Source organism: Nelumbo nucifera, chromosome 1 (genome assembly GCF_055504915.1).
Source record: "Nelumbo nucifera cultivar China Antique chromosome 1, China Antique-T2T, whole genome shotgun sequence".
Lineage (NCBI taxonomy): Eukaryota > Viridiplantae > Streptophyta > Magnoliopsida > Proteales > Nelumbonaceae > Nelumbo > Nelumbo nucifera.
In genome coordinates this window covers 114193671-114337849 of record NC_142649.1, presented here as the reverse complement: position 1 = coordinate 114337849, position 144179 = coordinate 114193671, and the positions used below count along the sequence as shown (strand labels likewise).

Sequence of the window (144179 nt, the reverse complement as noted above, 5' to 3'; positions counted from 1 at the left end):
GTTCAGTTTATGGTTCAAGATTGATCCTTGAAAATATGATTTTCTAAATGGGGAATACGATTCCCAGTTGAAGGGAGAGATAAAATTTTTGAAATTCGCCCCTTATTCCGCAATCTTTGGGCGTCCATAGGATGGATCTCTCATCCCTTCACGAGCATCCAAGTTCGCTATTTCTATACAGGAAAAACCTTTTTGCTTCCAATCAAGTTAGGTAGGCCTGTCAAAAATCACATTTAGCTATCTAGGAATCAAATCATTTGAACAGACAGGGTTGGCAAAATTTTTCACATTCCCCATAAGGACCTTTCTGATTTTATTGCAATTTGCAATACGAAATTAGTCCACTCGAAGTTACAGTCGAATGCCATAAGGGTCAGTTTGGTTTGCAGTCGGAATCAAAATTAGAATCCATTGGAATCAAAATCAGAATGGTCAATTCCCAGTTTGTTTGATTCAAACAGGAATCAGAAACATATCCTATTCTTGTAGGTTTTCATTCGTGGGGAGATGTCCCTAGCGGTGGTAATTGGGCAGGTTCGGTTGGGCTCGGTTTGGGTTGAGCTTCAACCCAACCCATTTAACCTGCCAATCCACCCAAACCCATAAATGTTATATTTATGTACTTAAAATAAAAAACTAATTCCTTAACAAATAAGTTGGTCATAGTTTGGTGATAATAGTAGTTTCTATTTACATAAGTGGTGAAAGTTCAAATCACATTATATGCATGTTATTTTTACACAAGCAACAAAGCCATTTAACTATGTTCGGGTTTTGGGTTTGACAAACCACTTAGGTTCAAACCGGTCAGACCAACTTGAACTATCTAATTGGATTGTCTTCGAGCTAATCACATCAAAAGTGGTTGAACCGCTTAGATCCTAATAAGTCTAGTGGGATCAGACCCCAACCGGACCGGTTTAGTTCTATTGGACCGGACCCCAATTAGACTGGTTCAGTTCGGCCGAACCAAACCGGGCCGATTCAATCAATGGTGGATTGACTTGGGTCGACTCATGTCAGGTTTGTGCACGGGTTTGGGGTCGAACTGACTAGCCCGAAGTGGGTCAAGAGAAGTAAACTAGACTGGGGCAGATTCGGGTCAGGTTGTACGGATATGAACCAGACCGGAAGATCCAAACCAGGCAAAGTAAGCGGGTAGGTTAGGATTCAAACCCCACTCGGCCCGTTCAGTATCGGATTCAGGTCAATCTGGATCGGCTTGTGTCGGGTCGAGTCGTCCTGTGTGAATAGTGATTGGATCGGACAATCCAAAGCAGGCAAAGCAAGCGGTAACAAACCACTCCGTATGGGGTATATTTCAGATTCGGGTCGACCCGAATCAATATATGTTGGATCATGTTAGACCACGTTGAACTAATCTAGGCTTGGGTCAAACTAATTTAGATTTATATTGGGCAAAGTGTGTTGATTCAAGACAAAACTAATTTTAGTCAATAATTAATAGAAAATTAATGCATTAGTTATAAATTATTTAATTCAAATGAAGAAAATAAAAAAAAAAGACTAAAGAATTAATACTTATGTTTGTAATAGTTAACCCAATAGTTATCCACAACCCAACTCAACCCAACCCATTTAAATGGGCGGATTGGGTGATAAGTTGATTGGACAACCCGCCAAATAAATAGGCGGGTTGAGTGAAAAATTGCCACCCCTAAATGTCCCCAATGCACGGCTGCATCAAGGTGGGTGTGAGGACCAGTCTGTGAGGAGGAGAACCAGATTCCAGGGGAGGGGTGGGGATGCTATTTACAATTGCCAAATTTTACTTCACAAAGACTTGATAAATGTGAGAGATACAGTCATCCATTTAGTTTGTGTTTCCAAGTTATTTCTTGAACGAAACTATTGACCAGAACCCTGGAGACACCCAACTTGATACATCACATGTACTTTCCCATGCAATAGCTAATAAATGGTATCCCCACGAGCGGACATAAAGCAAGCATGCGAAATCTATTAAATGATATTATACGTGTAACACCATTCGGACGTGCCGCTCGAGTTTGTACCTCCCCCACCCTCCCTTAAGGTTCTCTCCTGCCTCCATTTCCTTCTTATCATCTTCTCGTCTCCTCACTGGAAACTCCATCGGAAAAGCCGGTTCAAGCTCTTTTACTATCTCTCTCATCGTCTCTTCCTAACAAGCATTGCATAACACCTTTGTTTCTCTTGGTCAACACTCCTCAGCAGCTTGTCCATCCAAATTGTTCACTCAATAAGCCGAATTGGAGTAAATCCTAGGAATGTTCTCTCTGGTTTACTCCTCAAGCTGTTGATCGCTTTGCTGCCTTACACTTAGACCTGGCAATTGGGTAGGGTGGGTCGGGTTCGGGTTGGGTCAAGACAGTTCGGGTTGGGTTACCAAATGCTAGACCTTAACCCAAAATTTTCAGGTTAAGGTTGACCCATGGGTCAATTCAAGTCATTCCAAAAAATAACTAAAATTTAAAAAATAAAGAAAAACTACATGAAAAATGCCAAAATTAAAGGAATTAACCTTAAAATTCCAAATATAAATTTAAAAAACTTGAACATTTAACAATTTAAAGAATAAACAATAAAGACTAAAAACTAAATAGAAAAAAAAAATTAAAGAGTGAAAACTTCTAACAATGCATAAATAGTCCCAATTAGACTTGACAATCGGGTTAGCGGGTTGACCCATGACCCAACCCCGTTTTTTCTAGGTCTGGTCGGGTTGAATTTGTTTTAGGGTTTGTAAGTGCATTGTCTTTTTAGGGTTTGTTTTCTTTTTGTTTAAGGGTTTGATTTCTCTTGCTTGCATGGTGTATTTTAAGGCTCATTTTTCCTGTTGGTTGCAGATTAGGTTGAGCTCCAGTAGGGGTGATTTTCCTCTCTGCTTCAGTTAGGATTTGGGTTTTCTTCAGTTCAGTTCTCTCTCAATCAACGTTAAGTTTCAATTGGAAGTTTTCATTATACTATAGCCTTTGTTCAAATTCCATCTTTTACTTTAGATTTCTTCTCGTTTTCCATTTCCTGAAATGGCTTGAATGAAGTTAGGTTTTGAAGTTGATGCATTCGAAAGGATACAAGCTTTCTACTCTTTTATGATTGACAGATGGGGAGAGGGATATTCAAAGAGTGGAATTTTTGCATATTCAAAGAGTGGAATTTTTGCAGGGCCTTTTCTCCTTCCAGGGCACAAAGAAAGGGGGAAATGCATATTCAAAGAGTGGAATTTTTGCATCCTGCTTAACTGAAAGAGTGGATTAATTAATTTTTTTTGTAGCTTCTGTTTAAAGATGATTTTTATTTAAAGATCATTTCTTTTTGTTTTTGTCTTGTTATTCACTTATGGAATTAATTTGGCATTTTGTACTTATTATCTAGAGCTTAATTCTAACACAATATTTTCTTATTTTTATAACTTGGCCCATGAATTCTGTTCAAAATCATGAAACTGAATTTGTGTATCGTGTTGGCCATATTATCTAGTGAAAGCTAAAATCTTTGGTTTTGTTTATGAAGCCCATAAAGGTCAGTACATACAAATATAATGCTTTGCAATATCAGCTATGATCTGAAGAATCATAAACTCATTTCAGTTGCCAACAATAGTTGCTCAAAAGCAAGTGAAGGCTCAGCTAAGGGTTTCAATTACCTTTTGATGGAACTTCATGTTGTAGAATGCATACCATTCAAGAGTAATTTTATGATGACACTAATGTTGGCTTTGCTTTTATTTGCAAATTCCAAGGAGTTTGAACATTTTTTTTTCTCTTTTCCTTTTTTTTGGCGCAGCGAATACTCTCCATTGAGGGGACTCATACCACAACAAGGGACTTGCCTTCACTAATAGTGAGGGAGATGCTCACTATTTGTGAGTTTAGGGCTAAGGAGGATTTCCTGCCCCGGTTTTGTTTTCAATTCAAACTTTCAAAGAAAACCTGATACAAGTAGATAAAAGTATGGAACAGGTAGACTTTCAGATTGGTGATTTAAAGTAGAAAGCCAGGTGTACTCTATCCTATGTAGCATATATCTGTTTTTTATTGAAATAATTCTTGAATAAACATTGTTTTATTTGTTTACATGATACATGTGCCTTTGTATATTTACATCTCAAATAAGATAGGACTCAAGAATTGAACTTCGATACATGAATGCTGGTTTTTGTAATTTGTACTATTGTATTTGTGGTCTCCATGACATGTTTGGGAGTCTAAAGATACCGTTTTATATTCAATTTCTTTTCTTGATTCAAATTTTTGAATATCATAAATGTATTTCAAGACATATAACTGACAAGTAAGACACAATGAGCTAATAATCTCAAGTTAAGCCATTGTTGCCAAGGAGAGAAGAAGGAGGCATTGTAAGGGAGAGTTTAGAGGTTTTTCTATTGAACCAGTTAGGATGTAGCACAATTGTAGATTAACATACTCATAAAGCATTTGAGCACAAATTATCAAAAAAAAAAAAAAAACTCATTGAGCATTTGAGAACATCTTGGGTAAAGGAATAGTGATAAGAGTTGTGTTTCTTAACTTAATTTTCATAATACTTTAATGATTAAGTGTTCAATTCAAATATGAGAATGAGATTCTACTCAATTTTATCTAAACTGCAAAAGGAAACAGAGAATTTTACTATGTTTTTTTTTCCAAATTAGAATAATAGTCTTGACTCTTGATACCCACCTTTGGGATTCAAGGGTGAACAATTTTGATGGAAGAAAAAGACAAGCTTCAACAGTTAGTTAATAAAGGTACATACTCATATAAGATCCTCTAGCAACATTAGACTCCTCAAGGCATTCATAATTCATTTATTTATATTTTTCGTAAGGACCAATGGAATTCATTATGTGATGTGGTATCTCCCCATAAATTCTCTACTATATTCCAGTATTTCTTGTATCTCTTGATTAGTTGATCTCCTTGGGTTATGAAACTTTATTTGTACTTTTCTTTCTATAGGTTTCCTTTTAGCATAAAGTGATTGCGTAGGAAAATCTTACACTTTATTATCAGCCCTAATCTTCTTTGCATAGGTTTTTGCCAAGAAAATCGGAAAGGATACCAACCTATTGATTTCTACTCAATGAAATGGTTAACTTGGTTATTTAACAAGTACAATTATAGATGACATATGTAAGGTTTATGTATATATAAACTGGATAAGGTTCATTACAAATATCAGCCTTATACATCATGGATTTCTATAATGAATGCATTTTCTTTCCTCGGACCTATCAAAAATTTGAATTATTCATATACACAATTGCTTATTGTTGTACTTTGGATAGTTACTAACAATGACCTAATTGTTTAGGAGGAATAGCCTAGACAGTTATAGACACCAGATAACATCTTGCTCTTGTGGAGGATGAACCTGTGCTACTTCACATAGGGAATGCATATAGGAGAGATTAGAAATTGTATTTGGTGTAAACTTGTATTTTATATATGGATGTATTTTCTTACAATGTTAATTACATGTACAATTATAGATATTCAAACAGTGTTAGATACCTATATGATGGGTTTTCAAGGGTAATCACATCTAACATTTCAAACTTGGACTCTTCCAACCGAGCACTTGAGCTTCACCATTTTCTGATATGGAAAGTTTTGCTTAAAATGGTTCAAAATCCATTTTAACATTTTCTCCATGTTGCCCCTCTTACACATCGAACTTGATTTTATGGAACAAATCAAGAACTTCGAATTGAATTTAACTCCATCTGAGCACAAGGTATTCTATTACTTTTTTATTCCTCCCCCGCTAGTATTATTTAATAAGGAAACAACACCAAATAGAATATTTAATTAGGCACAAAATATTCCAAAAAAAGGATAGATAAAAACAAATGAAGATGCATGAAATAATAAAAGGCATGAATAAGTAACTTCTGTAAATTGACCTCATTTAAAAATCCAGCCATTTATTAAAATAAACACAAGTCCTTGGAGAGATAATACCATCAGGTGTGCACTCATTAATCCGTGGACAAACACCACATGGTATTGAAGCCATGGCTCCCACTTTTGAAGTCCCTCCTGGATCTATCTTACTTGAGCACCTGTAACAAACTGTCCCCAATGGAATAGAGGCAAAATCCCCCGTCTCGGTACTCCTTGCCTCCATGACATCATTGTCCAATACCAAGGCCCGAACAATTTCTGATATTTGCTTTGTTGTGCATTCAACTTTACAGAGGCCTGACCTACGTATTGATTCTGAGATCATCTCAATTGTGGCAACCTTCAACTTGTAGATGTGCTTCAAGCATTTGGTCTTTGAGAATCTTTATAAATTCTGTGTCGAGGTTCCCATCCACATACCATGCTCCACCTGTGAGTTCCTTTGACGGTTCGAACTCAACAGCCATGTAGTGTTTTTTTCCTTTGTTTTGGATGTTAACAACCTCCTTTATGAGATTCTTGGCTAGGAGTGACTTGAGCGACTTGGTTACTACATTGATTGTCCTGGAGATTGGTTTCTCGTTTCATGTCCCTTGTCCAAATTCCCATGTCTTCCTTACTCCGGATCAGGTTGTAGAGCACACGCTAGCATCAGACAGAGTTTGAGATGTTGACTTTGGGTCAGGTCGTTTCCGCTTTAGGGATGTATCAGGTGTTCGGCCCATTTCTGTTAAAAATACATGGTAAATTAAAATACAAATGCATCTTGCCTCATTTTCTTTCTAGATGGATATAGAAATGTGGAATGTCAATGAGAAGTTAATACTAATAATTTATATTAATACAGCCATGTACACAAGAAATAAAGGCTCAATTTAGAAAGAGTATACAAATATGTAGGGTGCAAATACATAATACAAGGTTTTGCACTAATGCACTCTACATATTTGTATTTGTACTCTTGCCAAACTGAATCAAAGAGATTATTTATTTCAGAAAACATGGATAAATCAGATCTACACCATATCGAGGGAACAATCACCACAATAACTTGAGCAATGATCATGTGGGAGTGGTCACACTAAGAAAACCATGTAAATCTAGATCTTGTCAAGGGTTCTTTTTTTGTTTTAGGCGACAAGAAACTAAAAAAGCCTTGAGATGTGTGGAAACAATAAGGTGCTACTCTCAAGAAAAATTATGGGAAAAACATATGAAACGTGTATATAAATTTATCTAAATGTTAAGACCAAAATGATTCAACTAATAAGAGCTAATGTTAACATCGGTAGCCAAAGTACTAAATTTATTTATTATAAAATATAAACAATAAATAAAATTAACAAAAGTTAACGTAGGTAATCTATTAATCTACATTGTACACGAACAAATATGATAGATTAATTGTGTAAAACCATAAACAAATGCAGAGGCAACTCATAATACTTAAATTCTTTTTATCCGGTTTCTTTTTCACAATAGAAATTATTAAAAAGAATAAAAACAGCTATTGATGAATAATTTTCTATGGTATGTTAAACTTATAGACTAACATGCATAGCTAGTTTAGAAATCATACATCTTATTTCTGTTCAACATTCTTAGGAACATACAACCAATGCGGAATATTTTCTTTCCCTACTGCAATGCAGGAGAAATGACCTTCAAATGGCACTGATTTAATCAATGTTGGTAAAAAAAAAAAAAAAACTATGAAGAGTAAAAATGAAGACAAGATGGAGTGGAGGCCCCTGTTTGTGTCTCAGAGAAGAGAAGTAAGATGAGGTAGAAAGCAGAATGCAACCAATGTGAAGATATATTTTATTCTCCCTCTTGTTTATAGGAGCCACAGGAAAAGATCATCCCATCTTGCTACATTTTTAGTCTTCATAGTTTTTCCATCAACATGGATTAAACCAATGTCATCTGAAGGTCACTTTGGAGGTCCCTGTTTATGTCTTAGAAGAGAAAGAAGATGAGGCAGATTAAAGCAGACTACAGAACCCCTGGGAAGAAAGAAAGTCCAGAATTTTCAATGATAGGCAGAAAGATATAGTGGTCCTGGTGGAGAACATAATGGTGAGGAGATCTTTCAGCACCATTCTGTGGACATCTCTAGGAATTGGTTGGTGATAATTTCCTCCTTAACAAGGATTAAACAATCAGCTGTGTAGAGACCACACATCTTCGGTGGATTAAAACTGATTTTGGTAAAAGACTTGAACATGCCTTGCGGTTTCAGAAATCGACTTAAACATACCCTAAGGTTTCTAAATAGACTTAAAACATACCTTGTGGGGTGACCCCATAGGACTTAAACATATACTTGCTTAATGAAAAATAAGAACCATTAACATGTAGTGCCACATAACCCATTTTAATTTTAAAAAACGTACTTTACCCTTCTATGCCCTTTCCTCAACCAGTTCTTGCATCACACAGAGCCTTTGAACATCACATGGAGTGATCATCTTCAAGTCGGAGATTGTATATAAAGAACATCAAAAACAAGATAAAACTCAATCTTGTTAAATGACACAGCAATCTCTCATCCCTTTAACCTGATTCGTTAGGCTCTTCTCTGCATGCAATTCTCTCTGCTCTCAATTTTGTTGATCTTTCATGAATCTCCGGGCTCACATTTCCCTCCCTGGATTATTTCCCCTGCTAAAGTAAAACAGGTCTTATGGAAACTAAGGTCATTTTCTATCTTTTATTTTTTTTCCTCATCATTTCTTTATCTTTTTGCTTTTCCTTTGCAAGCTAGATAATTTGTCGAGATAGTAGAAAGCTTAGTCCAATAACCAAAACCAGCAAGTAAACCCAGCCCACATACCAGAGACTGCACTTTTACAGAAGGCAGCTCAAATGGGATCAGCTAGGAGCAACCCCTCATTGCTCAGTAGCTTCAAAGTGGTGAGTTCATCTTCCTTGGATACAACAAGCTTCAGTCCTCACGCCCAGAACAGAAACAAGTTCCACCAGTTACTCAGTGAAGCAAAGCAACTACAGAACCTAAATGGGCTTATGAATTTTATATCCGCAACACCTTCCACCACTGGGGTTGGTAATGGAATGCTGAGTGGATTGAATTTAAGCCCATTAACGGGCACAGTAAACAATCTCGACTATCTAACACGGTGCAAAACAAAGCCAACCAGTTCCACATTCCACAAAAGCTCCTCCCGACAGTAAAGGAAGTGGAGTGCAGCCTTACAAGTTTATCTGCAGAGCTTTTGTGAGTCTAATTTCTTCTATTCAATTCAAGCCAAAACTAATTAACTGTCATTGTATGTTTCACTTCAAACAAAGTCTAATTTCTTCCATTCAATTCAAACAATGACAGTTAATTAGTTTGAAGTGAAACCTGTGCTAAAACTTTCCTGGGTTATTAATTATTTTACTTCTTTTTAGCCTGTTTTTAAATTTTATATCAGACTTTTTTTTCCTTCTTTCTACTTCATTGAGTGGTAGGGATGTCAAAGGTGAAACGGGAGCTCAAGAGATCTGTTGCAGATAATGTTGGGAAAAACAAGCTAAGTGAAGTGCAAGCTAGCTCAGGGATGTCTTTTATCAGCATAGCCCGGGGATGTTTTAAGGAGGGAAAGGTTGTATCTTGTAAAAGATGAGGACTATTGGGGGCTGTATAAACTTCCTTGCCTGCTGCAATTTTTAACATCTTTAGGAAGAAGATGACATTGTTTGTTTAACGGCAAAAGTGTCTTTTCATTATGTCCACCTAACTTAAACGGGAAGAAGGTATATTTTAAGTCCAATTAGAAAACTCAGGACATGTTTAAGTCAGTTTCTGAAACCTCAGGGTATGTCTAAGGATTTTACCCAAGTGAACTTTGATGGATGCAACATTGGAAACCCAGGCCCATCTGGTGTTGTGGTGCACAATGGGAAGGAAATATTCAAGCACTTTACTTGGACCTGATAGAAAATGGAGACTCAATTAGAATAGAATTTTTTTTAAGCCAAAACCAGAAGCGAAACTATATTAATCTTCAGGAGGTATACAATGTGAGTTCTCATTTACACCCTGGTCCACTATTATATTATATTTACAAACATCATAAGCTAAAGAGGGAAAGAGGGTGAGAGGGTGAGGAACTAAGATGGGAGGGAAAGAGGAGGGGATGGAGTTCGTGCAGGCAGGTCAGTGGAGGAGATCCTTGAAGATAGAAACAAAAAATCTCATGTTCGAAGAGATGAGAATTAAGGGGAAGGTAAGCCTGAAGGTAAGGGAAGCGAAAAAGGGTACAATACTGCTGGAAGGATTAGAAGTGATCGAGTGGCTAAGAGAGTTCATAGCTGGAGCCTGTTCAAAAGGTAAGCAGATAAACTGGCAGGATTTTAGTACATTAGAAGGGAGAAGATATGTTGTTGAATGTAAGAGGAATAGAAAGGGGTTCTTCATAGCTTTGGCTGAATTCTTTTGGTAAGGGACAAAGGCAACTGGTGTGTCTAACAGCAGGAAAACAGAACCAAGGTTGGGGGGAAGTTGACTGGTTGCTCAAAGAATTCTTAGCTCAAAGAGTAGCAAATGAGAAAAAAGCCTCCATAAGGGAGGAGAAACTATATCTCAGCAACAACAGGGTAGAACAAGGGCCAGTGGTCATGGAAAAAACAAAAGGCCATTGCAGAATGGTGGGAGGTCTAGAGAGAGAGGAGTGGGATAGTAAGCTTGTGATACAAGCCAAGGAAAAGGTTAATGATTGGAGGAGGGTAGCTGACTTACTGGCAACCAGGTTGAAGCTGAAGAGTGTCTTCATAGTAACCCCCTTCGATAACTGTAAAGCCATCCTAGATCCATTAAAGAATGATTTGGAAATATCAGCTATCAATGTTCAGGCTGAGTTCGGATCATTCACAGTCTTCAAATGGAATCCAACATCTAACTCCAAGGAAGTTTTTGTCGAAGATGGTGTGGTGGTGCGTGTAATAGGCTTGCCATTCCATCTATGGAAACAAGAAATAGCAGAATCTATAGCTGTGTTGTGTGGAGGAATCTTGAAAGGTGCTTTCTGGGGAGATCTTTATTCAGTAGCAATCCTGCTAAGTGGTGTGAAGTCATAAGACATTCCACGAAAGGTAGAGGTACGAACAGAGAGGAGCTTTGTCTCTGTATGGTTAGCTTCCTCCATTGAAGCAGTGCTGTGGAAGGAGGCTCGTATGGTTGGAGGGGAGAAGGAGGAAGAAGAAGCACTATGTGGACTTGTGAGAGTGGTTAATTCAAATGGGAAGGGATGTTTCACTAAAAAGGGCCAACAAATTCTGGGAAGCCAAAAAGTTGTGGGGCAGTTGGAAGGTCAAACCTGGAGAAAGCAAGAAAAAATTAAGTGTCTATCTTCTTCTACCCCGAACCCCTCCTCTCGTTCGAACAGTTCAAGTGCAAAAGAATCTCCAGATTCACAATCACGAGGCTCTCTACAGTGGATCCCATCCAACCTGGCGAACCGTCTCTCACCAGATAGGCGCAACCCGAGATACCTCAAGCCTAGTGATGAGAACAGAACAGGGATTGAAGACTGGTCAAGTGAACAAAACAGCAATGACGATTCTGATAGAGACGAAACGCCAAGTCTGGGAAGTCTGTCTTTGAAAAGCAACAATGATTTTTTTGAAACAGAAAGTTTGCATACAGAGTTGTTTCTAGAGGAAGAGACTGAAGAGGCAGGTGGCGAGAAGGCTAGAAATGGTGAAGAAAATGGTTCTAAAGCTGTGAAAACTCCTCCTCCCTTCGTCGAGAGAGCTGACCGTGAGTCTAATGAACTACATGATGTTGGTGGAGAGGGACAAGAATCGGCTATGAGGATGGATGCGGGTATTCCAGTGTCAGAAACACAGAGAAAGGTCTTCCAAGTGGGTAGGTCGTCAGGAAGTGATTCTTTCATCACGTCTACTTCACGATCTTGTCCAAAAAGGGGAAAGGCTTTAAAATAAGTTGCCGCCTATCAGCAAGTCATTTCCAGTGATTCTAGTCCTACCCCCGTTCTATCAAGTATAGGTGTCAATTCTGTTTTAGGTACTGACTTGTTTGCTCTGCTTGTAACAGATATCCTGGCTTCCCATCCTGGAGGTTCTGATGCAAGAAAGAGAGTGATAGTGGAAGGAGGAGAGAGGGTGTTGGAAGGAAGTAGTAAGGGGGAGGCGGACAGAATTTGGGAGTTGATTTGTATAATGATGGAGGAACAAAATAAAAAGGAAGGACTCGAAAAAAGATGTTGTAGCCAAAATAAGTGTGAGCAGGGTAAAATTCTTCCTCAGACATTGGCTGGAAATGATGGAGAAAAGAAAGAGGATGATTGTTGTATTAGGATGGGGGGGTGGGGGGGAAGGAACAAATAAGAAAAAAAGATCTGAAGTGGAAAAGCTAATTTCAGACATTAAGGGGGATTTAGAATTCAGTGGTAGAGGGGATAGGAGGAAGGGCCTAAAATAAGGAGAATATGGCCTCTTATTGGGTTCTTTTGCTACTTTGTCTTGATGAAAATTATTAGCTGAAATATAAGAAGGTTAGGGAGTGCAAGGAAGAGAAGGGTGATCAAAGACCTACTCCGAAGGGAAAAACCTAATATTGTATTGTTACAAGAATCCAAATTGATGGAATTAGATGGGAGATGGGTGAGGAGTTTTTGGAGGTCTGGAGGTTTAGGTTGGAGCTCGGCTCCTTCTTGGGGAGCCTCGGGGGGGATTGTAACACTGTGGAGGGAGGATGTGGTGAAAGTAGTGGAAGAATTGATAGGCAGATTCTCAGTTTCCATTAAGTGCAAGAATGTAGAGAATGGGTGTGTATGGGTTTTAACCAATGTTTATGGCCCTAATTCCTATAGAGAGACGAATGAGATGTGGGAGGAACTATATGCAATCAAGGGGCTATGGGATGGTCCTTGGTGCCTGGGCGGGGATTTTAACGTCATTAGATTCTCTGATGAAACCAATAATCCCCAACAGGTAATCTCAACAAGCATAAGGAAATTTAATAGTTTTATTAAAGATTGTGATATGAAGGAAATACCTCTGCTGCAAGCCAGTTACACTTGGTCCAACCTTCAGGAAACCCCTTTGTGCTCGAAGTTGGATAGATTCCTATTTAACCTTGCCTGGGAGAATAATTTGGAAAACTTGGTTGCTATCAATCCCACTAAGCTTAATTTTGTAACTGTGAAGGGTAATGTAGAGACTTTAAAGGGTTGATGTCAATTATGAAGTAGACATTCTAAATTCTAACAAGATGTAAGGGAAAGAAAAAATGGGAAGAGGCCCCACATTATCATTTGTCCAATATTTGTTTATAGAGATTTTGTTTCAAAACCCTTGGCACATACAAACCATCATCATTACATTTTAGTTTTTCTTAAAATTTGTTGTTATTCTAGCCTTGGATTATATATCAGTCCTACATCAGGTGAGGTGCCTAGTAGCTAAGGGAATCATAGTAGTGCATATATATTATGGTTTGCAAGAAGAGACATTCAGGCCAGAAGTGTTAAATCCAGCATTTTTGATCGGTAAGATTCTAAACATACACAGAAAAATCTACCCCGAAATACTCTAAACATACATAGAAAATTTTCAAAAAAAAAAAAAAAATTCAATCGTACACAAAAAAAAAAATGGCAATACTCTAAACATTTTCGTTTGGTAAGATGAGATACTAACCTCTTTGGTTGAAGATGTCAAGCAATGAAGCCAGTGTGGATCCTCTATAAAATCGTGATAAATCTGATGCCACACAAGAAAAGGGGAATATTAGAATAATCCCATATGAAAACATAAACGAAAACTATTTTATATTTCTCTAATAAACGAAATTTGATGCTACATAAGTCTGTTTTGCTTGTTACAAACTTGTTCCTTTATTTCTAATTCTGAGAATTTATCCTCTTCATTTTTCCCTGATTATCTTAGACCAATTAAACCCAAGTTACCCATTTGGAGTTAACATAATTTAAGAGTTTTTTCAGTTGCATTTTTGAGAATGAGGGCTCCAATAATAGAGAACTGTAGAAAGACTAACAAGTTGGAGTTAACATCCTCTTTATTTACATTTCTATGATAAATAAATAATCAAATTGTAGCAGGACTAACAAGTTGGAAACAACCAAAAATAGAGAATTGGAGCCCTCTGGAAGCTAGTTGGTTAAAATTGAATTTTGATGGGTGCAACTCAACCCGGGTGAATCTATAGGAGGTATGATAAGGGATGAAGGAAGTAGAATATTGCTTAGTTTATTGTGACCAGTAGGGCATGGTAAATCTTTAAGGGCTGAAATATTGGTTGTACGTAGTTCAAGGCTTAAAGTTGTGGGCATTGAATAATTGGAGAAACATATTTATGGAGGGGTATTATGGAGTAGTCAATTTATGAGTGAGTATAGAAAAAGTGGCTCCTTAGAAAATCATTTTCATAGTTAGAGAAGCTCATTAGGAAAAAAGTTTGAATTGCTTGTTCAGATGGATTCCATTGTTAGCAATTAAATGAGCTAGCTGATGTCCTAGCTAAATCTGGGGTGTCAAGGTAAAGTCTGGGATCTAGATAAAGCATTTAGTAGTGAATTATGAAGTTTATGTGAAAGATGGCTTGGAGCTTTCTTTGAAACTAGCCACAGATGAGGTATTCAGTAGTGAATTTAGAAGTTTCCTATAGGAATGAGTGTTGGAGTTCTAAAATATTTTGGGAAATTTATTGTGTTTAACAATTTAACCATGAATAGAAGAATCTTGTCAAGTTTGTACATTTTTTTGAAAAGGTAAAGTATAATTTATTACTTAACGTATGCATATATACAAATATACAAATATAGTCTATGTACAACTAGGTTTTATATATTGAACACCATAAAGATTTGAAAAAGAAAAAAGAGTCATCTTAGATCTGTCTATGCAACATATACATCTTCATGATGATTTGCATGAAAGTAATGAATTGCAATTTCTTGTGTTTTTTATGATTTATCACAAAGGACTAACCCTTCTTTTGCGGTTCATTGCAACTTGTAAAAGGCCTCCTATGTATTGCATCATCATAGAGTACATGTCTCAAGGAACTCTTAGGATGTATCTTAACAAGAAGGAACCTTACTCCCTCTCAATTGAAACAATTGTAAGGTTAGCTCTTGATATGTCTCGAGGCATGCAATACCTTCACTCACAAGGAGTGATTCATAGAGACTTGAAACCCAACCATTTACTATTGAATGATTAGATGAGGGTTAAGGTGGTAGATTTTGGTACTTCATGTCTGGAAACATAGTGCTTAGCATCTAAAGGAAACATAGGTAATTACCGTTGGATGTGTTGAGCAGGGGTAGGACTATAACTATTCAATTTGTAGTTTTTTCTTCATAGATAACAGATTGATTACTCAAAATTTTCTATTTGGTTGATCTTGTAGCCTAAGAAATCTAAATGGGATAATCCTCTGAAGGTTGTGTATATTACAATGATATGTTACACTTTTTAACATTTTAATGAGTGGTAATTTGAGTAAATTTTTCTCTTTCTAGTTGGCATCTCTTGGGTCACCCTTCGCACATTCTTGATTTTTTTGGCAATGGAGGTGTAGGGGCTTGGGTAAAAGGGGAAAAATTTCTATAATAAGGTATCAAAGAACAGGTTCATGCAAAACAAAGTTTCTTATCGACAACAAGTTCATACGGTGAATCGACAAACAACACATGATAACAGGCGAAGGAGTTTTTGCAATTGAAACCCTACTTTAGTATTTTTTTGGTTTACTGCACCGTGCACCGTGCACCGTGAAGCAATATATGATTCCCCTCACGACATGTCATCATGCACGTTGGATCAGCGCCACATCAGTTAACCGTTGAATCGTCAAATTTGACGATTTGTGCATTAAGGGCATCTTGATTTACGATGTGTTGCCTATTTTTCCTGTTTTTATGAAAAACGCATGAACCAAATAACTTTGTAGTGGGAATGCCTACATGTCATTGATGTGACACCGTTTTTCGAAAAACCGGCACCAAAACCAAACATCCCCTAAAGCATTGTTTAGTACTGTGGTTGTTTCAAGTAGCAATTTTGCCCCCCTAAGCACCATGTAGGCATTTTGAGTTCAATGGTTAAAAACTTGTTAGGTTGGAAGTTGTTTTGAGTTATAACATCTCAAAATGTTTTCCATGGAAACCTATGCTAAGGGCAATTTGAAGAGACATCAAATTGACATTTATTACTCCAAAAGGCGAAGTCTCAACAATTTGGCTAAAGTGGCAATGACATGGTACTAATGGAATAACACAATGATCTTGCCAAAGAGGATTTAAACATGAACACTTGTGTTTCAAGATGAAATGGTGTTTTAACGGAAAAAAAAAAAAAGACGCAGCATTTGGTAAGAGTAGAATGCAGAACCGAGTTAAATTTGCACTCTAGTTTGGTTTGCAAGCATCTGATAAGAGTACTTCTATACTAAAAATGAAAGCAAATTTGTTTATTTAATTGTTTTTGCACTTAGGCTCAGTTTGGGATGGGTTACAGATACAAATATGTACAATGCATAGCTGCACATACATACAAAATGCAAGGTTTTGCACTCTACATGTTTGTATTTGTACTCTTTCCAAGCTGTGCCTAAGGCTTTGTTTGGTTGCAATGCAATTTTATTTGCACTAGTACAAATGTATGGGAGTGCAAATGAAAAAAAAATGCAAATCCTGGTTTAATTTTGTTTTGTGTTTTATTTTATTTTTCTTCAAGTCTTGCTTTACTTCATTTAACATATAAATTTATTCACGGATATAGGATACTCTACAACTAGCTAGGTATCCTACGAGTTGGGTCGTACTGCATCGTATCGGTGGATACAATCCGATACACATCAATATGGAGATGTATCTGTGTCTACTTTGACAAAATTGTACATTGAGTACTTTTGGATTGTTTTTTATCTTTAATACAAGTTAAAAATAGTATTATAAAAATTAAAATAAATAATTTAAGATTTAATTTTTCCAAAAAAATTAATAAAAACTAAAAATTATAAAAATAATATATTTCATCTACCTTAAATGATTTATATATTTTATTTTACACATAATTATATGTTAAAATTGAAAACATAGTTATTGTTTGAAAAAATAGAGTTATTACATAAAATACTAAATAAATAAATTTTCCCAACAAAATTAATGGAAAACAGAAAATTATAATTATAAAAACCAAAACGAATAATTTAAGATTCATTTTTCCCAAAAAATTTAATAAAAACTGAAAATTAAATATAATTTATTTTATCTACCCTAAATGGTTTACTTGTTTTATTTTACAATTATGTGTAAAATAAAAACATTATATGTTAAGAATGAAAACATATTTATTATTTAAAAAATGGTTGCTATTTAAATAAAATACTAAATTAATAAATATTTCCAAAAATTAATAAAAATGGAAAATTATAATTATAAAATTGAAAGAGTGATAATTATTGTACAATGTTTGAATGTTCTAGAGTCATAGTATTGTTTATTGTAATATTTCTCTTCATATAACCTATTGAAGTATGCATTTCTCATGTGTTTATATCTTATTTATAGATAATTCAGCCTTTGGTTTAGTATGATGAATGTATTTATGTGATTTGTATGCATTTCACTAGCGTATCCAAGTGTTTCTATATCTTTCATTCGTATCCATGTGTTTCCAAAGCTCATCCGTATCCAAGTTATCTGATACAATACTCGATACTGATACTTTGATCATTGTGCATTACCATAGTTTGTATCAATGCAAATAAATTTGCATTGCAACCAAACACAACCTAAGGCTCAGTCCGAAAGAAGTACAAATATATGTACAGTACAAATACATACAAAATAATATAAAATATAAGGTTTTATACTCTACATATTTGTATTGTACTCCTTCCAAACTGAGCCTAAACTACATTTGATAAGAGTGCAAATTTTGAACTGAAGTGAATTTGCACTCCAGTTCAGTTTTGCAAGAGTTTGACATGAATACATCTTTGCATTGAGAATGAAAATAATTTTGTTTGTTTTTTTTTTGTCAATTATTTTACACTAAAAGTTGGTCAATGTAAAATAGGTTGGCTCCAACCTTGAAATTCATGTTTGCATCACTCACAACTAAAAAAGATACTTTAAATTCAGTTTTGCAAGTGTTTGACATGAATACATCTTTGCATTGAGAATGAAAATAATTTTGTTTTTTTTTTGTCAATTATTTTACACTAAAAGTTGGTCAATGTAAAATAGGTTGGCTCTACCCTTGAAATTCATGTTTGCACCACTCACAACTAAAAAAGATACTTTAAATTTATGAATGCAAAACTAAGTTGGATTTCCATCTTTCTATTTGACAATTTTTTGTGTTTGTACCATCAGTGCATTCGCTTTTTGTACTCTTACCAAACACAACCCAAAACGAGAATAAAATTTCTCTTTGAAAGTAAAAATAGAAATAGGTTTTCCACTCAAAATCGGTCAATGTAAAATAGGTTTACATCCCAAAAACCGATGCAAAATTTGCCCTACCTTCCTCCTACATCAATTTTCTCATACAAAATGGGGTTCACTTACCTCACTCTTAAACAAATAACCCTCCCTCTAGCATTCTCTTTTGAGTAAGGTGAAAACTGCATTATTTTACTTCTAGCAAATAAATAAGACAGTCAAATACGATGCAAAATTTACCCTCCCTCTAGCATTCTCTTTTGAGTAAGGTGAAAACTGCATTATTTTACTTCTAGCAAATAAATAAGACAGTCAAATACGATGCAAAATTTACCCTCCCTCTAGCATTCTCTTTTGCACTCTGGTGCATTACACCATTACAAATAACTCTATGCATGAGCCTAACTTCATGCAGGAAATAACCCAAATAAAGCAAGAGATAATAGAAGCTACATCTGCTCCTCCATGGTTACATGTATATAGTACTACATACCAATTCGAATAAAGCTCAAATCAACAATGTATCAATTCCGATTAGCAATCCTACTAAGAAAACATACAAATGATAGACTCGATCTCATATTTTTGAGTCTGATATATGGAAGGAGAAATTTTCATTAACTCGAGCCTTCCATTTGCTCTCAATCTGGCTCATGTCTCGGGAGTCATTGCTTGAGGACGGGTTGAGACCATAATCACAAATGACCCCAATACTTACTACTTCCCGGTTCCTGGCTAGCCAGTGCCATTATAGATTCAGTCCGAAGCCCCGCCATTTGAGCCAAATATAGCGCTTTGGCTAGGTTTTATCCCCTCATTCAAATCATCCAGTGAGACGTCACCTTCTAAAACACGCACAATCTGTTTGATAGAATGTATCAGTATCATTCACTTGACTTGATGGTGTTTTCTAAAGTAGAAAAAGCGCAATGTCGGGATGGTAATTTTTATCCTATCCAATGGGTATCTGTCCCGGGGACAGGTTTTTCAATTCTACAATCCGTATGGGCATGCATAGGGTATAATATTAGGTTCAACTTGATCCTCCCCAACCCATATTTGTTGGAAAGCATATAAACTTTATGTACTAGGTGTTAAATTTAATAATATTTTGAATTTTATGTGAAAGCTATTTGATAATATACTAATAAAATATTTAGAATTTAATTTATGGTTTGTTCATATTGTTTTATTTTATTGCTTATATTTATTAAGAAATAATAAAAAATTAGATGTGGGATCTAAACTCAATTTGCTCTATCCTTGAATGCTAAGAGGGTAGAGTTAGGGATTGTCTTGCATTTTCATGTGTAGGAAGAGTTTGAATTCTCAAAATCCAATCCACTATGTGTTTTGGGGCAGATATAGATTGGGAGATTTAGGTAGGGATGTCAATGGGACAGGTTAAATGGTAAATCCAACTTGACCCAACCCTATAGGATCGGGTTAATGTTTTAATTCTTCGGCCCGAGTCTGGTCCAGGTCAGTTCGTTTTTGGCTGACCCAACCCTATAGGATCGGCCCTGCATATATACAATGTATTGTAACTTTTTGAATTCTAATTCTATAATCTTAAAGTTTAAGATTTTTTTAAAGTATTCGAAATGCTGTGAATGGTGTCAAGTCAAGTTTGAAAATTATGTACTTTTAGGTCAAAGTTCAGGTTAGGCCACTTGTGGAGGGTCTGACCCGTTGACATCCCTATAGGAAATGGGGTAGAGTCTAAAATTTATAAAACCTTGTGGAATTCAGCCGTTGACATCCCTAGTTGAATGCCCAAAATTTACTATAGGTATCGTACCTGACTCATTTTTGGGCGCCTCCTTGCAGAATGACGAATGCTTGCAGTAGCACAAGCTACCATGCGTGCCATCTCACTAGGGTTATAATTGTTTTCAAGGCGAGGATCCACCAACTCTCCATAGTTGCCATCCGATTGTACATGTGTCAAAATGGGTCTTGCCTGTTTACCCATCAACGAAAGATATTAATGCATGGCAAAGAAACTAGACTAGTGTTGTTTGTGAACAAAATTGAGATCAAAAGGATACTGATTTTGTCTGTTAACAGTTGATGATGCTGCACCCTTTGATCTGTATGCATGTACATTATCATGTTCTAGCATGGCATATATATATATAGTAGGAGAGTTTAATTTCTTTCCCTTCTGAAATTTTAGGCTATGCAAATCTAAGGCAAAGAAGAAAGCAGAGAATCATCTCATCAGTAATAGAAAATTGCTACAAACCCAATCTACTAAGCTATCATCCATGTATGAATTGGCGGTATCCACAGGGCGTCGTCCAGTGATCAGTTCTAATAGCATAACACCAAATGAGAAAACATCAGATTTCTCAGTTAGCTTGCCACTTGATGCATATTCAGGTGCCAAATACCTGTATTTTCAGCAAAGAATATCAAATCAACAAAATCTCTTTCAGAATATATATCATGATGTCTACTCTGCAACTAGGAATTTAGATATATGTTCACCCAAATGTTCCCATGACTCGTGTTGAGATGTGAGTGTATTTGTCAGAAGAGAGTTTCGCCAACCCAAAATCGGCCACCTGCAATCCAGCAAATAGATCAGATATTGAACAGAGGCCAATATGAATAATGTAGAGTTATTAAAAGAAGAATGCAGGAATATCTAAATACCATGGCCTCAAAATTATTGTCAAGCAGAATATTTGCAGTTTTGATGTCACGATGAATGATGCGAGGGTGGCCTGAAAGTAATTATCAGAAGCTAAATGAAAATATGAGAGAGAGAGATTGCTTTGAGGACTAATGGCAAAAGTTCTGAAAATATGAGAGAGAGAGAGAACGTACAATCTTCATGAAGGTATGCAAGCCCTTTGGCTGATCCCAATGCAATCCGGAGCCTTGTAGGCCAATCCATTGTGGGACGATCCTTTCCTGCAAACCAAAATTTAATGGTGGTCGTTGATGCAGCAGAGGTTAATTATTTTTTGTTTGCAGTGCAAATGTGAACTCAAGAGTCAAGACTAATTTTGGACCCGGTTCAGATTTGCATCCCTTTGTTTATAACTATGATTTACACTCCCCACCTGATGCAAAATCTACACTTTTGTCTCATTTGCACTCACGTGGCTGGCGGTGCAAATATCATTCCCATACAAACAACCTTCCTCTTGCCTCCTTTTCATTCATATAAAGTGGAGATCATATCACCCCCACGCATTTACAGTATGGGAGTAGTAAGTATTGAGTAATAATGTACTTCTATGCATTTAGAGAATTAGACCATTGCATTAATTGCAAACAAACAGAGCCTAAAAGCTGAAAGATGAGATATATGGTCAAATCTTTGGTGCAAAAGAACTTTGTGACTGGACCATGGACTAATGCCAGCAGACGGATTTGGTGCATTACTACTTAGTATAAGAAAAAGTGTCACGATTGGTCAAATGAACAATCTATTAATAGGATGATGACCGTGGACAATTGAAATATCTTCAGGCCCTCCTTGAAATGATAAGTCATGACCCTTCACCCAACATTGAGCTACCTGCACCTTGCTTCCAGTGACAATTAATGGTGTTCATGTGTGTCCTCTCAAGCACTGTTTTGAAAATCGGACCGGACTGGATGGTTGGACCGTTCAACCTGGGAATTGGTTAGTTGTCTGATTCCATTTTATGTTTGACCCAGAAATTTCCCAAAAAAAAATCATTGATTTGGTTAATGAACGACTGACCCAGATGGTTAAACCGCTAAATTGCTAAACCCAATGAACGGTTTTTGGATTATTTCATTATTTTTTATTTTTCAAAACATTATAAGCCGATCCCGATCCATTTGGACTAGACGGTTGAACCGCTGGTTCAAAAACCTATAGGCGCTGTGGCCAAAAGGATTCCATTTTCGGATCGGTTTTTAAAACCTGATTATGGGTTCTCAATTAGCAACTATAAGGTAGAATATAGCTTACCATGAAGGTGGTATTCTAGTGTTCCGTTGGGAACAAATTGGTAGACCAAAATCCGATGCCCCCCACCCATACAGTAGCCAACAAGTGAAACAAGGTGACGGTGATGAACACGGCTGATGATTTCCACCTCTGCTTGGAACTCTCTCTCTCCTTGCCCGCTACCCGACTTTAGGCTCTTTACTGCTATCTCCTTTCCATTTGGCAACACTCCCTTATGTACATGACCAAACCCACCTTGACCCAACAAGTTTTTCTCAGAGAATCCACCGGTTGCCGCTGCTAGTTCTTCATAGGAGAAGGTACTCTGGTTGATGAATCCAAGAGCGACGCATGGAGAAGGAGGCGGCAACGGAGGATTGTGTGGACCTGAGGAAGTGGAGCTCAAGTCACCACTGCTCGTCGCTGGTGGAGGTGGAGGCGGTGCTGCATGCCACCCTGCAGCCGCCGGTGACCCCATAAAGCCCGGAGGTGGGGGAATCTTCACAATGTGATCCCCTCGTAGGGGGCTGTTATACTGCCAATTTTGAAGCGGCGTGCCATTGTAGTATGCGTTGCCTGCAGGCCGTGCACGGTGCACATGCCAACAACAACAAAATGAACGTCAGAATTCAAATATTGTCCAGATCAATGTTGCTGGTTTATATCTGCAACTATATTGAGATTAAACTAGAAACTGGGATTAAAGCTAATCAGTACCTTTGTGTCCAAAAGGAGGATCAGTGTAGTATGGAAGCTGATTCTGCGGCCTTCTTTTTCTCTTATTGGATAAGCATACACAGACGACAATCATAATGAGTAATAACGCCATCGCTGTCACTGCGAGTCCTACTAGAAGGGGTGCGGATGACGAATTGTGAGACGAGCTTTCAGAATGTGTTGGTGAACGTGAACCCGACGACGATGGGGTCTTTTGTTTCGGCGTACTTGGAGGTGACAATGCCCCGGAAGAAGAAGAAGAAGAAGATGGTGTTGATGAGGACTGCTGTCGTGGTGGCGGTGGCGGTGGAGGAGCGTCGCTGGATGATGATGGTGAAGGTGGACTTCTATTCTTGTTTGAGGAAGGAGAAGGTGGTGATTCAGTTGTAGAGGGGGGTTGAGGTTTTTGGGTTGATGATGATGGCGATTGTGCTGATGATTTCGGAGGTGCTGGTGGTGATGACGATGGTGACGGAGTTGTTGGTGATGATGATGAAGAAGATGTTTCTGGCGACGTAGCAGTCTCAGGAGAGGAAGCCATTAGAAGGAATCTCCGGCCAAAGTTAAAGTCAAAGCCATTGGGAAGCCCCACTCGTTCCATAACTGATCGTCTATATGAATTGAAGTCTCTAACTTGAGGAACCCTGAAAATTCTCAAATACAATATAGGAAAATAGAAATGAGGAAGAATAATTTACATGGGAAAATAAGCAAAACTGGAGAATTAATTCTCTCTCCTACGTCTTCTACACCTGTATTGATGCAGCTATGAATACTGAGAAAATCATTTTAGGCATGAGAAGACTACATTACGTGACTGTTCTTCACCAAGAACAATAGAGAGAGAGAGAGAGAGAACCTGAATTACGAAGAAATGACAAGAAGGTTGAAAGAAAAGAGGTTGCATTGTGGTGATTCCAACCTAGAAAGTGGATATCATCCTTCCCCCTATCAGCTCATCAGAAGGAGGGAACATTAATTCATTTTCTATTTTTGATTGGGATTTGGTCAGTCATACTTGAAAAGCTAAGAAAATCAGTCTCTTTCTCTCAAACGACAAGGAAAGACAAGAACATTCAGAATTTTGCTTCCGAGCTTTGTCTTGGCCACCTTTGGCTTGGGTTGAACTAGTTGTTGGTTTGCCTATTCTGGGCCTGCGATGTTGTGTCAACACGCCCATGTGTGTCTCAGTTTTGGAAGACCCAACTCCCAACCAATGGCTATTCTGCTTTGAATCAAGGAACACTTGTAATAAACAAGGCCACAAGAATATCCCATATTACACTTGTGTGGTTGTTTCTGAAGGAGCTTCAGAACTAGGTTTCAGAGAGACTGAAGATCCAATAAGAGCGCTCTCATTGCATCATCACTGATCAGCCCTGCAATGTTTCCGGGAGATTGGGTGAAGGTCTGGAATTATGCACCGTATATATCTTTTTATTTTTTATTTTTCCTTTGAGATATTTGAATGGTTAGGTTAATGTGTGGGGATTAATGGGTATTTGAATAGTCAAGCCATGGAATCCGGGTCTGCTCCCACCAAGAGACTTAGGACAGAGTATATATACATGAAGAGTTGGGACACAAGCATGGTCAGTTGTGAGGTTTTCAGACATATATGCTGACATTGTCATTTTGGTTGCTGCTGTCATGGTCATCTATTTTATCCATACTATCATAAAGCAGATATTTGCCTTAATTTTAATTTGGTGCAGGCCATAAAAGTTAAATTTTGATTATATAACGCTAACTTTCATATTTACCTACTCATAATGCATATAATATGTGGAATTTGATTTGCACAAAATTTTTTAGGCTAACGTTTTTCCGTCTTCTTAGTGAAATAAAAATAGGCAAATGCTAGTGTGTGAAAAGAAAGTTTTTGTTTTTTTTTTTTCATGTGATGAAAAAAAAAACCATCTTCTTATGGTTTTCCCTTAATAAATTTCCACACCCTACTAGGACCCTTTTTTATGATCTACATACTATAACTTTTTAAGGAAAAAATCACTTTTTCTACAACAATAACATAGCATAGGAGAACCATGGCCTTAGATGTATTGTTTTTTTTCAATAAAAAAGGAACCACTATAAACATCATGGGTACAATTGAATCCCCCTTTTACAGCCACCCAAAAAACATGCATGTAAATATGTAGGGGGATTGGTTCTATTAACAAAAATGTTTTTAAGCCTAACTCTTTTAGCAAGCTCATGAGTTGGCTTAACTAACTCCCTGTTTACATAGAGTAACTTTACATTTTCAAAAAGTAACAATAATTCAAATATATGGCCATAAAGTGCTTGAAGTTTCAAAGTGATGTTTTTATCAGTTCCTCATAGGTTCAAAAGAATTTCCTTAGCATCCGATAGCCAAAAATCTTCTTTGTAGCCCATACAAAAAAATTTACATAAGCCTCTTATTATTGCCCAGAGCTTAGCTGCTGATGATGATCTTGCCATGCAAGGTTGTCCTTCTGCAATGAGAAGATGAGATCCATGTGAGAACATAAAGAGTCCAATAGATGCACTGTGTGTGATAGTGCTCCATGATCCATCCACTAAGATGATTAGAAGAGCTATGTGTAGAACCTCTTGTAGATTCCATTCTGTATTCAATTGAGAACAATATGATTTTTGTGGCTCAATGACTCTAGAAGTGCAGTAGTTACCAGCCTTGCGTAGGATCAGTAGTGGATCTGGTTTCCCATTATTAAAAATGTGATAATTTCTCGCATCCCATATGCTTTTGAGAATTGCAAAAATTTTTGCAAGATAAGTGTACTTTAAGGCTTTATTCTTTATATGGCTATTATATTGCCACCGCCATTCCATCAGATCTTCCTGTCCTGAGTTTAGAAAAGCCTCCGGCATGAGCCCAACTTGGGCTTGCATGCAGACAACCCTAGAAAGAGGGCATTCTAGAAAAAGGTGTTTTTGGGTCTCTGGGTGTGATTTGCAAAAAGTGCACCAAATGTCTTCTCTCCTTCTACAGATCTAGACAACTGTCTTTGTTCGAATTGCTTTATGTAAGAATTTCCACAAAAATTTGACACCTATAGGAGCATGGAATCATTCAAATTCTAGACCATCTCACTATATTTGTCTATGTTTGAATTGTGGTTGTTATAAGAGAATGATAGGCTGAATTCACTGAGAATTCCCCATTCTTTGAGTTTTTCCAAAGAAGACTATCAGGTTGTTGTGAATACCTTAGGGGGATGTTGAGAATTGCTTCCACACTTCTATCATCAAACAACCAATAGAGGTAATCGGCATCTCGGGTTATGTTTTATGTGATTAAATCATAGACCTTCAAATGAGTGGGTTCTGTACTCCCAGCTCTTCTTATTGGGATATTATTTTCTAGTTGAGGAACCCAGGGGTCTAGAAGGGCTGAGATTGATTTCCCATCTCCAAGTTTCCAGAAAAAGTGAGTTTTCAGCTCATTTTTTAGTTTGATGATGCTTTTCCACCACCCCGAATCTAAGGCTTTTGCCTTCAAGTCAAGAAAACATTTCCCTTTTACATACTTTGCTCTAGTTGTTTGGCTCAAAGGCTATTCCTATGATTTATTAGTCTCTAGACTGAGTTCAAAAGTAGAGTTTTGTTCATAAAGGAGAATTTGCTTATCCCTAGACCTCCAAGGGCTTTGGGTGAACAAATAGTACTCCATTTTAAGTTGCAATTTACAACAATGTTGGATCTACCTGATCACTAGAAGTTATTTTGCAGTCTATCCATTTTCTTGCATAGACCCACAGAAAAGTAGCATGTCTGCATGATGTACAGAGGGATACTTTGGGTAACTGCTTTAATGAGAGTGGTACGATCAGCTTGGGAAAGAGTTTTTGCTTGCCAGAGTTCTATCTTGTGAGAGATGCTTTCAGCAAGATGTTCTTGGGTGTTCCTCTTCCCCCCTTGCCCTTCTGCTATCCAAGTCCCTAGGTATTGTAACTTATGATTTTCATTCTTATTGTTCTGTTCAACAGTTTTTTATGTATTTTGTGCGCGTTTTTTCTAAATATGACTCCAGATTTTGCAAAATTTATGTGCTGCCTTGAGACTTGTTCAAATAGCCTGAGAGTGGCTTTGATGTGGAGGAAAGTTTCTGGATATGCTTTACAAAATATCAAATAGTCATCTGCAAATAATAGATGAGTGATGGGATCTGAATCTCTTGCAAGCTTGATTCCTTGGAGTTTTGACAAGCTTTCTTCTCTGTACAACAAAGCTGAGAAAGTTTGCATACCAATAATGAAGAGGTAGGGTGAGAGGGGGTCCCCTTGCCTCAAACCTCTTTTGGTAGTAAATAAGTCATAAGATGACCCATTGAGCTTTATTAAGAAAGATGGAGTAGAAATACATTGCCAAATTAGCTAACACCAACTAATTGGGAAGCCCAATTTTTTCATAGTTTCCATGAAAAACCTTCATCCCATTCTATCAAAAGCTTTGGCTATATCAATTTTCAGAGCTGCCCATTTTCCTTTTCCTCTTTGGGTTCTTAGCTTGTGAGTGATTTCTTTAGCTAAGATGATGTTGTTTGTGATGCTTCTGCCTTTGATAAAGGCTGCTTGATTTTGTTGGACTAAGGTTGGAAGCAAAGGTTTCATTCTATTGGCCAAGACTTTGGCTAAGATTTTGTATAGGACATTGCTTAGACTGATGGGCCTAAAGTGCTCTACTTTTTCTACACCCCTCTTTTTTGGAATAAAGACAAGGTTGGGGTGATTCAACTATTTAAGCAGTTTTTTAGAACTGAAAAAACTCTGAATCATTGAGGTGATGTCATCTCCCACTAGGTTCCAGTAGTGCTGGAAAAAGAAAGCAGTGAAGCCATTAGGACTTGGAGCTTTGTAAGGAGCATTTGGAATAGAGCTTATTGAACTTCTTCCTTTTGAGGGGGGGGGGGTTAAAAGGTATTAACTCTCTTCAGGAGAAATTTGGTTGAATTGCAGCCCATCCAGGAGAGTAGGATCAAAATCTTCTTCTAGATTTAAGTTGTTTAAGAACTTGTTTTTGAGAAGATTTGCTATGACATGGGGATCAATGGTCCAGTTGTCTTGGTTTTCTTTTAGACACTCAATTGATGACCATCTCCTTCTAAATTTTGTTTGATGATGGAAAAATTTGGTGTTTCTGTCACCCTCTGAGAGCCATAGTTCTTTGGATTTTAGTCTCCATAATTGCTTCTCAACAAGGAGCCCATTGTTATATTGGGCTTCTAAATCTGCTAATTTGTTGTTTTCATCTAGATCAGATTGAGCTAGAAGGATTTCTTTCTCCAACTCAACTAAATTATTATTTATATTGCCATAGGTGCTCTTGTTCCAAGCTTTGAGATGGTTCTTTAGAGATTTTAGTCTGGTTGCAATTGAGTGAGCTCTAGAGCCAACAATTGAGATATTCCAATTTTCTGCTACCAATTTATCACAGTCCTTGCGATGGACCCACATGGGTAAGAAGTGAAACTGCTTTTTCACCATAGTGGGATCAAGGTTGGTATTGAACAAAATTGGGGAGTGATCAGAGTTAATTGCTGGCGAGATAGACAGATTGGTTTCGAGGAACCAATTTAGCCACTCTAAACTAGCCAATCCTCTGTCTAGTCTTTCTCGCACCCCTCTCTTCCCTTGTTGCTTGTTTGACCAGGTGTAGAAGGGTGTTGAGTATCCCAGATCCAAGAGAGCAAAGTGATCAATCAGATTTATGAGGTGTTGAGATGTCCTAGGTCTGCTATTGTGTCCAACATAATCCTCAGAGTATACTAGATCATTTAGGTTACCTAGGAGGATCCAATGAGTCCCTTTGAGATAGGATTTCGAGGTTATTAAATTTTCTCACAGAGCAGCTCTATCCCCACGGCTAGGGTTGCCATATAGAAGGATGATGTTCCAAAGAACAACCAAGAAGTTTGTATTCACAGATAATTCTATGAACCTCTGTGAAGCATCAACTGCTACTATGTCTAGATTGTCTTTCCAAGCACACAAAAGTCATCCACTTAGACCCACTGATCCTACGGACTTGTAGTTATAGTAACCTAAGGTTTTTGAGTATTTCATAGCTTCTTCATCTAACATTTTTGTTTTTAGAGAGAAAAAGTATATCTAGATTCTATGATTTGCACCATCTTTTGATGGTTCTTTATAACTCCCTACTCCCCCCGCCCCCTTACACTCCAAGCCAAGATTTTCATATTGTTGAATACTAATTTGGAGCAGCAAACCAAGTAGTCTAAAGCAAAGACATGCAGATTTATTTGACTAAATATGGTGAATAATAGAGAATATAAATAACTGAATACCTGAAGTACAAGAGTTGTTAAAGAAGTAACCTGCTGCTACTGCTCTATCGAGAGACTATCCCAAGTTTCTATCCATGAAGAGTCCTCAAGGCTGGTGAGCTCATCCAAGTTCCTTACTAAATGGTCTGGTTCCTGGTTGTACATGGTCACTAGTTTTTGATGGACTGATAAGTAGTCCAGGGTGTTGGAGCTGGTGATGGAGTTTGTTTCTATGGTTCCGGTCTCAAGCCTTCTCATGTCTTGGATCTATTTTCTTAGAGATTCAGTAGAGTGGTGACAAATTAACTCCTCGAGAGTTGGACCAATATTGAGACTGTTTAGAGAATTTTCTAACAAGGATTGGGAGTCTAAATGGTCCTTCAAGGATGATTGATACCTAAAAGGTCTACCTCTCCTTCTTGAGCCTATTGCTTGATTAATTATGCTAAATCCCCCTATTGCAGTCGAGAATATCAGAGCATGTTGCTCCTCAAACCTTGTGCACTGAACCGGACACTCATCTTTGCCCAGAATAATCATTTCTTATTTTGGTTTTTCCGAGTCACACTATTACTTGACTCAGATCTCTTCCTTTTCGATGACTCACTGTTCTCACTTTGACTCATTTTCACAACTCAGTCCTTGCCTTTGTTGTAGCTTCTTCCCGGCAGTTGAGCTCCTTCTGCCATTCTTTACCGCTTTTCAATGAGTTCATCCTCAGAGTCTTCCTTTGAGCTTTGATCACATCGAACAATCTATAGTTGTCTACATGAAGTTGGAGTCTCCTAAGGGTTCTTATGAGTTGGGAAGATGAACGGTTTCTCTGGCTTGTATTCTTCCCGCAGCCATTCTCCTGGCTCATCTAGTTTTCTCTCAAGTTCTGAGAGAAGGTCTAGTAACGGGGTTGCCTTTGGAATCAGCTTGCATTTTTCCAATTGTGACCCACTAATCCACAATAGATACACAGTTTTGTTAAGTTTTCATACGCGAACCTGATTCAGACTGGGTTGTTTCTGTTGTTCAGAAAGAAACCTCAAAGTAATGGCTTTCAGAGGTCGATTTCAACATGCATGTGCACCACACATCCCCTTGAAGGTTTACCTGGCTCTATCTCAACATTATCCTCCAAAACCTTTTCGGTCGTTGAAGCAAAGAGTTTGCAATGGTGACCGGAGATGTAATTTCAAGGGATGTTGTGCATCTGAAGCCAAATTTTTTGATGCCACAGTTTGATTTTTTTCTCCTGCACTGCCATCTTGCCAAGTCGCCACTATCATCCAGCTACCCCGAATAAACCATGGACCTCCGTTTAAGACTTGTACATGGTCTTCTTCTTTTCGAAAAATAAACACCCAACCTCTGCTATCATCGTGGCCAATGTCAACTGAGCAAGTCGGGTTCCATGCATTTCTAATAAATGCTTGAACGTTCTCTAGAGAGACTTTAATGTGGGGAAAGATTCTCCCTGTTAAAGTCTTATTAACAACCTCTGTAGCCTCTTGTACTAGTTCCGCGTTAATTTCTAAATGGGTACCAACAATAGTAGAACATTGCTCCAACTCTTTGCCCAGATCTACAATTTACTGGTCCGTAGAGGATGAGCTCTGCTTTTCTAGTATTTTCTCTGAGACTTGCAAGCCTTCAACCATTTGAGATAGGGACCAATCTCTGACTAACAATAGTAGCAGATTGTAAGAGTCAATGGGTAGACATTAGGAGGGAAAGTGGGGTCAGCAGCTGAGTGTGAAAGAGTTTGAAGGAAAGTTAGATGTATTGTTGTGGCTCCACTAAGATGTCACTTCATCTAATTCAAGTAGACCTATAAAATTAATGACCCGGGTTGCCCATGGGCAAGCATGGCCTTACTACTATAATAATTAATACCCGGACTTTGCCAAGCACAGCCCTAACCCTTCGACTATGCTAGGCTTAGGGGGTTTAGGCTCATATTGTAATTTTTTTCTATTTCATTTTATTATTTTATATATATAATAAACATAAAAATTCACATGGAATAAAATTTTAAGATTTTTTCTCAATTGGTTGTCTATCTTATTTTTTTTTATTTTTCATTTTCTAGAAAAATCCTTTGACTCATAGCCCAACCCAACCCACAACCTACTAAGGTCAGGCCCTGGGTCATGCCAAGCTCTCCTTTTGGTAGAATCATGCCAACTCGCAGGAAGACAGCTCGGCATATCACAGGAAGATCTCCCCTAACAACCGTACCTGCCAAACCTGGAGCCTTGCACCCACGTCTCTCACCAGGCGGCGTTGTGCCTACCAAACCTGAGAGGTGTCCCCCGCTTGACAGAGTCGTACCCTGCAATAGTGACCTACGCAGCCTTGGCAAGTAACGGCTGCGGCTGAGAATCAGAGGCGGTTATGTCAGATTTGGCAGGGCACCATTATATAAGAACTCCAACCCCTAGAGAGCAAAGGTAATTGCATTCGCGCTATCTGCACCTTAGCCTTATTCATCTTCTCTGCAATTTCCTCTCAGAGTTCTGACTTGAGCATCGGAATGTTCCCACCGGGAGAGCTCCCCGGGAATCCTTCATTCTCTTCTTTTTCTCAAGTACCGTCCATCACCAGCTTGGAGTGTGCCCCCTGCTAGCTAGTAGTGCTCAGATTGCGCACCATGATTTGGCGTCGTCTGTGGCAACGCTTCAGAAAAGCCTCTCACCAAGCTACTTCAGAAAGACTTCCAGGGCTTCCTCCAGCAACGCCGGACGAAGTGCTGACCAAAATACCTCCGGGGAACGACTTCAGCTCCCTACCGTCTGCATTGGCCAGTTTACTCTACCACTCTCTGCAGACGGAGAGTCCCTACCCTGAGCGCGCCTCAGATCATGGCGCCGGTGAGTGCTCCACTCCCCTCGCCGGTAATGACAACCTTTGTAGAACCATCAGTTCTCTCGGTGGCTGGACAAAACCAGCTGGAAAATCAGGTACACTGCATGCGAGCTTTTAAAGCTCAAATGCAACAGGTCCATCAGTTTCTGTTGTACTAATAGCAAATGCTCCACTACGTGCACTACATGCGAGCTATTAAATAATTCATCGCCTCCCATTTCTCTTCCTTCATGACCTGCATGTTTTTGTTGGACAGTTTTGTATGCCCTTAGCTTCAATTAGAATGATGTACTTTATGAGTTTATTGTAAATGAATAAAAGTGCATATTTGATTCATGTTCCCTTGGTATGTTTTTGTGTAATACCCTTAAACTGGACACTTAATGAGACTCGTGTTAGTTTAGAATGTTCACAACCAGTGGGTCGGTCTGGGGAGACCTATCCTGATAAGGCTGACACTATAGTGCCACCAAGTCGGTTGGGGTGGCCTGTCTCAGCTGCCAGGGTGAGACCCTAGGCACATACAGTGTAGGATTAATTGAATCTTTGAACTGGACCAGATTTCCAGTATTGCCCTGGACCTTGGAGATTGATGGGCAAAACTGGAAAGTTACACCCGACCCCTAGACTCGATTATGATACTGCACTAGGTGTCGGATTGGGCTATCTTTGATGTACCAATCAATGAGATCCTTAGCGGGGGTTAAAACCTGGGTATGTTGGGACAGTCTGAGAATTCATTTGAGTGGGTGATCATAGTGACAGGATCAGCCCTTTTGTCGGACAAAGGTAATGATCGGGGATGCACTCTCACTAATGGAAACCAAGTCTGCCTGTAGCCAATTTCAATCGTTGAGATTTGTTTTGCAAAGTATATTTTATATGAGATATAAAAGTATATATATTATGGTTTCTAAAAGGTTTGCAAAAAGGTTTTAATTCCCGGGATCCATATAAGTAGAGAGTGCAACACTGTTCCTTGCAGCTGAGGGAGAGGTCCTCTCTTGTCGGGCAGTGTATGATCATTATGGGCTGAGAAGTTAACTGTAAGACCATTGAGGATAATACCTGATGGGCTAATCTTGCATCTGCCCACAGTCCCTGGGTGTTACAATGTGGCTTGGCCCAGGGACCACTTAGGGTAAGTGTTGGGCCCATAGAACCCATTTGATGGGTTTCAGGGGGTGCACTGTCCATAACAGTGTATTCGGCCAGGCCTTGTGACAAAGGCTGGGCCAAACCCATGTGGCTGATGTGTAGATCAATGCTTGGGTCCCACGCCATACAAGGAAGCCGAACTGGGCAGCAGTTAGGAAGGTTAAGTGAGCACATAAGCTTAATGGGCCTAAAGCCTATTTCGAACTGGGCTATTTAATTAGTTGATTATGGAGCGAATTCTGAGATGGATTAGCAGATAGGATAGGGTCTTGATCCTATCCACTCAGAGAGTCTAGATCTGAATGTGATTCAGATCTAGAAACCTCCTAATGAGATTAGGAGAATGCTAATCTAATCTGCATATAAGATAAGGGTTTATCCGTATCATCTAAAGAGAGGGCTGATCCAAATATGACTTGGATAAGCAGCTCCTGATTGGATTAGGAGCTTATCTTTTAGGTTTACAAAAGAAGGAGGGGGCAGCAGCCTTTAGAAGACAGATATATTCAGATCCTCTTTAGTGCTGAAAAACATAGAAGAAAGAATTAAACAACTCTGCAGAATTCTTTCTTGCCGCCTCCTTGTTCTTGCCACCCTGTTTGCCAGTTCGATCTCCAGTTGTGGGAGAAGTCAAGATTCGATCTTGACATCAGTTCTTTGAGGAAGAATTGATAGGAAGCTGTGCTCACATGTCATCCTGCTATTTCTTGCGAAGGACAGAGTTCTTAGAGAAGAACACTGTTGATTCTGTTCCATCCTGCACTGCACCATCTTCAGTGGGAGCAGTCTTTGGATCCTTCCTTGGGCGTGAACACCTTCGTTGGGGGATACTATTTCTCCATATCAGGTATATTCTTCTCCTACTCCTTTTGGTTTAGATCTGGTTTAGTTTATGGTTCAAGAATGATCATTGAAAATATGATTTTCTAAATAGGGAATGCGATTCCCAGTTAAAGGGAGAGAAAAATTTTTGAAATTTGCCCCTTTATTCCGCAATATTTGGGCGTCCATACGATGGATCTCTCATCCCTTCAGTTTTTACATGAATTAATAATACAGCCTTCAAATGGGTCATCTAACTTTGATTTGTTAATTTCGGCTGCCCACACATCAATAGAGTCGATTGCATATATCTCATGTTCTCTTGTGTTGGGATACTTCATGGTTTGGAAAACGTTAAATACCACTTCTTCACCATTGATCCTAAGAGTAAGTAGACCCTTTTGTACATCAATTAAAGTGTTACCAGTAGCAAGAAAGGGTCTCCCTAGAATCAGTGGCATCGATCTATCATCCTCCATATCCAACACAATGAAATCAGCAGGGATGATGAAATTCCCTACTGTAACTAAGACATCTTCCACTATTCCACTAGGGTATTTAGTGCTTCGATCAACCATTTGTAGGGTAATAGTTGTAGATGTTAGTTCATGCAATCCAAGTCTTTTAAAAATAGAGTAGGGCATTAAATTTATACTAGCACCGAGATCACATAAAGCTTTCTCAAATTCAGCATTCCCTATGGTGCAAGGTATAGAAAAACTCCCTGGATCCTTAAGTTTTGGAGGCAGTTTATTTTGAAGAATGACTGAACACTCTTCATTTAGCTTTACCATCTCACAATCCTCCCACTTTCTTTTATTCGACATCACTTCTTTCAAGAATTTAGCATATTTTGGCATCTGTGACAATACATCAAGAAGAGGAAGATTAATATGGATCTTTTTAAACACTTCTAAAAATTTTTCGAATTGCTTATCTAAATTAGCTTTTAAGACTCTTCTAGGGTAGGGAATAGGCAGTTTAATCGCATCTAAATTCAGTTTAGGGGTACTTCCCTCATTCTCCTTTTGCAGATCGGCCACATCAGCTTCCTTATCATCCTTCTGGGTTTCGCCAACTGTCTTCCCACTTCTTAAAACTATGGTGTTCACTTGCTCTCTGGGATTCTTCTCCGTGTTGCTGGGTAGCCGTCCCTCTTTTCTTTCCAACAACAGATTCACAATCTGCCCCATTTGGACTTCTAAGTTCTTGATTGATGCTTCTTGACTTAAGAACCTCTTATCATGCTCTTGGAGCTTTGCTTCAGTAACATTAATGAACTTAGAGATCATTTCTTCCAAATTACTCTATTTTTCTTGTGGAGGCGGCTGCTATTGGAATCCCATGGGTGCCTTTTGCTGGTTGTTGTTCCATGAAAAATTTGGATGATTCCTCCACCCTGGGTTGTATGTATTTGAGTAGGGATTGAAATTCGGCCTGCTAGTATGAGAGATAAAATTAGCATTCTCATGTGAAGTAAAAGGACTACCTAATGGACAATCAGAATTAGTATGTCCTATTTAACCATAGAAATTGCATGGGATGCTAGACGATGTATTAATGGCTGCAATATTAAAAGTATCAAGTTTCTTATTTAGATTAGCAAGTTGAGCAGATATGGCTGCAAGGGAATCGATGTGGTGTACTCCCCTCTGATTGGTTCGGTCATTACTCCATTGATAGCTGTTCGACACCATCTCCTCTACTAGGTCATAAGCTTCCTCTGGTGTTTTTCTCATGATTGTACCACCTACAACTGCATCAATAATAGATCGATTAAAGGGGTAATTCCATTATAAAAGGTCTGAATTTGACGCCAAGTTGGTATCCCATGGTGATGACACTTCGTAAGCATCTCCTTGAATCGTTCCCATGCTTCATACAAGGATTCCCTCTCAAACTGAGCAAAAGTAGTGATATCATTAATTAATTTTGCTGTCTTAGAGGGTGGGAAATACTTAGCCAAGAACTTTTGGGTTAAATCATTCCAAGTGGTGATACTTCCTGCAGGGAGTGAGTTAAGCCAATCTTTAGCTCTATCATGCAATGAAAACGGAAATAGTCTAAGCCTAATAGCATCATCACTAACTCCATTATATTTAAATGTATCACATATTTCTAAGAAGTTAACAATGTGTGCATTAGGGTCATCACTTGGCAACCCACTAAACTGAATACTTGTCTGAATCATCTGGATGATTGTAGGCTTGATTTCAAAATTGTTGGCCTGAATTGTGGGTTTGCAAATGTTGGAAGTAGCCCCATCAATTGTTGGACAAGCATAGTCCAAAAGGGTGCGATTTGCTTCTACCATCTCTTCCTCAATTCTATTGCTGGTTCGCCAATATCAACATCCTCTCTTGCTTTACCTCTGTTGGCCCTTTGCAACAAGTGAAGGGTCCTCTCTATTTCAGGATCGAATCATGCTAGTCCTTCTTGTCTAGTGCGTGTCATGCACTAGTGAATCTAAACACAACTAGAATTCGAACAAATAAAATAAAAAAAAATAGAAACAAAAATAAAAAGTCCAAATTAACCAAGGTTAACAAGCTCTAATATTATTTTAGGATTAAATCCTCGACAACGGCGCCAAAAACTTGATAGCTATGATTATAACCCTAGCAAGTGCACTAGTTATCAAGTAGTATAAAAATATCGTTCCCACGAGGATTTAACAAAATAAGTATTAGAACTACAGCCTTCCCTAATTATTTGCATAATCGAATTTCAAATTTAAGAGTAAAAGCTATTGAAAAACAGAAAAAGAAAACAAGAGCAAGAGTACCAATACTGACGTATGCAACGATTGACTGAATTCGCTAGGACCTTTGGTCCGCCTAACCATTCCAATGAATAGCAACACATGAGATTATCCAAGATAATTTGTCATTCCCATAAGCTGAAGTTTTTCCAATTTTATTCAATATTCTTTCTCAAGATATATCAAAACTACTTCTATCAGGTAACCCCTCGATCTTTCGACTAGAGTTCTCAAGATAGAAATGCATTAAGTTCAAGGAAATACTATTACATTCAGATGAATCATGTGTATATACCCCTATATACCATTCAATTCACACCATGAATTAATTGGTCTGTTATATGAATTCCTCTCTCGATTCATTCACATAAACCTAATCAATTAAGAGATGGTCACTCCTAATAGCATTAAGCAAGATAACTCATAGACTATATGGAAATCACGATCTTGGAAAAATAAGAATAAAAATATATTCATTGTTATGAATAGGCTTTCCACAGCCCTAGCTATAAATAAATCAGTTCATACTAGAAGAAATAAAGCAAACAAGAGGAAAGAAAGAACTCATGGTGTTGCCCTTGGAGCTGAGATTTTCTCTTCTCCTTGCTGCCACCTCCTTCTTGCAGTCTTCTTGCTTGATAGATTGGTTGCTCCTCTGCCTCTTGATTTGTTGATCTTTACTTGATAGATAGCTCAATTCAATTCGTGATCCCTCTCAGACTGGTACGCCAACCTTTCATATAGTTTACAACTACTTGGAGTTATCTCAAGAATGAATAATCCAGGTTTTATTCAAACTCATCCTATCCTATCTTGTCTTTATCTCTTATCTCATGATCTCAATCTTCCTTAACTCTCTAGAATTACATTTAAAATTTGAATCTAAGAGGACTCTTTTGATTCTTGAATTCGAGTGGGCTGCTTTAATAACTCGGACCGCCATAAGGCTTCTCTGCGAAATGGGCTTCAGCTATGAAATGGGCCTTACTACGAAATTATTCCGACTTCGGGCCCGGATTTGACTTCGATGTAGGCCTAATCTTCGAAATCCCAAAACATGAAAGTTCTAGTTTTCTCCCTTATCTTTCCAATGAATCTTGAATCAGCCCAATCTGAGTCAGGATATGAAAGTTAGGCCCCATTTACTGAATGTTGCCGAAACTGTGAAAAATCATCCGATTAGCCTTGTTTTCCTTCTTGCGACTTCTTTCCTTGCCCTGCACCGAAATACAAGAAATGCGAGTCCAATTAAGTACTAATTCAGTATAAAAAACTGAATATTTGGGGATAAAAATATGATAATTTTTATTCTCATCAATCACAGTCATAGTACCGAGAATTTTAAGAACCTTCGCGACGAGATAGAGGAAATCATCCATTGCGGATACTTAAGAAATTTTGTACAAAATAATAATAATAATAATAAGGCAGGTCGGCAAGGGGAGCAGGGTATAGATGCTCCCGAGACCAGCAGCAGGCAAGCAGAGCAGCCGCAGCAGCAACCCCCTAAAGAGAGGTCAATTCGGGGGACCATTCATGTGATCGTCGGAGGATTGATCATCGCGGGCTGCACCTCAGCTGCAGCTCGGACATTAGCCCATGAGGTCGAAAGGGAAGAGCGGAACCCTCCGAAGCGGCCACGGATAGAAGACCCGATCTTCTTCACTGAGGATGACGTGCATGGGGTCCACTACCCCCACGATGATGCGCTCGTCGTAAAGATAAGGATTAATGACTTTGAAGTCAAGCGCGTCCTCGTCGACTCTGGCAGCTCGACAGATATTCTTTTCAAGGTAGCATTCGACAAGCTCTAGCTCCAAGAGAGCGACCTCAAGCCCGCAAGTACTCCCTTGGTAGGCTTCAGTGGAGAGTAAGTCAGGCCCCTAGGGAGAATCACAATACCTGTGGAGGTCGACACTTGGCCTAGCATAGTAAGGCTCAACCACGACTTCTTAGTGGTCGCAACTCCCTCCCCGTACAATGCCATAATAGGTCAGCCCATCACCCATGCTCTTCGTGCAGTGGTCTCCACCTATTATTTGGTGATGAAATTCCCCACAGACTTCGGAGTTAGGGTAGCGCGAGGCGATCAGCTCGAGTCTCGCAAGTGCTACGTCGTCGCCCTCAAAGGGAAAGCCAAGGTGGTCGATGACCTCGATCTGGCTACCTGTGGAGCAACGCGAAAAGTGAGCTACACCTACAGAAGAGACTGTTCCCGTGCCCACTTCGGCGGAGGATCCAGCTCGGACACTCCAGATTGGCGCTTCAGTTCAGGAGCCCCTGCGATCGCAACTGGTAAGTTTTTAACTTCAAAATTTAGATGTTTTTGCATGGTCCACGGCAGAGATGCCCGGCATAGACCCTAGCATCATAACTCACAGGCTAAATACTGATCCTGTAGTTAAGCCCGTTAGACAGAAGAAACGCAACTTAGCCCCGGAGCGTTGGAGAGCAGTTGACAAGGAAGTCAGGAAGCTCCTCGCAACTGACTTTATCAGAGAGGTCCATTACCCAAGCTGGGTAGCCAACCCAGTCCTGGTAAAGAAGGCCAACGATAAATGGCACATGTGCATCGATTATACCAACCTGAACCGAGCTTTCCCAAAGGACTGCTTCCCACTTCCCAGGATCGACCGTCTGGTGGACGCGACCTCAGGGCATGAGTTGCTAAGCTTCTTAGACGCCTATTCGGGCTACAACCAGATCAGGATGGACCCTTCTGATGAAGAAAATACAACCTTCATAACCAAGCTCGGCCTGTACTGCTACAAGGTCATGCCCTTCGGACTAAAAAACGTCGGGGCAACATTCCGTAGACTTGTAAACAAATTTTTTGAGGCGTTGATCGGCAAGAAAATAAAATGTTATGTAGATAACATGGTCGTCAAAACTCAATTTTCAAATGATTTAATAAAAGATTTGCACTTAGTTTTTGAAATTTTGCGTAAGTTTAATATGAAGCTAAACCCAAACAAGTGTGCCTTCAGTGTCACCTCGGGTAAATTCCTAGGATACATCGTCAACCGGCGCAGCATTGAAGCCAACCCAGAAAAAATTAAGGCTATCCTAGATATGAGACCACCCCGGAAATTGAAGGAGGTTCAGAGGCTAAATGGCCGTCTAGCTGCTCTGAGCCGCTTCTTGTCCAAATCGGTAGATCGCTGCCTGCCTTTCTTCAAGGCGATTAAAACCAAAGGCTTTGAATGGACCGAAGAGTGCCAGCCCGCATTCGACAAGCTCAAAAGGTACCTCGCCAGTATCCCAATCTTAACCCGACCCGAGGAGGGTGATGTTTTGGAGTTGTACCTCTCTACAAGTGATGAGGTGGTCAGCTCGGTACTGACAAGAGAAGTAGATCGGGTCCAATGACCTATCTACTATGTTAGCAAAGTGTTGCAGGGGGCAAAGATGAGGTATCCAGAGATCGAAAAATTGGCGTATGCTCTAGTCATGGCAGCTCGGAAACTCCGTCCATACTTCCAAGCTCATACTATCGTTGTCCTCACCAACAAGCCTCTGAGGCAAGTCTTGCTCAAGCCTGAGGTCTTTGGTAGGTTGACAAAGTGGGCCATCGAGCTCAGCGAATACGACCTCCGGTACAAGCCACGAACTGCTATCAAGGCCTAAACCTTAGCTGACTTTGTCACAGAATGCACTTTTAGCACCGAAGTCCCCAGGCCGATCGAGCCCGAGGCCCCCTGGTCGGATGAGCCCAGGGTTCCCAGGCTAGTTGGGCTCGAGCACCGTGAGGTAGAAACCAATGCGGCTTCTCTCCTAGTTAGATTGAATCTGAGCTGGAATGAGGAGCCCTGGATCCTTCACGTGGATGGCTCGTCCAACCAGCAGGGCAGCGGAGCTGGAATCGTTCTGTATGGGCCAAGCGGGGTGAAACTGGAGTATGCGTTACGCTTTGAGTTCGCGACATCCAACAATGAAGTGGAGTACGAGGCGTTAATAGCCGGGCTGGCTCTAGCAAATGAAGTGAAAGCCAAGCACATCGTCATCTGTAGTGATTCTCAGCTCTTGGTCAACCAAGTTATAGGTGAATATGAAGCTTGAGAGCCAACCAGGATCGCCTACCTAGCCAAAGTAAAAGAGGCTCTGCTCAACTTCCAGTTACACTTCATCAAGCAAATCCCAAGATCAGAGAACGCTGAGGCCAACGCCCTGTCCCGGTTAGCCAGCACCAATGATAATACCACGAGAACCGCGTACATAGAGAACCTGCCTCGGCCTAGCATTCTCGGGGGGGTAGAGGAGGCCGCTTCTGTCATACGAGCAGAGCCGAGCTGGATCGATCCGCCCGCGAGCTTCCTACTACGCGGGACCCTCCCTGCAGATCGTAATGCTGCTAGAAGGGTAGAGCTCAGGCGGCCAAATACGTCATGATAGACGAACGATTGTATCGAAGATCTTACATGCTCCCCTATCTGTGCTGCTTGTGACCTTTCGAGGCCGAGCTCATGCTCCGCGACACTCATGAGGGCCTATGTGGTGGATACTTGGGGGGTAGAGCTCTCGCCCAGAAAGCACTACGACAAGGATACTACTGGCCAACAATGAAGGCAGATGCGATCGAGCTCATCAGAAGATGCGACAAGTGCCAGAAGCACGCCAATATCCACCACCAGCCTGCCGCTAACCTCAAGTATCTCACCAACCCGTGACCTTTCGCAAAGTGGGGGATTGATATACTCGGACCATTTCCACCTGCAACAGGGCAAAGGAGGTTCTTAGTGGTGGCAATTGATTATTTCACTACGTGGGTAGAAGCTGAACCTCTCACAACGATCACAGCGCAGAATATGCAGAACTTCTTCTGGAAGAATATAGTGTGTCGTTTCAGACTACCCCGAGTACTGATCTCTGACAATGGTAAGCAGTTCGAGGATATAAAATTCCAGAATTGGTGCAAAGATTTGGGAATTCAACAAAACTTCACCTCAGTGGCGCACCCTCAAGCAAACGGCCAAGCGGAGGTCACGAACAGAGTCATTCTCCGCGGACTAAAGGCACGCCTCGACCGAGCTAAGGGACTATGGGTAGATGAGCTACCCAGTGTACTATGGGCTTATCGGACCACGGTGAAGACTGCAACAGGCGAGACCCCCTTCAACCTCACTTATGGCACGGAGGCAGTCATCCCAGCCGAGATCGAGGTTCCCACGCTACGTCTAGAAGTGTATGATGACAAAACAAACGAAGACGAGCTACGCACCAACCTCAACCTACTTGACGAGGTACGGGACCTCGCATACATCAGGACCATGGCCTATCAGTAGAGAGTAGCTCGGTACTATAACGCCAAGGTCAAGAAGCGGAACCTCCGCGTTGGAGACTTGGTTCTTCGTAAAGTCATGGTACCTGAGCCCGGTGTTGGTAAGCTCGGGCCAAATTGGGAAGGACCCTACCGAGTAAAGCAAGTGCTCAGGGAAGGAACGTATGAGCTCGAAACCCTAGAAAGGAAACAAGTACCTCGGGCATGGAATATTGTCAACTTAAGACAATATTACCTATAATTACGAAGCTGAGCGGACCATAAGTCACTCCCCCAGTCTAAGGGCTAAAACACCGAGCTAAGGACCTCGGCGCCCAGTCTCTTTGGCATGGGAGAACTCCAAAGGAGGACGGACTATAAGTCGCTCCCTCAGCCCAAGGGCTAAAGCGTCGAGCTAACGAAAGACCTCGGCACCACATGAGACCTAGTCACCTCGTTGGCATGGGTTAAGTACTTTTAAGGCCAAGGCACGGGCAGCTCAGGTGTGAACCCTATGGTACATAGCCCACCCCGGCATATAGCAGGTTGAACCTGTTGAGGACAACCGATATCAACTTAAGTAGCCCGGGTGCAAACAGTTCGGGCATATACCCTACTATGTTGCTTGCCCCGGTGTACATCCTGAAGTTACCCCTACTAAGTACTAGGAGACAGTTCGGGGTAACAACAGTCGACAAATCTCCACTTTGGGTACTTAGCTCGATAGCTTGACAGTTCGGGGAAACCCTTACACCCCTTATTCTAATCAAAAAGGTTAATTGCACAAGAAGGTTAAATGCACAACACTTAGCAAAACAACATATTTCATTACCAGAGTTTCATTACAATGAATTCGATACAAAAAAAAAAAAAAAACTGAGCTTGCAGGCTCAAAGTACAAGGATGGTTCGAATTACTTACTCAGTGCCTCCGCAGAAGTGTCAGCCTGGTTGGTAGCATCAGCCTTCCCGATGTCCTCGTCACCCTCCTCCTCGGAGTTCGGGTCTTCAACGGCCTGACAAGCTATGTCTCCCGTGATTCGCGAGGTAGTGATAGCACTTACATCGTGCTGTGGGAACTCACGCTTTATCAGCCACCTGCTGAGCTTGAAGCCCTTGCGGTAGGCATCCACCATTACCCCGTCAAACTCCTCCGACATGACGTAGTCTTGGATGGCCTTGACTTTGGCCTCCTCCGTGGTATCAAGGAGGGACTCAGTTCGCTCCTTAACGCCAGCTTCGAGGTTCTCGACCTGACACTTCAGAGCTCCCTTCTCGTGCAGCAGTTCTTCCTTCTCGCGCAGAAACTCCTCCTTCTCTGACATCAGCAACGTAACTAGCTCTTTCTGAGCTAGCACATCGCCCTCCAATCGGTGGATTTGGCCGTGAGCTAGTTTCATATCAGAGTGAGCTGCGCGGACTGAGTTTTCGGCAGCCAGAGCTCTCTTTAAGTCATGCTCGGACTGGTAGGTCAGGGCATGCATGGCATTGTTCACCTGCCAAGAGAATGCCAGTGAGCGTCAGTAAAGCAACAATTGCAGAAATTGAAAGTCGAAATGCAACGAGACTTACCACCATGCAATGGGTAGCTGCTTGAGCTCCGAGCTGAGTAGGCGATAGCTTGGCCCAACTAGAAACTTCCTCGGCACACACAACCCCTTAGCTCTTCCGGAGGCTATACTACGGGTCCAGAATACTCCGGGCTGATTCCCTACTTCCCGAAGTAGTGGTGGCAGTCTCGGGAGTGGGCTCGGCAGTGGCCTCAAGAGCAGGCTCTGAAGTCTCAGGGATGGGCTCCGAAATCGCCTCAGGCCCCCGAGGTGGAAGGCTCTCCAACTCCAAGTCGATCACCGAAGGAGCATTAGCAGGTAGCCCAGGTTCGGGAGTAAAAGCTCGTGGAGGCTCAATGCGAGCTCTCTTTGTAGCTCGCTTCTTTTTCTCCTTCATCTTCCCGAAGAGGTTTTCTGCACTGAATCGCTCCATAGGACCTGCAACAGAGTTTGACATCAGTAATACTACCAAGAAGTAGAAGCTGGCTACTGAGAAAAATACTAACTCTACACAAGGCAACCTATCGGGACTCAGGCCAGCCTCAATAAGATTGTTCTCGGTGATGTAGTCCTTGCTGTCGAAGCCAAGCTCCGCCCAAGATTGAAGTACCTCACTTGTAATCTTGTCCAGCCTAATGCCGGAGCCTTGAATGGCCACCCTCCAATGAGTAGGGAAGGGCCACCCCGTAGTGTTACGAACTACAAACTAGTCCCGTTTCCAAGTCGGGACTTTACTGGGAAGTTTGTATAACAACTTGAAGCCCGGACAAGGGGGACAGGTAGTAGGTCGGCCTATGCTTGGGGAGAACGCTAGATGCATTCTTCTTTATTGATAAGATAGAAGAAAAAATGTCAAGATTAAGGGGAAGGGCATAGTCAAAACAGAGGGAAATTGTACTGACCACGTTCCGGACAGAGTTCGGGTGGAGCTGATCTATGGTTACATCGAAGTGATTTAACACTTCAACAATGAAAGGGTGCAGTGGAAGGCGGAGCCCAGCCGCGAGCTGTTCCCCGAAAATCACGATCTCGTCACGACCGTGCTCACAGGGAAAGTCACCCGCAGGAAGATGGTAGGTGTACTCCCTAGGAAGGTTGTACAAGGCTATCAGGCTCCTAAGCCTATCTACTATCATGGTAGAAGGACCAAACTTGTTCGGTATTCGACCTCTATTAGAGGTGGATGCCGGGTTAACCGAGGTCTTATGCACCTCGTAGGTGGAAGCTATGGTCTGACCTCGAGCTCGTCTAATTGACTGTCGAAGCTATGGTCTGACATAGCTACGGACTGAGAAATGGGCTAAAGGAGACTAACTACGAAATCGAAATTGAAAAACTAGAAACAAACTGAAAGGAGCTAGGGAGACTCACCCAAGATAACGCAACCAGGCAGGAAAAGAGACGAACTGGAGAACCCGAGCTGAAGACCTTAACGCGACCTCAAGGTGAGTTCTAGTGAGCTTATGGCGGAGAAAATGACGAGGGCCCCCCTATTTATAGCCGGTATGCCCGAGATTCAATGGTTGAGATCAAGACGATCTAACGGGCCTCAAGTAAATCGGTTGCACGACCCTCGAGGTGAAATCGGTTTAGCACATTTTTTGACGTCTGTGGAGTCTATAAATCATGTAACGTCCGCGCATGAACTGTATGCGATCTGGGTTATTCTTGGTTGAGCCGAACGACAAACTGGTCCGACCGGCGAGCTCTGACGAGGCAGACTAGACTTCGGGCCAAATCCACACGTCATGTCATGAACTCCTTGTACTAGGTCAGGACCCCTGGTTCGAGAAGTGGGGTGTAATTGATGGAGGGTGATTTGCCCCGACCTCATTATGGGGGGACACATGAGCGTGACTCAGCATAAGTGACAGCTCAGCGCGACCAGTTGGCCAAGGTCCAGCGTGGCAGCTCGGCACCTAATGACATTCCGATTATCCCGAGCTCCTCCCAAGTAAAGGAGCCCTCGAGCTCCTCCACAGCAAGGAGCCCCGAGCCCCTCCTCAAGAAGGGAACACCCTGAGTTAAGATTCTTCCACAGGCATCCTGAGCCAAGGTACTGCAAGACAGGAATCTCCCGAGCTCAAGGCACTTCGGGATGAGCTCGGGAGCCTCCTAATAAATTTATTCTCTCAGACCTAAGTAGGCCGCCTCGGGTAGAATCACCTCAATATGGCACCTCCAGCTCGGCACAGGGTAGCTCGATGCAAGGTAGCTTGCAAGAAGACAGCTCGGCGTATCACAGGAAGATCTCCCCTGACAACCGTACCTACCAAACCTGGAGCCCTGCACCCATGTCTCTCGCTAGGCGGCATTGTGCTTGCCAAACCTGAGAGGTGTCCCCCGCTTGACAGAGCCGTACCCTGCAACAGTGACCTGCGCAGCCCTGGCAAGTAACGGTTGCGGCAGAGAATCAGAGGCGGTTATGTCAGATTTGACAGGGCGCCATTATATAAGAACTCCAACCCCCAGAGAGCAAAGGTAATTGCATTCGCGCTATCTGCACTCTAGCCTTATTCATCTTCTCTGCAATTTTCTCTCAGAGTTTTGACTTAAGCATCGGAGTGTTCCCACCGGGAGAGCTCCCTGGGAATCCTTCATTCTCTTCTTCTTCTCATGTACCGTCTGTCGCCAGCTTTGAGTATGGCCCCCTGCTAGTTAGGAGTGCTCAGATTGCGCACCATCAATTCTCACATAAGGTGTTTATCTTTAAATAAATTTAGGTTCCATATGTCTTGGAGGTTCTATAATGCCAAACCATAGCATTTATGATTTCCATATGTCTTTAAATAAATTAAGCAAGCATGGAAGGGAATCTACCAAGTTGCAACTCACTAATAAATTTAGGAATGCTTCTATATAAGGTATCATAGAGATTTTACCATACCATTCATAGAGATGAAAAGGATTTACTTATGTACCACTATACAAAAAAAGGATTAACTTATGTACCAATCATGCTAACTGATGAGGGCAGATTTGGCCCTCCAGTGAAATTGTGACATGTGGCACCTCGTGACAACTAGGCGACACCCAGGCAAAACCTTGCCAAGTTGGTGTCCCACCCGGGCACCGGCCTGGCACGGCCTGCGCGACCTAGCTGACCTGGATCAGCCTGGCACATGATCCGACCTAGCTGACCTGGATCAGCCCAGCACATGATCCGACCTGGCCAACCTGGCAACCCATAAGACGTGCCCACTGATAAACTCAGCATGCATACCCCATGATACGTGGAGGCCGGCCCATGTTTCGGAAGTTGGTCAACGTGCATGGCGGTTACATCCAAGGAACTCACCAAGGAGCTCGGAAGCTCTCCAAGGAGCTCGCCAAGGAGCTCGACAGCTCACCAAGGAGCTCGGCGGCTCTCCAAGGAGCTCGGCAGCTCTCCAAGGAGCTCGGCAGCTCTCCAAGGAGCTCGCCAAGGATCTAGGCAGCTCTCCAAGGAGTTCGCCAAGGAGCTCGTCACCAAGTAGCCACCAGGGAGCTCGTCACCATAGGCAGCTCGCCACTTGCAAGGTAGCTCGGTACAGAAGAGCAGTTCGGCACATCACAGGAAGATCTCCTGCTTGACAACCGTACCTGACAGATCTGGTGGCAGTGCCCACATCTCTTGCCAGGCGGCGTCGTGCCTGCCATCTCTGAAAAGAATGACACGCCTGACGAGTCCGTACCCTGTAGCAGGAGCCTGCACTTGTCACCTCAGTCCTGGCAGTAATGGCTTGGGCAGTGGCGGTTATGCCTAATGTGACTGGGCACCACTATATAAGGACTCCGACCCCCAAAGCCAAGGGGGAGAGAATGGAAAAAATGGAGGTAATCCCTGCTCTCTATCTCTCTCATTTCTCCAATATCATCTTCAAGCTCTCTACAATCAGAGTGCTAACTTAAGTGTCGGAGAGTCCCCGTCGGGAAAATACCCCCGAGTCCTCTGATTCAGTTCTCGTAGGTTCCTCAGCTCCCGCCGCCTACAAAGAGGAGGAAAAGATGGAGTTCTCGCAGGTCCCTCAGCTCCCACTGCCTACAAAGGAGAGAAGATCACCTCATGCAGAGGGCAGTCGGGTTGCGTTGCACCAGGGAGCTCCACCATTCTCTGAGTCACAGGCCGCCTAGGAGTAGGGAGCTCGTCACCAAGTAGTTCGTCACCAAGCAGCTCACCACCAGGGAGTTCATCACTAAGTAGCTCACCACCAGGGAGCTTGTCACCAGGTAGCTCGCCACCAGGTAGCTCACCACCAGGGAGCTCGTCACCAGGTAGCTCACCACCAGGGAGCTCGTCACCAAGTAGCTCGTGACCAGGTAGCTCACCACCAGGGAGTTCGTCACCAAGTAGCTCACCACCAGGCAGTTCGTCACCAAGCACTTCACCACTAGGTCAAATTACGAGGTATTTAGGCAAAAAAATTGATACATCACAAAAAATTGGTACATGACCAGAAACGATTACATCATTTGGCGTCGTCTGTGGGAACACGCTACAAAAAGCTAAGTTCTCATCCTACAAAAGCTAAGTTCTCATCTTACAAAAGCTAAGTCCTCTTCTCCCGAAAGCTAAGTCCTCACTTTTTAGAAATTGAAGCTCTTGCTTTATAGTTTACATTTTTTATGAATTCAAAGACTACGCAGGGAGCTAACAGACTAAGTTTATTTTCAATTCAGTTAAAGCCTCATCAGTCCTCTTTGCAAGGTCCCCCCTACAAAGATGAGATCTTAGTGGCTTCCGCAGGAGTTGGCCGCCAACAGACTACATAGGCGCCCTTACTGGTCGAGCCTTCCAAGGCTCCCGTGTGAGCTGGCGATCTAAAGTTAGTAGTGCTGCCCCCAAAGGTCGAGCTCCTAGTAGCTTCTTGTAGGAGTGGGTGACCGGAATTATGAAGCTGATGCAGCGCAATCATAGCTCTAAGGCACCCACCTGATCAGCTCGACACCTTGCAGGTAGCTCGGCACCTGGGTAGCTCGGCACCTAGTCAGCTAGGCACCTTGTAGGTAGCTCGGCACCTGGTCAGCTCGGCACCTCACAGGTAGCTCGGCACCCGGTCAGCCCGACACCTCAGGTAGCTCGGCACCTGGTCAGCTCGGCACCTGGTCAGCTCGGCACCCGGTCAACCCGACACCTCAGGTAGCTTGGCACCTGGTCAGGTCGGCACCTCACAGGTAGCTCGGCACTTGGTCAGCCCGACACCTCAGGCAGCTCAACACCTAGTTAGCTCGGCACCTGGTCAGCTCGGCACCTCACAGGTAGCTCGGCACCCGGTCAACTCGACACCTCAGGTAGCTCGGCACCTGGTCAGCTCGGCACCTCACAGGTAGCTCAGCACTTGGTCAGCCCAACACCTCAAGCAGCTTAGCACCTAGTCAGCTCGGCACCTGGTCATCCCGACACCTCACAGGTAGCTCGGCACCTCACAGGCAAAGCCTACAAGCCACATTACTGCTTAAGACCCGGTCGCCTCTTCGGCATGGGCAAAGTCAAGAAGAGTGGACTACAAGTCGCTCCCAAACCCTACAGACCACATTATTGTTAAATACCTAGTTGCTTCCTCAGCATGGGCAAGATCAGCAAAAAGTGAACTATAAGTTGCCCCCAGAGCCTAAGGGCTACACTACTGAACTGGCGGAGACCTCCTCACCTTATAGGCAACTCGCTACTTAAAGACATCTCGCCACATATAGACGACTCCCAAGGCCTAAGGAATTGGATCGGCACTTACTAGCTCGTTGACTTACAGGCCAAAAGAAGAATACTCCCTTCACTGAGTTACTCTTAGCTCGGGAGTGGGGGGCAAATGATGAGGGCAGATTTGGCCCTCTAGTGAAATTGCGACACGTGGCACCTCGTGACAACTAGGTGACACCCAGGCAACAACTTGCCAAGTTGGTGTCCCACCCGGGCACCGGCCTGGCCATCCTGGCGCGCGACATGCGTGCTGCCTGCACGCGGCCTGCGCGACCTCGCCAACCTGGATCAGCCTAGTACATGATCCGACCTGGCCGACCTAGCCGACCTGGATCAGCCCGGCACATGATCCGACCTAGCCAACCTGGCAACCCATAAGACGTGCCCACCGATAAACTCAGCATGCATACCCCACGATACGTGGAGGCCGGCCCATGTTCCGGAAGTTGGTCAACGTGCATGGCGGTTACCTCCAAGGAGCTCGGCAGCTCACCAAGGAGCTCGGCAACTCTCCAAGGAGCTCGGCAGCTCTCCAAGGAGCTCTCCAAGGAGCTCACCAAGGAGCTCGACAGCTCTCCAAGGAGCTCGCCAAGGAGCTCGGCAGATCACCAAGGAGCTCGCCAAGGAGCTAGGCAGCTCTCCAAGGAGCTCGGCAACTCTCCAAGGAGCTCGTCACCAAGTAGCCACCAGGGAGCTCGTCGCCATAGGCAGCTCATCACTTGCAGGGTAGCTCGGTATAGAAAAGCAGTTCGGCATATCGCAGGAAGATCTCCTGCCTGACAACCATACCTGACAGATCTGGTGGCAGCGCCCACATCTCTTGCCAGGCGACGTCGTGTTTGCCATCTCTGAAAAGCATAGCACGCCTGACGAGTCCGTACCCTGCAGCAGCAGCCTGCACCTGTCACCTCAGTCCTGGCAGTAATGGCTTGGGCAGTGGCGGTTACACCTGATGTGACTGGGCACCACTATATAAGGACTCTGACCCCCAAAGCCAAAGGGGAGAGAATGGAAAAAATGGAGGTAATCCCTGCTCTCTAGCTCTCTCATTTCTCCAATATCATCTTCAAGCTCTCTACAATCAGAGTACTAATTTAAGCGTCGGAGAGTCCCCGCCGGGAAAATACCCCCGGGTCCTCTGATTCAGTTCTCGCAGGTCCCTCAGCTCCCGCCGCCTACAAAGAGGAGGAAAAGATGGAGTTCTCACAGGTCCCTCAGATCCCACTGCCTACAAAGGAGAGAAGATCACCTCATGCAGAGGGCAGTCGGGTTGCGCTGCACCAGGGAGCTCCACCATTCTCTAAGTCACAGGCCGCCTAGGAGTAGGGAACTCGTCACCAAGTAGTTCGTCACCAAGCAGTTCACCACCAGGGAGTTCGTCACCAAGTAGCTCACCACCAGGGAGCTCGTCACCAAGTAGCTCGTCACCAGGTAGCTCGCCACCAGGTAGCTCACCACCAGGTAGCTCACCACCAGGGAGCTCGTCACCAAGTAGCTCGTCACCAAGTAGCTCACCACCAGGGAGCTCGTCACCAGGCAGCTCACCACCAGGGAGCTCGTCACCAAGTAGCTCGTCACCAGGTAGCTCACTACCAGGGAGTTCGTCACCAAGTAGCTCACCACCAGGCAGTTCGTCACCAGGCACTTCACCACTAGGTCAAATGACGAGGTACTTAGCCAAAAAAATTGATACATCACAAAAAATTGGTACGTAACTAGAAACGGTTACATCACTAACAAAATCCCAAAATCTGTATCATATTATTGTCAATCTAATAGAGACTCGAAGGATAAACTTATGTTTCAAATGGTATATTGAAGAGATAAGAAAATGGGAAATTGTAATTTTTGTGTGGCTAGTTCCTAAGCAAAGCAATTACCTCGACTGGTATTTACATAAGCTTCACTCTATGCTACAAAGCTCTTCTATTATAACATATTACAACAATTAGCAACCTACTCAACATAATAAAAACAAAAACAAGCTACCACAAAAACTAAGCTTGGTCAGATACCACAACTAATTAATGATTAAACTTTCCAAACCACTTCAAGTTAGAAAAAAAAAGGAAAGATAATAAATGCATCTCATCATCTTCAAATTATTCTCTTACCCCCATTATTCATGCAAGTTAGTACTGCCATAGCCATTAAAGTTGCAGCCCTGAAGAAAATTTCATTCATATTTCTTGTCTGTTCTCTTAATCATCTTCTCCTCCTTCAACCCCAACTTGTATGAATTTTAACTAATACAGATGATGGTGTGTCTGAGTGTGTTCACTCCCCCAAGAAAGTCAAACCAATCCAAAACCGAACCCGGTGTTCAAAAGCTTGGATGCACAAAAGGGAACTCTCCCTCCAACAACCTTACAGAAAACAAAGGAGAGAACAACAAGACCAATCCCAACAATTCCAGCAAAAACTTGGTTCAGAAGCTAAGTAGTTCAAGGCCAGATTTCTTGAGTGACAAGATTATCATCTTCCTCTGCCTTTTGTTTAGGATAAGGGGTAGAAGGCTCTCACATGCATAGATATAGTTTCTCCTATAGAGATCCCTTTTTCTCCCTGTCTTTCTACTGTGTTTTTTCTTTGGCAACAACTTTAGTTTGATTTTCTCAGGATTGGAAGCAATTAAGAGAGTCACAAAGGATAAAGAAATAGAACAAAAACTAGAGATGATCTAAATAAGGACCAAAACCTAATTCAAGAACAAAAAAGACAATAGCAAGTTGTGAAATTTTCAAAGTAAATCAACTAATCAGTTACGACTTGCAAGTCATTTAACACGACAATTTTAGGTGGACATAACCCAAAAGTCGAGAGAAACCAAGGATAACAGTTCAAAACCAAGCAATCTACTATAACTACATGAATCCTCGTTTTTGGCTCTTCTAAAGCCAAGAGGCCAACTGATTGAACAGGCTGAATTAATGAATTGTTGAGCCACATTCAAACTCTAGACGGCAAAGTATATCAATGAAATGTGTATATAGACACCAAAGAAGAATTACGAGGTTATGAGTGCTTAAAATTTTGTGAAGTGAACCTAGTAAAAAGCTGGTTATAAAAACTTCATTTAAAAGGGAAAGCTAGCTTGCTCCCTCCCAGAAAAGGAAAAGAAATTAAAGTTAATTAACTTCCTCAGAAAGTACCCTCCTTCGATCCCATATTTATCCAACCCTTCCTCCCTTTGTCATAATAAAGTAATAATGTGGGATAATTAGAAGAAGAAGACGAAAGTTTGGAGTGGTGAGGAAGGAGACGAAGAGAGTTTTGAGATCTAAAATCTTGCTCTGAAATTTTCACTAATTGAAAAACTCATCATCCATCATAGCTCCAAGAACCTGCCTGGGGCAAGTGAAGTGTGAAGTGGCTTCAATGTCTCGGACTAATTCTCCTAACTTGATGAGGTCCCTTACAAATGATGAGAGTTTCCCTTCATATGATTAAATCAGTACAATGGATGGTCAAGATTGAAAATTGTCCAAATATCTTCTTTACTCATCCCTCCATGCTCACCCTTTAAAACACCCTAGAAACTTTCCTCACAAGTGCTTTATAGAAACATTTTATTTATCTATCATAGCTATAAAAGACCATAAGAAACTATATTGCATTACTAATATTTTCATTGCATAGTTATGGTTCACAAGCCTGATATTTGTATGAAAGGCATACAAATAATGTGCTAGGTAGAGGGGCATAGTTTTCTAGGTCTAGCAGTCCCTGTAATATGCTAGAGTTTTGTTTTGAACTTGGCTGTCAATCAGAATAAAAGGTTAGTTGTTACTGATTTGTTTGCTTGACCTGACATTGTTGTTTGTTCTTTCTTGTCATCTTCTTCTTGTTCTTCTTGACTTGTAGTTTATTAGACTAGGAACTAGTAAGTCTTTTCATGTCTATACTTTCATCTTTTATATACATGAAAAAGAATACAAGACCAACAAATCGAACCCTTTCAAACATCCTATACTCTCAAAGCTGCTTTAACTTATAGAGAGGCTCCAAGCGTGGAATATGCCTTCCTCATATGAGAAGGTTTCAATGGTCAATTTGGTGGATTGTCATCTTAGTTGAAGTTTACTCAAGGTAGTCGGTTGCAAAGTATAGGAGTCCCAAGGCTAGGGGTGTCGACGGTTTTCGAAATTTTGATTTTGAATTCGAGATTCAAAATAATCGAATCGAATTCAGATATCTTATTCATGTTGAATAGTTAATCAGATTTGAATTCGGATATGATCTGATTCAATTCGATAAATATCTGAATTCGATTGATTATTTAATTCTTAAATATAATATATAAAATAATTAAATATTTTATATAACTTATACATAAAATAATTATATCATATAAATAATTTATATACTTTATATAAATAAAATATTTATTTTATATATTTATTAATTACCTAAAATAATTAATTGGTTGAATTTGAATTGAATATTCAAATATTTAATCAAATTCAAATTTGAATATTAATTTTAATACTTGTCGGATATCGAATCGAATTCGGATACTAATTTTCTAATCAGATTTGAATTTGGATACTCGATTTTCTAATCGGATTCGAATTCGGATATTGCCTAATTCGATCCGTTTACACCCCTACCCGAGGTTGGCTGTCCCTATTTTTGAAGAATGTTATATGTACTAGTGTGATTTATCTTAAAGGTTCTTTGCTCTCTGATTTGTTACAAGTATAGGGGCTAGAAGAGATCAGGATAGACCAATGACATGGGTAGAAGTAGTAAGGAATGATTAAAGTATTAACAATTTAATAGTGGACGTGATGATGATATTTTCTCCATTATCTATTCTTTTTTTACAATCCAATAGTGTTATTTATCTTATGAGTGATGTTTCTTTTAATTTTTAAGCATCTTGTTAATTACTCCTTACAAGGTGACTATCCAACCAAGGCTGAATTACAAGAAAACCAAAATTTTCGGTTTAAAACTGAATTTAATTAATATATAAAATATTATATATTATAACCTATAATATATAATTATATATTATAATATATATTATGAAATTGAATTTCATTATAATACATTATATATAATATATTAATATATAAATATATATCATATTATGTATTATATGTTATATATTGTATATTATATATTACATATTATACAATGAATTTTAGTTAATTCAATTTTTTCAGCTAACTGGATTTCTAACTATGAAAACTGAAACTGAAAACCAAAATTCCTAAAAACCGAGCTAATTGAACCGAATTACCAAAAAAACCAAAACCGAAATTTCCGGTTTGGTATTTCGGTTTTAACCAAATAATGCTCACCCCCTACTTGAGCCCGAACCCAACCTTTGTATAAAGTCCAAAGCGCAACCTAGAAATTGGGCAAGAATTTTTTTTTTATTTTTAATCAACAACAAAGCTGATTTATTTATATTAAATGATCTCAACACCCAAAAAGACTAAAAGATTATATCCTTGAGAAAGAAAAAATGAACAAGGAAAAGGTATATTATATATTTTTATTGGGTAAATTACAAAGATCCCCCTGTACCATGGGGTCTGTGACAAAGACCCCCTTGTACTTTGTTTTGCAACAAATACCCCCCTTGTACTATGACCATTAGACAAAGACCCCCTTCCATTAGCCTTCCTTCTAAAATGGCAGTTATAATATTATTTAATCCCTCTATTACCCTCGGACAAAAAAACATTGTTCATCTTCCCCGACCTCATACACTCACAGTAGCGGCACTAATCTCATCTACCTCGGATTTTTTCAAATTTCTCTCTCCCAGATTTTTTCAAATCCAGAGTGCACTGTTCATGATACACTAATATATCTGGAGGATAAAAATCGGGTACAAATTAGCGGCCTTGGTGTGGGACAACACCATATTGTGAAGTACAGTCACAAGTTCAATCTGGAACAATGGCCTGGTGGATACACTCCCCTGAGATACGCATAAACAGCATACGCATTAGGCTCATTCAAGCTACTCCACAACTTCACCCGATCCACAAACGGTTCGATCCCTGCCGACACAAGCCTAAATTTGTTACAGACGATAGGAGGAACACAGGAGTCTAGGAGATTGTCTATCATACTGTTAGAATTCTAGAACGCGATCCCCGTAGGATTAACGCCTCCAAACCTCCCTCCTACAGCATACTAGCAACTTAGTTAAATGGGATTTATCATTTATGAAGAAGGTGCATATGAAGAAGTGCAGCTTGTCTATGATACTGTTATAGAACGGGATCTCCGTAGGATTTACGCCAGTGCACTCCGGATTTTTATCCTCCAGATCTGTTAGTGTATCATGAACATAGTTCTCTGGATTTGAAAAAATGTGGGAGAGAGAATTTTGAAAAAATCTGAGGTAGATGAGATTAGTGTTGCTACTGTTAGTGTATGAGGTCGGGGAAGATGAACAGTGTTTTCATTTCAGGGTAATATGGGGATTAAAAATTATTGTAATGGTTTTTTTGAACGGAAAACTAACGGAAGGGGGTCTTTGTATAATGGTCATAGTACAAAGAGAGTATTTGTTGCAAAACAAAATACAGGAGGGTCTTTGTCACAGACCCCATGGTACAGGAGGTCTTTATAATTTATCCTTTTTATTACCAAGCCAAGTTCGTGCTAGAGCTGAGCTTTTTGAGAAAGCTTGAACCTCGCCCAAAACATTTGGGTCGAATATTTTGGACCTAAGTCGACAGGCCTAAAATCTTGTCCAAATCTGACAAGGAATGCGCCAGACAGGCCGAGATATCAAGCGCATGGTAGACCAAACCATGGTAGACCAAAACATTTGGGTCAATCGGGCCACGGGCTAGATGGTAGACCAAACCAAATCTCTAGCAAAAAGGAGGAATTGATGCATAGAGATTAGAGAGTGAACCAACACATAGGCCAAATAGTTCACTAGGCCAAATAGTGAACCAACACATAGGCCAAATCTCCGCGTCCGCGGAAATTCAGATTACAACGAAGCTTCAGTTGGCTGGTGTTTACTACATATACGCTTACAAAGTGAAGAAAAAAACGTAGACCAAAGCCCAGAACAATCTCAGATCTTGTCGCCAAGGGAAAAAGAAGAGAAAGAGAAAGCTCATACGAACCTAATGCCTTCTTCTTGCTGAACACTTCTAAAGGTTATAATTCTTGGAGATGGCAGGTTAGTAAGATTTTACTTCTCATATGTGTTTTTGCACCGGTTTTCATCAATTCTTGTGTTTTCAGACGAATCAAAAGAATCTCTCAAGATCTTTTTTTTTTTTTTTTGTGATTCGTCTAAAACCTGCTAATTATTGGTCGAATCCTTCTTGAAGCCCTAAAAGCAATAGTTTCAAGAGGTTGGAAGAGAGAAAAGGCAGAGAAGATTTTATTGATGAGTAAAGCAAAAACGGAATCATCAATTATCATCATTGCTATAATTTTGATGTGTTAAAGTATTTGGTTTGGATAAATTTTTATAGCTCTTGGTTGGAATGGTTGTCAAGAATCAATATTGAGTTCTTCCCTTCTTTTTTGGATCAATAGTTTGAGTTCTTCCCTGTATAGCTTGTTCAATCGATTCTTCTTACGACAATTATTTGTTTCCTCTGTGATCCACAGGGTTGGAAAGACTTCTTTAATGAATTAGTATCCTTCAGTTTAGTTCATGGTCCATGTATTCGGGATTCATGATCAAAAAGCTTGTACTTTTTTGTTCGATAAAAGGAAACAGAAAAAAAAAAAAAAGAGAAGTCTTCAATATGTGTTTACTAATTTACTTCTTTATTATTATTATTATTATTATTATTATTATTATTTCTTTGACATTTCCTTTTACCTGTCACATAATGGCTTCCTGTTCTGTCTCGATGTTCTTTTCCTTGACAATATTCCACTTCTAGATATGTGAATAAGAAGTTCAAGAACTAATCAATACAAGGTAACCATTGGAGCAGATTTCTTAACAAAAGAAGTTCATTTCGACGATAGGCTCTTCACCTTACAGGTTACTAACCTCTGTACGCTGAGTTGCATGACAAGTTTTAGCGGAACTTACTTAAACCTTGAAAATTTAAGCATAGAAATGTTCGATCCTTCACTTCCTTTTTTTTTCTTTTTTCTTTTTTTTTTTATTTCCAAATAAACATACCTCGAGCGACTATGATTTCTTTTGACTCTTAACACCCAGATTTGATATAAACCATCCAGTTGAGTGGCACGTTTAAGACAAATGAGCAGAGTGCAGACTATGGATGGAGAAAAATAAATGGATGATTTTTCACATGGTGGTCTTAACGTGAAAAAACCTAGCAATAAGTATCGGCATTATATAGTAATTGCTTAGGTTGAGAGCCTAAGACAACTAGACAAGGGATTGGAAAAGGAGCAAATTCCTTACATCAAAGGTCAAAGCTCAGCCACCTAATTAAATGAGTGTATGCTATACAGAGACATACTCATACCTAGCCTGCAATTTTTGTTTAAAATTGAAGAAGAGTAAATTCATTCATTTGTGGTTTATTAAAAGCCTATTTGGTTGGTGAATTCAGTGATGAATATCCCATCGGGATCCTTTGATGACACCTGAGTGAACCATGGTTGTGAAGTCAGCATTGTGGATATTGATTCTGTACCTCCCACCTTTCCTTGATATATGGATCTAAGATACTAATATGTTAAAAGCTAGCTAGCTAGGATTGTGCTGAGAAACCTCATTGCTGAAATTATTGAAAAAAATTCTTTTTCCTGACTATCAGAGCCTGGAAAGGGGTTTGAGTTGTATCAGAACTTCCAGAAATTCTTCTCTTGACAGGTTCGAACTCATGAGAAGCTTTCTTTCACAAAAATTTAGAAACCTAAATGCAACAATGTCAATGCAGTATATATTCTACCGTCTCTGGTTCATATTACATATAAAGCATTTCAAGTAATTGCAATTCTGTGACTGAATAGGTGGAGGAATAGTAGGAAACTGAAACTGCTACAAATTAGATGATATTTAGAGGAAAGATAGTCTATCATCATGTATCTTCGAGTCTCTGTAAATTTTCTTCATAATCCAATTCCGTATTTGCAGGGTTGGTCGGAATTGGATTATGAACCTAGGCAATGCTTTAATTAAAAATATGTATTTCCGGGTTGGATGGTTCAGACCATGCCATGTCATCATATCTATACATATGTATATATGTGTATAAATATATATTTTATCAATAAATAATGTATAAGTATGTTTTAGATATGTTATATGTATTTTTATATTTAATTTATATTTTTAACTCAGTTTTTAAATTTTTTTATTTACAAAAAATATTAAAAATTATAATTTGAGGCAATTTTTTTTGTGAAAATAACGAGGCAAGGCACCTATAGCCCCTTGGGACGCATAGATCTCAAAAAGTTACCAAAAAAAAAAATCACCCCAATTGGACATCGGAGTGCAAAGTTATGGCCACCAGTAGTTTGCATACATTAAGTGTGTAGCCCACACAACCCGATGACTGAGTCAAATGGGTCAACGGTTGAACCATCCGGGTGGAGTGGTTTTTGACCAAGTCAACGATTTTTTTTATTGTCTAATGGGTCTTGACTGAACTGAACCTAGAATATTGGTCGAGTGATGATTTGAACGGTTCGACCAACTTGACCAACAGCGGGATAAAAACATTGATATTAGGAAAGCTAGTCTCGAGTCAATCGCTTGGGCTCTCAAATTGGGGAGAAAAGCAAATTAGAGAAAAAATATGCATGGTTTTTGAATTGTCGTTGACTCGGATGGTCGGACCGTTCGGCCCTGGAACTATCCAGGCAACCGGTTCCGTTTTTACCCCAAACCTGGTCTTTGGCCAAAAACCATTGAAAAAGTCAACAACTTATTGACTTGGGCGGTTGAACTGTTGACCCGTCGACCAGTTCAATGGTTTTTAGCCATTTTTAATTTTTAATTTTTAATTTTTTTGTTAGAATGAATCATCCGTTTGAACCAGACAATCAGACCATTGACCAAAAAACTGATGGTCAAAACGGTTCCATTTCTATATCGTTTTTTAAAAACCATAAAAATATGTAAAGCTGAATATACATTGTTAAATGGATCGATTTATATAATAACGAAGTCCAGACTTTAGAGAAAAAAAGGCATGGCATCAAGACTGTAGCCCGTAGGCGTGGGGATAACATGAGCATTAACGTCCCGAGATCGGCAGGATGTAACTGCTTCAAACTTCGCATCAATGAGCCTTTCTCCGACACATGCATGGTTTTAGGTTCAAGGGGAATAGTGATCATCGTCTTTGGAGAAATCTTCTATTCGTTCAGCTACAGTCATTCTCACATTTATGCAGGATCTTACTCTGGAATTCCCGGATTTCTCTATCGTAGACGGAGCATCTGATGTTAACATGGACCGTCGAAAATTGAATTGCGGGCCAATCAGGCGTCCCTTACAATGTCACGACAGCACTCCCTAACAACAATGTGTTCACCTCATTTATGGTAGATAATAAGCATTGACATTGTCAATTAATTCTAAGGATCATTCAATTTTATTAATTGTTAAGTAATTAATTATATGCTGCCGTAAGGTAACTAAAATCTTTAACCATTTTTTTCAAATATCGTAGTTTCTGGCATCATAAAACTTACCTGTTTTTAAAAAGTAATCTTACTATTTTGTTGGGAGTAGTATCAGAGCCAGATTGATAATCTATTATAGATTCGTGGTGAGCAAGGTAGATATTAGGAGATTAGAATATTGATTGGAAGTTTAGATTTGTATTAATTGATTCACATAGGTTCATGGCTCTGATACCACTATTCAGTGTATACACTAATATACTAATATTTCATTTATCTTAGACGAAAATTTTAACCAATTGTTCATATGCATTTGTCATGTCTCTCCCACCTTAATATCCTGTAATGTATATTATGTAGTATAAAAAAATTATTCCTAGAACACCAAGGTAGGAGAGATGGGCTATTCCCTAGCTTGTATCATGGAGTCCCAAAAAGCAAGCTTATGCAAGGTAGAATTCACTAAACATTTATATTTTTGTAGCAACAAAATCATCTTTTTAGGCTCAATTTGAAAATAGTACGAATACATACAAAATACAAAGAATTGTACTCTGCATATTTGTATTTGTACTTTTTTCAAATCGAGCCTTGGTTAGAGATGGCAAATTGACCCATTCTCATGGGGCTTTGTCCTGCACCGTCCAGTTCAAGGTGAGTTTTTTTATCACTGATCGGCGTTCCTGAAATCTGTGGATTGGGGATGGTATTTGTCCACCCCACACCAACCTTGGTCCCAAACACACCCCAACTATGTTATATTATAATTGTTTTTATATGTTAATAAATATTATATTATGATATTGTATATTATACTATTTGGGAATTCCCATTCCCCGTGGGGACAAGGATATGGGGTTGGGATTTCTAGCCCCAATGGGGTTCGGGGTAAGGTGTTTTGCGTTGTAGGATGCATTTGGTTACGGTACAAATTTATTTACTAATGTAAAACTATGATAATACAAATGATTTTGGGTGCAAATTTTGATTTTATTTTTGTTTAAAACTATATCTTTTTTTGTTTGGTTTCCGTACAGATAAAGTAAAATAAGCCATTAAACAGAATAGAGTAAACCCCAAAATAAACACAACCTAGCTCAATGACTATGCTAATAGATACTACTTGGTACTTGCCTAATTCCTTTGCTATAAGTAGGGGTGGAAATGAATCGAGCTTTCAGGATATATTTGATTTCAACTCGTGAAAAGCTCAATTCGACTCAATTCAAACCGAGCTTCAAGCCCAATATATAGGTTTGTTTGCTATTCGAGCCAAGTTCAAACACAGTGAACTTTGTCTCGTAAGGCTTGCAAGCTTTATCGAGCTTAATATATATAATAAATATTTTTTATTATATGTATACATATATACATACATATTTAATAATTTTTATTATGTATATAATAATATTTTGTATATATAATATTTTTATTTTTTATATACCATAATAAATAATTTTTATAATTCTTAATATTTTGTATGTAAAATAAAAATTTATTTTTATATGCATAATTTTTATTTTTTATAAGAAGCTTACCTTGTAGTCGAGCTCGAGCCAAGCTAAGCTCAAACTTGTGACCTTTTGAGCTGAGTTGAATTCAAGTTCAAGTCTCTAGCTTGAATCAAGCTCAAGCTTACAAGATTTTGAGCCAAGCTGAATTCAAGTTCAAGTCTCTAGCTTGAATCGAGCTCGAGCCTAGCATTGTTTTGGCAAGCTGATGAGCTCGTATAACCAGGTATTTGGGTTAACTTGGCTCGAATCCACCCTTACCTATGAGGTAGAATAAACTGTCAACTTTTTTTGTTTTTTTTGGTATAAAAGAAATATACATTAAAAAGGAATGCACATAATCAACATTAACAACTATGGATCAGATAAATCCTTGTCAGCATAGTTCTGAATCCAACTAGGACACTTGAAAGTAAAGAAACCCAACCCTCGAAGTCCTTTTTTTGCCAGCTCATGGGCTACCCTATTAGCACTTCCATTTACAAAGCTAAAAATCATTGGAGTAGAGCGAATTTTTTCCATAATGTCATGGTACTAAAACACATCTCTAGAGATTAAAGTGGAGACAAAATTTGAACAGTCACTTTCAAAAACTAGGTTCTGGGATTGAATAGCCCCAACTAGATCCAACCCTTTAAGAACAACTAAAGCTTCCGGTTGGATGGGGGATTGGGCTTTGGATGAGCCAAAAGAAGCAACAAGCACTTTCCCACTGGAGTCTCGAGCTACTACACCAAAACTAGCAACACTAGAGGCCAAAAAGCTTCCATCAGTATTGACCTTTACACAACCTAGGTCAGGAGGGGTCCAAAAAAATCTTCGAGCTACTGGATCAGATGTCTGAGAAGAAGGTCGCCATCCTTGAGTGGAAATCATGCTCATCTCCTTCATCAACACACGAGAAATTTCCCAACTAGGATCTGGATCAGTATTCTTAAAAATAAAATTATTTCTAGATTTCCAGATGACCTACAAAATGACAACAGAATTGGAGATACAACTTGGGGTTTGGTCTAATTGATTTTTGCAAATTTCCAACCACAAACAGATCCACTTTGCAAAACTAGCCGGGCTACCAAGTGCAGAAACTCTGCAATTGAGAGGGCTACCATAACAAGTAGCTTTTGCATGATTGCAGAATAACAGTGCATGAAGAATTGTTTCTTCCTTTTTCTTACAGATGGGACAAACAACTGAGATATCAGCCCATTTTTTTTTAAACTATATTTGAGTTTGCTGCCAGTCCATTCCATAGACACACCCCCCACAAGAAGTTTTTTTTTTTTTTTTTTTTAATTTTGGGGTCGCATAGGCTATATGTTTGATTTGAAGGAAAAAGGTAGGAAAAAGAAGGGAAAGATAGGGAAACCTATACAAGGTTTATAAAGGTTTCCCTACCTTTCTCTTCCTTTCCCTACTTTTTTCTTCAAACCAAACACAGTTTTAGTTTCTAAATTACTTTCCAATGCTTTTCTCCACTGCACCTAAACCAAAGGGAGATATAAGAGTAGAGGCAACTTGATTTTCTGCTACCCAATAGGCAGATTTAACACTGAACTTTCCATTTTCAGTGAGCCTGTGTTTGGAAACGATGCAAATAAGTGTGAATGCAAATATATAGAGTGTAAAACGGATTATATAAATTGTAAAATTGGGTTAGTTTGCATTGACAGATTTACCCTCTTACTAAACAGACTTTTAACTATAATGGATGCAAACATGAATTCCAATAAAGCATATGTTTTTTTTATCAAAAGCCCACCTGAATGCAAATTTACTTATTTTTTATTGATGTACTTTTAGATCTTATTATCAATGTAAATATGCATTGGTTTATCATTTGTCAATGCATAAATATAATAGTCAAATACAAATAAAAATGGACCAGAATGCAAATTTTCCATGAACTGAGATTACACTCTATTTGCATCTTTTCCAAACGCAGCCTAAATGTCCAACAAAGTTTGTCCCTCCATTGGCTTGCAGCCTGAGGGATTTTTACGATCCTTTCAGTAATTCCCCCCACCACCCCCACCCAAAGGTGCTCCATATGAAAGAAGAGAGTGGAATGAGGACTTGATTGCGTCAAATTGGGGTTTAGAATCATCGAATCCGATTGGAGTTCGATAAGTTGGATTTGGGTTTCCAACCGATAACAAAGCATGTGCCTAAGAGATCCACTGCTCACTACCCTTGCCAGTTGCCACGGAAAGCCAGCATTTACGGTGATGGGATCTGCTACTCACAAATCAGCGCCTCACATGCATATCCACCGTGCATTAAAAATATCTTCCGTGAATAATAATAAATAAGTACGAAAGATGTTTGCGATGTATGATAAGATGTGTGAGGCGCCAAGTGTAAGGAGCAGATCCGGTCTCGCATTTACGCGGGTTTGATCCCACGCCGTAACTAACTCAACTAAGCGAAAATTGAAAATCGTACGCAGCCGTGTTTTGTCAGAATCTGGATCACCTGCGAACAAAATACGTTCCATGCCTCTACCAACATCATCTTATACCGCATATGTCACACATGGCGGGTCCCATTCTTAGTGGGTTCCAATCCATGGTGAGATGTGCGATGTTAGATTAAGTTAGTAGAGTGTTGGAACGTGCATTGTTGGCAGAAGATCTCAACTCGTTTTGTCAAACGAGAACTCCGCTGTTCGCTAACGTAAGCCGATTTGTGAACTGTCACATTTTTTCATCTGCCCAGTATGGCGGTATCCGCTTTTTATTTTGCTTCACCCTCATACCTATAATCCTCCTTACCCTCAATTGCGCTCTCTCCCTCTCTCGTGCCTCCGAACGAACAAAGTAGTCGATAAAAAAAGGTTATTTTTTCCTCCCTCACCCCTCTTGGCGTCTTCCGAACTGTTGTTCATCAATCATGGCGGGTAGAAACAATGCCGATGTTCGCAGTCACCTCTCTGTCAACACTCTTCAGCAGATTCCCAAAGGTACTGTCTTCAAATTTTTTCTCTTTGTCATTCTTCTTTTTTTCTGTTTTTTTTTTCGTTGTTGTTCTTGACTATCTCGTCGGACCTGAAAACTTTCACTCGATTTTTGTATTATAGTTTGTCTATCTATCTATAGTTCCGGATAAAGATTAAAAACCCTAGTTGCATTATACATTTTTCAGCCACGAGTTCCATTTTGTCTAGACCTATATCAGAGCTCAGTGGTTGCAGGGACCCAAACGAGTTTCGGTTGTGTGTCTTGGGAGTTTCCATATTTTGGGCTTCGCATTCCAACTCAAAATTTAGTTTTTGTTGTTTATTTCCATTTTCCATCTTTGTCGCATTTATTTAATTTCGATCGTTTCACTTACCGTTCTCTCCCTTTGATTCTTAATAAATTTGGTTGATTGGCTTTGTTCCTATGTTGGTGTATGGTAAGTAGCTGTTATGCGTTTTCAGCTTATAGTCTGCTGGCGTGGTTCATTTTTCTTCTGCCAAGCCTCGATATGTTAGCGCCCTAGTATTTTACCAAAATTATATCTTTCCCGCAAATTTAGCATCACCATCGCCATTATCATCTAAGAATCATTTGGTTCCAGGGGCACTTTTCTGATATTCCTTTAGATGTAGAGGTGACATACTGATTATATATATATATATATATATATATATATATATGTAATATGTGTCGGCCTTATGTTTGCCAATCTTATGCACACAGGCATAATGAATTAGCATGCTTGGCAGAGAAAAGGCCATTCATGGTTATTTCCATATTTGTGAGTCTTGAGGCTACTAACTACTTACGGGGCTTCCCTCATGGATGAGTCAAATTTAGGCTTGCTGGAGTTCATTATTGGATTATCCTTCCTTCTTTGGGACTACAGCCAGGGAATCATTTAACTACTGTCCTATCTCATGAACTTTAAGATCAAGGTTGGGATAAGTTGTTAAAGTTAATCGAGATGCAAAAAACTTTTATGGAATCTGGGTCAAAGAAAGTAGCACAAATAAATCTTGGTTTTGGCATTCAACCTGGTCAGCACTGAGATATGTGACTTTTATTCAGTTGAATTGAATGGATGACTTGGATTGAGTTGAGTGACATTTATTGGATTTAATTTGCCTTTGACACTTAACTATTTTAGAATCTCAAACTGGCATTGCACCATCTTGAACCTAGTTTCACCAAGATCTTCCAGAATTTTAACTTCTCCTTAGGATCCTTGTTTAGAGGTGACAATACCAATCTTTTGAAAGGGAAGCCTGTGCTTCACATGATTTGTTACTGTCTCTTTGTTTCCGATTCATCACATGATTTGCCATTTTTGTGGTGTGTTTTTGAGTCATTTATTATCATTGTTGATTCAGGATTTGAAAGTGGAAAAAATTTTATTTTATCCACATTTTGGAATTCAGATCAATTTTTTTCCCATTCATAGGCATTTACTGTTATATGATGTTTTATGATAACAACTGTCTGTGCTATTGTGGATTCTGTATTATATCTGCCTTGACAGTGCACTTAATGCAGGCATATGACATGAATGAAAATTTTTATCAGAAAACATTGTATCAAGTTCTCATTAAAATAGACAGTTTAATTATTACTTTAATTAAATTCTGGTACATGTTAATTAGGTTCTTTTTGTTTCTGTGACAGACATAAGATTGTACCTAATTACATATAGTAATCCTAGTTTTTTTTTTTCCTCCTAGTGTAAGGAAAATATATGAAACTATTGGAAGGGAAAACATTTCATGTACATCCACATTTGAATTTGGAAATAGTTTATTCATTGCATTTATTTGTCCATGTTATGCTATTTACATCTGGGTTCCCATTCTCTTACTGTTTCTTAATCATCATCTCAAATTATCTCTTCTTTATGCTTATGACTTTTTTGTTTGTAATATTGTTTTCAGTATTTCCTGTAATCAGCTTAAAGATATTAAGCTTAATTTGCTCTATGTCACTGCTCTTTGGTCCAGTTTGGTCATTGAATTTACTGACATATTGCTTCTACAAGTAACTGTTGGACAATCTTACTGGGTTTTCCTTGGATTAGTTTGTAGGATAGTATGTCTTGTGATAAATATGAGTTTGGCACTGTTTTATGTCTAGATAAGGGCAGCCCCGTTCATGAGGCTCCTGCCAATGCGGGGTCTTGGAAGGGAGAGATGTATGCAGCCTTACCTCTGAAGATACACAGAGAGGCTGTTTCCAAGATTTACGTATCTAGATAAAAAAAAATGGAAAAAGAAAAAAACAAAACATCAACAAGGGAAACAAAAGAAATCTGAGTGGCTCTATTTGTCAAAGAAGAAATCTCAATGGAGAGTAAATATAAAATTTGAGAATGTCTTTTATAAAATGTGAACATGACTTTTGTAGTCCTAATTCCTAGTGGAGACTAAAACATAAGATTGTATATGTGACTGGATATTAAAGATTAATTGGTTGGTCAGTTTAGTCGGAATCATCTATAAGGCTCTTGCCTGAGATTTGTCCAAGACTGATCCAGGTATTTGGCATGATTCTTTTCCTGATGATGAACAGAATGTATTTCATTAAATTATAGAAGAGAATATGTTATCCCAAATGGATAACTGGCACAGAACAACAACATCAAAGGAAAAAAATGGTAGGATGTGTGCTACCCAATGTAGCTAGGGCTGTAATCGGATTGGACTCGGATCAAATTCAGCAAAATCCGAATCCGATCCGAAATCCAATCAGATTTAAAGACCTCGAATTCAAATTCGAGTCCTAACAGACTAGAATCGGATTCAGATTTAATCTGATTCTGTTTTAATTTGTTAAAATACCAAAAAAATTAAAATTTAATTACTTTTCAACTTTCATATATAATAAATTAATTTAAATATAACATACTGAATTTATTATATATATATAAATTCATATTTATTATATTATAACTTCATATATAATATAATATATAGAATATATTTTTTATAACTTTAAATATAATTATATAAAACTTATATATTAAAATCAATAAATATTATAATATAATTGGATCCAGATTCTAATCGGATCAGATGAGGTCAAATTCGAATATGATCCGATTATTAATCAGACGTAGATTGTAACATCCGAATCCGGTTTGATTACGTAAATGCATAATCCGAATCTGAGATAATCAGATCGGGTGTCGAATTGGGCCTTGGATTTTCGGGTATCACTGACTGGCCTAAATGTAGCAAGTAGGATGCAAGTCACTGCTCACTAAACTGTTTGTATATAAAATTCTTTCACCCCAACTTAATAAAATTGTTTTAAAGTTATCCTTGGAAAGAAAAAAAAAGTTAAAGAGTTATACACATCTCTGTCATGATAGGTATTAGAAAGGAACTTGTCAATTTGGTAATGACTATAGTTGACACACATGGTGGCTAAGGTAATAGTAGGGTGTTTTGTGTTTTAGTAGTAATAGTTGGGTTCCCAGTTAATAGTAGGGTGTTTTGCATTGTAGGATGCATTTGGTTACGGTACAATTCTATTTGCACTAATGTGAAACTACGATAATACAAATGATTTTGGGTGCAAATTCGGATTTTATTTTTGTTTAAAATTATATCTTATTTTGTTTGGTTGTCGTATAGATAAAGTAAAATAAGCCATTAAACAGAATAAAGTAAAACCCAAAAATAAACACAACCTAGCTCAATGACTATGCTAAAAGATACTACTTGGTACTTGCTTAATTCCTTTGCTATGAGTAGGGGTGGAAATGAATCGAAATTTTCACTAGCTATTTGAGCTCAACTCGTGAAAAGCTCGACTTAAACCGAGCTTCGAGCCCAATATATAGGCTCGTTTGCTAATTGATCCAATCTCAAGTACAGTGAAGCTTGTCTCATGAGGCTCATGAGCTTAATCGAGCTTAATATATCAGTAAAAGTGCACGCGCGTTGCACGTGGCAATATCAAATGATGATGATGATAATAGTCTGCAACCAAATGATCTTACTGGTTGAACCATTAACCTATTTAACCAAGAAAATGTACTATAATTACGACACTAATTATTTTTTTTTGTATTTTAGCCATTTGTCTCTTTACTAACAATAATTCCTATTTTTCAAACATATTTTTGTTTAATATGAAGAATATATAATATTAATGCATGTTCAAATTTTTCTATAAAATTTATCAAAAATTCTATATTTTTATTTTTTATTATTTAATTTATGAGATAATAAAAATTACTTAGTTACCAAGAGGAAATGCAATTCCAATATATTATTTGAATATTAGTTTTTAATATTGTGGTCAAATCAATTATTTATATATATATCATTTATATATAATATATATGTTATTTAACAATAACACCATGTATTTTATTATTTAAATCATGTATTCCATTTTCGTCATCAATAAAAGTAATTCTTATTTTCGCATTTATTTTTGCACGTGGTAGTATCAAATGATGATGATGATAATAATCAACAACCAAATGACCTTACTAGTTGAACCGTTAACCTATTTAATCAGGAAAATGGAATATGATTAAGACATTAAATCATTTTTTCCATTGTAGTTTAGCCATTTCTATCTTTATTATTCTCATTTTTTCAAACATATTTTTGTTTAATATATGAAGGATATATAATGTTAATGTATGTTAATTTTTTTATAATATTTAAAAAAAAATCTATATTTTTTTATTTAATTTGCGATAATAAAAGTTACTTATTTACCAAGAGGAAATGCAATTCCAATATATTGTTTGAACACTGGTTTTTAATATTGTGGCCAAATCAATTATTTATATATATATTATTTATATATAATATGTGTTATTTATTATTTATTTATAAATATATTATTTATATTGCATTTTTGTAAATTTTTTATATGATGGAAATAGTTGAAAAAATACTTATATTTTTTGTTTGTTTATTTCAATTGTTATATTTTCTTTTTCTTTTAATAATTTATTATTATTTTTTAAATTAAATCGGGTCGTATCATATTCAAATATCCAGATTCTTGATCGGATCTGGATTCGAATCAATATTTATGAGATCCAATTGGATCTTTGGATCATAGCAGATTTGAATATATACTCCGATTCAAATATGATATGATCTGTTTGCATCCATTTGACATGGTTAGTCGGGTCATGTGTTAGATATTAATGCTCTTTATTTTTTATCCTAATTTTTGTTCCATTTCTATCGTTAATGAAAATAATTCTCATTAATCACACTTTTTTATATGATGAGTATATAATATTATACAATATACCCAAAATTATTGACAAATTTCTACATTTTCTAGAATTTTATGTATTTTATTATTTAATAATAACATCATGTGTTGATCCATTTGACATGGATAGTTTAACCACTAACCCACCACTTGGATGGAAAAACCATTTTGCTTTTTCGGTTGATTTTAAATCATGTATTCCATTTTCATCATCGATAAAAGTAATTCTTATTTTCACATTTATTGTTGTTTAATACGGTGAATATATAACAATAAAACTGTATCTAAATGCTTATTTAATATTCGTTACTTAGTTATGACATCCAAGATTGGCCCATTTGACCTGGAGTATTAGATCATTGACCTGCCTACCATCTAGATATGGAAATGGTTTTATTTTCAAACTGGTTTTAAATTTTGAATTTCATTTATATCATTGATAAAATAATTATTGTTCATCATACTTATTTTTGTTTACATTATTAGTATATAATATTATATATGTGCCCAAAATTGTTTCATATTTTTTCGTACTATTCTATTTTAAAAAAAATTATTTTTAATTATACATCATGGGTTAACCTATTTGACTTGAAAGGTTGAACCACTAACCCACCCCCTAGATAAGAAGATGGTTTAATTTCCCATCGGTTTTAAGTTGTATATTTGATGTCCATCATTAATAAAATTATGTGTATTTTATCATACTTACTTTTTAATATGACAAATATATAATAATAGAAACGTGTTCATTTTTTTTTATATTTTTTGTATTTTTTATATTTATAAATTTGTATTGTTTATTTATGACATCATGAAATTATCCATTTGACCCAAATGGTTGAAGTACTTACCCACGACATAGATGGAAAATATGATTAATTTTCTTGGTTTATTTTAAAAATATAAAATTTCATTCTATTAATAATTATTGTGTATGGATTTATTAGTGGAATTTAATCATGATAAACAAAAGTATTTTTTATATTTCTAAGTTTGTATTATTTATTTATAACATCATGAAATTATCCATTTGACCCAAATGGTTGAACTACTTACCCACCACTTAGATGAAAAATATGATTTCATTTCTATGTTTATTATAAAAATATAAAATGTCATTCTATTAATACTTATTGTGCGAGGATTTATTAGTGGAATTTAATGATGATAAAGAAAAGTATAAATGTTGCATTCAATGAGAGAGAATGTGATTTATTTAATGACTTAAATGTGGGACTTAATGAGAGGTAATTGAATGTACTTAATGGTATTCTTTTAATTACATTCTCTGCCCTTTTAATGGAGATGAACTAAATTCAAGAGGAGGGATATTTGAGTAAAGAAAAATTATAGAAGCCAATACCTCCTCATTCACAATTTTATAAGTAGTATAGATGTATACATACATAATAATTTTTATTATATACATATAATAATATTATTATTTTTATTCATAATAATAAATAGTTTTTATAATTCTTATTTTTTTGTGTGTAAAATAAAAATTTATTTTTATATGTATAATTTTTATTTTTTATAAGAAGCTTGCCTCATAGTTGAGCTCGAGCCAAGCTAAGCTCGAACTTGTGAGCTTTTGAGTCGAGCTGAGTTCAAGTTCAACTCTCTAGCTTGAATCAAGCTCAAGCTTGCAAACTTTTAAGCCAAGCTGAATTCAAGTTCAAGTCTCTAGTTTGAATCGAGCCTGGCATTGTTTTGGCAAGCTGAGCTCGTATAGCCAGGTATTCAGCTTAGCTCTGCTCAAATCCACCCTTACCTATGAGGCAAAATGAACTGTGTCAATTTTTTTTTTGTATAAAAGAAATATATATTAAAAGGAAAGCACATAATCAACATTAACAACTATGGATCAGATAGATCCTTGTCAGCATAGTTCTGAATCCAACTAGGAACTGAAAGTAAAGAAACCCAACCCTCGAAGTCCTTTTTTTGCCAGCTCATGGCTACCCTATTAGCACTTCTATTTACAAAGCTAAAAAACATTGGAGTAGAGCGAATTTTTTCCATAATGTCATGGCACTAAAACACATCTCTAGCTCCTGCAACATCTCTATAGATTAAAGCTGAGACCAAATTTGAACAATCACTTTCAAAAACTAGGTTCTGGGATTGAATAGCCCCAACTAGATCCAACCCTTTAAGAACAACTGAAGCTTCTGCTTGGATGGGGGATTGGGCTTCGGATGAGCCAAAAAGAAGCAACAAGCACTTTTCCACTGGAGTCTCAAACACTAGAGGCCGAAAAGCTTCCATCAGTATTGACCTTTACACAACCTATGTCAGGAGGGGTCCAAAAAAATCATCGGGCTACTGGATCAGATGTCTGAGAAGATGGTCACCATCCTTGAGTGGAAATCATGCTCATCTCCTTCATCAACACAAGAAATTTCCCAGCTAGGATCTGGATCAGTATTTTTAAAAGTAAAATTATTTGTAGATTTCCAGATGACCTACAAAATGACAACAGAATTGGGGATACAGTTTGGGGTTTGGTTTAATTGATTTTTGCTAATTTCCAACCACAAACAGATCCACTTTGCAAAACTAGCTGGGCTACCAAGTGCAGAAACTCTGCAAGCTTTTGCATGATTGTAGAATAACAGTGCATGAGGAATTGTTTCTTCCTCTTTCTTACAGATGAGACAGACAACTGAGATATCAGCCCCCTTTTTTTTAACTAGATTTGAGTTTGCTGCCAGTCCATTCCATAGACAGACCTCCATAAGAAGTTTTTTTTTCTTTTTTTTTTTTTTAATTTTGGGGTCACATTCAGGCTATGTTTGGTTTGAAGGAAAAGATAGGGAAAGGAAGGGAAGGATAGGGAAACCTATACAAGGTTTATAAAGGCTTCCCTACCTTTCTCTTCCTTTCCCTACTTTTTCCTTTAAACCAAACACAGTCTTAGTTTCTAAATTTCTTTCCAATGCTTTTCTCCACTGCACCTGCACCAAAGGGAGATCTAAGAGTAGAGGCAACTTGATTTTTTGCAACTTCTTGATGCACCAAAGGGACATCAGCTTCTATGCTGATATCTTTGCAACTTCTTGTTGTATCCTAAAGCATCTTAATTAATGAAAATTTTCAGAGTTATTGATAAAAAAAAAGAACTTGATTTTTTGCTACCCAATAGGCAGATTTAACACTTAACTTTCCATTGGGGTATGGGGGAATCCAGGACCTGCTGGTGTAGGAAGGATCGTGAGAGATATGGAAGGCAAATTAATAGCCTTGTTTTCTGGTCCACTGGGGTATGGGGATTCTCTCAAGGTAGAATTGCTTGCAGCCTTACAAGGAGTACAAATTGCAAATGAGCTGAACATAACCAATTTGGTGATTGAAGGGGACTCAAAATTGGTGGTGGGTTGGTTAAAGGATACAGAATCTGTGGTATGGTGCTATAGGGATGAATTAAAAAGGTTCTTATTGGATCACCAAGAATATGAATTTGAGGATACAATGGGTGAGGAGATCGGCAAATGGGTTAGTTGATACTGTAACCAAGCTAGGGGTGAATAGACAATCTTTGTTTTGGGCTCACTTGTAATTTTTCTGTTTTTTTAGAGGGTAGCATCTCGTACCTCTCTAAGGGATGCTTGTAATGATTATATTTTCAGAATTGATGAAATCTAACTTCAATTATCAAAAAAAAAATGTAATCAAAGCGGTAGGGCAGCAAGCAAGTGCCTTGTTGCCTAGTTGGCGACTTGTGGTAATAGAGGTCCCAAAGATGGATGAAATGTACCTCTTTTTGTGGTTTTCTATTCATTCAAATCAAAATCATAAATTCATGTGTGACATAGCCATAAAAAAATTGTTCACATCTGGTGGTCTCATATCTGAATACAACCCAAATATGATTTGATAATTTGATTCAATTCCAATGTTAATTGGCTTAAATTCAGATTTAGGCATATACAATTGAAACTCAATGCTTTCACAGCCCTACCTAGGTGGATCCCTGACTTCATGAGATGACAAGTATATCTTTCAAAGCCTCTGTTTTAACATATGGCTGTATGGTTGGCCTAAATATTCATAAATTACGGTAGTATTATCTGTTTTTCATTTTAAGTGGAAGGGAAAACCCCATCTACTTAAGTACTTGTGGTACTTGGTAAATACAATTGCATCAACAAATGCTAGCTGGCTCCTTTCTTCTTAACACCAACTTGTTTGTGCCTATATAGATGAAATTATGCATTCATCTTTCTGTTTTGGCTTTTGTAGATGTGCAAGGATCTGATAACCCTATCCCTCTTTCACCTCAATGGCTTTTGTCAAAGCCTGTGGAGAATAAGCCTGGAACAGTGACTGGGGTGAGCTATTCCCTGGTTGTCATCTTTTAATTCTCAACTTCTTAGCATGCATGAATTTAAATGAACTTGTAGATATATGCTGTGTACTATCCCATTATCTGTATCTAAATGCTTATTCATCATAATACTACTTAAGAAGTTATACTTTCTGTTTGTCTATCATACAGGAATCGCATATTAGTCCAGGTCCAGGTTATATCACTCGTGCAGATATCTCTAAATCATTTGGAAATGGAGAGGAAATTAGTGATACTGAAAAGAAAAGGGATGTTTTCAGGCCAACTTTGCATGACACTGAATCTGGTCATCGCGACCACTGGCGTGATGAAGAACGAGACACCAACTCCTTTGTCCGCAGAGATCGTTGGAGGGAGGGGGAGAAAGAGCTTGGTGATACCTGCAAGATGGATAGGTGGACTGAAAACCCTTCTGCTAGACATGCTGGGGAAGCACGCTGTGGCCCATCTGAACGGTGGGCTGATTTGAATAACAAGGAAAGTAATTATGAGCAACGCCGTGAGAGCAAATGGAACACACGCTGGGGGCCCGAAGATAAGGAGTCAGACAGTAGGCGTGAGAAGTGGATGGATTCTAACAGAGATGGTGATGCTCCTCGTGATAAAGGATTTTCACATCTAACAAATCATGGCAAGGAGGACAGGGAGGGGGATTACTATCGGTCATGGCGATCTAACGCCTCCCAAGGTCGAGGAAAAGTAGATTCTAATCACCAAACTTTAACACCTAGCAAGCAAAGTCCTACTTTTGGCTACATTAGGGGGAGGGGAGAAAATTCCTCTTCAACCTTTTCTGTTGGCCGTGGAAGGGTCAGCTCTGCAGGAAGTCCTGTGAACAGCATATCTTATTCTCATTCTTTAGGTTCTGTGTCAGACAAGAGTGAAAGTATGCATGGAGACACGTCCTTTTTAAGATATAGTAGGAACAAAATGTTAGATCTATACAGGATGATTGATGTGAGGTCTTATAGAAAGCCATTAGACGGGTTTATAGAAGTGCCTTCTCTTACACAGTTGGAGCCACTGGAACCTCTTGCATTTTCTGCTCCTACTCCGGAGGAATTGGTAATCTAATTTACAGTTTTCCTTAGTAAAGTTTGCCCAGTTGTTTACAGTTGATAATTGCATTTCTGTTTGAGTAGGTTATCTTGAAAGGAATTGACAAGGGGGATATAGTAACTAGTGGTACTGCTTCGGCTCCTAAAGATGGTTCCGTTGGGCGGAATTCTACAGATGTCATGCAACCTAGAAGAAAGCTTGGTATTTCATTTATTCATGACACATGTGCAAATTTGTATATGTAGTAGATTGTGAAAATTTGGTCATGTTGATTTCTTTGGTGTATACTTTCGTTTGAGCAGGTAGTAGAGAGTATTTACCATCTGAGATTGACAATTACAAAGATGATAGTGCTGACAAGTCAAAAAGTGTCCATTTTGATTATTCTGAGAGTCATTCCCATGAAAAGTTCAAGCACCCATATGATTCTAACTCAAAGTCAGAAACAATTCAGAGACTTCAGGCATATCATGATAACAAGTTCATTGGAGAAGGTACTACATCTATGTTCTCCATGACTATTTCTAGCGTGGAAACCCTGTCCTTTCTACATTTTTCTCATACACTTTCTACTTTGTTATTTTTTCAACATGATAATGGTGAATTGGTGATTGCTGTTTTTTTGCAAGTAGTTACTGGTTCTTTTTTATGCACCCTCTAGGTACTCCTTATGCAGTGTATAGAGAAGATGGCATTCCCAACAAGAAAGCTGATGAGGTTGGAGTTTGTAGCGAAGTGAATGCCCAGGGAAATTCTTCCATTCATCCAAGTGTCCCATGGAGATCTCAGTCACTGGGTGAAGGCTCACATATCCCATTGCATGATAATAGAGATTTCCCAACTGAGGTCAGGTCAAGAAGCTCAGATGTGGGCTGGTCACATCCACAGAAGGATCAGAGTACAGAATGGGAGAACAATTCTAAGCTTCCATCATCTTACTATAAAGATGAACCAAACTGGCAAGTTGGTGAGGGTTTTCATACGGATATTGGCCGTGATTCCATTGTCAAAAGACAACCATCTGAAGTCCTAGACAAGGAACGGGAAGGCAGAAAGTTTCTGCTACAGCCATCTCCAGAGGAATTATCCCTGTACTACAAAGATCCACAAGGCGAAATTCAAGGCCCTTTCTCTGGTTTTGATCTTATTGGATGGTTTGAGGCTGGATATTTTGGCATAGATTTGCAGGTTCGCTTAGCAAATGCTCCACCTGATGCTTCTTTCTCATTGCTTGGGGATGTCATGCCACATTTGCGAGCGAAAGCAAGGCCCCCACCAGGATTCAATGCACCAAAACAGAATGAAGTTTCAGAAACATTGAGTAGGCCAAAGTTTGGTAGCCTTGAAAAGCTTCACATGGGTTCAGGTGAGATTGATACTGTAAAGAATGAGCCAAGGAATAGACAGGAGTCGATGACTGGGGCCGAGAACAAATTCTTGGAATCACTCATGTCTGGTACCATGAAAAGTTCCCCACTGGAGAAGTTTTCTTTCTCTGAAGGTTGGTTCTTCGTTAAAATTGATGTTTTTTATGTTGTTGCCTGTCTGGAGCTTTTATTATTATGCCCTACAGAATTTGTTTTGCTGCATCTATCTTCCTAGAGAGGAGGTTCTTTATTTTTTATTTTTTTTTTTATTTGTAGGTATGCAGGGATATATTGGGAATAATTCTGGTGCACTGCCCCTGATGAGAGTAGAAAATGGAAATGACCTAAATTACCTTTTGTCCCAGAGAATGTCTCTGGAACAGCAGAGATCTCTACCGAATCCTCATACATATTGGACAGGAAGAGATGCTTCATCCATGGTGTCAAAGGCGGAGATCATCCCTGATTCTCCTTCACCAAATGCAAAGCTCCATTCTCCAGTGGTAGATAACAATCATCAAATTCCTCATCTTCAGAATGTGGACTTGCTATCTATGCTACAAGGTTCGTCCGACAAGTCATCTTCTGGTGTCAATAATGGAGTTGCTGGTTGGTCAAATTTTCCTGTTCAAGGTGGTTTGGACATGCGCCAGGATAAGTTGGACTTGCATCATAATCAGCATTTCCCTCCACAAGCTGCATTTGGGATTCAACAGCAGAGACTACAGCAACAGAATCAGCTATCTTTATCAAATCTAATTACTCAAACTGTAGATCATTCTTCTGGCATTGTAGCCCCTGATAAACTTCTGTCTTCTGGTATCTCTCAAGATCCACAAATGTTAGCTATATTGCAACAACAGTACATGTTGTCCCAACTTCAGTTACAATCACAGGCACCTGTTCCCACACAATTGTCCCTTCTGGAGAAATTCTTATTACTTAAACAACAACAGAAACAGGAAGAAGAACAGAAAATTTTGCGGCAGCAACAGCATCTTCTTTCTCAGGTTTTATCTGAGCATCAGTCCCGTCAGCACTTTGTGGATCCATATGCAAATATCCAGGCAGCTGCTATGCCAGCAGGAAATGCTCCAGTTGAGCATGTTGGGCTTAAGTCTCCACGTGAGGTGCTTCTGATTAATTCACAGATACCAGTGTCCAATTTACAAGATAGTCAAACATCTAACTTTGCTACCTTGCCTTCACAACCTTCACAACCTTCACAGAATGTTGGTTACACTAGTAGTTGTGATGCATCTTCTCTTCACCTACCGCATCACATTCTTGATAGTACAACCTCTCTGAAAGGTTGGGACGCTACTTGTTCAGAACAGATTGATAGTATTCAACAAAATGATTCACGATTGGTGCAAAGGATGGAAGATGGTTCATCCTTAACTAAGGTTATGGAAGAGCCTCCAGATGAGCCTGCTTTTCTGCAGAAAAATGGGCACTTTTCAGACAACTGTGCCTCTGTAGCTGAAGAGCAGATGTCTCAGAATATTCACGCAATTGATGAACCTGTTGCAGTTCTTAATACTGAAGCTGATGCAAGTTCTGTACCTCCAATTTATGTAGGAACTCATCCCAATGTACCATCACCATACAATGGCAAAGATGAAAATTATATGCTCAAACAAAACAAGGATATGGATGTGGTGTCAGGTGTTCTTGAAGAACCTCAGGTACAGAAAGAACTATTTGAAAGTGGGTCTCCCAAGGCAAAAGAAGTAAAAAATATTGAAGCACGTGAGACAAAGAAAAATTCTGAGAAGAAGTCCAGAAAACAAAAGGCTGCAAAAGCTCAAGCCTCATCAGGGCAAGCCAAGGAAATGCCCAAATTATCTCCTTTGCCACAGTTGAAGCAATCTGAAGGTGAGGGAACACAACTTCTGGACATAAAATTTGAGGCAGACATGGATGCACAAGAAAGTCTCCATGGGACATCATTGGCTAAAACAGGAGATGATGGAACTGGGAAATCTGCCATAGAAATAATGGGCTCACAAGAAGCTAAAAGCTCATTACCTAAAAGCATTTCTAGTAATGAAATCTTTTCTGTTGATAGCAATGGTGAAGGAAAAAACATTGAATCTTTGTCTTTGCAAAGCACACAAACAAATTCAAGTCATAGATCTTGGAAACCTGCTCCTGGTCTAAAGCCAAAGTCACTCTTGGAGATACAACAGGAAGAGCAAAGGAAGGCACAGATGGAAGTAGCTGTTTCTGAGATTGCCACATCTGTTAACTCCATGAGTTCCTTAACCGCTTGGGCTGAGGTTCTGACTAATACAGAGCCTAAGATTGTTAGAGATTATTATCAAGATTCTGTCGGTGCACAACCTGTTGCTGGGAGCTCTGGAAATGCTATGAATCTGAAGAGTAAGAAGAGTCAGTTGCATGATCTATTGGCAGAAGAAGTTTTGGCAAAGTCTAATGAAGAAGCTTCAGATGTGTCTGACAATTTGTCTAAGTTGCCTTCATTAGTAGTTACTACTACCCAAATGGATTTGGTTGATTATGATGACTTTATTGAGGCGAAAGACACTAAAAAGAACCGTAAAAAGTCTGCAAAGGGCAAAGGTGTTGGAGTTAAGACTCCTGTTGCTTCTTCTGATGTCTCTGTTGCATCAAGTCCTATTGAGAAAGCAAAAAGTTCTCGTCAGGTACAGTTGGAGAAGGATGTATTACCTGCTCCACCAACCGGTCCTTCTTTAGGAGATTTTGTCTTTTGGAAGGGGGAAGCCACAAATCCTCCACCTGCTCCAGCTTGGTCTACTGACTCGGGGAAGCTTACTAAGCCCACATCTTTGAGGGAAATTCAGAAAGAACAAGAGAAAAAGGTGTCTTCTGCCCAGCACCAAATCCAGATTCCGACTCCACAAAAACCTCAGCCAACCCGGGGTACCCGTGGAAATGGTTCTTCATGGTCACTTTCTGGATCATCTCCATCTAAGGTTGCATCTCCTGTACAGACTAGTTCCCTTACTTTGGCTCAGTCAAAGTCCAAGTTGGAAGATGATTTCTTCTGGGGCCCTCTTGATCAATCAAAACATGAACCCAAACAGTATGTTCTCAATACCTCCTAAAATTTAATTTTACTTGGCTTACAGTATCTCTAGTGTTAATTTTCTGTCTATATGGCTTTATTGGATTCTTTCAAAGGTTCATCAGATACTTATTGGTATTGACCTCCATTACCCAATGAGGGATCTGTAGTTCGTTGACCCTTGTGCTCTTGGACTTTAAGCAGATCTGGCTGTTCTACCAAGTGCAAACTATTTGTGTAATACTCAGTAATATTGTTGTGGCAAGTTATAGTCCCTGTAGGGCTGAATAGGGAAAAAGGTTCTTCAAAGTGAAAACTCAGTTGGATAGCTTGCTATTTTAAAATAAAAATGAAGGGATTTGGTCTGAATTCTCAGAAATTTCAGGCATTCTCGAGAGACAAAGCAAGAAACTTCAATAACATGAGTTCTATGGGAAACTTTGTAGGTTTATTTGTGCCAGAGAGGGTGGTTTAGTTTGATTGAGGATCTGGATGGTCTGGAATTATAAGGGGGGTGGTTTATTTGATCTGGATGATCTGAATTCTGGATGGTCTTGACTCTTGATCTTTATTGGATCTAAAATGGCTGCAGTAGTTCTTAATATCTTGAAGAAGAGGATAGAGAAAGATGGAGAAAACCCAAGGAATCACTCCAAAGGGATCTAGAAATACTCTAGGATGAGTTATCCGTGTCAGGCACAATACATATCCTATTTGACACTAGATAATGTATTGATGCTTCTAGAGTATACTTTCTTTTTTTAATACTTCTGAAATATGTAAAATGGTGTGTTTTAACAAATAATACTATAAAATATATGTATATCTTGGAAGTTGAATTAAATTTGGCAATATTGAAGTGTCACGACTTCAAAAAGACAAACTAGATATAGAACCATGGTATAAGCATATTAAATAGTATAATTGCATCCATATCCCATATCTGGGATCTTAGGAAATGGATAGTTGCATCCCCATATCTTGATCTGTGTCCGTTTGAGATCCATATCTGGTCATCATATCATATTACATATGATGGAAAATAAACTGATATTCTTAAATGTCTTCAAATAGGTTTAACTCAAATAAGAATTAATCTAGCAAGATTTTAAAGCACAGATCTCCTGAAAAAGAGAATACAAATTTGAGAACCAGGTCCAAATTTAATTTACTCGAATTGAATGAATTGTAAGATTTAGACAGTAATTGTAATATTTTCTGAGAAAAGGATTCAGATAGTAGATGTTAATTGGAACCCTTGGGATTCACAATTCAATTTGTGAGTTGTATTAAAATCTTCAAATTGTAAGATTTTGACAGCTATGTTCCAGTGTATAAACTGTATATTATCAGCTTGCCAGCATTAATGAGGCCAAGACAGTAGCCACAGGGCCCACAAAGGGATGAATGATAGGGGAAACAGAAATATTGGAAGGTCAAAAAGTCAGTATGCGGCTTGTTGTAGTTTTCAGGCAAACTTCCATTCATAAAAAAGTCAAGTCCGTCAAAATTAATAGTGTACCTCAACACTGACTGAGATGATGGCTGAACTAAAGTTACCATAAGAAGCCAAATGCATTTACCCCTCTCAAAAAACTCGGGAGCTAATGTGACGTTTATTGCTTTAATTCCTAAGAAGGAGGATGCAATCCAACAAAAGGAAGTTAGACCTATCAGATAGTGGGAAGCATGTACAAAATTATTTCGAAGGCATTGGCTAAGAGGATAGAAAGAGTCCTTCCTTTGGTCCTTCCCTAATTTTCCAAACCAAGGTGCCTTTGTTTTTGGGAGACAAATAATTGATCAAATCCTTATCGCTAATGAGTGTGTGGATTACAAGAAGAGGAAAAAGGAAGAAGGCTTGGTGTGTTGATTGGATTTGGAGAAAGCCTATGACTTGGTGGATTGGGATTTCTTACTAGAAATCTTGAGACGAAGGGGTTTTGGAGTGAGATGGTGTAAATGGATAAAGGGTTGCATTTTCTCCTGTCACTACTCAATCTTGGTTAATGGAGTAGCTAGGGATTTTTATTTTTCCTGGCTAGAAGGGACCTCCAACAAGGAGATCCTCTTTCCCCTTTCCTCTTCACCCTAGTTGCTAATATCTTGAGTGATTTGATCTCAAAGGCTGATGCTGATAATTTCATTAAAGGTTGGAGAGTTGGGAGGGAAGGTTTGGTGGTAACACATTTACAATTTGCGGATAACCTTGTCGTTTTTTGTGAAGGGAGAGGGAGGAAATAAATTGGGGTAAGAGTTGTGTAGTAGGAGTTAATAAATAGGGAAAAGAGATGGAAAACCTTACTAGATTGTTGGGTTGTGAGATAGGGGACTGGCCATTACTTTACTTGGGGTTACCGTTGGGGGGGAACCCAAACTCTAAAAGCTTCTAGTACCTAGTTTTGGAAAGATTCTCAAAGAGGCTTGCAGGGTGGAAGAGAAATTACATCTCTTTAGGGGGAAGAATAGCCTTGCTAAAGTCAACTTTGATCAATTTGGCCAGTTTATTATTTATCTACCTTTGCCAATCAATTGGAGAAAATAATGAGGGAGTTCCTATGGGAGCCAGGGGACACAAAGAAAGACCACTTGGTGAAATGGGAGGTGGTGGTTAGAAGTAGGGATAGCGGGGGATTAGGTATAGGAAATATCAGATTGAGGAACCTTGCATTGTTGGGAAGGTGGTTATGGAGATTGCCTTTGGAACGGGATAAGTTGTGGCATAAAGTGATTGTAAGTATTAATGGCTTGGCAAACAATGGCTGGGATGTTGGTTTCAACTCTAGGGTGTTGTGGTCTTACCACTTTTCCTTCCATATATCAGATTTGATGCTTGTGTAGGGAATAAAGTACTATTCTGGGAAGATGTCTGGTTTGGTGATACCTGTCTTAAAGATAGATTCCCATCTATTTATGCCATCTCCCTAAACAAAGGATGAATAATCTCCTCTGTTTATGGGAATGGGATTTGAATGGGGTTGGTGGATGACCTTATTTCGCTTCTGAGTACAATGTATCTAGATCAATCTTGCTTGGACAGTAGAATCTGGCTGGTGTCCCCTTCTGGTTCTTTTACTTGTTCCTCCTTTTGTCACTGCTCTTCTTCAGTCTTCTAACCCGGCATGATCTTTTTCCAGAAAGGAAGTTTGGTGTAACCCTGTACCTCCAAAAATAAGGGCTTTTGTTTGGGAGGTGGTGCTCCAGAGGATTAATACTTTGGACAAGTTTCAAAAAGGAAGGCCGATTTGCTGCATGTCACCTCATGTTTTTAGCCTTTGCCTGGGCTGTGGTGAGACAATTACACACCTATTGTTATCTTGTACTTTTGCTTCGTTTGTTTGGAATTGGTTCCCGTCTCTCGTTGGTTGCAGGTGGACACCCTTCCTTTGGATGTGGCAGGCCTTTTTACCCAAATTTCTTTAGACTACCGAAGAAAAGGGGAAGGGTAATGTGGAGAGCCACAAGAGTGGCTATCCTCTGGTCTATTTAGGGAGAAAGAAATAACAGAATTATACATCGGCTAAAAACACTTGAGCTATTTTGAATTTGAGACTACTTAGTTGAGGACATTATTAGAGGTTGGGCTGTAGTGGCAAATTCTTCAACTATAAAGAATGCGATTCAGGAGCACTGGATACCTTCAGCGCAACAAAGGATAAAGTTGAATTTTGATGGGAGCTCCTTGGGTAACCCAGGTCCCTCTGAAGTCGGGGGAGCTTTCAGAGATGAGGAGGGGAGACCGATTGCACTATATTCTGGACCAATAGGTGTGGGTGATTCACTAAGAGGTGAAGTACTGACTTTTACTTCAAGGCTTGAGGCTCACTAAGCGTTGGGGACTGCAGAACTTTGAGGTTGAAGAGATTCTAAGTTACTATTAGGCTGGATGCAAACAAACAGCCTGGAGGCTTGGAATTATAAACATTAAATGAGGGAAATTTTCTGCTTAGCAAGGGAAGTGGGGGCAATCTTCAAGTGGTCCAGGAAATCAGCCAATGGTCTAGCTGATAGTTTGGCAAAGCAGGGGGACCTTTAGGGAAATACTCTTTTGGGCTGTATTGTAGACATTGAGATAAACTAAGGGGTCAACACTCTTAATATAATGCTTCAATCAAAGTTACCTTTTCCATTCAAAAATAAATTCATAATAAAATAAATAAGAAGCCGAATACATGCTTATTCTAGAGATACTAGTATTGATGGTAAATCATGGTTGTGCCTATAACTAAAATCATTTTTTTAAGGGGACATGGAGAAGGGTGGAAAGCACCTATACTATTGTATATCTGAATGTACATGCAATACTTTGTGGATCTTCATGTATTATTACTTTTGAAATCCTTTTTACAGAATGTGAAGTGTGAACCAATAATAGGAAGATTGTTAAGTTCGTGATAATAAGGAATCTGATTGGTCATTCATAAATGAGCCCAAAAAACTTTTCATCAGAAAAAATGAAGCCACAGTACCTGTATTTGGTTGAAATGCAAATGCAAAAATGTAGAGAAGGTATGAATAGTTAGGAAGTGGTCTTCTATAGAGAGGTTTATCTTTCTTTTATCAATTAGAGAGGTTTATCTTTCCTTGCAAGGCTTTTTAGTTTTAGAAGGTCAAATGGAGGTAGGTAGATGATTTGATGTTGGCAAACTACAAAGTGATTCAACACTAGAGGGCCAAAGGATGAAAAGTGAGGAACTCAGGTTTCTTTTTAACATTAGAATTAGTTTCATAGTGTAGTAGATGGTTAGATGGTTTTATCACATGCATAAAAGACCAGCTAGGGCACCCGTAAGAAGAGATGGGTTGAAGTATTAAGATCGGCTATAAGTTGAAGGGGCTAGAAGAGCTAGGGGCACACTGAAAGGACATGGGTTGAAGTATTAAGAATTAACTTAAGCACTCAAAATTTTATAATGGATGTGGCACTGAACAGAATGAAATAGCAAGACAGGATTAATGTAGCTGACTCCATGATACCATATAGTCGGGACCAAGGTTCATACAGGGTGATACGCCGGTAGGGCATATCGGCCTGTATCGGTACTGTTTTTTATGTTTTTTTTTTTTCAAAACTGGTTCAGAGGGGCCGGTTTAAGACCGGTCTACCCCCTGAACCAATCGCCAACCTGAAACACCCCCTGTGTGTATCAAGAAGGCTCCGATACAATACGTATTGGCCGATATGGGTCAATATGTGACGAAATTTTGATCCTTGGTCGGGACAAGGTTTTGATGATGACAATGATGATAATGATGGTAGTGGATGGTGATTATTATGACAAATATGGTATGGCTGAAGAATGGAGCTCCATTTAGGACAAAACCACAACCAATGTGATTAGCTGCAGTTTCTTTTCTTTCTGTCTCCTTGGCTGATTGTATAATTGCAACCTTCAAGTTGAATCACCTTTTTTTGGCATTATCAGAGATTCAGAATAAATTCTCCAAGAATTAAAAAAAAAAAAAGAGTTCTACATGGGAGTCTTTTTGGTTGTAAATGGATTGGATTTGATTCAAACAGGTGTTACCTGAATTTGATTAAATATTTGAATGGGATCTGTAAAAGATCTACTTGAATTTGGATTCAGATTTGCTTAGGCTATGCTTGTTTTGAGGGAAAAAGTAGGGAAAGGAAGGGAAAGGTAGGGAAACTTATACAAGTTTTGTTAAGGTTTCCCTACCTTTCCCTTCCTTTCCCTACTTTTTCCTTCAAACCAAACACAGCCTAAGGGAATTAGATATCCAGAATCTATCCAGTTCAGTCTGATTAGTCACCAGGCTGTAAAGTTTAACGAGTTATCTGGAGAGGAAAAGAAGACAGGTAACCCCAAATAAAAATAAAAAGGTAGGTATTACCAATCAAAAAGTAAAAAAGGTTTTTTTATCAGATAAACTTGTCATACCTTAATTCATTGAAGATTTTTGTCCCTTTCTCCTTTGATGATGACTTAATAATGGAGTAACATGAATCATTTTCAGTCAGGATATGAGATATTTCGACTCCACCATGTCCTCATTACATCAAATTCAACTTTGACGGGTAAAGCTTGGGTAACCTGTGCTTTTTCACCATTTGGTGGTGTGTTCAGGAATAGTCAAAGAAATGTTATGACTATTTTCTCTGGACCTATAGGTTATGGAGACTCTACAAGGGCCAAGTGTCTGACACAGAATGGCAAGGATTAAGAATTGCTAAAGCTCTCAACCATAGAGCCATAATGGTAGAAAGGGACTCAAAGGAAGTAGTGGGTTGGCTCACAAACTCAGGCATTAGCTCTTGGGATTTGGCATAAGATCAGAGAAGCACCACAGCCGGCAAGGGAATTAATAACAATATTTGTATGGACAAAGATCAACCAATAGCTTAGCCAACAAGTTGTTTTAGGGGATCATTCTTAATGGAGGTTTAATGTAATAATAACAACAGTGCTTGGGATTTGACATTAGGTTGCTGGGGCTTGCCTAACATTCTTTTTTTCCAAAGCAGTAAAGTTTCTGGATATCATTGATTTTCTTCTTGAGGTTCTATAATGAGGGGTTTGCATACAGTGTTGTAGTACACTGCATTCAGGAAACCATAAGATATTGTAACTTAAATCTAGATCATGTTCTTTTGTTGTATTGTCTGCCTATTGCTTGATGCTTGTGGACTTCAGGATCTTTCCCCTCTTGTTGTCACTTATGTTACTGCCATCTTCAGCAATACCAGTTTCAAATTTCAATTATATTTCTAGTGTCATTGAACAGAAGCTTGTGGTATTTGGTCACATTGCATTGTTATGTTTCTGGTCTTCTTGTTTCTGTATTCAAACTAATTAGTTGCATTGTTATTTGTTGTAACCAGGCTAGATTTCCCATCTCTTGCAAAGCAAAGCAGTTGGGGATTGAAAAACACTGCTGCTGTCAAAGGAACTGTGGGAGGATCATCAAGTCGTCAGAAGTCCTTTGTCAGCAGATCGTCGGAAAGTACTCTTACCTCCTCTCCTTCTATTTCTCAATCATCCTTAAAAGGGAAGAGAGTGAACCTGGCCAAATATTCAGGTGAGCTTATTGGAGCATGCACATACTTTAATACGCAAGGAGGCTTTACTGATATGTTGAGTCATGTAATGTTTTGCAGAGGCCATGGACTTCAGAGATTGGTGTGAGAGCGAATGCATTAGGCTGACTGGCACAAAGGGTATTTTCCTATTAATCTTCGTTTGCTTATTCTCTTTTCAAGTGTTGTATTCTTTATTTATGAAAATGCCCATTATAAGGAATAATGTATAGAAACTGTGGAATGACATCGTCTCTGATGGTGACCAGGAAAAACACATTCCTTACTATGATGCTAGGGTGTCGTTATGGGTTCTCTTCTCGACTTGGGTTGTCATTACAACCCAAAGACAACAAGAATCTAAGGCTAGCATGGAATCAAGCCTTAAAACAATTTTCCTTCTGCATCACTGTCATGCAGTGCTCATGTGATCTCCCCAGGCAGATCAATCTGATGGGTGATCTTAACCAGCCAATCTACCAATTTTCTTTTCTTTAATTTTTATTGCCTTTCCTGAAAGTTGATTTGATGGTTCAAATGCCTGTTATTGATAAACCAACCTTAACGGGCAACCATGTGTGCATCTTAGATGTCAGTTGGCGAGCCGGATGGATTTTATGTTTGCTTATTTTTATTTTTTTTACCTTGGGTCTTGTCTTAAATTAAGTGCTTCTTGATCTACTTTTGACCAGATACAAGTTTCCTGGAATTTTGTTTGAAGCAATCAACTTCAGAGGCAGAAACATTCTTGATAGAGAACCTTGGCTCCTTTGATCCCGACCATGAGTTCATCGACATGTTCCTCAATTACAAGGAGTTGTTGCCAGCGGATGTGCTTGAGATTGCTTTTCAAGCTCGGAATGACGAGAAATTAACTGGGTTTACTTCTGCTGATGTAAATATTGACAAAGCAGGAAATGGGGACATTGAACCAGATATAGCAGTGGGTCCGGATGTGTCGACAAAAGGGGGAGGGAAGAAAAAGGGAAAGAAAGGGAAGAAAGTTAGCCCATCAGTTTTAGGGTTTAATGTTGTTAGTAACCGCATCATGATGGGTGAGATTCAGAATGTGGAAGATTAGGGTAGGTGAAAAGGCGGTTGTAAATACGTTGTCTGCAGAAGTCTGTAAATGTTCTTGTTAGGAATTCTTTTTCCCTAATTTATAGAGCGTTAGGGACGGAGTTACCAGTTCACGCGGTTTTGTCGCATTTTGGAAGCAACAGAGCCCATGCGATTTTGCTGTTTATCAATGAAAGAAAAAGAAGGCTAATCAAACAATACTTTTTTTATCTTTCTATTATTTTTGACAATTTTCCCTTTTCCTCGAGTATTAGTTACATTTGACTGAAATGCTGAACGCAGCATTGCAGCCAAAAGTCGAATTCTTCTGGAAGTCTCAACTTGTGTCAATTACTTTTTCGTCTGAATGTCTGATCTTTGATTGAAAAGTTTTTAGACTTCTAGTAATATCCAGTTTAAAGAATTATTTTGTTTTGGTGAGTATATCTACTTAATGGACTTGGGGTGCAAAATCTATTGCGGGATGCTATCATTCATTGTACACCGTTGGGGCTGGCAGATTATGACATGTTTTAACCCAGGTTCGACTCTGATTCTGGAAGGACATCATACCAGAATAACCAATGAGGATTGAGGTGGTTTTCAACAAAATTCACAGGAGGTGGGATTGAACGTCACCTGTACCAGGGTTTAGGGGTTTGTAGATTTAATGGATGACCTATCTCAGTCCTATGGAGCAAAAATAAAGAAAAAAAAAAAAAAGCTGAGAGAGATGACGCTGGTGGCATAAAACAGATTGCCAAATCATTTATAAGTGGTGGTAATCAATGACGACTTAAATAATATATCTTAATAATAAATAATGTATAAATATGTTTCAGATATGTTATATATAATTATGTATTATTTTTTATTTATTTTATGTTTTTAATTCAATTTTTACTTTTTTATTTATAAAAATTATTTAAAAAGTTTTTCTTTTTATGCAAAATGATTGCCAGTTGTTTTATTTTATTACGTAGAGAAATTAGTCTGATCTCGTGTTTAAACTTCCTTTTATTTTTTTTAAAGAAATCCTGTGTGGGCCGCGTGCGAGACGAGATGTCATTGCCTTCGACTTTTTCCCTGAATGTTAAGGAGTTGTTGAGTAAATGATTTCGCCCAACACGCTTTTTTGCTTTTAAAAAATTTTCACCGAGGTAAAGCATTTCTCTTCTCAAAAGCAATACTGGTGAGTGGTGACGTGATTTCGCGCCATCAGAAAAAGTCTTTAATTTATGAACTTTGATCAGTGTGATTCAGTTTCAGTGTTTGATTTTCAGATTTTGATTGGGTTGGTGGTGGTAATTGTTGGAACTTGATGTTTGGGTGTAAAGGCGAGGAGGGCTTTGCGGGCATTGAAGGGGCTGGTGAAGAGCTTCAGAAGCTGGTAAGTTGTAAGAAGGAACCTGGTAAACAAATCATAAAATTTGGGTGGGGTTGTGGTCCTCAACGGAGATTGGGCTTTGTCATTAATTCTACTCTTTGTTGGAGTTTCAGAACTCAGGTAAAAGGACAATGTGCAAAACACCTAGGGATTAATCCTTGACCAAAACTTGGTATAGTTTGATGATTTCTAGCTATAATAACAATTAACAGGGATGGGATCTGCTATATATGAGTGATCATGGTCGGCACTGATTGCATTGTGCAAAGAATGCTTGGCAACGACTAGGGAACATGACTCTACAAGTGGTAATGGTAATGGTGCAGTTCATCACTCTTCACTCTTCACTCTTCTCGCAGGAAGCAATAACAAGGGACCTTTGGAAGGTGGTTAGGAACATCTCTGTTTTTTCAGTTTATTTTATTTATTAATCCTTGTAAATTAGTAATGGGTGAGTTTCTGATCTTTAACTTACAACAATGATTATGAATTTGTGTTTGCAGGAGATAATTATCATTCAAACACCGAAAAAAAAACAAGAACAAGGTTGGTCCAATGCTGTGAGCCAATTTAAGCAATTGTTAACTCCCATCAACTGTATATCGATTTTATACATTTTATAAATGTCATAGGACTATGAAGAATTTTCCTCCTATACGTGGAAATTGTATCAATCCACTTAATTGGAGTATCTGAAACCCCAAATTTAACTGGTATCATCCATTCTTTTCTAAAGCGGGAGACGGAATCCGGCATCACGACAGTTGAGGAAGAGTGACACGTGGGACACGCCACCTCGAGTGGTGGTCGAGCAGAGTCGGAATCAATGGCATCGTCGTCAGTGACAACGACCGGTGGACGGCAGCTAAGGAACTAGGAGACGTTCAACGACACTGCGTCGTCGGCGTTATTTGGAGTGGGTGGCTGAGGAAGTGAGGAGGGAGGTATTAATGAGTCACGATGAATCGAATCGGCGAGTTGAAGCGTTCATTGAGACGTTCAGACTGCAGAGACAGGAGTCTTACAGGCGTTATTTGGAGTCTGAGATCAGCATTTATCCCATCTGTACGGCGGGATTAAGAATTTTAAGGTGGATTAAACAATTATTTTTTCAAAAAAAATGAAAATTTTTCAAATTTAATTCCCAAAAATCCGATTAATTAAGTATACATATTTGAATTTGTATTTATAATATATATTATAAAACAATTGAAGAATCAAACCGCTCACTCTCAGCGGCTTCACTAATTCAATCTTGTACTTCAGAACAGCTTATTTATTAATAATGAGAAAATAAAAAAGTAAAAGCTGTATAACTTTTTGGTCACTTTTTTCAATTTATAAATTATATAAATGTTTCAGAAAAGGGTATATGCTGTTGGACGGTTTAGATAAGATTCAAAAATGTGGACAAATGTCGACCGTTGAAGATATGGAAGCCTGAATGGGATACTATTTTCTTTATCAAGTATATGCTATATAAATCATGGAAAATTAGGGAAAAAGTTTGATGAATAGGAGCTCTCTCTCTCTCTCTTTCATGGACGACCTAACTCAGTACAAGGTGGAGGTAATTTGTGGTGGTGAATCGTTTCCAATCTGACGACAGAAATGAAAGGACATTTTGTATGATGTTGCTCTAAAGGCCCACTCTAGGACTGCCAAAGATTTTTGTCAATGCTCGGGGATGCCCCAACTCCCCTCTCCATCCCGGTTTAGCAATGGACCGGGTTAAACAGTTACTGGGCTCCATCTGTTACTACTTAGTATGTAAAAACGACAAATTCCTAAAAGGATGCAGAGGGTAAATGGGCTTAGAAACAATGCAGACAGAGTGAGAAGAGGGAAGAAGAGAGAGAATTTGTATATGAGAGAATATGGGAAATTTTGTATACCCAGAAACACTCTCCACTTTGTGGTCCACCTACCTTTTGCTGCAGTCTTGCAAATGTTTATCACGCCGTTGAAATTGAGTTATTTATCCCAAAAAATGAGGTAGCACATAATTAGTGTAAATTGCTGAAGTTTGATTTTTAATTGAAAATTATATTAACTTTTTCCTTCATTTTTAATCTCCCAATTAATCTATAAATAATTATTTAAAATTGTTTCCTTTTTCCTTCCCTTTCTGCTAGTGTTTGAATTAAAACATATTCTTGTTTATGGGTTTTTTACCAAATATAACTTGTAGGTTTTTCATATTTGGGCAATATTGCAAAGCAAGAAGCCGCTGCGTGAAAGCCTTAGAGAGAGAGAGAGAATCAACTACGTTGTCATTTAAGCATCTGTACACCGTAAAAAAATGAGCTTAAATTCTAACGCAAGTCTCACAATCACAGAATTTGACAGAAGTCTGACTCTTGTTCTGTAATTGAGGTGCAGCTCGCTTCACAACCATTGGAAACCTTGATTGAAATCATTTTATAGCTCTGCCCTATACAAGCATTAAATTCCACTCCACTTTCTCCTGAAAATCTAGCGATTCCCAAACTAATTTGATACTGACTGAACTACACTAAACCCCAAAAGTTTATTTGGCAAGACGATTTTGTATTCAATCACAAGCTTGTTTATTCGCATAATCACTCAATCAATCTGCACTCAGGAATCTCCGGCTCTACTCTACCTCTACCATATTCACTATTCTTAACAAACAGAGAGATAATATACAATTATACATTGTTCGAATCGATTGGCTGCTTAAAGGGGAAAAAGAAGAGAATCACCAGTAGGAGAATCGCAGTTTGAACTCAGCCAAAGCACTGGTCTCCAGGCAGCGGCCCCGGGATAAAACCCTTGTCCAAGAACTGCAGTCCAAACACAACCAAGATGCCCAGCAACGCCAAGTACGATAGGCCTTCCACAGCTCCCAACAATCCGTAAGGCCCGTTGGGGAGGCCTGAGCCAGTTCTGGCCTTGGTGTACAGAGACCAAGCAACAATACCCACCACAACTAGGTAGCTTATACCTTCAAGTGCACCTATGGAACCCCCGGGACCCGGCGGGAGGCCGCACCCCGACGTCTTGAGTGTGTAAAGAGACCAGCCGATCACCGGAGCTGACACCAATCCACCCACTATGGCGGCTTTCTCTATAATACCATCGCCACTGCCACTGCTTTCTTCTGCCATGGCCACCACCTTAAGCGAGGCACGCCGCCCGGTTCTCCTACATGCAAGGTTGCAACTTTGACGCCGCAGTGGTGGCGGAACAACCGCTGCCGGTGACAACAGCAGCACCCTTGAAGCTTCCATCTACGGGAGGCGAATGTGGGGAGTGGGGATTGAATTGTTTTCTTCTAAAATTTGCTCACTAGGTTTGTGAGGCATGGAGGTATTTTCTTAACCAGTCTTATCCGGTTCTTGTGGTGTAGATAACTGACGAGCTTTTACACTTCCGAAGACCTCCTTCCTTCCTTCCCTCAACCCATAGATTTTTTAGCAAACAATGACAAATGGCTTGACCAAACTGTAGGGGTGTCAATTGGACCGGATTTGGTCCAATTCCATCTGTTCAAATTGGTTTTAATTTAGATTGGTTCTAACACAAACCTGCTCCAATTCACACCTATTTTCTTATCTTCTATCAATCAATCAGATATTGGTTCAATCTGACCCAATTTAATATAAATGTATAAAGGATGGACTAGATCCAATCCAATCTAATAAATACTTTGGACCACGGAGTCTCAACTGGTCCAATTCAGTATATTTTATTGGTCTGTCCAATCCATTCAAATTGATTTTGATTTGGACAGATTCAACCCAAAACTGGTCCATCCCTAGATCCAAGTGTGTTGTCTCCATGGTTTTTAAAACCAGACCGGATGGTTGGATCAGAAAAACTGGAAACCGATCAGATGACCAGTTTCGGTTTTCCCAAAACCGGAAATTTGCCAAAAACCATTGATTTTGATCAATAAACCGTTGACCCAGGCAGTTAACCGTTCGAACGGTTTTGACAGTTTTTTATTTTTTTAATCTTTTTAATTTCTTTTACCTTTTTTGTCAAAATGGGCCGACCATTCGGTTTGAACAGTCAGACCGTTTGACCCAATAACCGGACCCTTGACTGGTTCGATCTCCGAATCAGTTTTAAAAACCATGGTTGTCACACGTCTAACACACTCTGCTCGGGAGATGTGTTCCAACTTCTCACTTCCAAGGTTCCGTCTGCTTGCACATTGGATTTCATTTGTATCGCGTAAATAAAGAGATGTATATGGGTTGAGCGTAAATTTTATTTAATTTTGCTTCAAGTTTGATTTTGTATGGTGTGTTTGTGAAAAATTAATGCTCCCTAAAATGGTTCATACAAATGTAAAGTTGGGTTAGTTTTGCATTGATAAATATGTCTTCTTATCTAACAGATTTTTAGCTGTAATTGATGCAAACATGAATCCCAATAAAATATATGCATTTTTTAACAATAGTCCACATTGAATGTAAATTTACTTCTTTTTTTATCCATATACATTTACATATCATTTTAGATGTAAACATGCATCAGAAAATATGTTTTTTGTCATTTGTCAATGCATAACTAAGCTCTTACTAAACACTAGCAAAACTGAACCAAAGTATATATTTACCTTGAACCAAGATTTACTCTTCATTTGCATTGTTTCCAAACGAAGCATAAATTAGAAACAGGAGGAAAGTAATCTATTTAAGAAAAATCATGGTAGAAAGTACAATGACGTGAATTTATAGGTGAAAACCAAGGTCCCAAAGAACGTGATAGAAATTTTGCAACAGTTTTTAGAATGTGAAGTTACATAGACAACAATTCAAACGAGACAAAAAGTATTAGTGTATAATGTATATATGCAAAACTGAATTGGGTCCAAATTTTGCATCAAGTTCAGATTTGTACCAACAGAGCCCAAGTGCCATACATACGTGTTTAGGGGACAATTTGAATGGACCAGATACCAAGACCCGATGGTTGAAAGGTTACACAACGGAGTAGTCCATCCCAATCCAATCCAGGTGCAGGCGGAATTCGATCCTAAGTCTCCAACCTGCTAGTTGTCACCTTGGGATTAATAATTATTGTGTATGTAGAATTTTTGATTGCAGAGAATCCTATGGCGCACATTAATTGCTGGTTATATGCCAAACAAAGGTGCAGGACCCACATTCCAGATATTTAAGCACAAGACATAAGCCCAGGATCTGCCACAAGCAAAGGCATTTACAGCAGGCTTAGGCTTAACTAATCAAGAGTGAACACGCCAGGTGTACAGATCACTGACGTGTACACTCTTGATTGGTTAGGCAGCCACTGTACACGTCTGCATGTCTAACAGATCTGGATTCTGGAGTGACCAGGCCCACCACATGTGCATTGCACATTTGCACATGTCAATGGCCTCCACTTTCTGAACTCTTCTCTCTCTTTTACACTCTCGAGTTGTGGGGACCGGAGAGAGTTCTGATTTATTGCCCACAAGACGCTACAGCCGCACGTCCGGAATCAGCGTCATCGACCACAACAAACAAGTACGATATATATTCCGGATTTGTGGCTATATCGTCATGTGGGTCATCAGGATTCAGGAGAGAATCGCCAAACTCCACGCGCTGTCTAGTGTCTATTTCACATATCCAAATAGGGAGACCGGATCTGCTATTCATAGAAGGCGCCTCACAAACACATCCTACCATACATTGGGAACATCTTTTGTATTTTTAAGTTATTATTCACGAAAGATATTCTCAATGCACGGTGAATGTGCATGTGAGGCGCCCGACTGTGAGGAGCAGATCCCGTCTCTCAAATACGAGGGATTATGATTTATGGGTGTAGTGGGTGTTAATTATTTTAAGAGGGCCGTGTCGGCCAAGCCCATGACACTAATATCTCTATAATAAATGCCTAAATGGTGCTGAATCACATTTGAGATTCAATGAAACGATTCCATTGGGATGTTTTTAATACACGGTTGGGATGTGGTGTGGGGACGTTGTGGGTCGCCACTTTGTAGGGGGCTGATTTGAATTCCTTCAATCCACAGTCTACCATCTTCACAGCTTAAGCCTTAAGCTTATCTTTGTATTGGCCTCCTACAGACTGACTGAGATTATAGTCCTACAGACGTGGCCAACCATCCCAAACCCACCACCTCAGCTCAAAGACAAAGGGCATCACATGTGAGACTGTCAGTCCTGTGAAATCAACCCTATTAACAGCTCAGACTTTGGTTTTACATGGATGGATGAATGGAGTACTACTCGCTATGTGGACCACTAAATTGTCCTTGGTCCCTTAATTCTGGATTGGAATTTGGAATTCTTACATTGGCAGTTAATTAAACATTTGATATTTCATGCAAATAGGGGTGTCAATTGGACTGGATTTGGTCCAATCCGGTCCAGTCCAATGTGATTACATTACAAATGGATCTGATCTAATTCAGTTCAATGAATATTTTGGATCATTTTGGACCGGTTCAGAGACTGTCCAATCTGTTCAAATTCCTGTTAATTTAGATTGGTTTCAACTCAAACTTGGTCCATTGACACCTATGTTCTTATTTTCTATTAATGTACCAGATATTGGCTCAATCCAATATAAATTCGTTATGGACAGACCAGGTCCAATCCAATATGACATATTGGTCCGTCTAGTCCGTCCAAATTCAATGTCTTATTGGTCTATCCAGTCCATTGACACCCCTACATGCAAAGCAAAGCCTCAAAGTTAAAACGCTATAATGGAGTGATGTACTATCAACCTGGAACTGGATCAGTTACCAAGATGAGAATTGAAAAATTACCTGAACCTCCCTCACCTAACACCTTAAAATTCTAGGTTGAATGGTTGATCCTCGTTGTGTCTATTATACTTAATTAATGTTGTATTTGGTTGCAGTGCAATTTTATTTGCATTAATATAAATACATAGGAGTGCAAATTCTTGTTTAATTTTATTTTGGGTTTTACTTTATTATGCTTTATGTCTTAATTTATTTTATTTGTAGTGCAATCGAATAAAATAATCTAATATTTGAAATAAAAATAGGTCAGAATTTACACTTAAATCATTTGCACTGCCTAAATTTCAAAACAAACTACAACAGTTATGAGTTCTGCTTGATTCTAATGTGGGGGAAGTGGAAAGACATAGCTGTTTGGGTAGCGAGTCTAACTCAGTTAATTACTGGATACGAGATGAACGCTCAAGCCCTCCTACATCCGCCGGACTGGGTTTCCTCTGCGCTCCCATTTTATTATACATCTTCTCAGCATCCCTCCAATTGCCAGAATGGGTTTAAATGGTTCGGATGATTATATGTTATATATTTATATATATGTTATTTATATTGTATTTTTATAAATTTATTATATTATTTATTTTTTATAAAAATATATATGATCAAAATAATTAAAAAAAAATATCTGTATTGTTATTTTTTATTTAAATTGGTATCTTTTATTTATTTTTAATAATTTATTAATTTTTAAAGAAAATAAATCAGATCGGATCAGATCCGATTTACCGATAGGATTTGAATTCAAATTATGAACAATGTCAGACTGAATTCGGATATACCTGATTCAAATCGAATCTATTTACATCCCTAATTACCACCCCTAATTTTCATGAGAAATTAAATAAAGAAGAAACAATTTATCCTTTTCTAGTTCACTTTACGAGGAACCCAAACGCAGCATTAAGGTATGGCAAAATGTGAGAAATCAGGAGTATTGTCATGGCAAGCCATATATTTAATTCAAGTATGGACACTATTGTACCCATTTCCATAGTGACGAGGTGCCAATCCGTTGAGATCGGCTTCAGTCAGTGCGTTAAAACACCAAACAGCCTTGCATTGGGAATATCTTCATACCTATGTACGGAGAGATATTCCAATGCAAGGCCATAAAGGCTATTCGAATGAACCTTGCACTGACTGAAGCCAAGTTCCAATTCATTTCATATGTGCCAGTTGGTACTCTGTCCATATTGTGTCATATATATCCAATCAGTTAATTCAGACTGATACGTTAGTCATTGACTATATTCAATCTTTGATTTAGTGTTATTAATGCATTTGTGGGACTCTCACTAAGTTATCTGGCTTTGTACTACATCTATACTTATCCAAAGTGTATCACAATATATATCAATCCATATTTGCCAATAAAATATATATAACTTTAATTCAGATGTTGATTTTGACCCCTACAAAATACTTGGTTTTAGTGATTAGACTGAAACCATCTGCTCCCAACAAAAGACATTTCAAAATGTTTCAACATAATTAATGCCTTGTACATCGATCAAGAACTCAGATTTACTCCTCACAAGACCGTGATCACACTATTCTCAATGCTTGCTGCAAATGGCTGTGAATAGACCAGAGCATGGTGAGTACTGAGGACTAAATCCAATCTCACATCTTAAACATTGTGAGAACCAATCCTTATAGTGAGACATGGGGAGACAAATCATGTTAAAAACGTGTTGGTAAAGTAGCAAATCTCGACTCGGTAGTGACAAGGTGTACAAGCTAATGCCATGATTTAACCAGGATTTCATAACTCAACTCGCCCGAACCAAAAGAAATTTAAGACAAAGTTCAGTCGTAAGGCTTAGCTTGGAAGTAGTACAAATGTAAATTTGTAGAGTGCAAAATCTTGTATTTTATATGTATTTGCACTGTACATATTTGTATTTATATTCTTTCCAAACTGAGCCTAAAAGAAAAAGCTTACCCATCATCTGAATTTAAGAATCTTGAATCTCGAGCTTCACGAAGCCTCCATGATCAATCTAGTCTAAGCAAGCATAAAAAGTTAAAAACACGATTCTACTGGGAGATTTGTTCGATTGCAGAAGAGTTATTGATTTTTTTTTTGCCAATACTCTTTTTCTTTATCAAGAAAATAAAAAGTTTTGCATACACGTCAATGTTTTGAAAATCAGACCGGACTGGGCACTTTGATTGTTTGACCCAAGAACCGGTTAGGTTTCCGGTTCAAGTTATACTATGAATCACTAATCCTCAGAAAACGTTGAAATGATTAGAGAACCGCTAGACCATCTGACCTGGGTAGCGGTTCTTGGGTTATATTTTTTATTTTTTCTATAATTATAATAATAATAAATAAATAAATTCCACTTGTGTCCCAAATTGAATTGGTCAATTGGGGCTATTATTATATTTTTAATTTTTATGTTTGTAGGTTTCATGTCACTATATGTATCATGCCATGTGCAAAGGAAAGCATTGAAAAAGTATTTCAATTATAAGAAAGCTGAATATGGCCCAATCATGAAGGTTATTGATAGAAGATGGGATACACAAAAAGGTCACAAGCTTCATTTTGCAAGTTATTATTTCAACTCGGCCTTCTAATATGATATGAAATCAAAAGTCAAATCTTCGGTTGTTATATCAACAGTTTTTGTTATCATTGAAAAGCTTGTAATTGAAATAGATGATGTGGAGATAAATCTAAACAAAGAGTTTTCTATTTCTAAAACTTGTGGTGGTAATTTTGAAAAACATTTATCAATGAAGACATTTAAGACAATGCCTCATGGTAATAAATATTTTATTTTCTTAATTATTTCAATTTTTCTTTTATTTTTAATTTTGGATAAGCATTTTAATTTTATTTTATAAATTAAATCAACTCCATTTCATTGCATGTAAGTGAATGGTGGTTGAGATTTGGTTGTGACACCAAATTTGAAAATAATTGTTGTACGAACCCTTAGCCAAACATGTAGTTCATCTAGATGTGAATGCAATTAGAATGTTTTTAAATATATATACACATAAAGCGAAGGAATAGGTTTGAGTACTAAAGGCTTAATGACCTAGTATATGTTCATTGCAACATGCGTATGATGGATGGACAAGTGTTTTATGTTTCACATTTGTCTATTTTTTATGCTTTCATTGCATTTAATTTTATCACTTGACCTAATTGGGTATGAACATGTTGATGTTGTGGAAGATTGGATAGTGCATGATGATGGAGATCCTCCATTACTTGATAGTTATGAGAATGATGATATGTTTAAAGATGATGAAACAAAATTTCCAATAATGGAAGCACTATCAAGAAAAAGAGCTATGACTGAAGGTAACTATTATTAATATTATATCATAGACATTTTCATACAAGAGTCTTTTGGCTATTTATTGAATTCTAATTTTTTGTTTTCATTCTTTAGATAGTGATTATGATGATTTCTTTAATGAGCAATGGGGAATCTTAGAGGAAAATATATCCAACACCAAACTTGAAAATGAAGATGAAACACAACTTCCTAAAGATGAAAATGATGAAATATCACCTTACTTTGGTTGGTAGTTGGTATCATTGAGAAATGAGACCAGCATGTCTTGAGAATTTGGATAATTGGATTAATACAATTTATATATTGAACTTGAAGTTTGATTTGTGTTTAATACTTGTTGAACCTTGGTTTGTGATTTTTTTTTATTATTATTTTTTATTACCTAAGTATTGTGATTGATGAGTTACAAATGCATAATTTTATGGCAATTTCTACGTGAAATGATTGAGCAGGAAGGACTTGGGATGACAGAGGGATAAACTTTAGGGAAAGACCTAGTTTGACAGAGGGATAAACCCTTGGAATCCCATTATCCATTTTGTTACTACTTTTTACCGTGTTCTATAAATGCTTATGGCTATATTCTCGTGTCTACTACTGTGTTCAAAATGAAATTTGCCCACAGATTGATGGAAAGGGAAACCATTTCAAAGGAAATGACCACATTGTAGTCTTCTATTGTATATAAGTTGACAGTTTCTATTGACTAGCAATGCTAATCCTCTGCTTTCTAAGTGTGCTCACTTTTCATGCATCTTTTTTGTGTTTTTTCCTGTACTTTTTTTATTTTTATTTTCTGTGGACATATGACTAAACACATCCTACTTTCTGTATTTTTTTTGTTTTTTTTTGTATTTTTTTGTAATTCTGTGTTTTTTCTATATTTTTGGAATTTTCTGTATTTTTTTTGTATTTTCTGTAGACATATGACTAAAGACATCCTACTTTCTTTTTTCTGTATTTTTTTGAAAATTTTCTGTATATTTTTTGAATTTTCTGCAAACATATGACTAAACACATCCTACTTTCTGAGTTTTTTGCAATTTTCTGTCTTTTTGTGTTTTTGGAATTTTTCTGTATTTTTTGAATTTTCTGAAGACATGATTAAACACATCCTACTTTCTGTTTTATTTTTGTATATTTTTTCTTTATTTTATTATTTTTACATTTAGATTTTTTTAATTTTCCATATAATAATCTTTTTCTGTATTTTATTTAATTTTTATGGTACTTTTTATTATTTATAAGTACTTTTTATTTTTAATTTATTTATGACATCACATGTCAAACCATTTGACCCGGATGGTTGAACCGAACCAAAAAACAGTGCCCAGATCGGTTCTGTTTCCGGTCGGTTTTCGAAACCTTTGATGAAGACGGATGACCCAGGCAGCGCAGACCCGAGGAACGAGATGCGTGCGTAGTCAGGAAAAAGTAACGGAGAAAATCAGAGCCCCCCCTGCAGAGATATGTATACAAATGAGCAACCAGCCAGTCAACACACGAAAAAAGAAAAAAAGAGCAGTACCGCTTTTTGAATTGATATTTGATAAATTATATATATACAAACAAACACAGTAGTCGTACACAGGCCATGTGAACGCAACACATGAAATTTGTCAATAATATATAAATATATAGAAGACTGTTTTAATTAATTACATTTCATTTTACATACATGTAGAGCGCCCCGCAGCAGGATGAAACCCTCCAGTCAGTCCCATGCCCCCCTCCCCCTCCCCCCTCCCCCCCCTCTCCGATCATCCATCCTCCATCCATCCATCATGGACTTTCACAATCAAATCAGGTTGGGCGCAGGTCGTGTCGCTCCGATGATCGATCTTACTACTGCTTTGCTTCACCCATCATAACTCCTCATAATAGGAGGTTAAATGTCCTGCCCCCCATTATATACGTATATATTATAGATTGCCTGACACTTGTCCATTATCCACAGACCCAAAAAAAGGTGATCATGAAAAGAGTACCCTGAACCTCCCCCCTCCCCCCGAATCGGCTCGGTCTACAAATAACCTGCAACCAACAAACCCATCCAACCTATAAAACGAAAAAGGAGGGAGACGAGACGATAGGAGTTGACAAATGGAATGGCAATCGGGGCCCCGACGAAAACATTATGCCCACCAAACTCGATTTCAACTAAAAAAACACTGATGAAGGTAAAATGTAACTTGTAAAACTCTCTCTCTCTCTACAAATATATGCACCCATGTTTTACAAAGCAATTTTTCCCAAAAAAAAATAAAAATAAAAGAGAAAACGCTAGGAGAAAAGTAAAGAAGGGGGAGAAAAGGGTGAAAAACGAAGAAAAAAAAAGTTCTCTCGTTTGTTCCTTGAGAAACTACACTGAGGACCGAAAGCCGCTCATAACTGCCATTTGAATTAAACATGTTAACGGCTATCTTAGAGATGCAAGTGGGGACAAAACATTAACGACTTTTTGAACGAGCAAGCTATCCCCCCCTCCACAGGCCACAACAGCACGACTCCTTTTCCCCGTATTTCTTCCCAACTCTTGACTGACAAGAAGTGTGACAATCTCCAAACATCCTTTGCCCTCCCGCTTCCCCCGTTTTGAACATTCTTTTCCTTCTTCAAGAACAAAGAAACCAGTATCATCATCAACATTGATCTTGTCAGTGGTGCCTTGACGACTTCACATCCTCCACACCATCCTCATCTTCATCCTCATCTCTCTTCCTCTTATTCTGAGGAGGTTGTTGTAGCTGGACCTCATCATGCAATTCTTCATCTTCAACCTCCTCTTCCTCTTCCTCCTCCGCATCATCTTCATTGCCTGGATCCAAATCACTGCCTCCTCCGTCATCCTCACCCTGTCCAATTGGCTGAACCAAGTACTCTGTTCCATTATCCTCTTCCTGTCATAACAACCAGACACTGAATTAAAACTACAGGGGCATAACAATCACATTGAAACACTTGTCTAAATCAAACCACAAAATTTTTGACCAAATCCAAATGGGTGGGGCCGTGGGGGTATCTCAAGGCTCCTAGGTTCTCAGCAATGAACTTATCTAGTAAAAGGGCATAAAAATAGGCCAAAAATCATCCCAAATTAGACTTGATTTTCGCCTAAACCCAATGATGGGTGTATACCTAAAATAAATAATAAACAACACATCTAATTGCAGTGACAAAAAAGTACAACCAAGGGGGAAAAGGTCGGCAATTCTTCATCTTGTAAAAGACAGACATACTAATACAGGATAATTAATCTCAACTTCAGTACAAAAATAGAAAATTGAAATGACTCTTAGATGACCAACCATGCAAAGAAAGAAATCACGATAGCATTCAAAACATATTCTGATATTCATAAAAGTTCAAAACATGGGACTGGAGTACACTTTCTTGCCCCGCCCACATGCTGAACCCACTAAAACATCAAAATATCTAGGCCGCATATTAGTACAGATTTTATCCAGTAAACTATTTCAAGTCAAAAGTTAGTACAGATTTTGTTATTTCACTTGGAGCTGAGTGGCCATATTTTTGCACATAATAGGGTAATCTTGAATGTTGTTCCCATTCTGTGGCTTGAAAATCACATAAATAGGGTAATCTTGAATGTTGTTCCCATTCTGTGACTTGAAAATCACATAAATACATACAAGCTTCACAAGAACATCAAAAGTCAACCCACGTCAAGAAATTTCTTAAAAAACTCTAACCACTTGTAAACACAAGACAGAAACACAATACTGAACAACACATAAATTCAAAGTCCAGAAAATAGGCCAATACCATGACATTCAAAAGTGGAGTAAACCTCAACCCAGCACAAGACTTTCAATTTCCATATTAGTAGGATCATGCATAAAAGGAAGTCCATCCCTCTCATGTTTAGACTTAACCTTACAAGACACTGCTCTTTAATGTACACCATCTTAGCTGGTTTACAGGAGCCCCCCCCCCAAAAGACTGTTTACTCCAACATAAAAATGGATATAAATTTTGTACCTGCTAAAATACTTGAGCTATGTAAATCTTTTCCTAAAAAAGATGAAAATAATAGACGGATATTTCAGCCTGAAAATATTACCATCCATTTACAGATGAACCCAAGCAGCCTAAAGCAAAATCAGGCAGCCCAAGGACATCAGACCAATGCTCGAAACAAGGATTAGGAGAAGGAAATAAATGGACAAAGCACGATTATACAAATTTTAAGATTCATAACTAAAAAACCAGTTGCAACACATCAGGAAACACAATCAGTAGAGCTAAAATTTTCAGTTAGTAGCACTCGTAGGACTTCCAGTGCAGATATTACATTATTAGCGTAATAGGAAGTCCAAACGTGAGAAATAGGAACTTCACCAGATGCAGAAAAGCAAGTATTCCAAAACCCCACCTCATTATCCCACATACAAAAATCTTCTTGCCCCCAATACAAACATTAAGGCAAGCAGTTTTGTAAGTTGTCCTCAGCTAGCACTCCAAGTTTTCATTGTTGTACAACATTCCACTTAAAACCATATACAGATTTATCATTACAAATACAGGATATAGAAAATGGAGAGATAGGCAGTTGCAGCATCCAAATCGTTTCTATACAATTCAGGGTCGTCTCAATGATTCATTCATGCATCAAGTGGTAACTCCAAAATGATATCACACTAGGAGAACATGATGGATGATATTCTAAAAATGAGTATATCAATTAACAAAGAAAAGCAAGAAAGGTTACTCCTAACATATAAACTAAAGTAGAAAATGTTAAAAAGAACTACAAGAGACAAGCATGAAAGCTACCATTGAACTAACGTAAAGAGATAAATAAATTATACGGGGAAAGAAAAGAAGAAATTCTCACCTCATCCTCACCATCATCTTCTTCGTATTCCCCATCTTCTTCAACGCCCTGTTCTTCCTCCCCAATCTCGCCATTCTCATCTTCCTCCCCCTGTCCATGACCATCAAACTCAGAAAATGCTAACAGAAATACAAGAGACGAGCATGAAGATTACAACTGAACTAATTAAATAATGCACTACAGATAGATAAATAATTTCAACTGGGAAAGTAAAGAAAAAAATCTCACCTCATCCTCACCATCATCTTCTTCGTATTCCCCATCTTCTTCAACACCCTGCTCTTCCTCCCCAATCTCCCCGTTCTCGTCTTCCTCCCCCTGCTCATGACCATCTATCTCACCTTCCGTGCTAGTCAGTCGCCCTGTACTCCCGGGCTCTGCATCGTCATCTTCATCATCCACTTCTTCCTCGTCATCTTCCTCTTCCTCACCATCATCATCTTCTTCAACACCATCTTCTTCATCGTCACTATCCTCAATCTCGTGAACCTCCACAACATCCTCATCTTCGCCTTCTTCTTCGTCAATCTCCTCCCCCAAATCGTCTTCATCTTCATCTTCAACATCCTCCTCATCCTCATCTCCATCGTTGGAAGCAGCCACACGGAACCCGTTAGAATGGTGATGCGAACTTGATGCATTTGCAACTCTGGCAGTCTCCGTTTCCTCCTCATCGGCTTCGCTCTCTTCATCCTCGTCAACATCGAGGATGCCTTCGCCTCCAACACTTCCACCGTTGCTCATTTTTCCAGACCGATCTTCACCATCTACCTCTCCACTCCCAGGGTCATCGTCCTCGTCGTCTTCCTCATCTTCCTCCTCCTCGTCGGACTCCGGCCGCTCATTCTCCTCTGCATCCATCTTATCCAAGTACTTGAGAGACTTTATCAAGGCAAAAACCTTAGATCGGTAATCCTTGACCCGAGTGACGGGACACTCATAGAGATCGAGGGAGACAAGCCTGAGACGCGCCAGTGGGGCGAGGTCTTCGATATACTGGATTCGATTGTTGGAGAGGTCGAGGTCCCGCAAGGAGTCGAGGCCAGCTTCCACAAGGAATTCAAGACCACCGGCTATCCGATTGTCGGAGAGGTTGAGCTTCTCAAGTTTCTGAAGTCGGGGAAACTTCTCTAGAGACGATACGCCAACGTTGGCGATTGAGAGGTGCTCGAGGTTCCGAAACTTCTCTAACAAGCTTGGAGGAGGAAGACGACCCTGAACACACTTGACAGCACCATCCAGAGTGAGGGTTCGAGCCGACTCATTATCAGTTTGGCCCTCGAGCGCCGCTTCCACGGCCCTCTCCCATACCTCGTCCATTAAAAATCGAAACCCTAGATTTAAGATCGATACCGGTAACAATTTGCAGAAATCGCAGATGAAAAGAAATGATGGCAGAAATTTACATAAACCCTAGAAAGCAAACAAAGCAAGTTATCACGCCTCTGAGACACCTACCATGGTGTCCAAACCCAAAAAGACTGCAACGAAACCTAACCCTAACCCTAGATTCGAGATCGATAATGGAGATAAAATTGAAACCCAAACCCCGCCGAGTAAGTTAAAACCCTAATTTTTGAGGGGAATAGCCTTCCCTCCTTCCTCTCCTCGTCTGTGGGTGCTATTTTGCTGCCAGAGGGTGAAATCGAAAACCTTAAACGCTCTTCTTTGTTTCTCTCTCTTCTGTCTTCTCTCTCTCCTCCTTTTAAGTATGACGAGCTTAACCGCTATCGGCGATCATTCGCGGCTCGCGGTTAGGGTTCGAAGGGTTAGACCCTTTCCATCAGTTCAAGGGTTCGGACTTCGGAGAAGTTTTGTCCTTTGTGCTTTCATGGAAGTAATTCGTGGCCGTTGGATTGTATTCACGCGGATCGCTGACGTGGAGACACTTGCACGGTTCAGATTTTAGTTGGATGTGTTTGTTTTTGAGAAGGATGTGGAAAACGAGGAGAGAGAGAGAGAGAGGGTCAGAAGGGTAGGAGGGAGGAAACGCATTTCTCCTCTCCTAGTCATGTACTCATGTCCGATACGTCAACTCCCGATAAATATCGGAATGGCAAAGGTAAATGCCTCCGAACTTTCCATAAATAACAAAAATGCCAGCCATATTGGAGAAATGCCAAGCAAACAACGTGCTTACTTAATTACTGTGTGTATGGGTGATCCATTGAAAGACAAAAAGAATCTCTGGTTTTGTCTTTTAGTGCTGTGGGTCCTACATTGTCCCTAGCGCGAAACATTCAATAGTTGCATTACCTTGATGTATAATAATACAATTTTATTATATTAAAATTATATGCTTTTTAAATTTAATCAAAACAAAAACAAAAATAATATATTGATACGACTTGTAAGTGCAAGAAATGAATATGTTATATATTTAATAAATTTGGTTTAAATTATAAATTTATAATGCATTAGTTAATATTTATACGTATTAATTTGTGACGCATTAATTTTTAATAATTGATTTTTTGGTCAAAAAATACATTCATGTATAAGCATTTTATATGAATTATCTAATGTAGAGTGTAGACTTATATAAATTCAGAGGCTGTAATGGGTTCATTATATTTTGTATGTAAATGTAAATTACAATTGGTTCATTTTTATAATTTATGTAGTTTTCTTTTTCCTCCACTATAAATCATTTGCATTTGGCACCCAATTTTTTCAAGAACACTTATTTCATACTTTACAAATGGCATCTCATAGACGATTTTTTTTAAGGCATGCTTTAGAATATGAAAAATGTAAGGATACAATAGAATATGGTTAAGATATGCATGAATATATTAGGGAAAGTCATATAGAAATCCAAAAAAATGCATTAATAATGTCAAAGCAAGGCATGAATTGCCTTGAATAATAACATATTATATTTTAATAGTTTATGTGAAATGCAACTATTGGGATATATATATATATATATATATATATATATATATACTTAGGAAACATGGTGAAATGGTGGAAAAATATGATGGATATGCTGAAAAAGAAAATAAAAACAATACAAGTCTCAGTAATGCTTAAACTAATTTTAATTACCCACTAGTTTTTCCATTATTTATTTTAATTTTAGTGACAGTTGACACATACCAAGGGGCCGTTAGATATCAGTTGAATATGCTGAAATAAAAAGCTTATTCTTTTATGTTCTTGACGTTGTGAAGCTCACCGACCTCTCGAACCATTTACAAGAAGGTAATCCATGGAGAGCCAGACTTGTTTCTAGCACCAAGAAAAGGTCTCCTCCGAACAAGGTAACTACCAACCCTTCGTTACTTGGTATATTAAAGAGAGTGGATCATTAAGATGTTTGTGGAGTTTGAAGTAAGGGAGTGGACTAACAGTTCTGAAAATTTAAATGAGGAGTCCAGAGTTTTGCTTGAACATGATCCCATGGATGAGTTAAGAGACTAACAGTTGTGAAAATTTACTAGGGGTTGGATGTCTTGTAGTTGGGTGAAGGCAGATAAGATCATTTTGGGGTTTGCCCAAGTATTCTTTTTAAAATATTGGATTTTTTTTTTAAAATTAGTGTCTCCGAGCACCAATTCATATCGGTTGATACACTCGACAATATGACACCAATCAACACTCTGTGTAACAAGTGGAATTGTACAAATACTTCAATACTCTTCTACCCATGCCATGTACCAATCCCTGAAAAATCACATTACCTACACAATATGCCATGTAGTTGTTGTAACTTGTTGATGCATTGAACTTTGAATCCACTATCCCAACATTTCTGAAGTGCAACTTGGTATATCTCTTAAATTTGCATTTGAACCTTTGTCCAAAAGACACTAAAAACATTCCAAGGAGAATGTCCCAAGTACAAAGATGAGTGTCAACAGGCATCAACAGCACCAGCCACCAAGCTTTTTCTTTTTTTTTTTCAATCTTGATCCACTCAAAGAGCACCTCTTTTCTTGCGAATCAGATACATGTATGATTGTATCAATTACAAACCCTAATTTGGTAGCAATCCTAAATTGATTGGGCTAACTTCTCTTTTCAGCAAAATTACATATTTGTATTGGACCGTTCATTTAGTAATGTCCTCCCCCCTTTTTTTTTCAAATGAACATCAAAATATCCACACAACCAAAGGATGCCACAGTTCTAGGAAGCCTCCTCTAACCAAGGTCCTTTGAAAGATATTAATGTCCATTAACTTCACAACTCAACTTTCTGTTTCTCTCTTGTTTTCTATCAATCCAAACATAGCCCCAATATCAGACACAAGCGTTTATGTCCAAAATAAATCATCCATGATACTATCTATTAAAGTTTTAAGTTTCCAACCAATTTTCAGGATGACAAAGAGTTCTAATAGCCAGACGTGAATCCGACTCCAATGGAATTTTCTCACGACCTAAATATTGCTACTTTCAAGTAGGAGTGTCAGTGGACCAGTTTTAGGTTGGATGTCTCCAAAGTAAATTCAATTTGAACAGATTGGAGGGACCAATAAGACATTGAATTGGACAAGTCTATACTAAATGGTCCAAAGCATTTATTGGATTAGATTGGACCTGATCCATCCATAATTTATATTGGATTGAATTGAATTGAACCAATATATGGTCTATTGGTATTAAATAAGAATACATGTGTCAATGAACCAGGTTTGAGTTGGAACCAATCTAAATTAAAACCAAGTTAAACAGATTGGACACTCCAAACATTGAATTTGACTAATCAAAAAATGGTCTTCATATTGGGTCGCATTTAATAATTGCATCACAAGGGTTTATGGAGCCAGCAAAATACAGGATATATACCTACTTAATATTTAAGGATACATATTATATTAATGTTTTTATAGCTCAGTTGGTTAGAATACCCATTTGGTAAGCGGGAGGTCTTGAGTTCGAATCTCAATGAAACCAATTTAACAGTCGAAATTATGAAATTTTTTTTTGCAAGGTAAAAATATTATTGGAAGAATTTAATATTTCAAGAATAATTGTGTATCATTGCTTTCATAGCTCAGTTGGTTAGAGCACCCGTTTAGTAAGCGGGAGGTCTTGAGTTCAAATCTCAATGAAAGCAATTTTTTTTAGTTTGTTTCTGAAAAGAAGCTCATTGAAGTGACGAAATCTTCTTTTTTGCAGTAAAAATGGAAGAACTTAACTAGAATGTAAAAAACGGATGTTCTTCCAAACTGTGGCAAACAAGGGTTAACAAATCATCCGTTCTTCCAAACGGATGTTCTTCCAAATTTTATCAACTTCAATCACCTTTTCTCCAGCCTTAAAAGGGTTAACAAATTGTGCAACTGTTCCTGGGTATGAAATTTAAGCATGTTCAATCAACAAGACAACCAAACCTCACTTGGGCCAGCATGACTTCCCACTTTCTGCTACTGGTACTAGGGCATGAGACAATGTGGCCCAGGTTGAGCTCAGTAAGTGTTCATGAGCAAGTATAAAAAAATCCTAATGCACTACAGCTGAATTTGCAGATGATAGTTAGCTTCGACCTATCCCAGTGGAATGCCTATTAAAACCATTTCCAAACAAGGTTTCAAGACAGCTAGCTTTTTTTCTCCATTTGAGGAGTGATAGGTGATGGTGATCCAAAATGAAAACCTGCAACAAGAAACAGAAGTTAATTGTGTTCTATTTTATGGAAATTGGGTTACGGATCTGGTTATAAACCAAAACAGTGAGATAAGCAGGTTTAACTTTGTAGCCTGAAAAAAGTAGAGGTGGGGATATTTCAGTATCTTCTGTATTCAGTTTCTTGTATTGTGTTGCACCTCCTCATTGCAGAAACATCACTGCCAGCCCCATGAACTTCATATTCCACTTTCTAAGAAAAATTGAAAAATATTTGTACTCTTAGTGCATATGATTTGTGTGCAAATCATATTATATTTTTTAATCAGTTTTTGTCTTCATCAGTTTGAACAGATGGAATAAAATAAAACCTACAGCAAAGTAAAGTAAAACCCAAAGCAAAAGTTAACCAAAAGTTGCATTCTCTGCATTTGTATTAGTGCAAATGAAAATGTAGTGCAAACAAATAGAGCCTATACTTTTGTTCTTCCCAACAAGTACCAAGGTTTTGCCATTCTTTTCTTCCCAAGAAGGTCTTATAGACAATTTAATGAAGTTCTGGCGCATCCCACTAAGATATAGCACCCTTTTGATCTCCTCGTTAATTCCCAATATTAGCTGGATTTGTTAATTATATATTCCCAATTGAAATGTATATCATGGAAGCTTCTGTTGGTTGCAAGTCAAAACACATCCTCCTTGACTAGAAGACTGGAAAATGTATATCATGGAAGCTTCTGTTGGTTGCAAGTCAAAACACATCCTCCTTGACTAGAAGACTGGAGCATATAGGGACACACTGGAAACAAAGTGGCAATAAGCATGGCCATGGCCAGATATAGAGCCCAATACCTGATACCCAACTTTACCCAAATTCTTTTTTATGCCTCAAATTCATTCAGGCTTATTAGTGTCTTGATTTTTTGGAATCAATGGTTGTTATGAGTTATGACACCTTACAAAGGAAACATGCCCATGTTTAGGGAACATGGGTTCAGTCATCAATTAACAACACATACCACCTTGAGTTCTGATTTCTGAACAAGGTAATGTATCCAATTTCCCACTTACAACTACTAGTTCCACCCACAGAAAATCCAATATCACTAAAGCATGAACTAGAATGGTAGAGAAAGCTATGGAACAAAATGCCCCAGAACACAAATACCTTTATGAATTATTTGGGGATGGTGAAGGTCAATAAGTAAAAAGAAATCTAAGCAACGCCAAATTAGTTTATAACAGTAAAGTTTAATGCACATCCAGAGTAGAATGACTACTTCCAAGTCTAGACAATTTTAATAATGTTAGGTCAGCCTATATTGTTGCAGCAGTTTTTTGAGTTAACTGAAAACTTAGGTCCATGAAAAGACCATTCAAAGTACATCTGGACCCTTAATAGGTTTCATTGGTAAGCTCTCAATAATTGCAAACACAAACAACAATGAAATGGCCATGCCTTATGGGGAAATCATTATATATAGTAGGAATGAAATATTGATATATAATCTGTAATTGTTCTTTCCAGAAAGAATGATTGATCATCCAACCCCTTTAGAGTAAATTTTCTTGATTTTTTTATCTGCTTGTACTTTGGTATTCCATTTTGGTAGAATTTAAAGGGTTTGGGCCGTGAGACATTAAAAGTGATCGTCATTGAATTATGTTTATCCTTTTTCAATGTGTATCACCTCTTCTGTGCATCTGAAACCACCATTAAAAATACATCTGAATTCTTAATGGATCTCATTGGTTAGGTCTTAGTAATTGCAAACAGTCAAAACGTCAATAAAATAGTTATGCCTCTCCTCTAGGCACATGACAAATTATTACATGATGAAGCGTGAATAAAATACCAATATAATTTGTGGTTACATTTTCCACCAAGAATGACCTAGCAATCCATTTCCTGTATAGTAAAATGTCTTGATTTAACCACTTGTCTTGAACTTTAAATGTGGAAGTGATACATCTTACTGACCTACTCATACGCTGATTTCTAATAGAAACCCTTTTACATTGCCACTCAACCATCTCAAAATCTGTTTGCATGTCCACTATACTCATTTTTAGGGCATTTTGTTTCTTAACAATCCAATAGACTCTTCTGATGTAATCGTTCCTGGTCACATATCATTTTCATTTAGCTAAGTACCTCGTCATTTGGTCTGCTTCCAAGTGGCCGATGACTCAGAGGCCGAAGTGGAGCTGCATAAGTGTCGAGCTGCCTGTGAGGTGCTGGGTTGACCAGGTGTAGGGCTGCCTGTGAGGTGCCGGGCTGCCTGGTGGCGAGTTGGATTGATGAGATTCGTTGTTCTTTAGAGACCTGCAAGGGACCAAATGTCAAAGAACCTGGGGTGACTAACTCGATGAGGCCACTCCGATGCTTAAGTCAATACTCTCATAGTAGACTACGAGCTAAAAATCACAAAGTTTGAGAACTAGAACTTGCTTATTTTTTTACTCGCCCCATTGCCATTAGGGTTGGTGCATTTATATAGGCATTGTTTGGCATGGGCTTCACGCACCATATCCGAGATTTCTACGAGGTTGTCTAAGTGGTTCGAGATTCCTGGAGGTAAGCGCCATGCACGTTGACCACCCTCCAGATCGTTCGGCACGTGGGCCAACTTCCAAGGATCGTGGGAGTGTTAGGATATGCATGCCGAATTCGTCGGCGAGCACGTCTTACAAGTCGCCAGGTCGCGCCTGGGCCAGGCCGCCAGGTCGCGCCTGGGCCAGGCCGCCAGGTCGCGCCTGGGCCAGGCCGCCAGGCTGCGCCTAGTCGTGCCTGTGCTAGGCTGCCAACTCGATGCCTATGTCAGGCCGCCAGGTCGTGCCTATGCTAGGCTACCAGGCCACCAGGCCACGTCTGTGCCAGGCCGCACCAGGGCTAGGCCGCGCTTGGGCCGCCAGGTGAGACACCATCAACTTGGCTAAGGCAAGTTGTTGCCAAAGTGATTCCGAGTGTCACCTAGTTGTTCTGAGGTGCCATGTGTCACAATATCATTGGAGGGCCAAATCCGCCCTCATCATCTTCCATACAACATTGGAAAAGTTGGATGTGATAGACCTTGCCTTTCCATATTTAATGCACATTAGTTCTATATTATTGCATAACCCAATTACACCAAAATGATATCCTTTGATTTTTAAGTACCCCTAAAAGAATAAAGGAAGTGTCACCAATAGATTCTGACCAGCAAGAGAGAGAGAGAGAGAGAGAGAGAGACCCGAGCCATTAACGTTCCTTCCAGAATTGTCCAACCACAGCCATCATCACCTTTCCTGGTTGAACTATCCACCATATCTCCTTTTGCATGGTTGATGAGAGAAAGTCTACAGGGAAAAGATATTACAAACTGCGATCATTAAGACAATCAAGCCTTATTGCTTTCGCATATTACCATCAATTCAAACATCAAGTATGAAACTATGAATATACATATAAAAACTTAGATAACACTGAGATAACATGGGGTTCACCACTAGAGGCAAGGGACAAACAACAACGCTCCAAAACTTCAAGAGGTGCTTGCTCATGTCCTCGCAACTGAAGAAACTTCTTAGCAAGGTTTCAAAATGTACTTGAACCCATCTGGCTACAAAACCTATTTTGCGTCCACCAATCCACACCTAATCAAGGAGATGCATGGCCACAAAATTTTTAAAGAGAAAAGATGGAAGATAATTGGAACTGTCTCCAAGGATCCTTAGCTTCTCTCTGTGAAGAAATGAAAAACTGCATGTATTCTTTCTCGTCAGAAAAACCAAAACTTGTGAGTCCAAAAATGCTTTTCATTTCAATTACTACTCCCAGTTGATGTTATCTGCTTCTTCTTGCTTTCCATTGCTGCTTGCTTGGGACTATTTCTTGTCTTTTGAGCACTCTGAACAAACACCAGAAATCCACATCATTTTCATAAATAAGATCGTGTGAAATTTAGGTAATAGTCTATCAGATACACTGATATCAGCTATTTTATGTTATTAGGTTGCATGCTTATGTCTAACATACACCTTGGACAACCAATAGAAGTCTTAGGAAAGGGGCTGATAAGATGTTCTATATTCAATGCAAGTTACTGAGAAGAAAATGTTTGAATCAATTAACATGTTTTCAACGGGCAAGTTAGAGATACCAAAAACTTATGCACCATTTGGTGTATGTAGACACATGACTTAAAACACAGAAACTAAACTCCATGGTGGATCTTACTGTAAATGTCTAGGTTCAATTGAAATGGATTATTCCAACTACAAGGCACCCAAATTATGCATTCTTCAAGATTTAACAGAAAAAAAAAGGAAATACTGTTGACAAAAGCAGAATTAAGCTTTCACACTACAGACGCTTTCCCATGCTCAACCCCCTAACCCTTGAACCAAAAGAAGGGTTATAGCTAGGTCATCAACACAGACTGTGGTGCACATGCCTGTGGTTAGCCATTGACTCCATCCAATTGATATATATTTTCCTTTATCATTCTTTTCTTTTTATGATATTTTTTATAAGTTTCTTTTTATGAATTTTCCTTGGTGGATTAAGAGTGTGCATGTCTTCCAAATAAACATTAAGTCATTCTTTATAATGACAACTATGTTATTAATATTAAACAGAGAAATTGGATCTATATCTACTTTAGCAACTAGAATGTGTTTGATTGAAAGATCAAACCTAAACTCTAATAAAGAGTCCAATATTTAAAAGAACTGTGGTCATTCTTTCGTGCCTTAATGGTCATTCTAGTCTGGCCATTATTGATAGAAGTAGAGCAATAAGAAGCAATTGAATGATAGAATGCCAATGTAATGAAAGACTCTTAAGGCTGCATTTGGCATTCCTTATTTTAAGGACTTTTCTCCTTTTTGCAGTTAAAATGCCCCTATGAACACTGAGTTTTTAACTGTAAAAAGGAGGCAAGTCCTTAAAATAAGGAATGCCAAATGCAGCCTAAGTTGGGAATCAAAAAAAGATTAGGAGCACGACCAAATGATTAAGATGGTAATTGAGGATGAAAAACAATAGAAATAACAACAACAAATAACAATAGCAAAGGATCAATAAAGGTTTCAAGTTTGAAGCTGATTTTCCCCATTCAATTACTCTGCTTAAATTGGTTTTGCAGCAGCTCCAAAACTAAATGGATATTTCCGTTTTCAATAAGATTAATCAGAAAAAATGTGGCATCATGTGCCAAACAAGACCTCAACATGAACACTTCCCCGCCAAGACAAAAAAATTGATCTTAATAAATTTCCTTTAGATTACAGAATAAAGTTCAAAAGTCAATAGTCAAAATAGTAAAGCCAAAAACCCAAGAAAAGTTGAACTTGAAGGCTGTGATTAGTTTGAATAAAGAAAGAGAGAAACAGAAAGTTCAGAAGTAATTTCACAAATTTTGTTAAGAATCACCCATCAACTTTCTGTTTATCTCTTATTTTCTATCAAACCAAACAAAGCAGAAATATATCTCTTTGGGAAATTTATGTTCACCGCCAACAAAAAACATTAAAACAACCATCCTTGATTTGAAATTGAAAATGCAGAAACCTATGAAGAAAAAGAAGGAAATTCCGGTTTTCCTCGAAATCTCTAAATAGACCCAATATAAACCAACAATAGTATTACAGATAACTAAATCAGTTAGGAGATCCTTCCACGTGTACAGCTGTCTTGTACAAGTGGATTTGGTTACACACACACACACACACACACACACACACACATATATATATATATATCTGCCAAGATCAATGAATAAATCAATTTTTTTCTCTCTCCCAAATCTTTCTTATATTGTATCAGAGTTTCGGGCATTCACAAAGTCTGTAACACTCCGTGAAAACGATTCCCTGTTTTTTTTTTTCTGCGAACGATCCCTTGCTTTCTTTCTTTCCTCTCTTACTCCTCTGTAGAAATGGCAACAGAAACAGGTAACGGATATCCAGCCTACACAGACCTGTCTTCACCATATTTCTTGAGTGCATCAGACAGTTCAGGAATGGTTCTTGTTTCTTGCCATTAAACGGCGACAACTATGCAACCTGGAGAAGGGCCATGGTGAATGCACTTTGGGCGAAGAACAAGATTGGATTCGTCGATGCACGCTCAAGAAACTGAATGGGACAAAGACTGCAGAACTTCATGCCTGGATGAAATGCAACTCTATGGTACTTTCTTGGATTTACGATGCTTTGGCAAAAGAATTGCATGAAAGTGTGGCTTATGTAGAAAGCGCTTGAGAGATTTGGATAGATCTTGAAGAGCGGTTTTCTCAGGAGAACGCACCCCGCATCTTTCAACTGAAGCGGGAACTGGCGTTATTATGACAGGAGAATCTCTCCGTCTCCATTTATTTCACAAAATCGAAAGCAATCTGGGATGAACTTTCAATCTACACACCGGGACTGATCTGTTCATGCCCCTGTTCTTGTGGTGCTTCAAAAGATTTCCAGGTTGAAAGGGATAAAGAAAAGGTCTATCAGTTCTTGTTGGGACTTGGTGACCGCTTTAATAATATCAGATCTTACATTCTGAGTATGGAACCCCTGCCCACGGTAAGCAAAGTTTATGCCATGGTTTCATAAGATGAAAGACACCAAACATTAGTCTCACATCAAGGCTCGACCATGGAAGCAGCTGCTCTTCATGTAGCTCCATCCAAACCCAGCAACAGTAAAAGCATTAAAGACCGCCCCAAGATCAAGTGCAATCATTGCAAGAAACCTGGACACAGCAAGGACAGATGTTATGAACTGCATGGTTACCCACCTAGCTGGGAATCAAAGCGATCCGAAAGGCCTTCAATCACTGATAAGAACAAGTCAAACCCCAAACTCCCATCATCAAGTGTTCTAGGATCATAACAAAAGGTCTATGGATTAACTGCAAAACAATATCATCAACTGATGAATCTGCTAAATGGTGAGAATCAGGGAGCCTCAGCAAACTTTGCAGGTACTCTTTCTCGTTCTCAGTGGATATTAGACACAGGAGCCTCAGACCATATGGTGCCCTTTGGCTCAAGTCCTTGGGTTCCTACAACTACAAAACATATCACTACACGACCGATGCAACTACCTAATGGCACTCTGTTATTTATACAGTGCCAAGGAAATATTCCACTTACACCTGAGATTGTTTTGAAGGACACTTTGTTCATCCCAGACTTCCAATGCAACCTTATTTCTATTAGTAAACTCACGGCTAATTTGAATTGTGTGGCTATGTTTTTCCTTACTTTTTGTGCTATACAGGACCTGACCTCCAAGAAATTGATTGGAGTGGGTCTAGTCCGTGATGGTTTGTATCATTTTGTACCTCACACCGAAGTTGCAACTTCCACATCGGCTTCGTCGTCAATATCATTAGCTTCTACATCAACACATCCCTCCTCAATCCTGTGGCATTCCCGCCTAGGACATGTTTCTTACAATCGTATATCGTTGATTCCTAATTTGCAAATCACATCAACCCCAAACAAGTGTTGTGATACATGCTTACAAGCCAAGCTGACTCAACAACCCTTTCCAATAAGCATAAGTAGAGCTTCAAGCAAATTCGACCTGGTTCATTGTGACATATGGGGCGGTTATTGCACTCCATCTTTATCCGATGCCAAATATTTTCTGACAATAGTAGATGATTGTACTAAAGCCACTTAGGTTTTCTTGATGAAATGTAAGTCTGATTGCTACTTCTATTTCAAGCAATTTTGTTCTATGGTACATACTTAGTTCAATGCTCATGTCAAGTGTGTACAGTCCGATAACGGATCTGAATTTTTTTCTGGACCGATGCAAGAATATCTTATTACTAATGGTATCATGCATCAACACTCTTGTGTCGACACCCCCCAACAAAACGGGGTAGTTGAGCGTAAGCACTGGCACATTCTTGAAGTAGCAAGGGCTCTACATTTCCAAGCCAATCTACCGACTAAATTCTGGGTGAATGCATACTAACAGCAGCATACATAATAAATTACTTACCCACACCACTATTGGGTAACAAGACACCCTTTGAATTACTATTCAACAAACCACCTACTTATGAGCACTTCCGAGTTTTTGGATGTCTTTGTTATGCCAGTACTCTCAAACATGGTCGATACAAGTTTGCGCCACGGGTTGTTTCTTGTGTTTTCATTGGCTATCCAACAGGACAGAAAGGTTACCACCTATATGATCTAAGCTCTCAACAGATATTTGTCTCTCGTGATGTGGTCTTCTTTGAGAACAAGTTCCCATTTACAGTTCAGTCCACTAGCATTGACACCTCACCAGTGATTCCTCGTTCAGCCATGGATATTGGTGCTCATTTCCTCGTAAATCAAACTAAGGCAATGGTTACCACCACTCTACCCAAAGAGGGCACCTTCTCTTCACCTCCCACTAATCCTTTGCAGCCCATCATTTCTGATGATAGTCCCTCAACCAGCTCAAGTCAAGATGGCTCGCCTAGTGTGCAATCTGAACCTCCCATACAAGTTACCACAACACGACCCACTCGGACCAAACGTCCACCTCCTCACTTAGCTTATTTTCACTGTCCTACCATCAAACCCACCATTGACTACACTTCAAATTCCAATCCTCCTTCCACTACTCATCCCATATCTCATTGTATTACCATGGATCCCACATCTGCCTTCACCACTACACTTCTAGACTCACCAACTGAACCCACAACTTACATTCAGGCCAACAAACTTGCTTGTTGGTGCCAAGCCATGGCAACGGAACTTGCAGCTCTAGAAAGAACACAAACCTGGACTTTAACACCTCTTCCACCAGGTAAAGTTCCTATTGATTGACAGTGGGTGTACAAAATTAAACGAAAGCCTGATGGTTCAGTTCAGCGCTACAAAGCACGTCTAGTAGCCAAAGGTTATACTCAAATGGCTGGGGTGGACTACGATGAAACCTTTGCACCTGTAGCTAAATTTACTATTGTGCGGTGCTTGTTAGCCTTGGCGGCTGCCCGAGATTGGGAACTTCACCAAATGGACGTGGACAATGCTTTCCTCCATGGAAAATTGCACGAAGAAGTCTATATGACCCCTCCTCCCGGCTTACTTCCAACAAGAGATAATCGCGTTTGTTGACTCAACAAGTCCATTTACAGTCTCAAACAAGCCTCATGTAACTGGTTTGAGATCCTTACAAATGCACTCAAACAACGGGGATTCACTCAATCATCGGCTGATCATTCACTCTTTACATACATTCGGCCTGGTAGCTTCTTGGCCATTCTTGCTTATGTTGATGACTTGGTTATTGTTGAAAATGATCTATCTTGGACTACTGCGCTCAAAGAATATCTCCATAATTGTTTTCCCATCAAGGACCTTGGCACACTATGGTATTTTCTAGCGATAGAAGTCTCTCGAGACTCTAATGGCATTTTCTTGAGTCAGCACAAATATATTTTGGATATCCTCAAAAATTGTGGCATGTTGGGATGCAGACCCAGTGCTTTTCCCTTAGAGCAACAACATCGTCTTGGACAAGATGCTGGTCCACCAATTAAATGTCCCCACCAATATAGAAGACTAATTGGCCGTCTCATTTATTTGACGATCACTCGTCCAGAGATAACATATGCAGTTCACATCTTGAGCCAGTTCATGGGAGACCCACGCCAACAACACTGGGATGCTGCCATGCATGTCTTGCGATACCTTAAGGGATCCCCTGAGCATGGTATTCTGCTACCTGCCAACTGTGATTTTCAGTTGCGAGCCTATTGTGGTTCTGATTGGGCAGGGTGCCCTTCTACCCAGAAATCAACATCTGGTTACTTCACCACTCTTGGTTCTTCACCATTATCACAATCTACTGTTGCCTACTCATCAGCTAAAGCTGAGTATTGGTCCATGGCAGCTGCAACTGCTGAGTTTCTATGGCTTAAATGCCTCTTTTCAGATCTTGGTCTCCCTCATCCTCAGCCCATGCGATTATTCTGTGATAACAAAGCTGCTCTTCATATTGCCTGTGTTTCATGAAAGAACGAAACACGTGGAGATCGGCTGTCATTTCATACGTGAGAAGTTGCTCTCCAAGATCATTGCTACAGCACACATTTCATCATCCATACAACCGGCTGATATTCTTACCTGTCATTGGCCGTGACAGGTTCCTCTCCTTACTTCCCAAGTTGGGCATCCGTCATCCTCATTCTCCAACCTGAGGGAGCGTATCAGTTAGGAGATTCTTCCACGTGTACAGTTGTATTGTACAAGTGGACTTAGTTATATATATATATACTGCCGAGATCAATGAATAAATCAATTTTTTTCTCTCTCCCAAATCTTTCTTATAAATAGTATGAACAAGTTACTGCAAACAACAGGAGCTAATCGACATTCCAACAGGCTAAGTTCAACATCCAGGCATAAATTTCCAAAAAGGGAAGCTTAAAAGCTCTCAAGAGGAAGGTGAAGAAAAGGAAAGCAAACAAAGACAAGATACGGACCGCTGATTGGACAGGAGGTGGTTCGAAATCAATGGAGCGCATGGACATCTTAGCGATCTCAGAGATGGCAGCGTCTCTGACACCAGGTAGATCACTGACCAAATCCTCATACGCAGCCTCAAAGGCCTCCTGCCAGAACCGCGGTAGCTGGATCCGACGGCTGTGAGTGTAGACATCCCACATGTGCTTCACTACCTTTTCCCTCTCCTCTACTTCCTGTGTCGCCGGCAAGTTAGTCAGATTTCAGACCAAGATCCAATAATTTGGGGCATGCACATGCAAATTTAGAATGAATAAAAGAAATTCGAAGGAGGATGTAAAGCGTACCAGGACGTCGAGATCGTCGAGGATTGGAGTGTTGAGGTGGTCGGAGAGACGATTTAGGTTACTGGCGGACCATTTGAGGGTAACAGTTCCAGTGAACATAGACCAGAACGCGAGAAGTAGAATAGCGGCTAAGGCCCAGAACTTGTACCTCCCCTTACCAAAAAGGCTAGCGTCGCCGCTGCTGTTATCCTTCTTCGTCGTCGGTGACGGTGCATCGTCGTCCTTCATTTCCTATTGAGAGCGATTTACCAAGTAAATTCTGAGCTATAACGAGAGAGAGAGAGAATGAGCGGGTGTCTGTGTTTTAAAGATTTTCGTTGGATTTTCTTTTCGGAGTCTTCGGACTCCAAAGCGGTTTGGTGTTACACTTCTACTTCCGTGTAAGGGAGAAAGATCAGATACAGCTCTCCTACTAAATTAAAATAAAAACCTCTGCATCCGTCATTAAATAGTTGATCACTATTGAACCTGAAAATGCATCAACGGTGCAAGGCAATAGGGCTACGAAAGCGATTGATGCAAAGCAATAGGTCTACGAAACCCACATCAGTAACGGAACGGGATCTGCTCCTCACAGATGAACACAAACACATTCACCGTGCATTGAGAATATCTCTCATATCTCTCGTGAATAATAACTTAAATGCATGGATGTGCGTGTAAAGTCAGTGTGAGGCGTTTTGTGAACAGATCCGGTCTCGTCAGTAACTGATAATCCTTTTTTTAGTCACGGCTAAACTGGTAAGTGGTAACAATCAATTCGTGATTGTGGGTTCCCATAGAATGCTCCCCACGACCGATCCCCGTTTTATGGGGAGATGTTCGCAATTCACGGAGGGGATGGGTTGTGGGGCGCGTGTGGGGTACGCTCTGTAGGGAGCCCATCCCGTCCTGATAATAATATGGATCGAGGGAGTCCGGATATCCCATCCACGACAACTCTTACCCATACACAAATGGAAAACATCTCATCTCATTACATATTATTAACGGGGAGATGTTTCCGATGTTTCTTCTAAGTAGGAAATTCAGTAGCTGCAATTTAGGAGGGTAGAGTGTGGGTATAGAGCAGTGGGCAGGAAATTCAGTTTAGACCAAGATTTTAAAAATTGACTCAGAAATGGAATCGTTGTGGCCATTGATTTTCAAGTTAGTGATTTGATTATTCGGGTCGAAAGGGTCGAATGGTTTGGATTATTAGGGCAAATATTGTTACCTATTTTTAGATTTTTGGTCTTGTATGAGAAAAGAAAGAATGGTTGTCAGGGGTGGCCACGAGCTGGGCTCTTCATGAGCTATTTGACCTTGGCTCGGTTTCAACCGAGCTTCGAGCCGAGTTTGAGTCTAATAAAGCTTGGCTCGTGAGCCGAGCTCGAATAGCTACATATAATAATAATAATAATAATAATAATAATAATAATAATAATAATAATAATAATAATAATAATAATAAATTATAGAAAAATAGTATATATAATAAAAATATTGTATATATAATATTTTTATTTTTATATATAATAATAACTAATTATTATAATTCTTAATTTTTAAAATATCAAATAAAAATATTTTTATATATAATTTTTTTATTTTTATAAAAAAAAATTCTCAAGTCGAGCTCGAGCCGAGCCAAGCTCAAGCTTACGAGCTTTTGACTCAAGTCGAGAACAAGCTTGATTCTTGTACTACCTTGACGAGCCGTGTTTGAATAGCTAGCTATTCGGCTCAGCTCGAATCCACCCTTAGTTGTCAACTGAGAAAGAAATAAGAAAAGAAGGAAAGAAAGAAAGAAAAGAATGAAAGGAAAAAGAGAAAGGAAAAAATGAAAGAAAAGAAGGAAGGAGGGAAGGAGGGAAGAAGGAAGAGGAGGAGGAGGAGGATTCATCATTCACTGGCAACGATGATGGTGACGGTGACAGCGAGGCGGCAGCAATAGAAATGTAGATCTCATATTTGAGATCTGAGATTTGACAAATGAGATTTCTTCTTCTTCTTCTTCTCTATTGTATCTAGGATCTAGTGATCTCAAGTCCAAGATTGTTCTATCCCCTTTCATCAAACCAATGAAACTGACCCAACTTGACCTGAGTTGGTCGATTTCTAGTATTTTCGATTGGCTTTGGTCCAATAATTTCCCTACCCAACCAAGTTGGATCAATTTCGGTTATATATATATATATTTTAATACGGGAAAGTGAGAAAATTCTCATATTCCTTAGGATAATTTTTTATATCATTAATTTATTTTTTTAATAATAGCAATATTTTTTAATTAAAATTTAATTTATAAGCTTAAATCTTTTGAGCTAACCGACTAAATTGAAAACTGATCCAAATTGATGCAATTCAAATTGGCTAGATTTTACTAATGGTTAGTTAGTTTCAGGTGACCAACTCTTCAACCTGATCAAGTCGATTCGGTTGGCCAAAAAGCCTGCAACCGAACCAAACCAACCTATGAACACTCTTAATTTTAGTTAGATTAATAGTTTAATCTCTAATATTTTTGTTAAATAGCAAAACAAAAATAGATTTATACATAATTATTAGAAATATATTTATCACAAAAAGTAGTAAATAATTATTGAAAATACAATAAATATTAATTATAGTATATGTAAATATATAATAAATATAGATTAAGATTTTGGAATTATTATTAATAAATATTAATGTTTTTGAAAATTATTTTCTAGATTATTAATCAATAATTTATACTATAATTACATAATTTCATTATTAATTTTGTAAAATACTCAATTATTATTAATTTGAATGTTATGAAATCTATTATAATTATTTTTCTACTTTTAAGAAAAATATTCAATTGTTTAAATATTTAAATAATAAGTAAAATATTTAAATATTTTTTTTATTTAATTTTATTTATTAAATTTCTTAAACTACCACCAAGTTTTAGGAATTGACTCTCTCTCTACCCCTATTGTTTACATATGTCTTATAGTACCCTTAAGTTTTCTGACAATTGACTAAATCCTCCCCTGCCGTTAGCATTCCATTAGAATCCATTCACAAGTGACACCACTTGACATGCAGATTTTTTAAAACCCAATATTACCCTTTAGTGGTCAATTTTGTCCTCCTTTCTTCAAATTTTGAAAATAAAACTCAACATCTTTCTCTAATTATCAAACTACAATGTCATATATCTCTAAAACACACCATCCCTTACCATCACTAATTATTGGCATGGAAGTAGATGATGATCCCTTCCTCAAAATTCAATAAAATCCAATTGATGAAAACCTCAAAAACCTTATCCTTCCTCCATGCAAGCACCCGCAACAAGGGACAAATTTCGATGATTTCTTAGTGGGACCTTAGTGAAAATGCTTTCCAGAAAATCACTACAAAGCATCACAACAATTGGGACTGGAAGGAAACATCATAAAACATTCAAGAATTTTTAGGCTTCTGAGTTTTGCAATCAATTCCGTCGAACTTAGAGCTTGTTCGTTTGCTTTGAAGTCTGACATCTGAAAGTGCAATAATTACATTAAGGCCTCATTCGCTTTTCGGTAAGTTACTTACCCGGGTAAATGCACTTAGCTAGGTAAGTGTTTCCCAAGAAAGACTTACCCAGGTAAGTGCATTTACCCATGTTCTTTTATTTTTCATGTAAATAAGGTAATGGTCATTTTAGCCATACAAATCTATTATTAAAAGGGGTATTTTTGTCCCATTCAAGTATTGACAACTTACAACTTTCCACCTAGGTGGGAAAGTTATTTACCCACCCAAGAGATGGGTATCACTTACCCAGGAAAATAAACTTTCCCTTGTCCCCACATAAATCTGATAAAAGAGTATGGATTTCTTGGTTAACGGGAATCAAAATCCCATTGACCAACTTTGCCCCCTCTCAAAATCCAAAAAAAGAACACCCCCTAAGAGGTATATTGGCATTGGTGAACTTTTCTTTACTTTGAACTCTGAGTGCAGAGAGAATGTTGTTGTTATGAATTTTGAATTCTGAATTCTGAAAATTATCAAATATCAATCTTGACCCCATATATAAAAATTTTTGTTTATCTTTTTGGGGGTATCATTGAAAAACAAAATGTTATATGATTGCACTTTAAAAAATAAGAGATAAGAGGAAATTAACACCAAATTTTCTCTAAACCAATAGGCTCTTACTTTTTGGCAATTGAGCAATAAATTTTGCTGTGTGCAATGTAAGAACCTTTGTGGGATGCTTTTAACTGTCCCTTATCCATATCCCAACAACATGATTTTATTTGTTCATGAATTCTTGTGGGAGAAGCATTAACTAACATGAACACAACAGAGGTCACTCGTCTTGTAAATGAGTTTGTTTGAATAAGGAACGGTCTCTCCACATTTAAGAATCACATCCGTGACTTTCTTGTGCAGTCAAAAGAGTTCTCAGCTCAGGATAACAAAGTTCACTATGCTGAAGAAGTAGCAACTCAGATAGAGAGACAGAGAAGATGCTTACTATACCAGGTGGACTCATAGCTGACACAGTGATCTACCAAAGTGCTAACCCATTTGTCTTCCTCCAAAATCTCAAGGGGTTCCAGGTTTTCTATGGAGGTGACCGGATTGACATCCTTCAATTTCAATTTTCTTTTCCCCAATTTTTCTGGGTAGATTGGTGGATCGTGAAGGAACAAGGGTTGTCTGCGCTACTGTTGAATCCGTTTTTGTTTGACTATTGGAGGCATTACATATCTAGTGATGTCCCAATCATTTGAAATGCCTCTTTAGACGATTGGTGATTCAACATACTTTTACTGTATACTAACTCAGTGGGGGTTGCAGAAATGGTTCTGTTTCTGCTAAAAGCTATTGTATTTTGTGACTTTTGTCAATGATTGAAGAGCTTCATTTTTTTCTCCGTAAAACAAAAAAAAAAAGTATGAATTGCAGCGAAGGGAATCTGTTAATTGAGTCAAATACTTCTCCAAGGCCACCCGCCTCTGTTCCACGAATTCCTGTTTATGCTTGATCTTCATAGAATCCAATCAAACTTAAAATAATTCAACATTCAACATTTATCATCATCTAAGCTGTCCAAAGGGTCCACTACATTAATCCTGTTTCACCACTCCATTCTGTTGAATGCCATATCCATTGTTAAATCATGAGCCCTTAAATCAGTTTTTAATTTTTACCATTTCAACTCATGTCATTAGACCTGTTCACGGGCTGGGCCAGGCTGGGCTTTGCCTTTTTATAAACAGAAAATGATCAGGCATGAGCCTGAGCCCAACCCTATACAAAACGCCCAAAGCACGGGCCCGAGCCTGAAGCCCAATCTGGACAGATATTTTATAATATATTATATATTATATGATATTTCATATATTATATAATATAAAAAATATTATATAATGCATTTTCTGCTACTAATATTATTATAACATAATATTATAAAATATATGTTATATTTTTTTTATTATGTATACAGTATTATCATGTTGGGCTCGGGCTAGGCTTATTCGGGAAAGCCCAAGAGCCTGAGCCCGAGTATGCGGGCTTAAAAGTTTTTCCATGCCTGACATAGAACGGGCTGGGCCAGGCCAGCCCATCAGGCTACCCGGCCCATGAACAAGTCTACATGTCATTTTTGTCTGGCCCTAGCTCTTCTAGACCCTTGAATTTGTAACATATCACATCTTCTTACTATGAAGTTTGACTTGTAAAATGGCCACAATTTCTCATAAAATATCAAATTTACAAGATCTTGGTCTCATTGGATGGGTAACTAAGAAACCTACCTAATGGCACCAAAATTAGGGGTTAACTGACTTGAAGAATTTACACAAATGCTCAACCTAAGCCTGCCAAATTGCAACACTAACCAAAATAAAGTTGAATGTGCAAGTTTTGACTACTTAATTTTGGACAGTAAGAAAAGCAACATAATTAAACTTTTTATATTAGTGTATCATGATTACAACCTTCATTTTCAAAATTCTAAAAGCTCTCTAATGAGACTCTTTAAAGGAATTTGACCTTTCAAGACAATTAAACTTCTTCATACGAGACCAACAAACTGCAAAATATTCTTAGAAGACTCCTGACCAAAAACATCAGATAAAAATAATGAAATTGCTGCTTGGAGAAACTTGAATTCTTCTTCAATGGTCCTTTTCTCTTTTTCCACCTCTACATCACTAACATCCCTTGACAATGGGGATGATGATGAACAATAGCAATATGAAGTAGTAACATCTGGATGCAGCAAATGACTGACAAGCTAGATCCCTCCATGCATATACATAACATAACATAATATAGAGAGAAAGATAATCACCTTGTTGAGAAGCTTACCTAGTGGGCTGCATCTTCAGAAAATCTGGCATCAAAAGGAACAGAAGAATGGGAATGAGAAGCAGTGGAAGCATCAGTTCCAGAACTCGGCAGGAGTTCAATCACAAGCCACCTGACTGCTTTGCTCATCTGCTCCAACCGAACTGCACTAATAGGAGGTAGACTGGTGGTGGTGGTTTGCCCAGGCTTCAGTGGACCCGATCCTGTAGCCTCATCCACCAAGCATTCTGAGCCTATTCTTTGCTTTACAGACTCCACAAACTCCTCCACTTGATCACAAGCCACTCTAAACAATTCCCAGCACTGCTTAAAATTCTCTAGAGCAGCATCAGTGGTAGCTGTTCTCAGACCACTGGAATTATCCTTGGCTTCAAGCACACCAGCTGCTGCAGCAATAAAATCCTGATATGCACTATTTAGAGAATTTATCATGCTATCCATCATGAGATTCCTAGAAATGTGAATTTGGGGTTGAATTACACACAATATTCTGCAAAACACAAATTCATCAAAAAAAAAAAAAAGATATTCTGCAAAACACAAATACAAGTTGCATCAGCCTTTTTTTTTTTTTGTTTCTAAGAAACAGGTTCTGTTGGCTCCGATCTACATAATGATATGATTTAAGCTAACAACCACAAAACACTCTATCAGCTAAACCATATAATATGTAAAAAACAACTTGACAAGTCAAAAGTTGCAACAATTTAATTATTAAACTAAGCAGATATAATCTTGACTTATAATATATTCTACTGAAGGAATTATATAATCAATGGACTTGCATTAACTCATAAGATAATTGGCTTATACACTATAAAAAGCAAGCAGGCAACTAGATAAATCATTAAAAAAGATGCACTTTAAGTAACAATATCCTTCCAAAATCTCATTAATCAAGGTGAAATTTGTTTTTTTTTTTTTTGGTGGCTTCCTTCCCCAAGATAAAGTAACAAATATCCTGAGATAGTTTGAACTTGCAAGTATAGGAGGAAGATCAAAATAACTTGAACATCAGGGATTCAGGATGAAAAATAGAGAATGAAATGACTCATAAAACAGGGAAAAGGGGGGAGAGCAAATTGAAGTACAAGAGAAGTAGAAAATATGTACTTTGTTCTCCAATGCATAGTTTCCTAACTTCCTATAGGAGCACATCATGAAAAAGTAATAAGGAACAGTGCCTAAATGAACCTAGGTGCAATGGGTTATACTTCTAGAATTTACACTTATTCATAATCTGCTTCATTGTCATAATTGAGCATTTATACTTCTAGTGTGTATAAAAAGGCCATTACCCAATGTTGATCCCAGCTATGGGAGGGGTAGACTGGACATAGTCCTATCCTTTGGTATTTTTTTGCACAAAGTGGCCATACACAGACTCGAACCTGCATTCTCACTCTCACTAGCCCAAGACTTTAACACTACACCAAGTAATGGCCCCCCTATGCTTGTAGTCTGTATGTTCTTCAAAAGCTGTTCCCCTTTTCTTTTGGTAGATGAAGTTAGGGATAGTCTTTATAGTACAATACTAGAGAAGGTTAGGAGCCTAAGAAATTAGTTTCCTCATTTCACACAAAAAAAAACCAATAATAGGATTTTCAATTTTGCCTGTCTCTTAACTTTCTCATTTGTGTTGCTTTCAATTTCAAAATATGGAGAGGTCATGGACTTGCTCATCCTTGTTGATAATCATTGTACATTAGATCCCTAACCCTTGCAAGCATTCACAGTTTTAGATTAACTACTCAGATGGGAGTTGGATGATAACTTGCCAACATTGTATAGATGGGTAAAATCCTTCTTGTACTAATAGGCAGTTGGAGTTCCAGCCTGTTAAAAAAAATCCTTAATTACAAATTTAATAAATTCCTTTTGCTGAACCAACCTGAATTATATGTTTAATGGTAATAACAACCAAAGATGCAACGGGAACTTATTTTTCAGAACACTATCTCCCTTTTACAGCCAATCATCAATATAGATGAAACACTTGGTTTAGGAAGGATAACACCAATAAGCTACATCTTTTACTTTATATATCTTTTAATTATAATAAGCATGATCAATTAGATTTAACTGACCATGAATAAAAAGAAAGATGCCCCCATTTGTCTGAGAAACTTAAATGAGGGGATGAGAACCAGGTCCTAGCACCAATTACATCATACACAAGCAGGCCCAGGCTTAAGGGCTCTAAGACATCTATGCTCTTCTTGCTTCCTCTCTGGATAATCCATCCGCATTAGATTTGTTTATCTTGGTATCCATTTGAACATGCTATTCATGCTGGATAACAGGAATTTTGCTTCTATAATAAAGTTCATCTTCAATAGTAATATAAAATTCATTAAAAGAAAAAAGTATAACAGTGTATACAGGCTTTGCAAACCAAGCAATAAAAAACACATCACCTGCATACAGCCCAAAAACAAACAGACTGAGATAGACCTGAAAGCAAAGAGATTCAAATCAATCAGCCATAACATCAGACAAATAGTAAAAGATCACCACCTAAATATATTTAAAGCAAATCCAGGCCCCTAGTTTTAAGGCTCAACAAATGACATAATAGTAAAAACATACAATGACAAAATGCATAAGCAAACCAGCCAAATCCATCAAAACCCAAAAATACATCAGCACTTAACTATTAAATTAGCCAAACTAACTGAAACCCTTACAAAAACTTTTCAAATTCGAAAAGAAACCAACCCTCATTCTCAGTCTGATAATTCATCTAAGTCATCCAAGAAATCCTGATCTAACAATGCTCTAGATTTTCCTGATCAAACTCCAAACTTGTTAGCTCATTCCCTAACTTCAAGTTCCATAAACATTTTTTCTAGCAAACTCCTCCCCTCTCAGAAAGAGTAAAGCCAAATTTCTGCTGACTTGATCTTCCTTCTCAATTACACTCTCAAGATCCAAATTCCTTCCATCTGCTGAACCTCTCTAAACTGAAGTACTGAATTCACTCCATAATACTTACTCTAATCCTTCAAACCTTCTAAACAAGAGTTGTTGTCCAAAACACATGAATTAGTTTCCAAGTCCTCTTCTTCATAAAGCCTCTTCTTAGAACCCAATTCAGAACCTTCTTCAACCTCAGCCCCTGACTGCACTTCTGTAGAGTCTCTATCCAAATTAGAGTCCGAAGCATAGATCTCCAAATTTGAACTCAAGCTGACAATGGGCATCTCAGGAATATGAGGACATTTTAACACCCATTCTCTTATAGACCTTTTTAAAAGGCCTTACATGGACCAGCTCCACGAGCCATTTGTCAATTGAGAGAAGACCTTAGAGACATAGACTAAGTGAGCCACGAGCATTTTTGGAGTTCTTAAACCTTTTGGTGCAGTTTACCTTCTTCTCCTTGGTTATCAAGCCATCTAAAATAGAGGCCAAAGACTCTAAGACCATACTGGAATCTTGAATATCAGTCCTGAACCGACCTAAATCCACGCCCATTGTGCTTCTATTGACCTCTCAAGTTTGACCTCTTCCTATTCAATCATTTTGCCACCTCCCTCCATCAAACAGCTCTTCCTGCTTTGCTTTGACCAGTTTCTGACTGTGCCCAATCACATCCTTCCTCTTAGACCCTGTTTCAATTACTTCCAAACAACTTGTCATGATACCAACATCGTCTTGAACCCTGCTGTCTCCTCTATGAACGATCAAACACCCAGACAAACATGCAACCATGCTCCTTTCTTCTTCCACCAACACCCGCCCAGACCTCATCTCAGCGACCACCAAATCTTTCTTCAAAAGTGACTGTTCTGAAGAATCAGACTGTAGATGAGATAGAAACAACTCTCAAGATCTCCAAATTGCCCCCCCCCCATCATTGAGCTTCTTATGCGACCAGAATGAGGCATCAACTTCAAAGGCAGTATCTACGCCAAATATAACCCCCAGATACCGGGTCTAGTTTCATAACATTGATGAAGAATACATGGACTTCAGATGATTCAGTCCGGAAGACTAGAAACACAATTTGGATATGTTTTGTTTAATAAATCAACGAATACACTGAGTCATAAAAATGTTTCCAATAAATTAAGAAAACACTGGTGTTCGATTATATAGAAACGGGCCATTAAAAAGAAATTCTTTGACCTTTAACACCTGACTAAAATCGAGATTACAGGCGACAAAGATTGGAGCTTGGAGCCTTGGACGTCCTGCCCTTCGGTTATGAAGAACCGTTGTCGTGAATGTTTCTCTCCTAGAGCCCGATCAATCAATTCAACGTCAACAAAGTTGCAAAGATTAGGGATTGAAGGATCTGTTCTGAACCAGAAAACCAAAGAATTAGGGGGAATAAGAACATACATACCTCTTCGATCTCCTTCTCGCCTTCTTCTCACGTTCTTATCAACCAGCGGTGGGTCACTCTGGGAGGTGACGATGGTGTGGAAAGAAAACTTCCACTCAGCAAAACGGAAGAAGAAGAAAAATGGCGCTGCAACTGCAATTAGACTTTAAATATACCTTCCCAGTTCCCACCATTAGTTTGGACGGTTTTGAACGAAAAGACAACTTTACCCTTCGTTAAAACGTGAAACGGGGTCGTCTTCTACGTTGAGACACAACCCTGTAAATTGACTTTAGATTCACAAGAGATTGCAAATTGTCTTCTACCTTGCGGAGATCTTGGACTTAGAAGAGCTTGGAGAAGTCACCTGGAATTCATTTTGGCATTCAAATTATTGCAGAATTCTCTTGTAACAAAGATATCCAGCTGTCGTGGGGTTGTCTTCTACCTTACGGAGACTGCAAATTGTCTTCTACCTTGTCTTCGTATCAACGAACCAGACTGCTATTATTTCCTTATACAACTAGATATCATTAGGGTTGCATTTGCAGAGCTTTTTGTCTTCAAGGTAGAAGACAACCCCAATGCCTTGGTGAGGACGATTTCTTAATTTGAACCCCAATTCCAGTTACGGGCTAGTTGCCGGTTGCCACCCTACAAATTCCGAGAGATTTCCTCCAGACGTGAAAATTGAAATGGGCTTCCAAGAGATCGCCGGAAGATTCCTCCGTTTTGCCTTCAGTTTTGAACCCCCATGCTCAATTTCTGATGCTGTTGGAACTTGGAATCGAGGTGGACCGGATAAATTTGGATGAGTTGGATCCGATTATTTGCACACACAAGGCAAATTAGAAGAATAAAACGTAGCTGAATACTTGTTGGGGGAGCTAGAATGCAAGAGTGCCGTACTTCTTAGAGGAAGCAAAAGAGTTAGAAATTTAGAGTGCATGCAAGAGTGCGTAGAGAAGAGCATTTTGATACAGTTTGCTACTTTGCTTAATGAGGTTTCACAGTTCACAACTTCTCACGATAATAAAAAAAATATGGAAAGTTTTCCGATTAATATGCTGTATTTTGTACCTAATGCCACTTTGGTCTCGAGCTTTATTTGACAATTCAATACCTGCTGTTAACAAATTATTAATCAACCCTTAAGTACGATTTAAAAAAGACATAAATGTTTTTTAAATATTATTTAATATTTTTTATCAATTATTCAAATATTAATAAAAAATTAAAAATTTCAAATTCTTAATAACTCTTCAATTCAGTAAAATTGGAATCACCAGAATACTCAGAATTGAACAAAAGAATAAAGAGAGAGAATTGATTGTTATTGCAAGCCTTTAGTCACGCTGCACTGATCACGGACTCACACGATAAGCCTTGAATCACTTGAATCACCATTCACCGATGAGAGATGATGTCCCATGCGAATGATGTCATAGCATTGGGACTCTAATATTCGAGATTTGAGTCTTTACTTGCTAAAAAGTATGAAGTTAAAATGTTCGACAATTCAGTATTCGAACTTTTAAAGCGTAATTAACCGGTATGTATTGTTAACCAGTTGTTAATGAATCGTTAAGTAATATTTTAAAAAGATATAAATGTCTTTTGAGTGTTATTTAATTTTTTTATTAATTATCTAAATATTGAAAAAAATTTAATAGTTCTAAATCTTTGCCTCTTTTATCTAAAAAAACTATGATTATCAGAATGTCCACTCAAACCTAATTCTAATTTTTTTGAATAGAAAAGGCAAAGATTTGGGATTGTTAATTTTTTATCAATGCTTAGATGGTTGATAAAGAAAATTAAATGACACTTGAAAGGTATTTGTGTCATTTTCAAATGTGTGGATTGGAAGCAGCATTTTCTAAAGTAACGGTGTCTTTTTTATTTTGTTTGGAAACATTGCTGCCAGGTAGGACGTTTACTGGGGCAACAACAACACCTTATGTTTAGTATCAGTGCTTCATTATCCGTTTTCAGCACTAGTACCCATTATAGGAAGTCCACGTCACTGCCATATCATGTCCTCGTTGGTAGCAACGAGCTCCAAATTGAGAAAACGTCGAATTCAGCGTTTCCTCAGACCATGCCTTCTCAATTTCCAAGGCATGGTTTGGAGCACCGTTTTTTATGGAAAAATAGTTCCAAACATGTTATCATTTTCTGGAGTACCATTTTTTCAACATGGTGCTAATGTGTTATCGTTTTCTGGAGCAATGGCATTGATGCCAAACACTGCCTAAATGGAAAGTTAACTGTTGATTAATGGTAGATATTGAATTATCATGTTTTGAAAATTCAGATATTGAATTGTCACATTTTAAAGTTTGAGTACCAAATTGACACTAGGCACAAAGCACATGGTACTAATCGGGACTTTTCCCTAAATAGTAAACCCAGTGAGATGGAATAAAGTAAACCACTATGTAATTTTTTGTACTTGTCTTTGAATTTAATGGTGACTTGCAAATCATTGATCGAGTCGAACGGTTTAATGTTTCAATCATCTGGGCTAATGGTTTTCCAACTTTTTCAACATTTTTTTTCGCAAATAACAGTTTAAGACATAACCAGACCCGGAACCATGACTGTTTTTCGATTTGAAGGGTCCGGTCGTTCGATCCGGTCTAGTTTTGAAAACAGTGGTTGGAGAAGTGTCGTTGTGCTCTTTGTGAATGGGACGCATGTTGGCCTTTAAAGTAGTTAATGGTTGAGCCATTAGAGGCATGAGTTTCATGCCATGGGACGAGGAATTTGGGGGCATTGGTGTTGACCTTAGCAGAGTTCGAACTCCGTTGGTATTTACCTTGTGCCCTTATATCATCTAAGACCTACAGTATTTGCCAACATCGACCCATAGGTTGTATGGGAATGCACCACATTATAGGGCTGCAAGTCGGGTCGGGTTAGGTCGGGTTGAGGCCAACCCTAGCCCAACCCTAAGTGCTAAACTCCAACCCAACCAACCCAACCCTAACCCTAACCCTAACCCTAACTAAATTCCTTCAACCCTAACTCAACCCAACCCAACCCAAAGTCAATTTCGGGTTGGGTTGGGATCGTGTTGGGCCCAACCCAACCTTATTTCCATCCTTAAAAACCTCATAGAATTTCTCGGTTTTAGATCTTAACTTAACTTTTACTACATATATATTAATCCTATGTTTCATTTGTATTTGTTTGCTGATGTTATTTTTTTGTTCTTTTAGTACAAAATTTAAAAAAAAAAAAAAAACAAGTGTTAGAAATGACTATAGTTTATTATGAGTTATGACTTACGATGAATCATTCTTGGGTGACAAACAACATAGAGGAGATGAAAAATAAAATTAAAAAAAAAACATGAAATAATATTATTAAGGTTTTAGTCTTTTTGGTTAGGATTAAGTGAAGTGATTATCTTAAAAGAAAGGGTAAAATACAAAAACCTCCCCTGAAGTTTCTGACAATCATAAAAGCTTCCCCTTTAGTTTCACATTAACAAAATCCTCCCTTGAAATTTTAAAGAATTCAACAAAAACCTTCCTTCCATCACAAAATCCTCCCCTAAATTTTCTAAATACCCATTTTACCCTAGCCAAATCGACAGCAACACATCCAAAACGGCGAACGTCCATCTCTCACCATTAAATCTAACGACGCTATTTGTCATCAACCACGGTTTGATCAGACAATTCACCATTCCGAGACATGGACTCTGGTATCGGTGTTGACACATGCTTCAGTGCCTTGGGAGACTCAGCAACCATAGGCGCTAGTGTTGGAACCAGCGTTGGCATTGGCATTGGCGAAGCCTTGAATAACTCCTTGAGTAACAACACTTTGTCAATAGTGTAAATTGCTAGAGGATGCTGGTCTAGCAACGTCCTCGTTATCTTGGCTGTCATGATCTTCTCCAATTTTACCAACTCGTGCGTCATTCTGAATTGTGGAATCATACTTATTGGCACCATCTATTGCTAACGTGTTCACAACTCCGTTGTTCGACCTCAACATTTCCATGGAATGGTAAACAGGAATTCCGTGATACAACAACAACAAATTCTTTCCATCCATTGTTAGGTTCTTGTATTTTGGCATGAAGTCCTGAAACACCTGGTCAGTGGGGCAGAATACCGTTAACCCTCCTTCAATGTTGTTGTCAAATGTCTTCTTAGCTTCGGAAGCCACTAGCGTATCCGCGAAAACCTTACAACCTCGCTTTGACATTAGAGATGTGAGGTTTAACTGGCTGGGGCCCAGAGTGGGGGCTTCGTCTTCAATGGATGCCATGACCTTGCCGTGGTTGGATTTGGCTCCAAAGCCGACCTTATTGCCTTTGAGATTGGTGATGTTGACGAAGCTAGAAGCGTTGGGGGCAGAGCCAGTGGCCAATGGCTTGGAACATGGTGGCAGTCAAGACCGTACCATTTGTTATTTGATGCTACTTTTGTGCAATAAAATAATCGAGGAGAACATGAAGGGATAGGACCTTTTTGATAATTTGATGGTGTAAATGGAGAGGTGTTTGGACAGGAGGTTTGACATGCCACCATTGTAGACTATGCAGACTGCAATGGTCTTGCGTTGGTTGATCTCTACGAGTTGAGTGACAACTAAGTATTGATTGAAGATGGAGAATTCATGGTACTTTGCTAGGATGCGTATGATATTGGGTGCATTGATGACCCCAACTAAGAGTAGGAGGAGAGAGGGTTATTGTTCCGGTGGCCATCGGGAAGAGCTGCATTATTTGAGTAGAACGAAAATACGGTAGCAGTTTTGGGTGTGTTGTCGATTTTATTAGGGTAAAATGAGTATTTTAAAAAAATTGATGCTCTGGTCTAATGTTTTCCATCTGGATTAGTGACGGAAGGGAGGTTTTTGTTGAATTTTTTAAAAATTCAGGGGAGGATTTTGTTAAAGTGAAAAATTAAAGGGGAGATTTTTATGATTGTCAGAAACTTCAGGGGAGGTTTTTGTATTTTACCCTAAAAGAAATACATGATATTATGTGGTGGGGGCTATACAAATATCATGCATCTAACCAAATCAATGTATGTTATATATTACATATAACATATATTTGTATATGACATGTACTATAGAGTCGGGTTTGGGTTGGCTAAGGGGTCAACCCTAACCCAACCTGAAGTAAAGTCGAGTTTATGAATTTCTACCTTAACTCTAACCCAAACATCAACCCGACCCAATCCAACCCAAAATTTTCGGGTTGGGTTAGGGCCAACCCGGCCCAAATTACAGCCTTAAGCTACATCAGCGAAACCTCGACTTTTCAAAAATTGAAAATCACATCTCCTCCACACAAGGGGCCGCCCCACAGTACAATCATCGGGAGATGTTCCCAATGCACAGTAGGAATGTACTGTGGGGCGTTGTGGGGGGGGCCCTTGTAGGGAGGAGATGTGAAGTCTTAAAAAATTGGGGATATGTGTTAATCTTCGGCTTTTCCATGTGCGTCTTTTAAATTGGTCCACACGACGGTCAAACTGGGCCCAATTTTCACCCTCATCAATTTTTTATCCCGTGACTTATAAGTCCTGAATAATTTCATGTTATTTGCCAAAATTTCAGATTAGTACCCTATGCATGGGTAGTCTCACTTTAGTACCTAAACCTTTATATGCACCACTGCAGTCCCCAAACACTTGAAAATTTTCGCCTTAGTCCAAAATCGTTAATTGACATTAGATGGCCAAAATAACCCTATTTAAATCCCCTAGTCAGTGATTCTTGTTGGTGTAGTTACACAAGAAATTGTTGCTAGAAAAGAATTGCAGAAAAGATTGTTACCATCAACAACATAGAGGCTCTCTAAATCCTTTTTGCAATTATTCACCTAAGAAGAAAGAAGAAAGGGCTTTTAGATTATAGTTATTATTGGGAAGATGAAGAGTTGTTGTCGTCGTTGGGGAGAAAAATCAAAGTGAAAATTGTATTTTTCTCTATTTTTTTCCTTTCTTTTGTTAATTGCCCCTTTCCGTTTGATAGATATGATGTCATGAAAATTGAATGTTTATAGGTTGTTAATACTTGTTCTCCAAACTTCTCTTCTACAATTATTAGCAAGGTTCAAAATATCGATACGCCCGATACATTGGTAGGGGTAAATTATACGGACCCCCTGTACTATGCGGTCAGTGACAAAGACCCCTACACTTTTTTTTCAATAAAGGCACCTTGAAATTTGACCGTTAGACAAAGACTCCCTTCGTTAGTGTTCCGTCAGTTAATTTCGAAAAAGATTTTGATTTTACTATTTAAAGTTTTATAAATGCTCAAATTACCCTTTCTAATTTATTTTAGCTTTCTCTCCTTTTCTGTTATTATTTTCATCCCATTTACTTTGTTCAAACTACCCTCTTCTCTCTCTCTGGTCTACAGAAAGAAAATGAAGAACACTATCAGAGAGCTTGTGAAGGGGGTCCCTCTAATGGTTGTGATGGCAATGTTGAAAACAGCAAGCAGAAGCTCTCTTATATCTCGGTCCCATCCAAGATAATCCACTCTTTGTCATCTTCATCTCTCCAGTCTCTTTTTCTCTTGCCCAAGAAGTTCTCCAGGAATGCCAACTAGTTTTCAACATCTCGAGGAGGCCAAGATTTTGGCTTTTGGTTGACGATCACGCCAATAAAGCCATCACCACTCACTACAAGAAAAACAGCTTAAGCCGGCGGTTTTCTTCTAGCGGCCTTATCTAATGTCGGAAAAGATAGGCAAATTCGAACAAAAAATGACATGTTTAGGAGTCGATGATCAAATTTTAATTAAAACAGGGATCACGTAACACACCATGCATCCCAGCGTTTTTTATTGGCAAATAAAATTAAAAATAATAAAAATTGAGATATAATTTTAGGGGTCCCGCCAAAATGGTTAAGTTGCGCCAAGAGAGAGGTCGTTAATGCCAAACGACCCCTAGATGCACAAAAATGATTAGCAGACATAGACAATTGTGGCTCTATCTCTCTTGGTAACATTTCTATTGTCAATTCTAGATAGAAACTATCCATGCCCCGTTATTATATTATCTGACCAGATCAATAAGAAAATCTAAATTGTGCTCTGTGCACATGGATTAATCTAAACCATTCAATTGAAGCTGGAGTTGTGCCAATTGCCAAGCTTATAGAAGATTTCCTACGATTGTGGTTGCATAATCGCCCATCATTCCAAAAGAAAAAAAGAAGGCTAGAGCAAGAGAGATCTGTATCTCGACCTTGACTACGCGTCGTCCATGGATGCGAGGTATCACCACTAGAATGGCATTGATGCTGATAGTGTAGTTCCAGTGAACACCAAACCCACTCCGACTCCATTTATGCATTCCTTCGACTAGTGTTTCGACATGGATTTCTGTTGGTCCAATCCTTCTTACAGAGCATAAATCCAGGTCTACCTATACCTAAAGTCAACACAAGTTAACACAAATTGCACTTGAAACTCCTAATTTACTGATTTCTTTTAAGATTGATCAGAAATTTGTTTTCAAATCTGAAATAATAAGCTCGCAGCCTGGCTCTTAATGTGTTTAGACGCGTTTCAAAGCTAACAGAAAGTCAAAAATACCCCCCAATAATTTTGAAATGACACAATTTGCCCATATTTAACGCCAAACCTAAAAAGCTAAGCTCATTTCGGTTTTCTCTCTTAAACAAGAAAGAAGATTGCTGCCTACATTAGAAGATTGCTCCACCCTTTTCTATCTCCCCCTCTTTTTTTTTCTTCTTCTTCCCAATGTTCACTACATCCATTGCTTCACAGATCTACAAATCCACATGGCACCCATGGAGGGAAATTGCAAATTCGTTCCCAACATTCTTTGTAAATTGCAGATCCATCCCCGGCGTTCTATGCTCTCTCTTCTGTGATAAGCCGCTTGTGGTCTCTCACCATTGTCTTTTTGCCATTGGCACTACAACTCTCAGTAGCAACGGTTAACACCTTCTCCCTTGTCTTCCTATACGTACTTTCCAATTTTATTCTTATTTTAAAAAAATATTTTTTATTTTTTAGAATTTTATTTGTATTAGATATTTTAATTTTCATTATTATTAAATGTTTTAATATATTAAATTGCTAATTATTAAATATTTTTTTCATTGATTCATTGTCTTTATTACATTTTTCATTATTATTTTAACTTTTAATAATTTATTTTTAATTTATAAATTTATGTATTTTCAAATTTATTCTTATTTTAATAAATTATTTTTATTTGTTATAATTTATTCATATTTTTCAATATTATTTAAAATTTAATAAATCATTTTTATAAAATAGTGCAAATTGAACTCACAATTACCAAATAGTTTGTTTTAGGGGTAAAATAGTAAAATAAGAGAATTTTAGATGTTAAAGGTTTGATCCAACACAAACAACATTCTCTATTCAGAGCCTCTAAAAGGTCGAAAAATATTTGTCTCTTTTCAGATTTCAGACACTTTAAAAATATTTTTAACTTTTCAGATTTCATATTTCAAATTTATCACACGCCACCTTAGTCATAGTTTTATTGAAGCGGTTACACGTCTTATCTGGAACACACTCACCAAGCATAACAAAGTTTGGTTTAAACTTCACGAGACTGGTGTTGGTAAGATTGATGTTCTCCTTGTGCGGGGTTTTCTTTATGATGGATCTTTAACGCTAGTGGGGTTGCCTCGTCATGTTTTGTTTATAAGGTAAGCATGTATGTATTTTTGGGGATCTTGTTCATACGAGACCCCCTTTTATGTGAAGTCCTCTACTACCAAACCTTACTCAGTTTGGCAAGGTTACCTTCGACTAGGCTACCATGAGTTTACCAAGATAGAACTTTGATTGTAGCCGGTGGTTTGGGTCTGGGATAAGATGGTGCATTTGCCTAGCCATAAGAGCAATATAGTCTTTTTAACCCTTCTGTTAGGCATAATGAGGATGATAGGGGGGTCTTATTTTTGAGGTTTTAGACATTTAGTATTTGTCAAAATTAAGGGTGAGCAAATGGGAATGTTTTACCCATAACTGAATGGAGTCATTCTTAAACCGACCTTAAATTGATTTGTTATTGGTTTGGGTCTAGTTCCAAATCCTTGGAGCTGACCCTCACCTAGGTTAGTTCTAGGGTTTAGGGGTTTACCCTAATTGAATTAAAACCTAGAGAGCTAGCCTTGGTTGCCCTTTGCAGAACCGGCCTTCGAACCAAATTTGTCTTGAAATAAATCCCAAAGATACTTTGAGGATGAGAAGATTTAGGCCCATGCACTCATGGTTTGGTTATAAGGTCCACGATCTCACTTGACCATTGTGCCACTAAGTGATTTGATAATTTTTCTTTAATTTTATATTTGAATATTTATAATAAGTAATGCAAAATGTGATATTTACAAAAGTTAAATTACAGTGATATATTTTGAACTATATATTAATATGTTATGATAATATGCATATTTAATTACGTAAATTAATCAATTTAGTTAGTAAAGGGAGTATAGGCTTTGAATTATTATTATTTTTTTATTATTATTATAAATCAATCTTTAAAGAACAAGTTCAATGAATAAACATTAGAATTGATCTTGACAAGATTGATTGGAACTTAACCAAAGGGATTTTATCCTAATCGATGCTCACAACTAGTCAAATCTTCATAGAACGTTTAAAATTCCCCCTTCTTTTAGAATTACTAGTAAATGTGCACATGCGTTGCATGTGACAATTTCTAATGATAGTGATAAGATAATGATGATAAACTTTAAATGCTCTAATATGAGCTCATATAATAAAGATAAATAATCAATTCATAGTGTAGCTAATATCATAAAAGTGATAACCATTTAGATTGTTATCATCATCACCTAAGAGCCTTGTTCGAATTATATGGGATCAGCTACATGGATCTTCTTTCACCCCATTCAATTCTATTCAATGTTATATTCATTGTTAGATTATAGGCACTTATATCATTTTTTTGTACTTCCACATAGGTCCTTCTCAATTTGCCCCTTGCTCTCTAGCCTCTTCAACATTATCCATCACTTCTTTGAACATGCATATGACCAAACCATCTTAATCTACTTTATCTCATTTTCCCCTTTGGAAGCTATTCATAGGTTCTTTCATATGTCATCAATTAAGTGGTATTCATTAAAATTCATTAGAGGGTATGATCGGTTAAAACTCTTTTGGTATCATACCTTATGGCATTATAGACATAAAAAGCATATATCTATACTATTTATAAAAGTGTGAATGATGAGGTATTGGCTTATGGAATTTTTCTTTACTGAAATACCCCTCATCTTGATATTAGTTCATCTCCATTGAAAGAACAAAAAATGTAATTAAAAGAATACCATTAGGTACATTCAATTACCTTTCATTAAGTCTCACATTTAAGTCATTAAATAAATCACATTCTCTCTCATTGAATTCAACATTTATACTTTTGTTTATCATCATTAAATTCCACTAATAAATCCATACACAAAAATTATTAATAGAATAAAATTTTATATTTTTAAAATAAACCTAGTAATGACATCATATTTTCCATCTAGGTCATGGGTAAGTATTTCAACCATTTGGTTCAAATGGATAAATTCATGATGCCATAAATAAATAATACGAATTTAGAAATATAAGAAATATAGAAAAAAAATTGAAAAAAATTGGACACATTTCTACTATTATATATTTGTTATATTAAAAAATAACTATGATAAAATAGGCATAATTTTATTAATGATGGAAATTAAATGTACAACTTAAAACCGCTTGGAAATTAAACCATCTTCCTATCTAGGGGGTGGATTGGTGGTTCAACCTTTCAGGTCAAATAGGTTAACCCATGATCTATAAATAAAAATAATTTTTTTTAAAATATAATAGTACAAAAAAATATGAAACCATTTTGGGCACATCTATAATATTATATACTAATAATATAAACAAAAACAAGTATGATAAATAATAATTATTTTAGCAATGATATAAATGAATTGCAAAATTTAAAACCAATTTGAAAATGAAATCATTTCCATATCTAGATGGTAGGTATGTCAATGATCTAACATTCCGGGTCAAATGGGCTAATCTATGATGTCATTACTAAGTAACAAATATTAAATACATACATACATACATAAATACATACATACATACATAAACTCAAAGAAAAATATAAGCTTTGTATAAAGCATTTAGATACAGATTTATTGTTATATATTCACCATATTAAACAACAATAAATGTGAAAATAAGAAATACTTTTATCGATGATGAAAATGGAATACATGATTTAAAATCAACCCAAAAAGCAAAATGGTTTTTCCATCCAAGTGATGGGTTAGTGGTTAAACTATCTATGCCAAATGGATGTTATTATTAAATAATAAAATACATAAAATTTTAGAAAATATAGAAATTTGTCAATAATTTTGAGTACATTTTATAATATTATATTTTCATCATATAAAAAAGTGTGATTAATGAGAATTATTTTCATTAATGATAGAAATAGGATAAAAATTAGGATAAAAAATAAAGAGCATTAATGTCTAACACATAACCCGACTAACCATGTCAAATGGTTCAATAATTTAATTAGCTAGGTCATCGTAAACAAGTGGTTTGGTAGGGATGCAAACAGATCATATCAGATTTAAAGTAGGGTATATTCAAATCTGATATGATCCAAAGATTCGACCGGGTCTCATAAATATTGATTCAAATCCAAATCCAATCAAGATGTTAGATATTCAAATTTGATAGGATCCGATTTAAATTTTTAAAAAAGTAATAAATTATTAAAAGAAAAAGAAAAATATAATAGTTTATAAAAATGCAATACAAATAATATATTTATAAATAAATAATAAGTAACATATATATTACAAAAAATATAAGTAGATTTTATTATCTCATAAATTAAATCTATACTACTAATAAAAAAGCGAGTAACTCAATTTTCTGGACGTTTCAATGGATACAAAGGGCATATAGAGGGTATATATGTAATTTATTATTGGAAAGATGAAGACTTGTTGCCGTCGTTGGGGAGAAAAATCAAAGTGAATTGTATTTTTCTCTATTTTTTCCTTTCTTTTGTTAATTGCCCCTTTCCGTTTGATAGATATGATGTCATGAAAATTGAATGTTTATAGGTTGTTAATACTTGTTCTCCAAACTTCTCTTCTACAGTTATTAGCAAGGTTCAAAATATTGATACGCTCGATGCACTGGTAAAGGTGTATCGGGTGAATTGACACACATTTTTATTGCTTTTTTTATATTTTTTTTCGCAATCGATTCAGGGGGGCTGGTTTAAGTCTCCTCTACCCCCTGAACCAGTCAGACCTCCGATACACCCATTGTAGGGGCATATTAGAGAAGTCCTGGAACGATACATATCGGCCAATCGATACTTTGAACCTTGATCATTGGTTCAAGTTTGAATGAAAATAGGGATCGACCCTAATGGTTTTGAAGAAAAATGATTAAATGGTTTAAAAATAATGAGAAGGGCAATTATGAAATTTTCAAAAGAATTAAGTTGTGTATCCCATTTAGTGATACAGATAACTAATGGAATATTAACGGAGACTAAGAGGTGGTTTTTGGGTGCTATAGTGCCATTTTTTAAAGTTTTAGTAGTAAAGTAAAGACTACCCTCATAGTACAAGGTATTAATTTGCAATTTACACCTTGCCAAAACACGATCATATAAAAAATTAATGTTTACAAAAAATGTCTTCTATCTTGAAACAAGAGAAGTTTTTTTAGACTCATCCATTCAAACATTTTTCCAACAAGTGGGGCCAACCTGGTTTCACTTGGATACATTATCAACTATCAATTGAGCATATAGAGGCAACACAAGGTTAAAATATGGTTTCTAAACAAGTTTCTACAGTTGGGAATAATGACAAGTGAGAGAATCCATCACATGTTGATGGATTAGTTATTGTGATGTCACATGTTGATGGTTATTAACCTTTCAAGAATAAAGGGTATATTTAAATCTAATAGGGTAAGTCCAACCAAACCTCCAAAACCGCATTGGGTAAAAATCAACCAAAAGAACCAACCCAATCGAAAAACCGGTGAAAACTTTTTGAAATTTTTATAACACAACAAATTTCTAGAAGTTATAACTTTACAATCAAATGTCTGATGGATAAGATTTTTAGTACCATCTTTCTTTTTTGTT

The 144179-nt window shown here is 38.4% G+C and overlaps 6 protein-coding genes, 1 long non-coding RNA gene, 2 other non-coding genes and 2 pseudogenes across 13 annotated transcripts; 4 read left to right on the top strand and 7 right to left on the bottom strand.

The window, feature by feature from the left end:
• Positions 1 to 5876: 5876 nt before the first annotated feature.
• Positions 5877 to 6810, bottom strand: LOC148803720 (uncharacterized; annotated as a pseudogene).
• An 11524-nt stretch (positions 6811 to 18334) lies between these two features.
• Positions 18335 to 24113, bottom strand: LOC104588187 (proline-rich receptor-like protein kinase PERK15). Its single transcript, XM_019196105.2, has 9 exons — positions 23875 to 24113; positions 23016 to 23659; positions 22320 to 22874; positions 21197 to 21283; positions 21023 to 21093; positions 20855 to 20931; positions 20610 to 20757; positions 20163 to 20324; positions 18335 to 19222 (listed from the first exon to the last, which is right to left on the bottom strand). Exons 2-9 carry the CDS (start codon positions 23614 to 23616, stop codon positions 19118 to 19120), a joined length of 1806 nt encoding a protein of 601 aa, XP_019051650.2. The 5' UTR covers positions 23617 to 23659; positions 23875 to 24113; the 3' UTR covers positions 18335 to 19117.
• Positions 24114 to 35966: 11853 nt separating this feature from the next.
• Positions 35967 to 36073, top strand: LOC148803719 (small nucleolar RNA R71). The gene has a single exon (XR_016081598.1). It is a non-coding gene; the product is annotated as a small nucleolar RNA R71 (small nucleolar RNA).
• Positions 36074 to 64213: 28140 nt separating this feature from the next.
• On the top strand, positions 64214 to 87827 carry LOC104588158 (protein ESSENTIAL FOR POTEXVIRUS ACCUMULATION 1-like). 4 transcript variants are annotated; one of them, XM_088892946.1, is made up of 10 exons: positions 64214 to 64417; positions 73908 to 73996; positions 74164 to 75078; positions 75156 to 75273; positions 75375 to 75566; positions 75749 to 76573; positions 76716 to 79509; positions 86336 to 86532; positions 86612 to 86671; positions 87223 to 87827. In XM_088892946.1, the coding sequence occupies exons 1-10, from the start codon at positions 64348 to 64350 to the stop codon at positions 87609 to 87611; spliced, it is 5649 nt and encodes a 1882-aa protein (XP_088749072.1). In that variant the 5' UTR covers positions 64214 to 64347; the 3' UTR covers positions 87612 to 87827. The 4 variants fall into 4 exon arrangements, with proteins under 4 accessions (XP_088749072.1, XP_088749070.1, XP_088749087.1 ...); XM_088892944.1 differs by having other exon boundaries at positions 75734 to 76573; XM_088892961.1 differs by lacking the exon at positions 87223 to 87827 and adding an exon at positions 86800 to 87216 and having other exon boundaries at positions 75734 to 76573.
• Positions 87828 to 91505: 3678 nt separating this feature from the next.
• On the bottom strand, positions 91506 to 92395 carry LOC104588162 (anti-muellerian hormone type-2 receptor). Its single transcript, XM_010245981.3, has one exon. The coding sequence runs from the start codon at positions 92228 to 92230 to the stop codon at positions 91727 to 91729; it is 504 nt and encodes a 167-aa protein (XP_010244283.1). The 5' UTR covers positions 92231 to 92395; the 3' UTR covers positions 91506 to 91726.
• Positions 92396 to 101252: 8857 nt separating this feature from the next.
• LOC104588163 (Leucine-rich repeat (LRR) family protein) lies at positions 101253 to 105655 on the bottom strand. Its single transcript, XM_010245982.3, has 3 exons — positions 104164 to 105655; positions 103936 to 104025; positions 101253 to 101977 (listed from the first exon to the last, which is right to left on the bottom strand). The coding sequence occupies exons 1-3, from the start codon at positions 105253 to 105255 to the stop codon at positions 101735 to 101737; spliced, it is 1425 nt and encodes a 474-aa protein (XP_010244284.1). The 5' UTR covers positions 105256 to 105655; the 3' UTR covers positions 101253 to 101734.
• Positions 105656 to 108928: 3273 nt separating this feature from the next.
• TRNAT-AGU (transfer RNA threonine (anticodon AGU)) lies at positions 108929 to 109002 on the top strand. Its single transcript has one exon. It is a non-coding gene; the product is annotated as a tRNA-Thr (tRNA).
• Positions 109003 to 110969: 1967 nt separating this feature from the next.
• Positions 110970 to 113098, top strand: LOC148803718 (uncharacterized). Its single transcript, XR_016079422.1, has 2 exons — positions 110970 to 112237; positions 112286 to 113098. It is a non-coding gene; the product is annotated as an uncharacterized LOC148803718 (long non-coding RNA).
• On the bottom strand, positions 112577 to 120679 carry LOC104588164 (uncharacterized). Of its 2 annotated transcripts, XR_733748.3 has the most exons (4): positions 120319 to 120654; positions 119992 to 120207; positions 112998 to 113401; positions 112577 to 112850 (listed from the first exon to the last, which is right to left on the bottom strand). XR_733748.3 is itself a non-coding variant. In XM_010245985.3 (3 exons), the coding sequence occupies exons 1-3, from the start codon at positions 120544 to 120546 to the stop codon at positions 113315 to 113317; spliced, it is 531 nt and encodes a 176-aa protein (XP_010244287.1). In that variant the 5' UTR covers positions 120547 to 120679; the 3' UTR covers positions 112804 to 113314. The 2 variants fall into 2 exon arrangements, 1 of the variants encoding a protein (XP_010244287.1); XM_010245985.3 differs by having other exon boundaries at positions 112804 to 113401; positions 120319 to 120679.
• Positions 120680 to 126207: 5528 nt separating this feature from the next.
• On the bottom strand, positions 126208 to 131976 carry LOC104588165 (mediator of RNA polymerase II transcription subunit 32-like). Its single transcript, XM_010245986.3, has 3 exons — positions 130783 to 131976; positions 126643 to 127132; positions 126208 to 126543 (listed from the first exon to the last, which is right to left on the bottom strand). The coding sequence occupies exons 1-2, from the start codon at positions 130989 to 130991 to the stop codon at positions 126643 to 126645; spliced, it is 699 nt and encodes a 232-aa protein (XP_010244288.1). The 5' UTR covers positions 130992 to 131976; the 3' UTR covers positions 126208 to 126543.
• A 2579-nt stretch (positions 131977 to 134555) lies between these two features.
• On the bottom strand, positions 134556 to 135716 carry LOC104588188 (fasciclin-like arabinogalactan protein 2 pseudogene; annotated as a pseudogene).
• Positions 135717 to 144179: the final 8463 nt, after the last annotated feature.

What these genes read in the sequence shown, in the direction of transcription:
- LOC104588164 (XM_010245985.3), bottom strand. Translation starts at nt 120,546, where the DNA reads ATGAAGGACGACGATGCACCGTCACCGACGACGAAGAAGGATAACAGC. An exon ending in TCGACGATCTCGACGTCCTG is followed by an intron (nt 120,208 to 120,318) that starts GTACGCTTTACA and finishes CCGGCGACACAG; the next exon opens with GAAGTAGAGGAGAGGGAAAA. An exon ending in CACCTCCTGTCCAATCAGCG is followed by an intron (nt 113,402 to 119,991) that starts GTCCGTATCTTG and finishes GTGTTTGTTCAG; the next exon opens with AGTGCTCAAAAGACAAGAAA.
- LOC104588163 (XM_010245982.3), bottom strand. Translation starts at nt 105,255, where the DNA reads ATGGACGAGGTATGGGAGAGGGCCGTGGAAGCGGCGCTCGAGGGCCAA. An exon ending in AAGATGATGGTGAGGATGAG is followed by an intron (nt 104,026 to 104,163) that starts GTGAGATTTTTT and finishes GGTCATGGACAG; the next exon opens with GGGGAGGAAGATGAGAATGG. An exon ending in AAGATGATGGTGAGGATGAG is followed by an intron (nt 101,978 to 103,935) that starts GTGAGAATTTCT and finishes TTGTTATGACAG; the next exon opens with GAAGAGGATAATGGAACAGA.
- LOC104588165 (XM_010245986.3), bottom strand. Translation starts at nt 130,991, where the DNA reads ATGTATGTTCTTATTCCCCCTAATTCTTTGGTTTTCTGGTTCAGAACA. An exon ending in GTAATCTCGATTTTAGTCAG is followed by an intron (nt 127,133 to 130,782) that starts GTGTTAAAGGTC and finishes TGTGTTTTGCAG; the next exon opens with AATATTGTGTGTAATTCAAC.
- LOC104588162 (XM_010245981.3), bottom strand. Translation starts at nt 92,230, where the DNA reads ATGGAAGCTTCAAGGGTGCTGCTGTTGTCACCGGCAGCGGTTGTTCCG.
- LOC104588187 (XM_019196105.2), bottom strand. Translation starts at nt 23,616, where the DNA reads ATGGAACGAGTGGGGCTTCCCAATGGCTTTGACTTTAACTTTGGCCGG. An exon ending in ACTAGAATACCACCTTCATG is followed by an intron (nt 21,284 to 22,319) that starts GTAAGCTATATT and finishes TTTGGTTTGCAG; the next exon opens with GAAAGGATCGTCCCACAATG. An exon ending in ATGATAGCTTAGTAGATTGG is followed by an intron (nt 20,325 to 20,609) that starts GTTTGTAGCAAT and finishes ATGGGTAAACAG; the next exon opens with GCAAGACCCATTTTGACACA.
- LOC104588158 (XM_088892944.1), top strand. Translation starts at nt 64,348, where the DNA reads ATGGCGGGTAGAAACAATGCCGATGTTCGCAGTCACCTCTCTGTCAAC. An exon ending in TCTTCAGCAGATTCCCAAAG is followed by an intron (nt 64,418 to 73,907) that starts GTACTGTCTTCA and finishes TGGCTTTTGTAG; the next exon opens with ATGTGCAAGGATCTGATAAC. An exon ending in TAGGCTGACTGGCACAAAGG is followed by an intron (nt 86,672 to 87,222) that starts GTATTTTCCTAT and finishes ACTTTTGACCAG; the next exon opens with ATACAAGTTTCCTGGAATTT.